Source organism: Psittacula echo, assembly GCF_963264785.1.
Source record: "Psittacula echo genome assembly, chromosome: 12".
Taxonomy (NCBI): Eukaryota; Metazoa; Chordata; class Aves; order Psittaciformes; family Psittacidae; genus Psittacula; species Psittacula echo.
This window is the reverse complement of record NC_137747.1, coordinates 16,214,533-16,356,189: the sequence shown is the minus strand read 5'-3', so window position 1 is coordinate 16,356,189 and position 141,657 is coordinate 16,214,533. Positions and strand designations below refer to the sequence as shown.

The 141,657-nt window shown below is 47.8% G+C and overlaps 6 protein-coding genes and 1 long non-coding RNA gene across 10 annotated transcripts; all 7 read right to left on the bottom strand.

The window, feature by feature from the left end:
• Nucleotides 1-4,084: 4,084 nt before the first annotated feature.
• On the bottom strand, nt 4,085-13,612 carry LOC308226185 (E3 ubiquitin-protein ligase RBBP6-like). Its single transcript, XM_080627681.1, has 10 exons — nt 13,506-13,612; nt 11,212-11,300; nt 11,002-11,098; nt 9,855-9,994; nt 9,130-9,296; nt 8,290-8,393; nt 7,676-7,858; nt 7,517-7,595; nt 7,366-7,423; nt 4,085-4,379 (listed from the first exon to the last, which is right to left on the bottom strand). The coding sequence occupies exons 1-10, from the start codon at nt 13,575-13,577 to the stop codon at nt 4,166-4,168; spliced, it is 1,203 nt and encodes a 400-aa protein (XP_080483807.1). The 5' UTR covers nt 13,578-13,612; the 3' UTR covers nt 4,085-4,165.
• On the bottom strand, nt 11,315-25,685 carry LOC308226186 (uncharacterized protein). Of its 4 annotated transcripts, none has more exons than XM_080627682.1 (6): nt 25,385-25,685; nt 21,309-21,398; nt 18,269-18,375; nt 17,007-17,103; nt 15,574-15,615; nt 14,769-14,916 (listed from the first exon to the last, which is right to left on the bottom strand). In XM_080627682.1, exons 1-6 carry the CDS (start codon nt 25,576-25,578, stop codon nt 14,772-14,774), a joined length of 675 nt encoding a protein of 224 aa, XP_080483808.1. In that variant the 5' UTR covers nt 25,579-25,685; the 3' UTR covers nt 14,769-14,771. The 4 variants fall into 4 exon arrangements, 3 of the variants coding, with proteins under 3 accessions (XP_080483810.1, XP_080483808.1, XP_080483809.1); XM_080627683.1 differs by having other exon boundaries at nt 22,016-25,497; XM_080627684.1 differs by lacking the exons at nt 14,769-14,916; nt 15,574-15,615 and adding an exon at nt 11,315-13,586.
• A 16,506-nt stretch (nt 25,686-42,191) lies between these two features.
• MYBL2 (MYB proto-oncogene like 2) lies at nt 42,192-57,525 on the bottom strand (the record flags this gene model as incomplete). The annotated part of the gene is made up of 14 exons (XM_080627735.1): nt 42,192-42,794; nt 44,550-44,696; nt 45,094-45,210; nt 45,737-45,850; nt 46,477-46,576; nt 47,559-47,698; nt 49,823-50,206; nt 51,458-51,727; nt 52,484-52,640; nt 52,800-53,020; nt 55,071-55,163; nt 55,532-55,603; nt 56,747-56,840; nt 57,506-57,525. 14 exons carry the CDS (start codon nt 57,523-57,525, stop codon nt 42,669-42,671), a joined length of 2,055 nt encoding a protein of 684 aa, XP_080483861.1. The 3' UTR covers nt 42,192-42,668.
• A 7,199-nt stretch (nt 57,526-64,724) lies between these two features.
• IFT52 (intraflagellar transport 52) lies at nt 64,725-77,975 on the bottom strand. The gene is made up of 13 exons (XM_080628252.1): nt 77,793-77,975; nt 76,251-76,338; nt 75,873-76,002; nt 74,867-74,942; nt 74,713-74,784; nt 73,704-73,830; nt 71,025-71,111; nt 70,183-70,251; nt 69,360-69,514; nt 68,293-68,380; nt 66,894-67,002; nt 66,235-66,380; nt 64,725-65,682 (listed from the first exon to the last, which is right to left on the bottom strand). The coding sequence occupies exons 1-13, from the start codon at nt 77,909-77,911 to the stop codon at nt 65,614-65,616; spliced, it is 1,335 nt and encodes a 444-aa protein (XP_080484378.1). The 5' UTR covers nt 77,912-77,975; the 3' UTR covers nt 64,725-65,613.
• A 1,655-nt stretch (nt 77,976-79,630) lies between these two features.
• Nucleotides 79,631-94,821, bottom strand: SGK2 (serum/glucocorticoid regulated kinase 2; the record flags this gene model as incomplete). The annotated part of the gene is made up of 14 exons (XM_080628169.1): nt 79,631-79,786; nt 80,005-80,094; nt 80,461-80,616; nt 80,986-81,081; nt 82,758-82,844; nt 83,416-83,452; nt 83,984-84,096; nt 85,411-85,542; nt 85,836-85,919; nt 86,518-86,575; nt 86,868-86,917; nt 87,756-87,813; nt 88,976-89,045; nt 94,770-94,821. 14 exons carry the CDS (start codon nt 94,819-94,821, stop codon nt 79,631-79,633), a joined length of 1,239 nt encoding a protein of 412 aa, XP_080484295.1.
• A 23,646-nt stretch (nt 94,822-118,467) lies between these two features.
• SLC32A1 (solute carrier family 32 member 1) lies at nt 118,468-120,685 on the bottom strand (the record flags this gene model as incomplete). Its single annotated transcript, XM_080627795.1, has 2 exons — nt 118,468-119,655; nt 120,308-120,685. 2 exons carry the CDS (start codon nt 120,683-120,685, stop codon nt 118,468-118,470), a joined length of 1,566 nt encoding a protein of 521 aa, XP_080483921.1.
• A 1,224-nt stretch (nt 120,686-121,909) lies between these two features.
• Nucleotides 121,910-124,685, bottom strand: LOC308226244. Its single transcript, XR_013957863.1, has 2 exons — nt 122,431-124,685; nt 121,910-122,256 (listed from the first exon to the last, which is right to left on the bottom strand). It is a non-coding gene; the product is annotated as an uncharacterized lncRNA (long non-coding RNA).
• Nucleotides 124,686-141,657: the final 16,972 nt, after the last annotated feature.

The window sequence follows — 141,657 nt, the reverse complement described above, 5'->3', positions numbered from 1 at the left end:
CGCTACATCAAAGGATTCTGACTCCCTAAAACAGGAGTCCCAGTTCTCGCAGAAGCCATGTCACGACCCCTCAGCTGCCAAAATCCAATAAGGTAATTATTCCCAGCCAGGAATACCCAGCTCTACATCTCTCTTACCAACAGGTTTCTTTATCTTAAAAAAAAAACTTGTATTTTGTTTTGTATCCTGCTGACTATACCAAATTGTTCAGCTAACAGGCAGGGTACGCAACAAAACATCCACACACTAGCTGTATAACATGCACAGTTTATTAAACAAGCACACTAAAGCAAAAAAGCACACTAACGCAAATTGGATGTCTCTATATGGTAAAGAAGCAATAAAGCAAATCATATATATGTAAGTGAAGTACAGAGGAAAATTAGCAGTGCATCACATCATTACTGCATAGAGATAACAGAGATTAAGAAGAAACACATCACCAATCACCACCGAATCATCCCCCAGGCACACACTTCAGCTGGGAAACCCCGTTGCAGCCGATGCTGGGAGTCTCAGGTAATTGGGAAAGTTCCTACGAGGTGCATCCAGCTACAGGCGAGGCCTTGGATTTGGCTACAAGAAGCTCCTGCTTTTATACCCTTAGAAACACAACGGGCTTTATGCCGGCTCTGTCACTGTTTACCCATAGGGCTGTGCAGTTTCTCATCATCTCAGTGCTGGCCGCACTGAGAGCGTTGGCCGGGCGCCCTGGCGTGCCCAAGTGGGAAGCTCATAGAAGAGCTGCACCCTCATGGTTTCCTGCCTCTTTCTGACAAACAGTCACCATGAACATACACATATGTACTCTGCCATATACACTGTGACAAAACCATACTGTGTTCTGTTACTCAATCATGAGAGCGAATCAGCTCTCAGCTAGGTTCCCATCCATTGCATTGGTTTAGCACCTTCCCAGCAGGCAGGCTGTCCATTTGTTGATTAACCCATAATTCCCATAAATTTGGAGTACCCTGACCTGCCCTTCTTTCATTTGACTGACCACTGCCTCAGGGGTTCCCAGAAAGGCTGTCCAGTTCTGCAGCCCTTGGAATAGCCCTGTCATGGGCTCCACCATTCAACACCAAGTCTAGATCCTTCGGTCCCTCAAGCGCTGCATTTTCTCTCCTCCTTTTTTTTCTTTCTTCTTCTCTTTTTCTTTTTTTTTTTTGTTGTTGCTATCATGGATACAAGGAAGCTGCTCTTCCTTATAAGGAAATACGTGTAAAAAGCATCAGAAGGGAAGGGGACAAGAAGGAAGGATTCCCCAATTCTGAGTTGTTAGAAGGTTTGAGAAAACCAAGAGAGCCAGTTGCAGCAGCAGACATTGAAATGGACTCTGGGCTCATGCTCCCAAGCAGAAATTATGCCACTCACCCCTGTGAGAGAAGAGCCTATGGAAGCAGATTCTGTTGCTTTCAAAACAGTGTCTGAAATGGAGAAAAAAGAGAAGGATAAGATGAAAGCAAAAATTGACAAGACAAAGAGGAAAGGAGAAGTGGCTGTTCCTCCCAAGAAAGACAGTATACTAAAACCAGCTAAAGCTGAAGAAGGTGTCATGGTTAAAGCCCAGCTGGTTACTCAGCACCACGCAGCCGTTCGCTCATCCCCCTCCCCTTTCCCTCTCCAGGCAGGATGGGGAAGACAACTGAAAGAATGTAAACCCCAGGAGTTAAGAACAGTCCAGTAACTAAAGTACAATATACTATTGCTACTAATAATAATAATGATAAGGGAAATAACAAGAGGAGAGAATATAAAACTAAAAAGAAAAAAATTACTAAGCAGCAGTGGTGCCCAATACAATTGCTCAGCACCCACCAGCTGATACCCAGCCCGACCCAAGCAGCGATCTGGGCCTTTCGGGTGACACCCCCCCCATTTCTATACTGGGCATGATGTGCTATGGTATGGAATACCCCTTTGGCTAGTTTGGGTCAGGTGTCCTGTCTCTGCTTCCTCCCGACTTCCCCTCCTCCCTGGCAGAGCATGAGGGACTGGAAAGTCCTTGAACAGGGTACTGAGCAGCAACTAAAACATCGGTGTGTTACCAGCATTATTGTCGGGCTAAAGCCAAAACACAGCACTGCCCCAGCTACTAGGAAGGAGAAAAATAACTGTTACAACTGAAACCAGGACAAAAGGGAAGGAGGAGCTGCCAAAGACAGACAATGTTAAAACATCTTCCAGTTAAAAGGATGAGAATATTTTGATACTGTCACGTAAATAGTTGTCAGTATGGGAAGACAGGAATGCCTTCGCAGCCTCAATGTAATGTGGCAATATTACTTAACTTCAAGACAAAAAGAAGCATTATTTCATTCGACATGTACTGTTCTTCATAAGTTTCATTAATTGTGCACTGGAAACTAACACTAATTTTACAGAAGAATTTAACTGGTTGCAATTTATGTAATTTCCAGGGGGCTTGCAACTGGTGAAATAGAAGCATTTCTGGAACATGGACATTGGCATGGCTGGTTTTGAATTTCTGGTCATTAGAGCCATAGAAGCATTCTTTGAATCCTGCACAGGTTTGTAAACTGTAGTATAGATATAGACAGTGCACAACACAACTGAATTTGTCTGAATGCAGACTGTGTGTACATGTGTGGCTTAAAGCACAGCAGTGAATGCACACATTTTTCACTACTCAGCAAATACTCGCAGTGCAAACCATTTTTGTTGCACTAAGGTGCAAAAAGAGCAAGTCTTATTACAGTGCAGTATCAAACATCAAGAAAAGACCATTTATCTTGAAGACAGTAAAGCTCAGGTTTAAAATGCCAGCTTAGACTACTGCGTATTTGGGAGTTGGTACAAGATGCAAAATACTTGTACTGCAATCCTACGTACAGGACTGTTTAATCAACACTTCTAGCAGATGTCCCAGCAAAATTTTGCACGTACCTCTAGTTCTAATCAACGACAGTGACTGCAGTTCAAGAAAAATTGTATTTAAAACTTCTAAACTCATCCTCTACTAATACAGCTCAAAGCCATTACTGTAGGGAAGATACTGGCAGCATTCAGATTCCTGCCCAAGTAATTTTTCAGCATTAGAAATCATTAGCTATCCTGAGATTTTTCTTCACAAGCTTACTAATTTTTAAAGAATCTGTCCTGGTATCGGCTGGACTAGTGTTACTTCCTGTTTCACATTATTCCGCATATGCTCATTAGCATCTTTCCTCTTCTCAAAGATCTTCACCAATTTCAGATTTGCTTACAAACAAGTCTGACCCTAGCCCCTGAGACACATCTTGGAACCCCTCCCAGCGTTTTTTGGCATCACAGATCAATAATTCAAGAAAGACTGACTCCAGGGATCAGTAGACAAGCCATGAGAATGCTGAAAACCTAGAGTTGCTTTGCAAAGTTTACAGTGATTAGTAATTTGTAGTGCGGGTGCTGGTGATTAGGCAAGTCATCTTGTACCTGAATGATTGAAGGGCATAAGGACCCTCTGTAGAGGCACATTTGTGTGCTCCGATTGGGCTGGGACATGACGTGTGCATGAAAAAATATTTGTTCTTGTAATTCTATACTTTGCGTCGTAGCCTCTTGCCTTGGTCTTCATGGGTCAGTTTGATTTTTTTGCGACACGGGCTTGGGGCTCACCTGTGGGCTGGGGCTTTTGCTGGGTGACGCCAAGGCAGCGTTGGATGAGGCCATAAAAGGATGGAGCAAGCTGGGCAGCCACTGCAGTGCCAGCTCTGGAAAATCAGTGTGTGAGCCCCAGCCAGCAATTCCCACTCACCAGCCAGGTGTGAGCTGAGTTTCCCATGCTCAGCCAGTCTCTGCCTGGCACCTGCGGCAGCCATGTTTCCTTCCTAGGGCTGGATCCAGCTCGCTGCAGTGATGCTGGTATTGGGGCAGTGATGGAGGTCTCTGTCCTCCTGGCATTGATACTAATCAATGTGATTTCTCCCATGGCTTCACACCACCTGGAGCAATGCCCCAGCTACCCATCCTCTCGGTGGCTATCCCCATCCCAGCTCAGTCACCTGCAGGGTGGGCAGGGGCTGCATTAACCCCCTACCCACTTCCTGCTGTACAAATGACTGCAGGCAGAGAGAGGTGCTGTGAAGCGAACACCCAGACCTTTTAATGAATGAAACAAGAAACAGGGATGTGGGAGAGGGCTGGGGCAGGTCCTTGACCATCAATGGTGTCTTCTTTGTGGGGGTGACCTTGACCTTGAAGAGTGATGACCATGTGACCTTGTCCTGGAAACATAGTCACGACTCTTCCTTCTGCTGCTTCTGGGATGCTGTGGTGATGGCAAGCTGGAATGTGAATGGGAACAATCGCATGATCCGCAGTAGGAGCCAGGGCAGGAAGAACCTGATCTTGACTTGGAGTAGGTATGCGAACTCCTAAAGTAAAATGAAGTACGACAGTGAGGCTTGGATCTTAAAGCTGCTAACATAATGCTACTGCAAACTGAAGAACTAAACATAGCCTCCAGTAGTATTACTCATGCCATTATGTAGGTTTAAATTATAGGTTTAAACTAACAATAATGTGTATGACTTTAACACAGTAAAATACAGCAAACTGTTCTTACTGACACGTAGGGAATAAGGAATGTCCAGCTGATGGGGGAAGGAACATCAAGGGAATGGTAACAACTAAGGAGGCAGTAAGTAAGGCCAAGGATGCAGACCTTCAGGACAACAGAGACCAGAACAGAAAAAAAGCAAGGACATACCACTGCTAACTCGGCACTAGGACCTTGTGAGCATGAGTAAGCAAAAATGTCACTCAGTAAACTCAGTCAGGAAGACTATCGGCGACCATCAGAGACCCCCACTCAGCAAGAAAGCGCATGTGTAATTCAAATGCAGATATTATAATTAGTTTCTGGGAATCTTGTGAATATGTAAATAACTTCCTGAAAAAACTGTAAATATGCATGAGTATGCTAAATACAGAGCTGCTGCCGGCATGTAACGGGCACGCTCACCTTTGCGAAACTGTTTGCATGTGCATGTGCAGTGCTGCAATAAAGACCGAAACTCCAAATTAAGCCTTAGAGAGTTTCTCCAACGGACTTTTGCGGTGAAAAATTTGGTGCCCGAACATGGACCCTCTGCCGTGTTTCCTGCTGATCTGGGGAGTCTCTGGGACCTTCACGCCAGTGTTGGGGATTTCCCTGACAGGAACCACAGATCCCCGGACCAACTTGGGACCTTGGTAAGACCCTGATCTTTGAAAAGGCATTCTTTTTGATAACTTATCCACACGAGTCACAGGGGATGCCCCATGCAGTGGGTAAGGATTTGTTTGGTTGTCTGGACATTGTATTTGGATGGAGGTCAGGACCACTGCCTCCAAAGGGAGGATTTTGAAGAAATCCCCACTGGGTTGCATTTTGCAACACTGAAAACAAATTGGTGGACCCCCGGGTGGCTCAGTCACTCAGGAGACTTTGATCAAGTATTGTAATCAATGGTGGCCATTGTATAAGCTGGAGTCTGGGGCGAAGTGGCCTGTGAATGGAACAATTCATTCTAATTGATTGATTGATGCTGGTTTGCCGAAGGGAGGCGAAGTGGGATGAGTTACGGTATATTGATTTAGTCTTTGATTTGCAGAATGATTCGGACTTGTGAAAGGGGTGTATGCGTATATCTAAAGATCCCGTGGTATTAGCGCTGGAAAAGGATAATAACAGGATAAAGGTGTGTTAGATGTAGGCAGGAAAAAGAGGATGTGGAATTATTAGTTGGACCCCAAATTAAAACAAGGAACAAGCGGGGCAGGGGGGCGGAGCAGATTTGGATGCAGATGGGAAGAGAGCTCTAGCCCCATCATGAGGTGAACAACGAAAGGTGCTCTCCCAGGTATACAAGCTCCCTTACGCCAGGGAGCAGGGGTGGAGGCACTGGTGACTATCAAGGTGTCGTTTTCTGCGTCAGATTTATGAGCCTGGAAAGAGTTATAGCCGGGCCCTATAGGGAAGATCCTGAAAAAGAACTGAAGTGATGGAGACGATTATTAGAACACAAGATCCAGACTGGAACGATTTACAAGTAGTATTGGATGCTCTGGTAACATACGATGATCAAGTATAGTGCTGGCAAAAGCAAGGGAGGAGGCAGAAAAGATCCATACGCAGGGGGCACAGGGCAGTGTCAGTGGACGACCACTTCCCCTCCACAGACCCTACATGGGATCCAAATGTTCTGCCTGAGCAGGATCTATTAACCAAATATCAGCGGTTGGTTTTGTTTGGAATGGAACATAAGTACACAGGTAAGGACCCTGAAAAAGGTGCAGCACAGTCATCTTATGTTTCTATTGGTCAATCAGACCCAGATATTAAATGCAAGCTGCAAAAACTGGGAGGGACAGACTCTCGGTCACTCAATAAATCACTGGAAACAGCCTGGAGAGTATACAGTAACAGAGAACTTGAAAGGGAGAAGGAAATAATAGGGAGAAAAAAAATATTGTTGGCTGTTGCTCTCACCCAGGAAAGCAGGAAAGGGGGGAGTGGCCTGGGAGGAAAGGGTCAGAAAGAAGGATTCCATGGAAAGGCTTGTGAACAGACTGTACGGGTTGCACTTAGAGAATGATCAGGGCGCAGTCTGTAAACAGAGGGAGCACTGGAAGAGAGAATGCCCTCAGAGTCCAAATAAACACCGGAGATTTAGTGGAATGTCAGGGCCTGCCCTGACATACTTTAGATGAAGACTGAGGAGGAGTGGGGGAAGATTCGAAACCCTCCCCAGCAGAGCCCCTGGCTACAGTTAGGTTGGGGAACGATAAAGTAAAATTTCCTGTAGAAACAGAAGCTACTTATTCTAAATTCTTGTAAAGTGAAAGTTATCTATATAGAAGCTTCTATATAGAAAAGCTATCTATAACAAATCTATACCAAAACGAAGGTCTAACATGACACAGAAACAGGCTCTTCTCTCTCTAACCGAAAGAAAGCAGCTCGGCTGTTTGAGGTGACTAACTGGAAAAAAATCAGAATTGTCATAAAATGACAGCACTGATTGTTGGACGCTGATTTCTACTGAACAACCCATTTCTTCAGCCCTACCCAGCCAGTAATCCAAAGCTTTCCATCTGATTCTTTAATTGTATTTGATTTTTATATGTCCTTATGGTTTTCTCCAAAAGCATCCTTTTTTCAGTCTTCTTCTTAATCATGTACCAGAGTTTTAGTTGAAATAATCTTACTGCAAGCACGCATCCCCTTTGTTATAGCCATTTAAAAATCGGTTACCAATTGTATTCCCCGCAACTCTCTGTGCACGCTTATTTGATTATCCATCAGCTGTTGCGTAAGTCATACGTTACAGCCTAGGTTACAAGTAGTTATATATTGAATTTCTATAGCATACTTACAGTTCACAGCTTGTTCTGGCACCTGGTGAGTGGATGGTACTGTCTGTCCTCCGAGGACCTTTTGGAGAGGAGAGAAGAAAAAGAAAAAAAGCCCATTCAGCTTATCTGAAGGTAATTTTTTAACAGAAATTCTAAAGCTATCATTACTTACCAGTTGTGGGTAGCGATTGCCCTTGGGAGCCCAGAAGACTTGGCAGTGCTAGTTGTCTTCGTATGGGAACTTGACAGCCCTTGTGAGTAAATGCAAACAGCTGGAAAATAAGCTCTACCGAAATACTGGAGTCACTGCATATGTGGAAATAAAACTTACCTTCTCTTCCAACAAGCTGCTGACTGACAGAGAGGAAGACTGAGGCAGTTCAGCGGCAGTCACCAAAGCAGCAGGAGGGATGACAGTCGTGAGTGGTGGTGGAGGTGGTGGCGACTGCTGCTGCTGAATCTGCTTACGGAGCCTTTTTGTGTAGCCCGTTCCATTTTTGAAGTTGTTCACAGCCTAGAGGCAGAGGAACATTTGATAAAGGTAATCTGAAACTTCAGCAGATACACCAACAAAAGCCTCCACAGAGTAAAATTACTTGTGTATTCCTGGAAATGCTATCAATCCTAACAACATTCAACCACAGCTACATAAACACACCACACTAAACACTGATGTTAATGACTGTTAACTCAGGGTATCTGTATTTAAAATACCTCAGTGGCAACACCAAATTTGAAAGTGAGGTGATTGTGTTAAACAGAAGTGTGACTTGAATTTGCCAGATTGTCTCTAAAGAGCTGTCAGAGATAAGGTGTTTGAGAAGTAAATTTAGCCTTATTCAATTTAGCCTTGCTTAAGGCTAAATTAGTATCACAGTAATATCGTCTTCTCTCTCAGCTCCTTACAAGCTCTTTGTGCAATTTATGTAAAAGTCATCACCCTACCTGGCGTAGGCTCTGGTTGGCAATTAAAGCATCAGGAGAAACATCTGTCTGATGACACGCTGGGCATGCATGTTCCTCAGACTCTAGTAACGCCGTTCTAATACCTGTGCATAATTAGCATAATCACAATACAACAGTTTTTAGCCAAACTAAGGAAAGCTCTTGGGTTCTAATCAAAACACGTATATGATTAATGGAGGAATGTGGTCTTGGGTGTACAGCATGAAGCTACGAATGTTCAAGAGCGTAAAAAATTTCTAGTATGCAGCAAATAGTTACACAGTTTTGACATTTCACTGTTGTAATATTTGAAGATGGAGTGTAGGCTGTGTCTTCACGATTCAACTCATCCTTTTTCCACTATCCACTACAGCAAGAAGTCATTGACCCCAAAGTTAATGAACAAAGCACATCTCAAAAAAAAGCATTGGTAGGTCTGAGTTCTGAAGGTTTGAACCAGCTCTCCCGTGGAGAAGAATGTGGATTAAATGCCTAACTATCCGTTTGTTGCAGACCACAGTCAGTCACCAGAGATGGCTGTATCATTTTGGATGAGAGAAAGGGCTGCGGACAAACATTTGATATCTAATACTGTAATCACCTGCACAGTTAGGCACTCCTCTGCATGTAAACAGGATGTAGCTGGATCCATAGAAAGAGAAACAAGTTTTCTGCCTTCTTTTTTTTTTTTTTAATTTATACGAGACAAGTCCTTTCCTAGTCAGGGTATACTTAGGTTTTAATTAGAACAGCTAACAAAGTAGTTTTGTTATCTGCTATTTTTGCTTTCAGAAGATCAGATGTGATGTTTTGAATTAACAACATGGGAGTAACACTTACATTCGTCACAATAACTGCTTCCACAGCAGGGAAGAATAGCTGCATCAGTCATTATATCTTTACAAATGAGACATAACAGCTCATCCGGAGTAGGACCATCAGAAGAAGAGGATGGCTCCTCCGGTAAAAACAGAGGCCTCTCCCTCTTTCCTCTAGCATAAGCTTCCCTGGAGGGCGTGTGGGGAAGGAAAAAGAACAAATTTAAAGATGGGTAAAGGAATACTTTTCCAAGCTTTGCATTTTATCAAAAGAAGATAACAGATAGAATTCTTCTCACTCCGCATTAGCCTTCTGAACTGTAGGCACTGAGCTGAAACTACTTTTCGATAGCCATAACACTGAAAAACAAAAACTCGAAGGGGGAGGAAATCTCAACCCAACAGCTATTGGTTACATTTTTGTAAGAAGCTTTTGAAACATAAACCAGAAGCAAAATGAGCTCTCAAAGAGCATGACTCCCCTGTAAACACCACTGAAATGTTTTGCAGAAACACAGGTCCTTGGTGCACCACAACTTGAACCAACTTCCAGGGGCATGACAAGTATGAATGACCACCCTCTTTTCATAGGAGCAAGTAGCACAGATTTTAAGGTTAAAATGCAATGACTGCGCTTCCTCTCCCGTAATTACAGATGCAGTCCAACTTGGTTGCATGTCCACTCAGATGTTTATGCATGCTTTCTCTCCTTCGCTTTTTGGTCAGTCCAATTAATTCCATACTTACACATTAATAATCGGTATTGCGTATTTTCCAGTGTTTGTCAGCATTGCACCCTTTGTGTTGGGATCTTTCACCTCTATCATGAAACTGCTTGGAATTCCCGTGCTCCTTTTCAGCCTGGGAACAGACTCAACATTTTTGTCCTGTTAAGAAAAGAAATGCAGACATACCTCATCTTAAGACCTACACTTAAAATGACAGTTCAGTGATGACTGTAAGAAGCAAAAGCCTTTAAATCCTCTCCTTTTACCCAGCGTGAAGGTTGTTCAACTGAAATACTTCTTTTCCTAAATGAACATGGCCAGGATGCTCCTAAGTCAGCTATTGTTCCTAAGTTAGCTTCTCAGGGAAGGGGTGGAATCACTGTCCCTGAAGTGTTCAAAAAAACACGTAGATGAGGCCCTCAGTGACATGGTTAGTGATGGATTTGGCAGTCCTGAAGTATCAGTTGGACTTGATGCGTCTCTTCCAACCTAGTTGGTTCTATGATTCTGTGAAAGGCTTAAGCAGAGTTTTGATCTGAGTCGACATTCTTTGGCTTAACGACAGGTTTCTTAAGGGTGAAATATCCCTTACCTCATGATCCACTGGGAGAAGAGTTAGAAACCTGCTCCTCCCCCAAAGCACAATTCAGAGGGAAAGCTTAAGTCAGGGCTCTGGATCAGCCACTGGAGAAACATCTGTTCACCAGCTACCTCATGCGTACACATTCAGTGACTAATGTTAAAGGGCATGAATACTCAACCAGAGACTTGTGTCAGTAAAACACACGAATATTCAATAGACGGGGTCAACAGAAACATCTTGGGTTCATACAAAATACTGAAAACGTGAACTGTCATTAAAAAGAGTTGAAACAGAAACATCTCCAGTAATATTGAAATGCATAAAAATATGCACACAAATTCACAGATGGAAAGATCTATGGACTTATTTCATGTCTGTGGCTTAGAAAAAAGAAAAAATTACATTTATAATCCCGGCTTTCCCTTGAACTTTGAAGGGCTTTTCAGCATTGCCATGTAACCTCTGTATTTCACCTCGAGAGAAACCGTTCTTAATGTGATTATTCCTGTATTTGTTACTTGACTGCCGAGGTCAGAAATTAAGCAAGGTCAGAAAGGAACACCGGAAGTCCCCAAAATCTTACCCCATTTCTTGGGCAGTCCTTTCTAAAGTGGCCAGGTTTTCCGCAGCGAAAGCAAATATATGATGGTGGAGGTGCACCCAAGGGCTTCTTCATGTGACTAAAAAGGTTTCAGGAAGAAAAAGGTATGCACGTGTCTCTCTTGTTAAAATGAACATCTACGCAATTTTTCCATAATCGTCAAAGAACTGATTTGACATTATCAACACTTACTTGACTGGATCATATTCACGGCAAGACTGTCCCATCATGGCTTTTATTTTATCTTCTTCAGAAGCATTGGCTTCAGCCAGGTTGGCAGTCTGTTGAACACGGAATTATTTGACACACACATTAGAAACACATGCAAGCTCACCCAGCCAAAGACAACACCACTTGCTCAATCCTGTAAAGAGCACTACAGTGCCAGCTGATGTTGCCTGGAAACAGATGCTTCTATAAAACACAGTTGTCCTGAGAGTCCTCTGGGGAGGCTTTGTGCTTGTACATGATGCTTATGTGCCTGCTAGCCTACATGAAAAGAGCATTCTTGGGCACTCAAAACCTTAGGCTTGACAGAGACTTGTGTAACCGATCCACTTTTCTTCCAAGTGGACTGAAGCGATGAGTAAAAGAAACGACACTAGCAGCGTTTTTCAGCTGGTTTTGAAGCTCCAGCCCATCTGAAGGAGAGGATAGCTGCTGTGCGTTTAGTTGAGACAGATTTCTGCAAGTTAGATTATTTACATTTTGCAGCATTAAAAAGAACACACAAGGTTAGTGTCAGGGCTGTAGTTTCAGCATCAGACACAGAAGCATTGAAAGGGATCTTTCTGATCCCTCAGCAAGACACAAGGATCTTTTCAGTCAAAATGTGACCATCGTGTCCTGTAGGCAATCCAAACTGCATTTCCCCCCCTACTAACTTCTTGCTACTAAGGGATTTAACTACAGTGAGCACAACCTGCAGGCTTTTCCAGGGGACTGTGTCCTTTTAATGTACATATTGCAATGCCACCCATGTGCAGAACTAGATCTTGAAGCCAGCTGATTTTTCTGATGTTTTTATTACACACTAGCCCATATACAAGAAAGGTATAAGGAAGTGACTGTAAATGATTTGGGCCTTCAATCCCCCATCTTTCAGATCAACCACATGTCTTCACTTCTACATGCATTCGTTCACAAGAGCAATCAACCAGTTTCTGCATTTTATTAAATGGTTTTTTCATATACATAGTTTTTTCTTATCAGTTATATGATCCAGATGGACATCTATGAAATCATTTCCATTAACATTCACAGGAAACTTTGCAGACATTTGACAGATTTGTTTGAACCCAAACAGCTTACAAAACATATCCAAACCTCACAAAACATTACTAGGAATAGACCAAAATTCAACTGTGGCATTTAATGCACTGTCATAGTAAACCAAAAAATATTTTACAGCACACTGCCCCTGTGCTAAGCCAGTCTGAATAATGTGTTTAGCAAGTAACAGTTTTGAGCTGCTTTATGTTTTGTTCATGCGTTTCTCAAAAGATTAAATGTGCACACCACTTGGACAGTTTTTCACATTTGAGAGTAAAACTCCACATGGGTTTACAGAACCAAGGACACACGCAGGGACAGCCAAAGGTACAAAATCTAATTTCTTCAGTGAGAGAGGGAAGATGCTGCCGGTGGGAAGACCTCTCGTTCTTAGAAGTGAACTCCTGCCTCTCTTCTTAGAAGAAAGAACGAGCTCCTGTCTTTTTAATTTAATTGGCTAGCACTACGCTTCTTCACAAAGTGCAGTCATTAGTGTCTTGCCGAAGTTACACAGTGTTGAGCCAAAACAGCAAGCAGTTCCATCCCAAAACAGGCCATTACAACATTTTCAGGTGGTCACATCTGCTAATACACCATAGATACACACTGGTATATTCCTCTAAACAATCAAGTACGCAATTTACACAGTTGACACAGTTTGCATTCAAACAAACTCGATTGTGCTCTCCACTGTCTATAGGCTGGAATTTATGAAACTGTGCAGTATGCAAAGAATGCTTCTATGCCTCTAATGACTAGAAATTCAAAACCAGCCATGCCATTGTCCAAGTTCCAGAAACACTTCTACTTCAGCTGTTGCAAACTGTCCTGAAATGTCCACACCATACAGCCAATTAAATTCTTCTGTAAAAATGGTGTTAGATTCCAGCACAAAATTAATGAAACATAGGAAAAACAGTCAACAGCTTCTGAAGTACTGCTGCTTTATGTCCTGAAGATGAGTAATGCTGCAACATCATGTTGAGGCTGAGAAGGTACTCCCCTTCTGTCTTCCCAAACTGGCAAGTACTCTTTACAGCACAGTATCAAATTATACATACTTTTTAAAGTTAAAATAAATACTTGATTAAAAATTAAAGTTTTGTTCACATTACAACAGTTACCCATCTACAGACTGCAGGTAAGGCTTAAAAACAGGAAGGAAACACTTATTTTTAAGTATTTTACAACAATATATATATATATATACACACCTTCGAAAGCTGGGCCAGAGAAATAGAAGCAGAAGACTCATCATGCATTTGTTCAGCAAAAAATAAATGCATATTCAAGTTCTATAATCAAAACATAGCAAGAGTTAACCTCTACTGCAGTCTGAAAATCTGCACTATATCCTCTGCGTGTCACTGAAAGAGGCATTTCCAACCTACTGTAATTTGTATTTGTTCAGAATAAAGTCCAAACCTATGACAGCTGAAAAGTGCCTATGTGGTTAATGAGACGAAACTAAACTAACTAACTCGCTTGAGATGGACTTACTGCTCCAGAATATCTCAGAGAGGGACCCTTGTGAAAAATGCTGAAGTTTATTTGAGAAGGAAGCATCACTACAGCAAACTTACTTGCAGTGTAGTTTGTAAATTAATCAGTTAATGTCTCATCATTTAAACACGCATTTATACACTTATACTTTGATGAACATAGTAGCTGCCTGTCAAGATAAAAAGCAGCCCTGAAACATGAACTCTGCCCTTCTTCTCAATAACTGCAAAGATGCCAAACTCACCATACCTCACCAAACCCAAACACCAATCTGAACCATGAGCCATAAAAGTAACCCGCCAATTTGTCTAGAAAAAAAGGAACTGCTCAAATGATTGAAAAAAAAAAAAAAAAAGCTGTTTACTATGACAGAGTAGCCTATAAAAATGGAGAAAAAATATTTCTTGTATTTTAATAGACCACAGGACATACTATCCAAATTAGTTTGGGAAGTGTGAGAATTTTTATTATTCTTCTTTCTATCAGACCAAACCCAATCTTTCATGATGATGAAAGCATGGATTCAAAGCACAGTCATGGCACTTTCTCCTCCACTGGCAAACACACTCCTTCCTCCCAGCTGCCTACGGGAGTAGCTTGCCACAATGAAGTCCTCAGGCCACCAGTTAGGAATGGGCCACAGTGTCTGCACAGAACTACCACTGAAGTGCAGTTTTTACAAAAAGCACAGAAAAGGCTGTACAAACTCACAACATTACTAACTACAGGCAGGCAGATCTCGAACGTGGCACCAAGTTCAATTGTGCACACCTGGAACCTGCATGAACTAAAGATGATCGGGCAGTATCTGCACAACACAAAGTCACCCAGGACATATTCTAGCACATCCAATAGGAAATACCATGCATTACTAGGCATAAATCCCAACAGTCACATCAGAACTGTGCAAGTTGATGGCGTGACTCAGTTTTCACTATGATGAATCAGTACATTTGAATTACAAGCTGTACTATGTTTTACTGCAAGATAGATGAAGTTAATGTTTGGAAAATTAATACAAGGCTGCATTGTTTAGAATTCAGTGCAGTGTGTAGAAAAAAGGGTGAGATTGGGTTTTTACATACTGCTTCTGATGTTCTGCTCGCTGGCTCAGTTCGACTTCTAGGAGGAGACATAAAGGTGATCAGAACTTAAAATAAAGCACTTGTACCCAACAGAAAGCAGCGAAAATCAATTATAAAACCCGAACATCAAAACATTATGTTCTGATAGTCTAGTGAATATGGAAATTTATTTGTATACACAAACTGTTATCTCTTGGTCATTCAGTGCAACTAAAAAAACCTCCAAAATCCCATTTCTACTTTGTCATGAAGTCAGACTTACAGATACAGAGCACAACAGTGCAAGAGAAAGTCCTCAGATATTTTCTCTGCCACAGAAGTATCAAATATATCAAGTCTGTACTACAGTTTTGTGTTCTTAAATAATCAACTCTCAAACTATGAACGTAACTTCAGGCAATCTGTACATCCCTAGTATTACAAACAGGTAATTTAGTTTCTATGTGGACTTTAGTTTCTATGGCGGAACAGTGATAGTCCCAACACTTCAAAGTGCAAGTTAACTTCAGTGAAAAAAAAATCAGTCATCTGGCAAAGAAATAAAACTGTCAGCAGCTTAGTCTTTAGAACAGTGTTTCTTTGTGGAAGCCCAAGCACTGTGTTCAGGGATCTACCACACTTAGCCGTGAAAGTGCCAAAGTACTAAACATGTTACAAACGCTTTATTGACTAAAAATAGGAGTAGAAATGTCACCTGAAAGAAGCTGCTCCCGGGATTTTGCGTGACTGAGGAGCCCTGCAACAAAAACAAACAAACAAGCAAGCAAACAAACAAAAAGCCTTAATTGCCAGAATTTGCTTTACGATAATGCTGCAGTATTTTAAGACATACTTATTCCATCTGAAAACTTGCTGAGTTTCCACATACTCACTGATCTGCATCTATCTATCTATCGTGAGTCAGAGATGCAATCTTGGTACAGTTAACAAACAATTCACACATCATCCAAAGTGTCCCAGGAGCAGAGGCAATTCAAAGGCTGCTCTGGAATTTACGTACAAACAGTAAGGCTCCTGTTTACATCCACATACTTCCTGAAGATATGGAAGTACTTTAGATTATGACACGATGGTTCTTTCATCCATTTACCTTGAAGAACAGACTACGAGGCAAGTAACGTGTTTCTTAAAGCCTCTCCACCATTCCATCATACATTCAACCTGCCCGAACATTAAGCACTCTACCAGCTGTCTCTGCACTGTTTCCAGCTGAAGGAATAGAAAGCTGATCTGCCGGATAAATTTTCAATGCTAGAAGAGCACTGCCATTCTTTCCTTATCCCCACATGCAGGTATGTATTTGATCTTTGGTGCTAGCAGCATCTATTCTCTCATTTTATGGCAGCATTACAATACAAGGAAAGGGTGCCATCCACACATCCACATCAGCTTAGGGTAAAAACAGCCTTAGGAGGATAGCTACCAACTTTTGGTAATGTGCTAAATTGCTTACTGAGTTTCAGGTTTGGAAAGGATTACCTCTTCCTTCACTGTACTTGCACAAGAGGCAATACACTTTATGATGCTGCCCTTCTTCTCTTGCCCGAAACAGATACTGGCTTTGGGAAACTAATAAGAATCCCTTTTGAATGGAACTTCTTGTTTGCATGGTTTGCCAGCTGGCAAGCGTCGGTCTTTCCTGCACAGCTAGTAAGCAAACCCCATGCATTTGGGGCATGAGAATACCTGACATATGCAGTCCCTCTCCCCCAGATGCAAGAAAAAGTCAAACGCTAAGAATCAGACTCTTCTCCGACAGGAGCAAATTTTAAGTTTACACTACACTGCGTAACTGTCTTCGCTATAAAAGCCATAAAAGCAAACACATATAACAAGGAATCTCTCCATGCAGACAAAACAGGCTCTACAACGTGGCTCTCAGGAAAATTAACCCCAAAACCAAACCCTATAGAATCATTTTAAAAGTTTCCATTGTTGGAGTTTGAACCCCATATCCCAGCAGGCCTAAAATCTGCTTTGGGACCGATACATGAAAATCTACCCAGTGCCAACAAAAATTAACGGAAGCTTTAACAAGAAAGATACAATCTGAATGCCTCCTATGCATTGAAACAGTTCACACGCTGAAACCAACAGCAAAGAACGCAATGCTGTGTGGACACTTACGGAACATCTCTTTTGCTGGTAGCTTTAACTCCTCCAGCAGGGATTCTTTTAACAATTACCGATGAGTTTTTAGGAATCAGGGCATCTTCCGTGTATTCTGAAACCAACAGAAATACAGAAAAAGACATTCAAAAGGACATGCATTGATACATAATTAATTACATAGCACTTCAGAGAAGGCCTTTACAGATACAGAAGCCAGATTTTATATGTAAGATCGTGCTTTCATTGTCTGAACACACTAACAGTACCATTCAAGACACTTTCAGGTTTGATAACCAAACACCAGCAGCTAAATCTTTCTCCTTTTTTAAAAACAGTTTGAATGCCAACAGCAAAATGGTCTCAGAGGTCACTACAGGACAGCCTGCTAATACAGGGGGTGCTTTCCTGAACTAACTGAAGTTGCTTTTGCTTTTATTAGGCTACGAGACCGATAGATCTCTGGAGAAAAACAAACCACCACAAAGTCTCACCTGCATGAACCAGGTTCCAAAGTCTGACTAGCTTGCTCTGAAACAAGCCAGGCATTAGTGAAAGCAGCAAAACTCAGATCCACTGCTTTTGCCACTGTTAACTGAGTCACTTCTGCTGCTGCTGCTGCTCCAGAGTGAAAGAATGCAGAAGAGAGCCTGCCACCTTTGTCGATTTCTTGGGGCTTAATCCATCGAAAGCCACACTTCTCATCTGCTCAGTGCTTTACATTTGCTTGATCAAGTCTGACACTAAGACTAGATCCAGCCACAGCTAGGCTCCATCAGGAGCCTAGAAAGCCAGGAGGTCCACTCTGAACTTTGTGTCTCAGTGGGAGAGTCTCCTTTTTTTCATCTTTGGTTTCTACGCAAATCATTTGAGCTTGATTCTACCTTGATTTGCATTTTCTGCATTCCATTAGACATAAACCATTGACCAAGCCTGAGACTAAGGCTAGATCTAGCTTCACCTAGGCTCCCCTCAGGGCTTTAGAAAGCTCGAGGCTCTATTCTGGACATTGTGACTCAGTGAGCATATTTGACAAACTGGTGTAGCCGGCAGGATGCTAAATCAGATTTCATGACACCACCCCACTTAATCCCTGGCACTGCTTACCCTCTTGGTGCTCCTGCCACCTGGCGGGATGGGCCCCAGGCTCACTCATGCTATGTGGGGATGAGCCATAAAAGGCAGAAGGCGGCTTCTGCTGGCTGCGGCCATCACGAGGTGGTCTGCAACGTCGCCAGCCAGGACATCCCCAAAGCCCTGCACATGCTGCGCACACGTACCTTCTTTGGTCTGGGCATTGGTGATCTGCAGATCACAGTTGGCTGCCTTCAGCTTCTCCTTGCGCATGATCTTGCACTTGAGGTCGCAAAGGGAGATGTCGAGCCCGCTGAAGTTGACCATATCATAGTTCAGCTTGGAGAAGAACTTGTAGTGGATGCAAGACATGGTCGGAGCCAGGCAGCGCCTGCTCCACTACCGTGTCTAGCTCAGCAAATGACAGATAGAGGCCTCGCAGCCTCTACAAAGGTGAGGGCACACGGCAAAGCCGACCGAGGGGGCTGGGGTGAGCAGCACGGGCTTGAGCTTGTGCTGGCCAGTGGCGTTCAGAGGCTGCAGCACTCTGCCACAGCCAGGCCTTGAGTATCAGGTAGCCTCGGCTGACAGAGCCTCAGGCCTCCATCGCGGCGCAGTGAGGCCCTGGCTTTGCCACCTTAACTCCAGGCTACAGCCCTCAGCAAGTGAGCTGTGCCGTGATGTCGGCACCTGCCCCAGTCTTCCTCAAAGCCCAGGGGAGGAGAGCTCCCCGAAGCCCTAGCTTGGCCTCAGCGTCCTCTCCCGCACGCAGCACTCTGAGGCCTGACCAACCTCTACGGCAACTCAAGCACCTCTGCCCCAGCCTTCACCAGGAGCTACCCTGGTGCGACATCACACTGCACCCATGCGACCCAACGCATTGTGACAAAAGGCTCGCGCCACGCGCAGCTCCAAGCACCCCCAAGGGGAGGGGGACCCTTCACACCTGGGCTTGTCACCGCCCTCAGCTGCTCCTGTCCCTGCTGTCACCCCAGCCTGACCTCACACAGTGACCATCCTGTCATCCCCAGGCTGTGGCTACAGTGACCCTCCCGTCCACATCCAGCCAGGCTGAAACATCCTGGGGCAGATGCAGCTGCTCTGTGGTGCTCAGCTGCCCGGGCCACAGAGCCAGCAAAGGGAGGGGACATAACGAGGTGTCTGAGTGTATCTTAAAGAATCAGAGACTTCAGTCAAAGTACCAATGACCATTTATGTTTATTGTCATTAACCAATGGACTTCCCCAGCGTCGCACATCCATAGTTGCTTGAACTCTGGAGAAAAGGACTAAAAAGTAACAAATGTACCACCAGCACTGGGAGAGGCTCCAGGTCAGAGTCAGTATCTCTTCTGATCCCGCCACTCCTAACTACAGATAGCTACAGCAAAAAGTGTTGCAGCCCTCTGGCAGAATGTAGCTTTAAATTCCCCCGCTCTGTAACAGCTTTCATATCACAGTTAGGGGATGCAAAACAAGAACAAGCTATTGCAAATATGTCAAGGCAATTAGAAAAAGCCAGTCCTGAAAGCGCAAATAGCATTATAGCTCTACAGGAAGAAACCAAATCATTATCACAAATGGTAATACGGAGTCAATTAGCTCTAGACCACCTTTTAGAACTACAGGACAGAGTATGTGCATTATTGACTTTTTATGTATTGCATATAGCCGCTGGGGGGGTTTATGTGAATCAGTACCAGAAAAACAAAACTGACAGAAACAAGATAAAGACTCATTTAAAAATATTACCTGAAGTAAGGCAGGGATTTCCACTAAATCTATTTGGGTGGCTAACTTCCTGACTCCCAGGCAAAGGTAGAGGACTGTGAACTAAAAGGAGTCGAGTTGTTGTACTCCCTCTCTTGGTTTGCTTTGTAATGATGCATGTCTGTTCTCAGTGTCGTGTGACCTTATGAACTCCACTTACATCTTGAAGAGTGAATAGTACAGTGTGACCCTGATGGTCAAAAGAAAAGGAGGGACTGCCAGGAAAATCTCTTTCCCTAACGACTGTAGCAACTGGTCTTTAGAGTATGAAGTTGTATGAACTTTCTTCAGATATATATAGCTGACATTGTAAACTGCATAGCTGTGGTTCAGTCAGCACAACTAAAGAACCCCAGCTCACTCCAAGGGGGAGAGGAACAGCCCCAGCTCTGAAGAAGAAAGGATACCTCTGCACTACCCAGAAGAGACCAGCAGCCCAGCCCCTCTGACATCCCAGTGAAACTCTCCCCTCACCTCACAGCACAGATAAGGTATGGCAGCAAGACCAGCTGCAGGGATGTCTTGGTCAAGAAAGAAGCAGGTGGATGACAACGCCACGCAACTAGAACTGCTTTGCAAAACAGCAGTATATGTGCGTGTTGAGCAGGCATTGGTCAAACCACTGAACACTTGAAAGGTGTAAGAACCACAGCCCGTTTAGTCTAGACAAGAGGAGACTGAGAAGGGATTGTCATTAATGCATATAAATATCTGAAAGGCAGGTGCCAAGAGGATGGTGCCAGATTCTTCTCAGTGCTACCCAGCGACAGGATGAGGACCAATGGCCATCAACTAAAGCACAACAAGTTTCATCTCAACATGAGGAAGAACCTCTTTACACTGAGGGTGGCAGAGCATTGGAACAGGCTGCCCAGGGGGGCTGTGGAGTCCCCCTCTCTGGAGACATTCCAAAACCACCCAGACACATTCCTGTCTAACTTGCTCTGGGTGGCCCTGCCTTGGCAAGGGGTTGGGCCGGAAGATCTCCAGAGTTCACTTCCAACCCTAACAATTCTATGATTCTGTAAAACCACATTCAGGATGCCCCAATTTGGCTGGTCCACCGCACGGCCGTGAACAGAGAATTACTCTCAAAATTCTACATTTTGTGTCCTAGCCTCTCTCCTTGGATAGCACAGGCCAGCTGAAGAATTTTTAGACATTGCTCCTCTCTCCGTTCTGAAAGGTGTCCTCCAAGGCATTGCCCCTGTCGGAGGCCCAGAAGCCTTCTGTTCATGGGGGGACACTTTACCTCCATCATCGCACTGTCCTCCCAGGAAACGATCACTCAGGAAGGACTCTCACTGAAAATATAACTTGAATAGGACTGCTGTGTGACATGGGTCAGGTTGGCTATGGGGACTGGGCAAGCCATTCTGTGGTGAACTGGAGACAGTGGGGGGAAGTCCAGGGTAGCCAGCTGCCAGTGGTGGGGCTCAGCAGGCTGCGGGACACACAGAAATTCCCAGCTGCTCACCAGTGCTGCTGACAGACATCAGGGTTTCTTGAGTTGCCACTGCTGGTCCCAAGGCTACATGCAGCAAAACATCTGGCTGCCTGATGAGGCCTAAAGCAGAAAAACACAGTTAACAAAAGCATCCACGTGCACAAGGGAACCCTCTGGCTTCTCCCCAGAAAAATCAACTGCATCCTTAGATGCATGATTTAAGGAGACAGAGGCTTCAGCAACAAGCCCAAGAACTTCTGACTTGTGCACCTGGCCACCTATTTTCAGTGCATGTTGCAAATGCTCTAAGGCAGCTCACTACCCTGATCCAGATTTTAGAAAGCTGCACAACTACAGACCTCCTCCACTTAACACCCTGAGCCACACAAAAGCACACACAGGGCAAGGGGGATGTGCTAACACCCTGATTAAGACATTCACTGCTCACTGTGCTGCTCCAGGTAGTTGCACTGGCATGAAAAGGCACATTGTACTGAGGGACAGGAAGGCAAGGGGCAAAAGGTAACATCAAACTCCTTAAACCAGCAATGCCACCACAGTCTCTGCATCACGCAGCGTCTTTTCTGAGATCTCAAAGAAGCAACCGTGGCTAATATGCCTCCTGGGACAGTGTGCACAAAAAGCCTCTACTGGAGCAGAAAACAGGATCCTTACTGGGCTCTCAGTGAAAGTCCCCACATCTCCAGGATGGTGGGATATCAGCAGCACATCCGCACCTTTGATGTTTGAGGTCCACTACAAAGATGGTTTCCATTCTGTCACATCCCCTGAGCTTTCACAGCCGACAGAGCTGGGTCATCCAGGGTCTCGGTACCACCCAGGCACATCACCTGCAGTCCAGCAGTACCACTGAAAAGACCTTGATGACCTGCGTTAACACACTGGCATACAGCTGGGATGTAAAGACTGCCAAATCATCTCTCAGTTGCAACAGAGTACCAAATTTAGCAATTTTAGCCTTACTTCTGATGAAGCTTTCCTTACAGACAGCTCATCTTCTTGGTTTATAAACTATAGTAAAGACCTGTTCTAGTATGAAGACTCGAACCCTGCCTGCAGCGAAGGAGCCGTTCAGACAAGCTGCACTTTTTTTTCCCCTCATTCCTCCTTCCTTCACAGAAATCAATCCCTACCAAGAGTGGCAAAAGCGCTGCACAAAGACCGCATAGAAAAGCCAACTGCAAGTGCCTTTACCTGCTACTATTTTATCAGGCAGCATTCTAGGAAGAAACTAGTTTTTCCCACTAGTTTTGCTACAGCTTCACTGCCTTCGAAGACAACGCTTGTTACACTTACCAAGCCAAGGCAACCTCATAGCTCAGCAAAATCATACTTCCTGTGAGAAACCTTCACCATAAGGTGAAGACGGGCACGCTATAGGAATAAGTTACTCTCAAGAGACTCTTTCAACCACTCTTCCCTTTGCTTACCAAAGTTCACACAACAATAGAAAACAACAACAAAAAAGCAGGGCTCTCTCTCCCATTTGACAGAGCCCATTATACCACACGTTCAGTCCAACTCCAGTGTGAACCCCAGAATAACAAATGCGGTCTTCAAGTTTCTGGAAAAAAAGGAAGAGCTTTGAAGTGGCGAGATCAGAGAATGTTCACGAAAGCACCAGCACACAAGCACACAGCCCTTATCACAGACCACCTGCCCCATTATCAAAGGGAGCGATGCAGTCAGTATACTTGCAGCTCAGGGCCTCATGTTCATCAGTGCCAGCAAAGTCAGTTGGAATTGCAGATGGGAAGAAAACCAGATGCAATCAGTCTGATTTCATTCAAGCTCAGGTAAGTCCAATTTCACATTGACTGGGATTCACAGCAGGTCCCAGGCAACCTTCCAGACCCCAACACCACCCCTGGGCAGGGGACAGAGAGGGAAAGATGAGGAAAGGGAGCAGGACACAGATTCTCCAAGAAAAGCACAGGCAGCAGGACAGGTGAGAGAGAGGGAAAATGGGACAGGAAGGCAGGACAAAGGGAAAGACAAGCAAAAATAAGAGATGGGGAGCAGGACAGAGTTGGAGGTAAGAAAGACAGGGGTGGGCAGCAGGACAGAGAGAAGGAAGGAAAAAACCACACTGTGCTGCTGACTGAGAAATAACAGCGACAGAGAGCAGGACAGGGTAGTGGCGGTGGCGAGCCCTAAGAGGAAGTATGACAGAAAAATGGGGGGGACAGGGCAAAGACAGGGAGCAGGACAGAAACAGAGAGAAAATGAGAGGGACAGAGCAGGGCAGAGGTGGAGAAAGACCGGAAAGAAGAGAAAAGCAGCAGAACTAAGGGAAAGAGAGAAAAGAGCAGGGACAAAATGCAAGACAAAGTGATGGAAAAGAAAATCCTGATGGGCTTCAGGCTCAAGATGAAGGAATAAAAAAGAAGGGAAGAGAGAGCAGGCCAGAATGACAGAGAGAGAAGGAGAAGGAAGAGAGAGCAGGGCAACGCTGGAGGACAAAACCAACTGCTGGGCATCAGGACAAGAGAGGGAGAAAGAAAAATTACAGAGCAAGAGCGAAAGAAGGCACAGCCAGCTGGACAGAGAGGCTTAGCAAGAAAGTATGGGACAGGGAATGGGACAGAGAAAGAAAGACAGAAAAAAGGGAAAGAAGGACATGAGAGGAAAAAAAGGGTAGGGATCTGCACAGAGATGGAGAAAGAAGCACCAGGGAAAGAGGAAGAGAGGCAAAGAGAGGGTGACGGAGCAGGGCAGAGAGAAGTAAGGACTACGGGATTGACAGAGATCACCAAAAGACGTGGAGGGCAGAGGAAAGGCGAGTGGGTAAAAAAAAAATAGGGGCAGGGAGAGCTTGCTAGCAACACCAAGCTGTGTGGTTCAGTTGATACGCTGGAGGGAAGGAATGCCATCCAGAGGGACCTTGACATGCTTGAGAGGTGGCCAATGCCAACCTCGCAAAGTTCAACCAAGCCAAATGCAAGGTCCGACACCTGGGTCGGAGCAATCCCAGGCACAGCTACAGGTTGGGCACAGAAGAGATTCGGAGCAGCCCTGCGGAGGACTTGGGGGTGTTGGTCGATGAGAAAATGAACATGAGCCGGCTGCAGTGTGCGCTCGCAGCCCAGAAAGCAACCGTATCCTGGGCTGCATCAAGAGGAGCGTGACCAGCAGGTCGAAGGAGGTGATCCTGCCCCTCTGCTCTGCTCTCGTGAGACCTCACTTGGAGCATTGTGTGCAGTTCTGGTGTCCCCAACATAAAAAGGGCATGGAACTGTTGGAACAAGCCCAGAGGAGGCCACGAGAATGATCAGGGGCTGGAGCAGCTCCTATATGAAGACAGGCTGAGAAAGTTGGGGCTGTTCAGCCTGAAGAGGAGAAGCTGCATGGAGACCTCAGAGCAGCTTCCAGTGTCTGAAGGGGGGCTACAAGGATGCTGGAGAGCAACTCTTCATCAGCAACTGTAGTGATAGGACTAAGGGCTGATGGGTTCAAACTGAAACAGGGGAAGTTTAGGTTAGATATAAGGAAGAAGTTCTTCCCTGTGAGGGTGCTGAGGCGCTGGCACCGGGTGCCAAAGGAATTTGTGAATGCTCCATCCCTGCAAGTGTTCAAGGCCAGCCTTGACAGAGAATTGGGTGACATGGTTTCATCTGAGGTGCTCCTGCCCACGGAAGGGGGTTTGCAACTTGATGATCTTAAGGTCCTTTCCAACCCAAACTGTTCTCTGATTCTAAAACTAGAGCAACAAACAAGAATAACAACTAAGAGAAAGAGAAGTGCAGGAGCAATGAGCAGCTCAGAGGGATGGAGAAAGAAAGAGAAGTATCAGAAGCCCTGCAGAGCGATGGAGGAAGGATCTGGGAGCAGTAGACACAGCCAGAGAGAGGAGAAGGAGGCAGGGAGAAAGACAGGGCCAGTGGGATACAGAATGAGCTGCAACAAGGAGAAGGAGCTGGCAGAGTGACAGAGAAAGAAGGACTCGAAGAACGGAGGGCCGTGGAGGACAGCACAGTAACAGAAGAGAGGTATGGAGAAGTGAAACAAATGACAGCAAGGGAAAAAGGGAGCGGGGAGCTTGGAGAGACGAGAGGCAGACACGGCCCCAAGGGCCGGGCACTCACCACAGCGCCCGCTCTCCGTCCTCCCAGGGAAACTCTTCAGCCGAGGCCCTTCCTTCTCTGCCTCTCTGTGCTCTCCCCTTTCCTCCTGTGCAGGCCCAGTACCAGCTGCAGAGCGCAGGCTGGGCTGGGGCAGCTCGGGGGGCTCTGGCAGTCGGGGGGCCCAGTGCCTGTGCCCGCAGCGGGGCTGTCTCCATCTCCCCAGGGGCTCGCTCGCCTCAGCGCTGGCCCCGGCGCTCCACTGAGCTGGGCCGCAGCCCCAGCACAAGCTGCAAGACCCAACACCAACATGGCCGCCGGCAGCCCCTGCCCTAGCACTACAGCTCCCAGCATGCCCCGGGACGCTCCTCCTGCTTCCGGGCCCTGCTGGGGCACCGGTCCCTGGGCACAGGGACCAGGATGAGGGGATGGGAAAGGCGGGGGGAAGTGAGCTCCGGGAGGAGAAGGGTAGGAGCGAGTCGGAGAGGCTGAGGAGGGGCAGTGTGGGTCGGGTTGAGGAGGCGGAGAGGGAGAGAGCAGCGATGGCAGGGTAGAAGAGTCAAAAGGGCGGCGAGCAGGATGGAGCCCGGAGGGAAGCCCGGCCTGGCGAGGAGGGAGTCCAGGGGGAACGGGGGAGGCAGGCTGCAGGACAGAGAGGGAAAGCAAGGCCTGAAAGAAGAGAAGGGAGTGGGAGAGAGAGATTTGGAGAAGGGGGAAAGAGCAACAGGCTACACAGCACATGGGGGGAATTGGAAAGTAAAGACAGGGAGTCAGGCAGAGAAAGAGAGGAACAGCGGGGAGCACTGCTGGATGTGGGAGGGCTCTGGCCGAGGGGTGGTGACTGTGGGAGGACTGTGTCCTGAACTTTGCGGACTCCCAAAGCCGTGGTCATTGCTGCCTCGTGGAAGAGCCATGGGCAGACACCAACCACACGGAAGGACAAGTGTTTCCTCAAGGGTGTGTGGCTTGTTGGTTTTGCTTTTGAGTGCGAAACTCTCAAAGAGGCTTCTGTTCTTCTTTAGGGATGTTTTGTAAAGACCTTGACTGTAATGTGTAGAGTTTGTTCATCAAAAGTTTTAAAGGAGGATATTGTTTGTTACATTTTGGGAAGCTCTCTGTGACTGTCACTTTGTGTAGAAACATATTTTGTTTTGTTTTGTAGCTGTTGTATTTCTGCATTATGACTTCTGTATTGGGAGGGAGAAGTCAGTTGTGTTACTGCAGGGGATTGTGAGAGGGGGAAAAAGGGGGGGGTTGAGTAGTTTGAGGTAGTGTCTTGTTACAGCATATGGGGGATGGAGGTTGCTATGACAACTGAGCTGGGGGCGGGAGCTCCTTGAAACTTCCAGCAGACTTCTCGAAACTTCTGGGAGCTTCGCGAGGCTTCTGGAAACATCTCGAAGTTTCTCGACGGTGAGACCCCAGCGGTGGGGAGAACGAGTGGAAAAGAGCCACGTCAGGATGTCCGGGTGGGGGGGACCACAGGATTGGCTGAAGTCCCGAGCCGAAAAGGTATAAGGGACAGCCTCCAAAGGGACCCGGTGTGCGTTCTGAGGGGGGCGGAGCGGAGCCTGCCGGCATACCCAGCGCTGTTTTTTATCTGCTATCGCTTGCTCAAATTAATAAATTTATATTTTAAAACGAGATTGGCTCACTCGTCAATAACATTGACTGACTATTGTGTGACTTGAAGCGTTGCTGAAAAATGGCAGAGGTTTGTCTGCCTGTTCCGGGTGCTTTGGGTTTGAACATCTGCTTGTGGCAGTGACTTCACACAGTCAGCTACTGTCAAGGCACAACGTGTGCTTAGGGCGAGATTCATCATACACGACAGTGGGTGTGAATTCATATTTCAGACAGGCTTCTTGATCTTGTCGAATTTTGGGGGGCCAAATTCACAGCTTTGTGTGGGTAGGGGTGCATGAAGTCAGTATGTTGTAGGTGTCGTAACTGGCCAGGCAGTGCCTCTAAAGCAACAAGAAATGACCTATTACAGTGGCATGCCTACGGATGTCAGGGTGGGGGCTGTTGCCTTTTCCTTCCTTGGACTGAGCACAGAGAACTAAGAGGTGTTTTCATCTGGGGGAGGGAAGCCCATCCAAGAGCCATCATCAGCCTCCAGGCTTGTGGTCCTTGATGTGCTTAGGACAGTTTTACTGGGGTGGTGTTAGTCCTTTGGCTCCCAGGTTTTCCCTTGAAGGCTTGCTCTCTCTTTGATTTGCCTTTATAGTGTTTTGTAAATGTTCTCCATTCAAAGCCCTCAGACTTTGTACTACGTGTTCCTTTCTCTGAAACCCCATCAATAGCTTTGGGAACAGAGGAAATGGGGACCTTTTAGGGTAGAGAAGAACATTTAATATGAGAAACACTTCTGTGGTAAGCATCCTAGAAGGATAAAAGGACCTGCTTTAACTTCTTTTTGTTGTTGCTGAATTAACAATAGCTCCTTAAAAGATTGATTACTTCTACCATAGAAGAAGAGATGACTTTGATTTCTGTGTCTTGACTAAAAGAACTAACGTGAACATGCAGAAAACTGATGTGAAGAGCCATGTTTTGTCATTATGGGGTATCATGTCTGACTTACGGAGCTTCCCCTGTACATGGTCTAGTAGAAGGTGGCCCTACCCGTGGCAGGGGGATGGAACTGGACATCCTGGGATTGGCTGGACTGGTGTTACTTCCTATTTCACACATCTCCTTCCCATTTCTCAGGGTCCCAATTACTTCCTGCCTCTGCGATCACTGCATGCGCTTTTTTCCAGTGTACTCGACCCCTTCGCTTTCAATATTTATATTGGGCTGCCCGAACATCTGCTTTTTCTGCTACTGTTTGATAAGTGTCCGATTTATCAGTTAATAACTATAACGTAACTATTTTTCCCTGCAATTTGCAAACTTGTTTCTGCAAATTAGTTTTCTCCTTCTGCATTTGCTCTCTCTGCTGATGCTGCTTTCGGTATGCAGCCAGCAGAATCCATCCTCATCTCCTCAGAGCAATCAATTCTTCCCCTTCTCCTACTGAAACTTTCGGTAAACATTCCGCTACATCAAAGGATTCTGACTCCCTAAAACAGGAGTCCCAGTTCTCGCAGAAGCCATGTCACGACCCCTCAGCTGCCAAAATCCAATAAGGTAATTATTCCCAGCCAGGAATACCCAGCTCTACATCTCTCTTACCAACAGATTTCTTTATCTTAAAAAAAAAACTTGTATTTTGTTTTGTATCCTGCTGACTATACCAAATTGTTCAGCTAACAGGCAGGGTACGCAACAAAACATCCACACACTAGCTGTATAACATGCACAGTTTATTAAACAAGCACACTAAAGCAAAAAAGCACACTAACGCAAATTGGATGTCTCTATATGGTAAAGAAGCAATAAAGCAAATCATATATATGTAAGTGAAGTACAGAGGAAAATTAGCAGTGCATCACATCATTACTGCATAGAGATAACAGAGATTAAGAAGAAACACATCACCAGTCACCACCGAATCATCCCCCAGGCACACACTTCAGCTGGGAAACCCCGTTGCAGCCGATGCTGGGAGTCTCAGGTAATTGGGAAAGTTCCTACGAGGTGCATCCAGCTACAGGCGAGGCCTTGGATTTGGCTACAAGAAGCTCCTGCTTTTATACCCTTAGAAACACAACGGGCTTTATGCCGGCTCTGTCACTGTTTACCCATAGGGCTGTGCAGTTTCTCATCATCTCAGTGCTGGCCGCACTGAGAGCGTTGGCCGGGCGCCCTGGCGTGCCCAAGTGGGAAGCTCATAGAAGAGCTGCACCCTCATGGTTTCCTGCCTCTTTCTGACAAACAGTCACCATGAACATACACATATGTACTCTGCCATATACACTGTGACAAAACCATACTGTGTTCTGTTACTCAATCATGAGAGCGAATCAGCTCTCAGCTAGGTTCCCATCCATTACATTGGTTTAGCACCTTCCCAGCAGGCAGGCTGTCCATTTGTTGATTAACCCATAATTCCCATAAATTTGGAGTACCCTGACCTGCCCTTCTTTCATTTGACTGACCACTGCCTCAGGGGTTCCCAGAAAGGCTGTCCAGTTCTGCAGCCCTTGGAATAGCCCTGTCATGGGCTCCACCATTCAACACCAAGTCTAGATCCTTCGGTCCCTCAAGCGCTGCATTTTCTCTCCTCCTTTTTTTTCTTTCTTCTTCTCTTTTTTTTTTTTTTTTTTTTTGTTGTTGCTATCATGGATACAAGGAAGCTGCTCTTCCTTATAAGGAAATACGTGTAAAAAGCATCAGAAGGGAAGGGGACAAGAAGGAAGGATTCCCCAATTCTGAGTTGTTAGAAGGTTTGAGAAAACCAAGAGAGCCAGTTGCAGCAGCAGACATTGAAATGGACTCTGGGCTCATGCTCCCAAGCAGAAATTATGCCACTCACCCCTGTGAGAGAAAAGCCTATGGAAGCAGATTCTGTTGCTTTCAAAACAGTGTCTGAAATGGAGAAAAAAGAGAAGGATAAGATGAAAGCAAAAATTGACAAGACAAAGAGGAAAGGAGAAGTGGCTGTTCCTCCCAAGAAAGACAGTATACTAAAACCAGCTAAAGCTGAAGAAGGTGTCATGGTTAAAGCCCAGCTGGTTACTCAGCACCACGCAGCCGTTCGCTCATCCCCCTCCCCTTTCCCTCTCCAGGCAGGATGGGGAAGACAACTGAAAGAATGTAAACCCCAGGAGTTAAGAACAGTCCAGTAACTAAAGTACAATATACTATTGCTACTAATAATAATAATGATAAGGGAAATAACAAGAGGAGAGAATATAAAACTAAAAAGAAAAAAATTACTAAGCAGCAGTGGTGCCCAATACAATTGCTCAGCACCCACCAGCTGATACCCAGCCCGACCCAAGCAGCGATCTGGGCCTTTCGGGTGACACCCCCCCCATTTCTATACTGGGCATGATGTGCTATGGTATGGAATACCCCTTTGGCTAGTTTGGGTCAGGTGTCCTGTCTCTGCTTCCTCCCGACTTCCCCTCCTCCCTGGCAGAGCATGAGGGACTGGAAAGTCCTTGAACAGGGTACTGAGCAGCAACTAAAACATCGGTGTGTTACCAGCATTATTGTCGGGCTAAAGCCAAAACACAGCACTGCCCCAGCTACTAGGAAGGAGAAAAATAACTGTTACAACTGAAACCAGGACAAAAGGGAAGGAGGAGCTGCCAAAGACAGACAATGTTAAAACATCTTCCAGTTAAAAGGATGAGAATATTTTGATACTGTCACGTAAATAGTTGTCAGTATGGGAAGACAGGAATGCCTTCGCAGCCTCAATGTAATGTGGCAATATTACTTAACTTCAAGACAAAAAGAAGCATTATTTCATTCAACATGTACTGTTCTTCATAAGTTTCATTAATTGTGCACTGGAAACTAACACTAATTTTACAGAAGAATTTAACTGGTTGCAATTTATGTAATTTCCAGGGGGCTTGCAACTGGTGAAATAGAAGCATTTCTGGAACATGGACATTGGCATGGCTGGTTTTGAATTTCTGGTCATTAGAGCCATAGAAGCATTCTTTGAATCCTGCACAGGTTTGTACACTGTAGTATAGATACAGACAGTGCACAACACAACTGAATTTGTCTGAATGCAGACTGTGTGTACATGTGTGGCTTAAAGCACAGCAGTGAATGCACACATTTTTCACTACTCAGCAAATACTCGCAGTGCAAACCATTTTTGTTGCACTAAGGTGCAAAAAGAGCGAGTCTTCTAGTAGAAGGTGTCCCTACCTGTGGCAGGCGGCTGGACTGTATGAGCTTTAAAGTCCCTTCCAGCCCAAGTCATTCATAATTCCATCATTTAATTTCATTCTCCTGCATTGAAATTAAATTTAATTTCATTTTGCTTTCTCCCTTGCTTTCTCCCCTTCCTTTCCCCTTTATCATTTCATATAGTTTTGTTCTTCAATATTGTTTCATTCATTTTTTTTCTGGAGCTGCTGTAGAGCCTCCTTGCCTCACCCTGGCGGCCCCATAGGTCTTCCTTCCAGACAGTCTCGGGTCTGGGTGTCATTCTTGTTGCTGAGAGTTTTCTCTCATTTTTGAATTGCATTTTCTGCACTTTTCTGTCTAGTGCCAGTGTCTGTGGCTTAGAACTGCTCTGCCCCCAGAGGTTTAGAGTCAGAGTAGGTGGGAGAGTGAAATGAGTCTGGTGAATGTGTTGATATGTCTACACTGTTTAGGCAATGGTTGTACACTCATCTCTGATCAAGTAGTCATGGGAATGCTGTGGGGATGACAGGGGAAGGGGAACAATGAGGGCAAGGGATGAGGTGAGGAGTTGCAGGGAGGGGTTTCAAATGGAGCATGGGGGAGAGGGCTGTCCAAGACAGTCCCCTTGGGCAGGCAAAGGGAGCAGGTTCCTTTTTGGAGCAAGACTAGTGTGAGCAGGGCAGGGTCCTGCCTGTGTTGTTATGTACTTTGTGCAGCCTGTCTTCTATGTCTTCTACTGAACCTTCCTCTGGTCTTGGCATCTCCATAGATCTTTGTGATCCACAGGCACCTCGGTAGCCTTCATGAGTCTCCAATGCATCACCTCATTGGCATAGCGCCTGTTGAGCCGTTCTCCCCTTGCAGTTATAGCTTAAAGAGTGGATCTGTCTGTGTGTCACTTCACTGGTATTTCCAAGCAGCTTCTTTTTCCTTGGGCCACTATAGAGCATCTGTGCCATCATGGTGCCGTAGAGCTTTTCTGCCGGCAGCATCTCACCTATAGAGTCGTTCTCGTGCAGTCTTCTCATGTCTTGCAGTCATGTTACTTGTGGTGTCTGTACATAGCATTGGTGTGCGTTTAGGTAATCCGAGCTGCCTTGCTCAAGGTGTACAGACACTAAAGACAGGGATAGCATAGCTTTAGGGTGGTGTGGCAACACGTTGATTTGCCCAGATTCTTTTGGCCAAAAGGGTGCATGAAGTCAGTCTTGCCCAAGTCTCTGGGCAAGCAGTGGTAGACAGCTGGCACTACCATTATTTTGCTGCAGGGCTGGCCTCTTACAGCCCACCATCTTCTCCATGCTAGCAAGCTTGATGAACACTGTTGATGCGGGAGTCACGGACAATGCAGAGATGATCAATATGATCAAGCAATTGCCAAAGTTTGTTGCGCAGACACTGGGTTATATACCAGTCTTGTTCTTCCAGCTTACGTCATATCTTTGGATACAGCAATTCCATTGGCTAACATTCAAAAGCTAACAAATGTCGGCTTGCTAAACATTACTTGCCGACCACAACTTTTCAACATCCTGATTCTACAGTTTCACATCCTATTTCTAACCATAAAACTTTACAACACCAGCAATCTTACTTCCTCAGACGCTCTAATTATACGAAGGCCCAAATTCTCTTTATTTCAATCACAGGAGTACGAGTTCTGTCCAAGACCTCTTGCCTCTGCTCACAGCTATGACAAACCTGCCCACAGAACACTGTAATGTTAAGGGTTATAATAAGGGTTATATAATAAGGGTTAATGAAAAGACGACTGCTATTATGCGAGAAAACATGCTTTGAGAGGCTTAGGCACATGTGATCCTTGAAACCTGTTCTGAGTTATTCTCTTTTGTTGGATGAGAGGGTGGAATGGTGCGAAGATAGGTTGCAACTGTTGGGTCTGTTCTTGTTTTCAAGGTGTGAACAGCTGGCTGCTGCATCCAAGAGGCTTATGATGCATTGTTCTTCCAATGTCCTGACACTGTGCTTAGAAGAGATTTGATCCTTCTGTGGCAGAAAGATTAGCAAGGTACGTATACACGTGCACTGCCACTTTGGCTGCTTGGAAGGAGACGTTCCCCAAAGGGGAATGAACCCTTGTTCGGAAGTTGTTAGCGGCTGCAGATGATGATATTGAGCACAGACATCTGAGAGACATCAGAGCAATAGCTGGGCCTTGCTCTTTCCCTTGTGGTAAGAGAGAAGCTCCAGTGTGAAGATAAGCACCTGCTGTTTGTGTCAAGAGCTAGTTTGGCCAAGAAGAGTTTTCTGCCACTTCAGTGGCAGAGATGTCAATACCTACTTCTGATGAACCATGAAGATCTATTTCTCTCTCCTGCCTCTAGCCTATGTTTGGTGACAAAGTTTTCTCAGGCTGTTTCCCAGAGACTCTCAAGGTAATTTTTGTGTCTTCTTGGTGTCTCTTTAGGTTGTGCAGTGTCCGGAATACTTGGACCTTGGCACATACATGTGTCAAGCAGTTGGAGAACCACTGCTCTATTCCTTGTATGCTGTCCTGGTACACAAAGGTTTCAGCCCTCAGGTAGGACACTATTACTGCTTCCAAAAGGTAAAAGTCAACTTTGTTTCCAGCAGTATAAATACCAGTGCTGATGAAGAGAAAGTATGATGCAGGTGCTCCTGGCAAGCCCTGTTCTTAGGGAGAATTCTCAGGGGGTACTTGTTTTGATTTGTGTTTGTGTGTTGTATCCTTCAGCAGTGTCCTGTCTGTGTTTTTTCTCCTAAACTCTGCAGTTCATCCAAAGATGGTGTTGCCTTTCTTTACAGGCCGGTGACAGACATTTGTAGGAGGTGAACGATGACTCTGTGGCTCTTTGTGATATCAAGACAGTTCTCTGCCAACATGCACATTTACTCTTCTATGTCAGGTAAGAACAAGTGGGAAAGGGCATTCAGAATACAATCCCTCTCTTGTTCCTGATCTTGTGGTTGCTGTTCTCCAGTGGTGTTACTTTCTCCCTTAGGAGAGAAGAACTGATTTGTCTAGTTGAGTTCTGTCTGTTTTACAGTTCCCCAGCTTCCTTCTTCTCCATCCTTGCTTGGCATGAAATTCTTGCACTTGTATAAGTTGCTAGCTGTCTGCTCTCTGAGACTGGCTACCTGTGAAAAGAGGTGAAAGGGAGGCCCGAGAGGGTATCAATGTGAGTTACTTCTCTGAAAGGGCCAGACCTGTCTGGAAGACCATGCTCTATTTCCAGCACCTAGGGCTGGTTAAGTCTTCTGTGTCATATCAAGTGCTGCCATAAAAAGAGAGGATGGGCCTGAAGCCTTGAGGAAGCTGCAAGAACAACCCTGAACTAAGATCAGTGTCCTTTCTCCACGTGCCAGAAGCAGGCCGGAGCGGGCGCTGAATGCCAAGAGACAAAGAGCGTTTCCATGGCACAGCTGGATCAAGTGCAGATTTCCTGGAGGCATCGTGGGACTGCAAAATCAAGAAGGTGAAGAAAATATGCAGAGAATCCAAGGGAAGAGAAACCCACAGGGCTCTGCAAGGACACCCCCTCCACATAGCGGCCGGAAGAGAGCTTACTCTGACACTTACTTCCTAGTAGTGCTCTAGATGAGTTTGGCAAATACAAAAATTGGTGGGTCACCCAGTGCTTTCCTAATTTAGACTTGATTGGTTTAAAGAATGAGTGATTCTCCGCAACACCTGTGGCACCAATTACTGTTACTCTTTCTTGACTGAAAAGACTGACTCTAGTGTATTGAGCACAGAATAGGATGCTCCAGTATTGACTAAAAATTCTACCGCTTTTTTTCCCAGCTCTGCTGGGAGAGCCCAGAGGCTCTGCTGGGGAGGAAGTCTCCAGTCTTCTTCATGCTGTTTCCGTGTTCATGAGAAGAGTCTGGGAAGAGTTTTTGGCCCTAAGGTGATGGCAATTTCTCTTCCAATGACCCTTCTGCTGACAGTGTGCACATTGTCCCTGCCCTAACCTTCCAGTTTCCCCTTTTCCTTGACCCATGCCTCCACCACTTATGCCATTTCAGGGAGTCTGTACTAAAGTGCTGGTAGTTCGGTTGCGGTAAGTCTTCTAAGCAATAAGTAAAGGGAACCTTCGTAATGGCCACACCATCATTGCCTACAGCTTACCTCAGAGGAATGATAGTGTGCTCACTGTGCAGCATCAGGACTGGCAGGGGGATGATGTCCTCCATGGCTGCCCTGTTCTTGCTGGAGGCCACCTCCTGTCCAGGGGCACAGGATCACTCTCTGCTTTTGTACCAAATGAGCAGGTGTTTGCCCTCCCCTGCATGATGCTGTGGTGAGTCCTCTTCTGCCTTTCCCATCACTCCCAGAGGAAGTAGCTGCTGCAAGGAAGGAAGAGGACTGGGATGCTTCGGCCTCATCCCGGCTCACAGCCAGCTCTGTGGTGTGGCAACACTCCCTCTCAGCGGCAGGAGCTGAGAATAAGCCTTCAGACCAGAAGTAACTAATAGGGACAAAATGATCTCCTGCATCAACATGGGTCCAGCGTGTAAATTTGGGTGTTAATGCAGTTGCGTTCCCACAGCGTGGTGCTTACCAAAGCCTTCTGGAAAAAGAAGCCTGACATCAAGAGAAGGGTGATAAAAGATTTTCCTCCTTGTGAGGGAAGGATGCCGAGTGCTCCCGGAAGGCAGAGCAGGGTTGGTTCTGCAGGAGGGGTTCAAGCTGCAGCCCAGCAGCCCCATACCTAGGGGTAGGGCAGGTTTCACCCCTTCCCTCTGCCACCCATCCCGTGATCACCAGCTGGAGGGAGCATGGGGCAGAATATGGCCCCATGCAAGGAGGGCTCTGGGAGCCACAGCTGCCGGGATGAGTGGAGCTAAATTCATCTGTAAAGAAAACTTGGCAACAGTTAGAGAAAGTATCGATTTTGCAGTTGGCTGCTCCTGCAGGACCCGAGAAATGGCAGATTTAGACATGAACTGGGGCTGGTTTGGTTAATTCAAAGCTTGATTTACACTAATCCTGGGAATAGACAGGTACATCAGTGGAATTGAATCTCAAATTATTATTCTCATCTCCCCTTTATTGACTCCTTTTAGGCAGATGTAATACCAATTTTGGGATACATTACCTGCTGCACAGTGAGCAGCAGTAAGTTTCTAAAGCACAATTAGTTTCCTGTCCACCTGCAGCTGGTTCCTAACACAAGTGGTCTCCATCTCTTGCAAAATCCAGGAATGGCTCAGCCAACCCTTAGCATGTATTTACCAGGTGAAAATTGTCCTTTTAATTTCCTAAACCTCTAAACCCACAGGTTAAAGTGGGGAGGGGGTGGGGGGGAAGGACATGGAAAGTTTTACAAGGGTATGACTTCAGTAGTGCTCAGCAAGTACCACAAGTACCATAAGCATGGCAGGAGAAGAGGTACTTTGATGGGTACAGGAGGTCAGGTGAGTGTCTGGGGCTTCTGCTTTGACCCTAGGGATTACTCAAAGCAGCAGAGTCCCACACAGGGTTTAAGGCAGCCTCTCTTTCTACACCCAGCTGCAATAAAGCTCATGAAACACCGTCGAGGTGGAACCAACTGACATTGAGGCACCAATGGGAAAATCATCTTTTTTTCCATCCTAATACAGCACACTGACGGCCCCAGAGGCAGCACAGCCCATTGAATCCCACCACTCTATGCAGGAAGGCAAGAGGAGAGCAGGGATGGACCAGCAGGTCTGCACCCTGTGAAGCTGGCTCCTAACACAAGTGCTGCTCCTCAATGGAGCAGGGATGCTCCCAGTGCAGCCAAAAGCCCCAGGATCATATCACAGCTCTAGGAGAACAAACCTGCTGATATCCTCCATGCAAGCCACAGTCTCGCTGTGCTTTTGTGGAATCATCAGCCATGAACAGGTTATCGTAAAAGACAAACCTTCATACCATGGCTAATCACCCATCAGTTATAGGATCACACAATAGAATCAATATAATAGCTTGGGCTGGAAGGCACCTTCAAAACTCATCTTGTTCAACCCCGTGCAATGAGCACAGGGACATCTTCAACTAGATCAGGTTGCCCAGAACCACATCCAGCCTGGCCTGGAATGTCTCCAGGGATGCTGCATCCACCACCTCTCCGGGCACCTTGTGCCAGTGTTTTACCACCCTCTTTGTACAAAATTTGTTCCTCACAACAAGCCTGAATCTCCCTCTTTTAGTTTCAAACCATCCCCCCTCATCCTATCACAACAGGCCCTGCTGGAAAGTCTCTCCCATCTTTCTTATGGGCCCATTTTAAGAACTGAAAAGCTGCAATAGTCTATGATTAATAAGGTCTCCCTGGGGTCTTCTTCAGACTGAACAACCCCAACTCTCTCAGCCTTTCCTCACAAGAGAGGTTTTCCAGCCCTCTGATAATTTATGTGGCTCTAATGCTCTGCAACTTACTTAGTACCTAATGCAATGGCAGAAATACTGCACATTTGCAAGGTCAATGGGGCAAGTCTGGGCCATGCAGAATCAGTGGTCACCATGCACCTGGCCAGCACTGACCCCTTTCACAGGAGCAGACCCAGCACCTGCTTTACCAGAGCTGGTTTTGTGGGTACATCACTGCAGTTGCCTCTCTCTTATTTCATAGAATCATAGAATAGTTAGGGTTGGAAAGGACCTTAAGATCATCCAGTTCCAACCCCCCTGCCATGGGCAGGGACACCTCACACTAAACCATGGCACCCAAGGCCTCATCCAACCTGGCCTTGAACACCACCAAGGATGGAGCATTCACAACCTCCCTGGGAACCCATTCCAGTGCCTCACCAACCTCTCAGTAAAGAATTTCTTCCTTATATCCAATCTAAACTTCCCCTGTTTCAGTTTGAACCCATTACCCCTTGTCCTGTCACTACAGTCCCTAATGAAGAGTCCATCTCCAGCATCCCTGTAGGCCCCCTTCAGATACTGGAAGCTGCTCTGAGGTCTCCACGCAGCCTTCTCTTCTCCAGGCTGAACAGCCCCAACTTTCTCAGCCTGTCTTCATACAGGAGGTGCTCCAGCCCCTGATCATCCTCGTGGCCTCCTCTGGACTTGTTCCAAGAGTTCCATGTCCTTTTTATGTTGAGGACACCAGAACTGCACACAATGCTCCAAGTGAGGTCTCACGAGAGCAGAGCAGAGGGGCAGGATCACCTCCTTCGACCTGCTGGTCACGCTCCTCTTGATGCAGCCCAGGATACGGTTGCTTTCTGGGCTGCGAGCGCACACTGCAGCCGGCTCATGTTCAGTTTCTCATTGACCAACACCCCCAAATCCTTCACTGCAGGGCTGCTCTGAATCTCTTCTCTGCCCAACCTGTAGCTGTGCCTGGGATTGCTCTGACCCAGGTGTAGGACCTTGCACTTGGCATGGTTAAACTTCATAAGGTTGGCATCAGCCCACCTCACAAGCGTGTCGAGGTCCCTCTGGATGGCATCCCTTCCCTCCGGCGTATCAACTGAACCACACAGCTTGGTGTCATCGGCAAACTTGCTGAGGGCGCACTCAATCCCACTGTCCATGTCACCGACAAAGATGTTGGACAAGACCGGTCCCAACACCGATCCCTGAGGGACACCGCTCGTTACTGGTCTCCAGCCGGACATCGAGCCATTGATCACAACTCTTTGTGTGCGGCCATCCAGCCAGTTCTTTATCCACCGAGTGGTCCACCCATCAAATTGATGTCTCTCCAATTTAGAGACAAAGATGTTGTGTGGGACAGTGTCAAACGCTTTGCACAAGTCCAGGTAGATGGCATCAACTGCTCTGCCCCTGTCCATCAGTTCCGTAGCCCCATCATAGAAGGCCACCACATTGTTCAGGCAGGATTTCCCCTTGGTGAAGCCATGCTGGCTGTCACCAAGCACCTTGTTGTTTTTCATGTGCCTTAGCATGCCTTCCAGGAGAATCTGCTCCAAGAGTTTGCCAGGCACAGAGGTGAGACTTCTTTTTAGTTATAGGAAATACCCAAAGTAGGAAAAACCACTTCATTCACCATTTGCATTGCTGTGCAGCTGCACACAGAGGAAGCTCTCCTCTGCTCACGGGTGCTGTGCCAAGAAGCCCCCTGGAGCAACCTGCTGTTTGTCCCCTGCTTCAGCAGAATTTGCTGTGAAAACAAGATGAAAAGGCTGTGAAATCCCTCCAACAAACACAGCAGCTCCCGCTGCTGGCCAATGACACTCAGCTCCATCCTGCCCCATCAGGCACCCATCCTGAGGGAAGCCTGCCAATAAAAAACCCTGGGGGTCCTCTCTTTTTCTCATTTGCCCAGTATTTTTGTTGTCCCCAGTTTTTCTAAGGCTTGTCCCAGCTGGAATCAACATCCTTGCCAGCAGCCGGGGCACTGCCGTGACCCAGGAGCTCCAGGTCTGTTGTTCCCCTTTCATCCCTGATTAAAAATAAATAAATAAATAAAATCCTTTTCCATGTCTGGATTCAGACAAGGCAACACCTCTGTTGGAGGAATGCAAGGTAACGAAAGCAAATAATGTATAAAATAAAACAGCAACCCAGGGTTTCTGCAGCTTCTCAGCAAGGCAGGGCATTGGGAGGGGGTTCCTCTCCCAAGTGGCAGAGGGTCCTGGGGTTCTTTCATCCATGTCCTTTGTTTAAAGCCAAATTAAGTTTCCAGATTTCTCCTTGTAAACAAAAGTTGTACAGCCCAAGAGGGCTGCTCCTGCAGAGGCTTCAAAGGGACCACAGCCAGGGACATGGAGCTCCGTATGGAGAGGAGTCTCCAGCAAAACTCCCTCCCGGGGTCTCCAGCTCCAGCCCGTGGACTCTACAGCCAGCAGGAAGTTCGGCCTCTGAGAGGCTTGTACTGGAAGCAAAGCAGAGAACTCAAATGAACATGAAAATGAAGTGAGTGGGGCTTTTCCCCACCGTGTGGTGCCTATTATTCATGAATCCCAGGACAGCCAGGCTGGGCTGGTAACACCAACACCAGGAGCTCCATTTCCGATTATAAGCTAATTATCCTTTTACTCATTAACTCTGCTAGGACTTGCTCATTTTCCCTGGTATTTTTCTGCCCCTCAATCTTTCTTAAGAAGTGCTCTGCAACACAGGACACTGGGTGCTGTCTGTATTTACAGCATCAGAGCAGCAGTTAATGCTTACCAGACTCAATCCTTTAGTCTAGGGGCAGCTTCCAAACATCTATGCTGGTCTCACACATCAACAACCTCTCCAGCAGACCCAGCTTGCTCAGAGCTCCCAGCTCCTATCGGCTCCAGGAAGAAAATGCAATTCTGGGCTTAGTTTTGTAAAGTCACTCAGGGCAAGAATGGCCCAAACAGGGGATGGTTTTATGAGGATTTTTCTTAAAATAACCAGATACGAGCTGCTGAAGCCAGGCTTTCAGCCCAGTGGTCCCAGCCCTCTTCCCAAAGCAAACATTACAGCACTGAGAAACAGAAATGAAAATTACTTCATGGATTTGCCATGGCCCTGAGCTTGTAGAAATTAAAAATGAGCTGGGCTTCCAAAACTTCCTCATTTCCCAGGATCACAGGCTTTATTAACAAGTTTCTCAGCAAGGATTTTTTTTTACTCTACATGCAACATAAGCCACAACCTGAAGTGACATTCATATAGCCCTGTTCTGTTTTCCCACCCTCAAAAGGACTGGGGACAGCAACCCCAGTAAGAAGCACAGGCTTGAACAGGCACCCCCAGCGGCAGCAGAGTTGCCATGGCTGCTTTCAAACAACAGCATAGCACAGCCCAGCCGCAAACACAGCTCACGTGGAGACCTGTTCTGTGCTGATCACAGAATTGGTTTGTGTTGGAAGGGACCTTAAAGCTCCTCCAGCTCCAACCCCTGCCACGGGCAGGGACCCCTTCCACTGGAGCAGCTTGCTCCAAGCCCCTGTGTCCAACCTGGCCTTGAGCACTGCCAGGGATGGGGCAGCCACAGCTTCTCTGGGCACCCTGGGCCAGCGCCTCAGCACCCTCACAGGGAAGAGCTTCTGCCTAAGAGCTCAGCTCAGTCTCCCCTCTCCCAGGTTCAAGCCATTCCCCTTGCCCTGTCCCTACAGGCCCTTGTCCCAAGCCCCTCTCCAGGTTTCCTGCAGCCCCTTTAGGCACTGGAGCTGCTCTCAGGTCTCCTCTTCAGGAGCCTTCTCTTCTCCAGGCTGACCCAGCCCAGCTCTCTCAGCCTGGCTCCAGAGCAGAGCTGCTCCAGCCCTCGCAGCAGCTCCGTGGCCTCCTCCAGACTCGCTCCAACATTTTCATATCCCTCTTGTGCTGTTGCCCCAGAGCTGGATCAGGACTGCGGGGGGGGGGGGGCGGTGTCTCCCCAGAGCGCAGCAGTGGCAGAATCCCCTTCCTCAGCCTGCTGCTCATGCTCCGGGGGTGCAGGAGCAGCACACAGGGGGGTTCTGGACAGCAAGCACACGCTGTCAGGTCCAACAACCTGAAGCATCTAATCAGCGAGTTGCTCTTCGTTACCCCAGCACCTTTGCAATTGCAGATGTTTAACATATTGCTACAATCACCCCATTTCATCCTTGGCTATGTCAAAAGAGGACACCACACTACAGCTGCAACTCTGGAACAGTACATGAATACAGTTTTGGCTTCCAAAGGAAGGGCAACAGAAGAGGTTCTGCTACCTCCCACGTATTTAGTGTTCGTTCCAGCCTCTTGGTCTCTGCAGCCCCCATCCACTCCTGTAGCTTTGCAGAAATCCCAGCCACACTAAGCTCAAACACAGTGGCAGCTCCCCATAAAGTAACCAAAGAATTTCTAAACAGATGATTAATCCACTAAGCCTGGGGGGAACCATTCATTTTTCCCCATACCAAGAGGCTAACACAAATTCAGCAATATGCCAGGAAAGTGATCCCACCTGTAGAACAGTTCTCTGCTGCATCTCAGCACCCAGCACAGCGCTGCCTCTTCCTCCGAGCACTGCAGGGCCCTGGCAGAGTCAGAGTCTGAGTGACAGGGTGATGTCAGCACCATCATTTATTTGAAGAGGGAGCACAGCTCTGAGGAGAGGAAACTGATACTCCCATTCTGCAGCATGGTAGGACAGAACAGCCCCCACAGAGAGCAAGGGGCCACCTCCCAGTACAGGTCACCTCAAAGCACATCTTCCACAAGCACACAACACTCTCCCCCTTCTCCCAGAGGGAAGGGGGACCACTCCGTCTCCTAGGGAAAGTCAGGAGACACCAGACATGCAGGCACCTTCACAAAAGCCATTCCCGAGGTACCAGCAGGAGATCCAGGTAGGCTGAGAGGCAGGGCCAGGCCGGCCTCCACTGCCTGCTGCACACACTGCTCTGAGGTGGAGTGCTGCTGTCTGCTGCTGCTCCTGCCAAGGTCTTGCAGACAGAGGTCTTGCTGTTTGCTCTCCAACCCTGTCTCCTTGGTCCCCAAACTTGCATTCCACACATTAGCCAGCAGTTAGCCCAATTTATTACAATGTAGATCTACCTGGGAACAGAAAGGAAAAAATCCACCCCACACTAAGGCCTGGCAGAGGAGAGCTTTTCCTCATGGTTCTCCCTCCACTTACAGAAAAAAAAATAAAATAAGTAGAACAATCCTTCATTATAAGATTAAGGTCCTTGATGTATGAGTCTGTTTCAACGTGCCCAAAAACTGTCGAGCTCTCTCCTGCATGAACAGTTGGTCTCTGGTTCCACCACAGGCTACCACTTTCCAAGCCCTCGTCATCTACAGAGGGAAAAGAAAGCAAGTGTACAACACAGTGAGGGGAGAGGACAAACATTATGTCGACTTCCTTTTTTTAAAGACTGCAAAGATAAATAAACTATTATCTGCTATCCAAGAGAAATAAAATATTTGCCTTAGGAGCACCCATCTTTCAACCAGGAGGAACTTGCACACTGCCAGTTACTGATCTCAGCTGAGGTGGTGATTTCAAGCAAAGGAAGGCTACATTCAGGAGCTTCCCAGGCAAATGCTCCACTTCAGAACAAGTCTCGTGCCCTTTTGGGGCTTGCCCCTACCTGGCTTGACACAAAACCCACAAAGCACAAACTAGCTAATGCTCCTTGTATGGAAGAGATTCCAGAGGGGTATAAGGAATCCAAGAACAACTTTGGGTTTTTTTCCTAACCAGTTAAATTCCTACAGGAGACGGTCAGCCCAGGTCTAGATTAGTCAAAGACCATCCTTAACTGCAACTTGGTGCCTTCAGTTTCAGCACAAAGGAACAGCTGAAAAACCAGGTGTACTTCAGTCACTGCATGCGGAAAGGGCACCCATGACACGGTTTTGCACTCCAGGAAAAACCTGCAAATTATCTGACAAATGCAGCCAAGAGACACAAGGTCCTGATCAGGAAATACCCACTGACATGCACTGCAAGGTACCAGAGCTTGAGCTTCAGCGCTTGCAGTAAGAACAGCTTGTGCAGCCAACAGCATGGCTCTGGGTTCAGTCAGGGCTAGATAAGCTTCCTTAATAAATAACTGCCACTGCTAGCAACACCAGTCCAGTACAATAAAACCCAAGAGCATAGACAAAACCCAATACCGTAGACAGCTCTGCTGCTCTTGGGCAATGGGGTTTAACTGCATATCTATACTGTCACCACACAAGCTGCCTTACTGTCACCTTCAAGTCAGTCCCAAAGCTTTATTTATACAGATATATTAGCTCTGAGAGCAATATGACCCTACATAGGACAGGAGAAGAAATGGAAGTGTTTAAGTAGGGTTTGAGAAGGGGAAGGAATTACTCTGGCTGAGGAGTACTTATTTGTCAGAAGAAAGAGCTTTTACAACAGCTCTAATCCAGGGACAGATGCAACCCTCTCACTCCAGTGCTTTTCAATGAAGACAACTCTGCATTAGAGCTCTTCCTGGGATGGGAAAACCACACACTCTAGCCCCTAGTTGTAGTTTCACAGCATCCCGCACCCCAAGCAGAGCACATATTTCCACCCTCATTCAAGCTACAAGAGAGCCCTGATGACTTGGCCCAAGCAAACACCTGCACAACCATGGTCCAAATCCCCTTCTCTATGCTACACTGGTTAACAAAGCAAGGATACCCCACACACACTTATGCACTCCGCCTGCAAATACTCCAAGTGGTGAAGATTTTAAGGAGAGCATGAGAAACTGCTTATGCCCCAGAGGGCGTCTGTAGGCTGCTGTGACTCTAGCTCAACCCAGATACAACCGTGTGGAACAGGGTTAGCAGTAACACCACCAATGCCAGCATAAGCCACAAGGTGGCACACTGTACTCATCACGGGTTCAAGTAAACGGCAGGATAAAGTCAACTTGTGCTGCCTATCGTATGCAGCCGCCACCGCAACCTAGAAACACCCTAAAAATCACAGGGGTGAGAAATACATTTTGGAGCTTCAACACCTTGCTCCTCCTCCCGAGGAGGGGGGACAAGGGCTGCCCTAGCAGCTCACCTCCTGACTGAGGGAGGAATAGCTGCAGGGCTTACCGGTGCTGGTGGTCTGAAATGGCTGGGCATTTTCCTGCAGGACATTTTCTCTGGCTGCACTTGCACAAAGGCTCTGTTGAGCAAACCACTGTCGTTCTTCCTGCTCGAGGAGGAAAGGTTTAGGGACCTTGCCAGGAAATTCACAGGCTGCAAAAAGGAAAGAAGTCAATTTGTCTGAACAGTGCTGATACGTGGCCTGGCCAAAAGACCAGCTATCAACTCCAGCCCTTTATCCACATTCACATGTGCTGCTCAAAGGCAGCTTCAGGTGGCAAAGCTCCCACCACTGCCTTGCACAGGGTTTCACTGTGAGGGTGCTGAGGCGCTGGCACAGGGTGCCCAGAGAAGCTGTGGCTGCACCATCTCTTGGCAGTGTTCCAAGACCAGGTTGGACACAGGGGCTTGGAGCAAGCTGCTGTAGTGGAAGGTGTCCCTGCCCGTGGCAGGGGGCTTTAGGGTCCCTTCCAGCCCAAACCAGTCTGCAATTCTATGATTCTTTGGAGCAGAAGCTAACTCTGCCCCTGCTGAGCACAACACCCCTCACCTGAGCTCTTTTGAAGCAGACAGTCTTGGGGAGGGCAGGCGTATTTTGTGTCATATCTTCATCCACAATATCTAGCGCCAGAGACTTCCGAACCTTCTTGATGGGACTCCTGCGCAACTGGGGGGCATAAGAAAGCAAGTGTCAGCATGAATCAACCTGTGAACTGCCATCTTCACAGCCCAGAGTGCACACCAAGCTCATGTCAGACCAGACCTGCACTGCTCTAACATCTTCTCACCACATGGCACAGCAACTTTCAGAGTGCCTCTTGGCACAAAGAGCCACAGATTTGTAAGAGGAAGCCTCTTCCAGTAGGAAAGAAAGGCCACCAGAACTGAGCTGCATACATGCCCACAGCCTTCTGGGAGCCAGCTTTCCACAGATGCTCCAAGTGTGCCATGGTGTCTCCTATGGGTTAGGGACATGGGTCTCACCTAGCATGCCCCAAGCTCAGCATAAGCCAGAACAAAGCTGGCAGGATTTTAAGCAGGCCTTAACCTCAAGCACCTCTTGCTGATTAAAAGACAGCAGACATAGGCCAAAAACTTTTGGGCATCAACAGTAGTATGAACAAAACCAGCAAAACACCCCTAAACAGCACAGAACACCTCAGCCACAGGTACTAGATGCAAAATCAGCTCACTCCTTGTTTCCTCCTCTGTTTCTCAGGCTTCACATCATCCTCTATGATAAGTTCAATGCCAGCTTCACTTCGGAGCACCTCTTTCAAGTCTTCTTCCAGGTGAGGAGTTTGGGGCTGGTGTGAGAAGGCAGAAAGTGAACATAAAACAGTCAAAATCTGTATACTGGGCAGACCCACAGGTATTTCCTTCAAGGGATAATAGGGTGAGAGGAGCACACAGTGGGAGGACAAACACAATTTATTTACTTCCCAGCTGGAACAACAAGATTTCTGCTAGCCTGACAGATTTACAGGATCTCCAAGCATGAGAGACTCTTATCAGCTGAACCCCAAAGCGCCATCAAGAGACCAGGATGCACAAAAGGCCTAAGATGCTGGAAACTGCCATCCCTACAACACCCACATTAGGAGACCCAGTTCCTCTGGGATGCCTAGGTAGATTGTTTCCTTGGTTTCCCTTAAGTTCATCAGTAGTCAAGCACTGCAGCCTGATTCAAAGGCAGGTTTTGGCATTTTTAGCTGGTTTACAGAGGATCTAAAAGTCCTGTGGCTACTTACCATGACATGTTCACCATGACAAGGTCCCCCTCATCCCTCCCACCTCAGCCTGGCACTACGAAAGTACTCTGTTACAGCACAGTTAACAGCAAGCTCACAGCTCTGCTGCAACCTACCCCATGTCCCCTTTGCATTCACTCTGCTTCTGCCATCAGCAAGTGGCAGACCTGCCCAATAATTACCAGAGGCCTGATTGGTCCATATTTCTCCAGGGCATTTTTGAAAGGTGTGGGGGTGTGAGGTGTGTTGTCCACCACGTACTTCTGATCTGGTGTGACAAACCTGGAAGCAGAAAACACAAAGGGTCAGACATGCTGTAACCCACATGAAATAAATCCGTCCTTCCAAGCCCTGTCATGACATGAGCCACCTGCAGAGTCTCCTGTGGAAGGAGCAGCAGAAGCCATCCTGATCTGGCTGGACTGTCCCTGGGGGTGCAAACAGGGCAAAAGAGCAGCTTTTAGTAGGAAAAATAATCTTCCAGACATGTCACCTCTACTGCTCCATCCTACCAGCTACAAAGCACCCTTGTCAGAAAGCAGTATACGCCCTGACACAGGCAACACACAGCTCAGCAGCCCAGCCTTATTCTGCACTGCTTCTACTGGTGGATCTGCTCAGGCGCAGTCTGGGCTTGTGACAGTCAGAGCTGGACAAGCAGAATTCCTGGGTGTAAATGCACTGAGAGCAGCCCAGCCAGTTCACGTCACCTGGATGGGGAAGCTGCTCTGGGCCATGCCAACAGCAGAGTGGTTTTGCTAACACAACCAGCACCCCCTAACACTGTGCTGCTTCAGTCCACCAGCAAAGCACCACCTGTGCAGACCATCCCTTCTCACCTGCCTGGTACAGTGCCCTAGGTAACCATTGCCCTAGAGTGCCCCTCAGGTCAGGCAAATCAAAGAGTGCAGAGCTCAAGGGATGGATCTTAACAGCTCTTGTTAAGGAAATCAAATCCCTTCCCTGCTGGCACACAGGGAAGGAAGCAGGGCTCACAGCACAGCAGTGTTTCCCAAACGAAGGCAACGCAGAAGGCAACAACCCACCCAGCAGCCAAGCACAATGGTGGTTACTGGGCTATTGCTCCAATCAGCCTGGACACTCGATCCCTGCAGCTCAGAGAAGAGCAGTCTTTGGGGGAAATGCTGCTTTAAGGAAGTCCCCTGGCCCTCTCTCAGCTGTGCCAGTGCAAGTCTGCTTAAATTGGACCAGACTCCTCTGTGGAAAAGGACAATGCTCAGGAGAGGAGGAGGAAAGGACTTACGCTGAGTTCTTCTGGAGCAGAGGGGTCTTGTCCCTGTGCAGAGGAGTGGTGACAATCACCTTCTGACTACACACAGGTGTGGAAGTCAGAGATGGGTTCTCCAGTTCAAGTGTATCCTGTTTGGTCCAAAAGTTTAAGAACTGCAAAGCACAGGAAAGAAAGAGAAGACACTCAGTCTCAAGCATTCCAGCATAGTATCACCAGTCATTACTTCTTCCTAAATATGGGGGAAAACCTGAAATAGGGACAATCCTCCCATACGGAGTGGCACAAGACTGATCAGTCCCAGTATAAACCTTGATGACTCTTACAGTCCTGTGCATGGATACACATGTGAAAGTTGCCAGAAGGTGCCTCACACCTCTAAAGGTTATTCACTTCCCATAAAGGATGAACTGACACTACTACAAGCATCTATAAGGTGGGAGAGAAGTCTCTTCTTGCACTGGTCCAGATAAGGCCAAGCAAAATGGTGAAGGAAGAGTAAACCCAGCCCACCAAAGGTCTATTCTGGCCTCAGGCTGACAAATGTGAAGGAAGGCACAAGTGTGGACGTAACACAACAGCATTCAAGATAACAGATTTTGCATTGAGACATCTTCAGCCTGAACTGTGAGAAAACTACAAACTATCTCATCTCTGCTGGGATTTTACTTCATGACAGCTAAAAAGTGACAATTTACTCCCATAAGGGATGAGGCTTGTACCCAAGAACCCATCAGGAGAGAAGAGCTCTATGTGTTACATTAATTGATGGCAGAAGCTCAGCCTGTGAGGCAGGACATGCTGTTTGCCTTCTCAGATTCACTCGAGGCCTTTCACACTCTACAGAGCTGCACATTTCAGGTCTTGCTATGATATCCCAGTTCTTGCTGGCTTTGCATTTGAGGTCATGGAATCTCAGACTCGTTTGGGTTGGAAGGAACCTTAAAGCTCATCCAGTTCCAATACTCTGCTGCAGGCAGGGACACCTTCCACTAGAGCAGCTTGCTCCAAGCCCCTGTGTCCAACCTGGCCTTGAACACTGCCAGGGATGGGGCAGCCACAGCTTCTGCCTAAGAGCTCATCTCAGTCTCCCCTCTCCCAGCTTAAAGCCATTCCCCTTGGCCTGTCCCTACAGGCCCTTGTCCAAAGCCCCTCTCCAGGTTTCCTGCAGCCCCTTTAGGCACTGGAGCTGCTCTAAGGTCTCCCCTTCAGGAGCCTTCTCTTCTCCAGGCTGACCCAGCCCAGCTCTCTCAGCCTGGCTCCAGAGCAGAGCTGTTCCAGCCAGCTCCCTATGCCTCTTGTGTTGGGGAGCCGCAGAGCTGGACACCGGCCTGCAGATGGCCTCACCCTCAACACGGGTGTCAGACTGCCCTGTGGTACTTTCCCATGTACTGCCCTGGGCTGCAGAAACAGCAGAAATAAAGGCACGGGTAGGCAGGGTCTGAACAACAGAGCAGCTGTGGGAACTGTGCTGGAGAACACAATAGCCTTTATTCTGTTATATACACAGAACTCCACCATATCAATATGTGAGACACTAGTGGGTTTGAACTGGACCACAGTGCTCAGAGATGACATATGTAGGGAGAACGGTTGGACCTAGTGATCATGAAGGTCTTTTTCACCCTGGTTGATTCCATGACTGTTCACCACGTTTGTGGACACTGTAGAAGTCATGACAAAGGCTGAAAGATCAGAGTCCCTTTTGCAATGAAGACAAGCCCAGGAGCATTTTCCTTAGCACAGCAACACAAAGATCTGCATGAGGCACAGGCTGCTGAGCCTGCCTGCGTGACTTAACTGGAAACAGGGAAAGCCACTTGTCACTGTTGCCACTCTGCTACTCACAGCTAGGGCAGCAATGCCCTGGGGACAAAAGAGCCCCTGGGACAGAAGCAATACCGCAGTGGGCAGGCATGTACATCTGCACAGTGGTGCTTCTTTATCATAATGAGCACATGCCCTGCCCACCACTCAGGGTGGCTGAGCTTTCCTGATGCTCCAAGCACTCCCAGAGGCAGGCAGAAGCTGCTGCTCCACAGGAAGGGCAGCACTTAAGACAAGCAGTGCCAGTACCCAGGCTCTACATATTGTTTTAGCAGAGACATACACTGCACACTGGTATTGGCTCAGTTCAATGGAGGAGAAGCACAAAACTGACAGAGCTGATGGGAACACATAGTATTAAGGTGAGTAGATAGAGCATTAACATGCTTATCAGCTCACAAACAAGCCCAAGAAGAGGAGCGGCTCGACTGGGCTCTGCCATTGCTCCATACCTGAGATGGAGAGAAGGGCAGTGTCTTGACAGGGGTGCTTTTCGGAGTCATACTGTTGCAGGAGTCAAGGAAGGAAAGGCTCGTGCTGGTGACGTTTTCTGTGACTGGGGAGAGTGTGATCTTCCTCTTCTTCTGCCTCTTCAGCACAGAGGGTGGCGTGCCAAAGCTCACCTCTGCATGTGGTGAGATGGGGATGAGCTCCCCTTTGCTGCTCTTGCTGAGGTCAGAGATGGTGTGGCCATCCAGGCGGTATTCAGTCACGTTGGGCAGGGACGACGTTGGTTTGCTAGGGGTCTGCCTCACCGGGCTGCTGCTGCTGCTGCTGCTGGCAGAGGGTTCCTCAGGCAGGTCAAACTGGGTCAGATCACACCACCCGTCTGGGTCCTGCTCACAAGGGAAATCATCAGAAGCAGCCCAGGAAGGAAAGCTGAGCAGATGGCACAGATGCAGATACGAACTGGGAGGTGAAATAAGCGGGGTGGTGGGAGTGGTGTGAGATTGCACCAGCTTTCACAATAAGCCTGGCTAGAGGAGAGCTCAAGCCCCCCTCTCTGCTGCCAGCATAGCTGAGAACATGAGCAGGGAACTGACCCAACTGAAAGCTGCTGCCTGCGCATAGGGCAGATTTTTTGTGTTTACGTAAGGTTGGTTTCCCAGTTAAGTTCATAGCACAGCTGCACAAACAGCTGCTCTCACACACAGAGGGGACAAAGAAGAAGCTGGGAATAGCTCTAAGGACAGGGGCTGAATGAAGTGACTGCCACCCAACACCAAACCATAGTCTTTGGCACATCAGCACAGCTGGACACTGGGCTCAACTGAAAGCAGGTTAAAAATAACCAGACCAGTTCAGAAATAATCTGCTTCACAGCTCAACCCTACCAACAGCCAAAGTACCATTCAAGCAGGCCCCTAAGGACCCCCAGATGGGCCATTAAGCCTTAAGAACTGACTCTCAGTCCTCCTGTACAAATGCAAAGTGGATCCTTCAGAGGTAATCAGCTCATAAGCTCCTCAGGCAGGCTGGGTGCTTCAGAGACATCTTCCCTCTGAGGGCAGCAAATTGCTCTGTTGATTCTAGCCAGCCTCGTGTCCTGGCATGCCTGTCATCCTAGGGACCTCCAGCACTGCTTGACTGGCCCAAAATTACTAGTTTCAGTAAAGCTACCTCCACTGAAATCAAATGGTGTCATCATCCCAGTGTGAAGGAGTCTGTCCTGCACACTACAAGTGGGCCTGGCCTACTCCCAGTCTGTCCTGTCCTATCTCATCCCATAACAGGAGGAAAGGAAAGCCAAGAAGCACAGGCCTGAACCCTTGGGAAAGGGAGAGCTGGGGACACTGCCTGATAAAGGAGGGTTGAGATCAGGTTTACCAGCATCTACAGCCTCCCACATCAGCAGAGCCCACGCACAAGGACATCAACCTAGGAGAATTTGCAAGCCCAGAGCAATACTCACAGAGCTGGGAAGGCCTAATATAGCCCTAGCAAAGAGACAGGGTTCACAGCACAGTGGGAAGCCGCAAGCCAGTGACAGACCCAGTCCTCCTTAGGATGCCCATGGTGATGGGCAAGGGAAAAGAATGAGATTCGATCTCTCAACATTACCTGAAAAAGCATGGATTGTTACTTACGGATTCAATCATGTCCAGAGCTTCACTGAAGGCTGGTCCAGATGCCGGGTACAAATAGCTGGCAGCTTCGACAACCCATTTGTATGGTGACGTGACAAGCGAAGAGGCATCCTCAGGTACCGCATCATCTGGGGTCCCCTCCGCATTATGCTCTGCCAGTTCCATGGCTGGCAGCTCTGAGTGCAGCTCCTGTACACCTGCCACTTCCTCGTCACTGACGTCCTCTTCCTTTATTTCAGAGATATTGACCGGCCAGTTGGGCAGGATGCTCTTTGCACATACAACAAAGGAAATCCAACCTTTAGTACAAACTAAGGGAACAAATGTCCTAGGGACAAAGAGCAAGGGTCCCTGGACACATTCTGCTCCCCCTGCTTTCCCACCAGCCATTCAGTTTGTTTCCCATTCCTATTCTTCCTCACTGCTCTGTTCCACACAACATTCAAAGAGAAGCCCAAGATAAACATGTTTAATTAAAGGTTTTACTTAACAGTATCCCAGGAGAAAGTTAAACAAAGGCTAAGCAGGCAGCACTATTTCTGCACTTTCTAATTCCCAAGAGCCTGCCTTGGAAAACTACATTTTTTCTTCATGAAAAAGGTGTACTTTCCCTGCTTCACTTTTTTTAGCGGAAAGGAACAAAACACCTCTTCATCATACCTCCCCCATTGTCTGGAGCAGCCTCCTTCTTCCACCAGAGATAGCACTACAGGGCCAAAACAAAAATAATCTGTCTCTGAGACAGCTCTGATACTGGAGTTGGCAAGATACCAGCACTAGCAGACTGCTGTTCTCCACCTGGATAACACACTCAGGCTCACATTACACCTCTGGCTCCTGGAGGGAGAGATCTCCCAAGAGCCAGTCTCTTGGAAAAGGGTGGGAGAAGGCACAGACTGTTCCTGAAGACACCAGGCTGTGCCAAAAGCAATGTGAGAGGCAGGAGGGTGGATGAACAGCTCTGACCTATACTGGCAGAGCAGGGTACTGGCTCAGGTGCATGCTGCAAATGTGCTGGTGCAGTACCTGGCTTCCAGATTTTGTTTGACTTTGGCTCTCCTTCTCATCCACCTCCACAAGCAAGTAGAGTGACCTGGACTCCTTAGTTTCATTGAGGAAGCCTCCTGTGTCTACCTTTCGCTTGATGGTGGAGTTCCAGTGATTCTTCACAGCATTGTCGGTCCTGCCAAGAGATCAGAAGGAAAAAGAAGTCACCATTTACATCAGCTTTAAAGCACAGCTAACAGCTCCTACATGCTCTTCAGCACCATCCTTGAGCTCAAAACACGGATTTCCACAGGCCACCCAGCTGCGAAGGCACCAGTGAGCAAAGAAGTCCTACCTCCCAGGCAGCAGCTTGGCAATCTCCGCCCAACGATTCCCCAGCACCTTGTGGGCCTCAAAAATGATGCGATCCTCCTCCTCTGTCCACGAGGACTTCTTCACCTCAGGGTTTAGGTGGTTATGCCACCGTTCCCGGCACTGCTTCCCTAACCGCCCTTTCAGGTGCTTGGCTATCAGGGTCCATTGTTTGGTGCCGTACTTTTTAACCAGCTCAATTACCTTTGAAGAGAGCGGGAGGAAAATAAGGAAATGGAACAAAGGAAGTTCAATACACCATCTTCAAGCTTTGCTCTTCACCTCTCTTGGGACCAGGTAGAGCCAGTCAGAGAAAGGCCTCTTTGGAGAAAAAGCTGGAGGGAACCAGCACTGACAATCAGATGTACCAACACTTGAGAGAGCAACAGTTCAGCCAAATTTCTAAAAGAGGCTGTTTCCATGCAGACATTTTGCCACATGGCATGTGCGAAGGCAGAGGACTGCTCACAGAAGATGGGGTGGAGATGGGGCACCAGAGGCAAAGGGCACCAGATGTAGAAACACAAGCCCATTTCTGATCGAGGGCCCGATCCCACATGTTCCAAGGCTCCTCTGCCCTCCCTCTTACCAAGGACAAGGCCACATGAAAACAGTCCCGCACCAGCCCTGCACTGGTCTGCCCACTGGGTGCAGCCTCCCTCTAGTAGTGTGCTACAGCAAGGACATGCCAGGGCTCCAGCTCCATGCCCTGCTAGCATCAGGATACACAGTAAGAACTCCAAAGCATAAACAAGCCACATTCACGTAAGAGCCATGCACTTTATCACTTCTGCTTGAGGCTCAAGTGCAAATGCTTCTGAGCATGGAATCTGTTCTGAGCCACTGCGTTATGTCCACAGCACAGTCAGGATGAAACAATTTACTGCCTGCAGTGTTCCGCCCACAAAAATCATAGAACCATGGAATGGTTTGGGTTGGAAGGAACCTTAAAGCTCATCCAGTTCCAACCCCTGCCACGGGCAGGGACACCTTCCACTAGAGCAGCTTGCTCCAAGCCCCTGTGTCCAACCTGGCCTTGAGCACTGCCAGGGATAAGGCAGCCACAGCTTCTCTGGGCACCCTGTGCCAGCACCTCAGCACCCTCACAGGGAAGAGCTTCTTCTTAATGTCTAATCTCAATCTCCCCTCTGTCAGTTTGAAGCTATTCCCCTTTGTCCTGTCATTACCACCCCTTGTCAAAAGTCCCTCTCCAGATGTCCTGTAGGCACCTTTAGGCACTGGAAGACTGTTATAAGGTCTCCTCAAACCTTAGAGAAGAGGCTGAAGAATTCTCAAAGAGCATTTGTATTCTGGCCGGCCGTGCTCAGCTGAAAGGTGCTGGTAGATGCCCACAGAGCTTTTAGCTCATAACAAATGTCCCTACTTCAGACTCTTGACTATCAAGCACAGAAAGATGGACCAAAGACACCAAACTGAGGCACAGGCAAAGGAGCTGGAGTGCTTGCAGGGCAAAGCAATATGCTGAGTCAGGGGAAAGTTGAAGCCTCGCCTGGCGAGGATGGGTAGGGTGTCAGAGTCAAGACATGCAACAGGAAGAGCAAAGCAGGCAGCAACAGCTTTGCTGTAGGAAGGTAGAAGGACATCATGAGAAGCTTCTCTACGATGTGCTTAACATAACACACAGATGGGAGGCAAGGGGGACTGTAACAGCCTGTAATGGGATCAAAAGGGAAAGAAACAGGGGAGCAGAAGTGTTACAGAGAATATGCCAAAGTAGGACATTTAGCAGCAAAAAAAACTTGGTAGAAGTTAGAATTCATTCCAATTTCTCTTAAGCCCATCAAGATGAGTCTGTCTGAGCTGGCTCCTCTCAGCTCATTCTGGAATCAGCAGAGAAAGAGGCTCACAGAAGTCACAGTTCACCTAGCAGGCCTACTGAGGCACGGGAAATAACAGTTTTCTTTTCTCTTAGATCCAGCAAGGCCAGGTCAGGTGGAGATCTGCCAGCAGGCAGATGAATTCCCTTTTCTGCTCCCTTACTTGGTAGCCTACTGTACCAGTACCGTGTGAGAAAGGGAGATGATGTTTAGCTGAAGAGGCCTAGATCTGCTCTTGCACATCGTAGCTACGGTTGCATTAGGCTGCCCAGAACAAGTCAGACTGCCGCTTTAACCGTTACCCACCCTTGGAAAAAACTGCGCACAGTTTACTAGAAGACCCAAGGGTCTCTCACCTCCTTCCTCTCCCCAGACAGTCACAGTCCAACACTCAGATCCTCTCAGCCCTGACTTACCTTTTGGTCCTCCTCTTTGGTCCAAGGGCCCTTAACCAAGTCTGGATTCAACACTCGCAACCACCGGTACTGACACTGCTGATCACTGCGGTTCTAGGAAAAGGCACAAGAATAGCGACGTGTTAGGCTGGAGGCTCCAACAACACCTACAGCCATTGCAGTCTCCACACACACAGGCTGGCCCGCAGAAAGCCTGCAGAAGCACATGGAGAATACATACTATGACCAGGACACAGAAGCCTCAATTTCTCACCCCACCTCAAACAGACTTGCCTTTGAAAGGCCTCTATACAAGAAAGATGTCTCCCTGCTCTGCAGGAGCACCAATTCACAGCCTGGGGCTTCAGTCACAGAGCAGAGTTCCACTGTGCGAGGTGCTCCACAGACACAGAGAACCAGCAATGAGCACAAGAAGCAACATGCAAATACTGACATTCTCATCTGAGAAAGGGATCACTTACAGGAAAGTGACTGGCCAGGAACTTCCAGTCATTCTGCCCATAATGTCTTACTAACATCTTCAGCTGCTCATCCTGCAAAGAACAAAGACATCCACTAAGGCAACACACACTGCAGACACCCCTGGGCTGACAGCATCAAGAGAACGAGCTAGATCTTTTGAACTGTCAAGAAGGGATTTTTTTGGCATTCTGCATTCAGAGGATAAAGGTAGCTCACACAATCCTTTAGCAGTGCTCCAGTACGTGGAACCCAACTGGAATATACTATTTCTGGACTCTGTACTAGGGTGAGGTCATACAGTGAGTAAAACGAGCTCAGCTCTGTTCCAGTACAGTCTGGTCCAAATCCTATGACCAAGCCTACCTGCTTACCCAGCCCCAGTACAACTCTGACCAGACAGTCCATTTCCCAGCTCAGCCACTGCTCTTGTCTGGCCAAGACAGCTAAATGGTTTAAGTGCACCAGCACCAGTCCAGTGGTTTACTGTCTTTCAGCGCTATGGGGCTCTACAGCGTTTCTTTTACAAACCTTGTTAATAGTCCAGGTGGGGGGTACAGCTCACAAAAAGCCTGCTCTAGGTGCCTTGCCTGTGTGCTCCAGCTGGGCAAACAGAGGCATGAAATTACTCCATGTCCCACATGAGCCCAAGGCTTTGATCCCTGCATAAAGACTGCCTTAGCTGGCGTTCACACACCAGAGGAAACAGGACATTTTTCAGTTTTCACACAGAACAAACATGGAGGATCTGGGAGGACAGAAGAGAACATCCCAACTAATTTCAGGCTCTCAGCCAGGATGACTAAGCCATGATCCCAATAGCCTCAACACTCCCTTCTTTTGCTAGAAAAAAGGGAGAACATTTTCACATTCAGTTTGCTGGAGGTCTCAGCCATCCTCCGGAACCTCTCTGCTGAGCAGAGTGCTGCAGTCAGCAGCTCCCTTGCTCAGGGCTCACAAGCTTAAGCTAAAGTGGCTGGTGCTGCTCTTGCTCTCCAGGCTACACTTCAAACCATCATGAGTCCCCTGGCCAATCAATTAAGTCCTCAGCTTACACCAGCAGAACAGACACAGAGTCTTCTCCAGCAGCAAGACACCAAGAGATGGTGTCATGGCTGGCACGTGAGGACTGGGGTGGAGGCACCCAAGCCCCAGATGCCATGCCAGAGGCCTACCTCAAGGTACCTGCTCTCAGCTAGTGCCAAGCTCTCACTCACCTCTTCTTGCGTCCACTTGACTTTGCACCTGCCATCCCGTTGCTCTGGCACATCCTGGTCAGTGTCGTGGTAATGCAGCTCATCCTGGTCCTCACTAGAGATAAACAAATGAGAATTATAATCATCACCTCTGATAAAAAGGCAGCAGAGCTCTAAGAGCAACCTGCACTTCCCAAAGCAGAGCTCCGGATCTATTCTCTTCCAGCACTGAGCCCCAAACACCTCACACTGACACCCAAGCTTAAAGCAGTCCCTCAGCTTTGGACTCTCAGTGCACACCAGCAGTTTTTATGCTGCTGGGAGCAGGAGAAGGCATGTTTATCTTGATTTCCTTCCCTTTCTGCCTCTCTGGAAAGGCTTTTCACCTAGGGACTGGCACCATTTCTCCTCCTTACAGCTCACCGATCTCCCGGACTGCTGGACTAAAGAAGAGGGATAGGAGCAGCGCACACACACACCCCCCTCCCTCGAGCTCTGTCCATCGCCTGCCGTAGCGCTTCAGACCTGCTCTACCACTGCCCTGCTCCTGGGCAGTTAAAGCCAGGCCCGCACCCGGCTCACAGAGCCAAGCGGAGCCTTGAGAGCGGGGCCTGAGGAATACGGAGGCCGGGGTGCGAGGCCGCGGCCCTGCTGCAGCCCGCCGCCCCGCCGGAGAGCGGGAACGGTCCGCCCGGGGGGGATCGCGGCGCGGAGCAGCGCAGGAGGCGGCAGGACGCGCCGGCACCGCGGCGGGGTGGGCTCTGGGACAGCTGCACTCACCCGCGGCCGCGGCGCGACATGGCGGGGCCGGGCGGCGGCGGCGGCGGCACTTTCCTATCTCGCGCCAACGGCGCCCCCCCGCCGCGCGGGGCCGGGCCGCGCATGCGTACTGCCACAGCCCGCCCGCACAAAGACGCGCGCGCGGAAGAGCGCCTGCCCGCCCAGTCCCCGAGGAGCTCCCCGCGGCCCTAGAGCCCGCCCGCGTCACCGAGCACCCCAGTGCCTCTTCCAGGAGGCGGCCCTGGGCGCGGGGCAGTAGGATTCCGCATCCCTATTCCCCTCTCGACAAGACCCGCAGCAGGCCTCCTGTTTGGGGTGCAAAGGGAACCCCTCAGGACGTGGCCTGGCTTAGCTCCGGGAAGGGGTTTGCTTCTCCATGGCCACCACACACCCCCACCGCGGGACCCCCGGCAGCAGCTGCTTAGCCCAAATGGACAGAAAAATAAGAATCCAGCACCTCCTCCACACTGCTCCGGCAGTACCGCTCGCTCCGGGGGCGCGCTCCGGGCTCAGCACAGGCCTGGCACGTCCTAGAAGAGAGGAGAAGCAGTCAGTGCAGAAAAGCTCAGCTCTGCCCTGGTCCCGCGGCCAGCAGCGGCACTGCCACCCTGTCACTGTCATCCTGGCACACAAGGTAGGAGCAGCTCCCCGGAGACAGCCAGCCCCAAACACCCCGCGGCTTCGCACACCTGTGTTTTGGAGTCTTCCTGCTCACATGCTGCCTGTGCACACAAAGCACACACCATAGCCAACATCTGTGTTCAGCCTGCATGCATGGATGCGCCCAGCCAGTGCTTAAGGGCAAACAAAACTCAAGAGAGATCATACTGTCACAGACTTGTTTCTCTTGGAACAGACCTTAAAGCTCCTCCAGCTCCAACCCCTGCCACGGGCAGGGACCCCTTCCACTGGAGCAGCTTGCTCCAAGCCCCTGTGTCCAACCTGGCCTTGAACACTGCCAGGGATGGGGCAGCCACAGCTTCTCTGGGCACCCTGGGCCAGCGCCTCAGCACCCTCACAGGGAAGAGCTTCTGCCTAAGAGCTCAGCTCAGTCTCCCCTCTGGCAGGTTCAAGCCATTCCCCTTGGCCTGTCCCTACAGGCCCTTGTCCAAAGCCCCTCTCCAGGTTTCCTGCAGCCCCTTTAGGCACTGGAGCTGCTCTCAGGTCTCCCCTTCAGGAGCCTTCTCTTCTTCAGGCTGCCCCAGCCCAGCTCTCTCAGCCTGGCTCCAGAGCAGAGCTGCTCCAGCCCTCGCAGCATCTCCATGGCCTCCTCCGTGGACTTGCTCCAACAGTTCCACATCCCTCTTGTGGTGTTGGCCCCAAAGCTGGATCAGGACTGCAGGAGTGGGGGTCTCACCAGAGTGGAGTCATTTGTTGTGGACCCTGCCTGAGTGCTGGTCTAGGGAGGAAGGCTCTGTGTGTCATCATCCTTCTTCCGCTGCAGCAGCAGCAGATGACCACAGGCCACGGACACAGCCCTCTACTCTCCAGGGCTGGTCACTGACCAGCTACAATAAACCAGGCCCTTGCAGGAATCTATCCACCTCCAGCAGTTGGCCATGGCCCACACTCATTGCCCCTGAGCTTAAAAAGAAGCAAACAAAACCCCCTCACTCTTCCATACTAGCTTAATTAGGCAATTAGCCTGTTAATGAAGTACCAGAAAGTATAAAAACACTTTAAGTAACACAGGTAGTAAAGGATCAAGGTTTTGAGGGGTGTTTCTGTAGAAGCTGGGGGTAAGCAGTGCTTTTTAGTCCATTCTTTTGGTATCTTGCTTTCATTTCTCTAACATTTCTCACAAGCTGATTTATTTAAGTTACCTTTAAGGGAAAAAGTACTTTAGCTTTTTAAAGAAAACTTTCCTTCTTTCTGACCATACATCCTTCCTTTGCAGTAAATTTAAGAGCTTTTTATTGCTTCTTTTAATGTGCTCAGTGTAAAAATGTTTTTGGACCGTAGTGGCTGTCTTCTCCTCCCCTGTCCCCTTTAGCGGTCCCTGGAAGGCAACTGCTGACTGAGCTGGTGGTGAGAACCTCCATCCCTCCCAGGTAGAGGGGTAGCAGTGTGAGGCCTGTCTGGAGGACCTGTCCATGAGGACCTCCCTTGGTGCCCTGTGTGGGCTGTGGGACCCCCTCAGGTCTGGGGGGGGGGTTATCATGTGTGGGACTAAGGGTAAGATGAAAGATGCTTCTCAGCCTCTCCCATCATAACTAGAGCCTGGGTTTATCCCCTCCCACAAAGGGACTTGAGGAATAAGGACAAAGTGCCTTAATTCTGGGGGAAACCTGCCCCCTCTTAGTACCACTAACAGGTAGAGAGGTTTACTGAGACTCTCTATACCCCATATAAAGCTAAAAGTAGTGGTATAATAGGATGAGGCTGAATGAATACAACTCTAGGGAGGCTCAATTATGACCTTTAAGCAATAAGCAGGCTGTGGTGCAACTGATTTGCTCTACAAGACTGTGACAGGCCAGATGATCACCTACCTATCCTGGATCTTCCTCAGCTCCTCGATCTCCAAAGCAAGACTGAGACAGAGTGGTCCTGCTACTCTAAGCGCACAATTTGTTAGTGAACAGTAATGAACAGTAACCTCTTTATTCTGACAGGGACGTGCTGATCTCCATAAACCTGACAGTGGCTGGACTCTGCATCATGCTGTCCACCAAGAAGCATGGTACCAACATCCTGACCATAAAGGAAATCCTAGAAAATGTGTTTGTGGCAGTACCCTCCAGCCATACCCATTCTTCTCCTGTCTGCACTTACTACATGGACTCCAGCAGTGCTTCCAAACCAGACACATGGGAGCTTTCCATGGACTTGGACAACATAACAAGGGGCAGTTCTCTGTGTGTTGTTAAGCAGTTGGAGTCTCTGAGCAGCTGTGGGAAGCCTGACCTGCACAGCCTGACCCAGGGCATCTCTGACCTCAGCCTCATCTGCTTCTCCAAGCCTCACCACAGGGAGGCTGCCTTTGACCTGTTCACTTTGCCTGGGGAGCACCACAGCAGACCTGGCTGCCTGATGGATGCACTGCTGCACAACACCTCAATGCCATGCAAGAAAGAAGAGCATTCCAAACCCCTGGAGAGCCTGCTCTCCAAGAGCACTGAGCTCAGCAATGACCTCTCAATCCCTGGGAAGCTGCCAGCACCCACACGGGAGATCTCTGCAATAAAAGCCCCCTGGATATCAGCCTGTCCCTGGATGCAAGTACCGAGGAGTTGAGGTTCCTGGGATGCTCCAACCCAGACACACCATCCCTGGAGACCTGGATAATTCCTCTGTCATGGCCTGGTGCCTTCAGGAGGCCACCTGCACTGACCTGCACATCTGACACCCCCGATGCCCAGCTGAAGGATCTGGACCCTGTCCCCGTGTTTCTGCATCAGGCTCCATGAGGTTGCCCCGGCTCCTCCCTGCAGTGGTGGCCTGTGGGGTGACTGCCCGTGGACCCGCCCCCCTCCTCCCCGACCACAGACCTCTGTATTAGTGCAAGAAAGGTGTGAGCTTCACCCCGTGCCTGGTCTCTGCTGCTCCTGGCCTAAGGCTGAGCTCTGCTGAACGCCGGCGTTGGGCCGGCTGGGGCCCTCCTGCCGGCGAGTGCAGCGGCCTCCAGCACCTTCCCCACCCGTGAGGAAAGCTCGGGCAGACCCCGCGGGCCCTCTGCGCCCGAGACTGCCGCGGGGCTGCCACGGAGCTCCGCGGCCGGCTGCGGAAAGCCGGACGTCGCGACAAGATGGCCGAGCCCCTGGCGGGGAGCCCCGGGCAGCCCCCGGCTGTGCTCCCGCGGCGCGGCCTCGCCCGCCGTTACCTGTCAGAGGGGCCCGGGAGGTCTTGGTGAGGGACGGGAACGGGAGCCCGGCGCCGGCCGCCGCCGTCGGGCCATGGCGGCGCTGCCCACGGGAAGCTGGGGCAGGGAGGCGGCGCGGCTGGGGATCCCTCTTCTGGCACACGGGGAGAAAAGCATCCTGAGCGCCGGGGACCGGCCGGGCAGCGGCACCGCGGCACCGCGCCGTTTGGCACAGGGAAGGCTGCGGCCTCCCGGGAGCACCCGCGGGCCGCCGTCCTGCAGCGGGTCTCCCTCCGCCCGAGCTCCGCGCAGGTTAATCCTCGCCCCAGCTGCCGGCCCGCGATCGCTCTGCATCGCCCGCAGCCCGGGCTGAGACGAGGAACCAAGCCCGCCCCAACCGGCCCCCCCACAGTCTCTTGCTCCCCAGTCAGAGCTCCCCAGCTCGCACAGCCTCTGCCCGCCGGGCTTCTTCCCTCTCCTATGGCTGCTTACAATAGCCACAGACCTGGGGAATTACTCGTTAAAACCATGGCCCAGGGCCTTTATGGTTTGCTTAAGAAGCAATATATGCTGCTTCCTCTTCTTCTAGGGATGGATTAAGAGCAGAGCAGTCACAGAATCATCACAGAACCATAGAATGGTTTGGGTTGGAAAGGACCTTAAAACTCATCCAGTTCCTATCCACTGCCACGAGCAGGGACACCTTCCACTAGAGCAGCTTGCTCCAAGCCCCATCTAACCTGGCCTTGAATCACCTTTATCACACAGACCAAGCTAAGCACTTCTGTTTACCAAATAACAGTTTAAATACTTCCAGAGGGACAAAGGGATAACTTTGAAAGAGATGCAAGCAATTTCCTCCACATGCATTTCACACTAGAACTTCTGGCCAAAAAAACATCCATTCAGTGAAAAATCTGTTCTTTTACTTCAGCTTTAAGAGGCCACTACAGAGAAACAGCACATGGAATTGCTTGTATTCTCTGGCTGCCCGGTTGACTTCTTTCTAAACCACATTACATCAAGAACAGGCAACAACAACTCAAGAGACAGGGTGCAGTATTTATAGTTTGAACTACTGTCCAGGGTTCAGCTGTAAGTTGTTATTCTCCTTCCTAGTAGCTGGTGCAGTGCTGTGTTTTCAACTTCAGTCTGAGAACAGTGCTGGTAACACACCGATGATTTGGTTGTTGCTCAGTAGCACTTACCCTGATCAAGGACTTTTCAGTCTCATGATTTGCCAGTGAGGAGGGGCACAGGAGGCCGGGAAGAAGCAGAGACAAGGCCACCTGACCCAAAGTAACCAAAGGGGTATTCCATACCACAGCAAGTCATATCCTGGATAGAAATGGGAGGAGTCACCCGGAAGGCCCAGATCACTGCTTGGGTCTGGCTGGGTGCTGATCAATTCTATTCGGCATTACTTGTGTTTATTGGTTTCTTTCCCTTTCCCTTTTTAGTTTCATATTCTCTCTCGTTATTTCCCTTATCATTATTATTAGTGGTTTTGTATTATACTCTAGTTATCAGACTGTCGTCGCGCACGGAGGGAACACCAGCACAATCAATATGATTGATAAAAGTGATCCGTTTATTGTGCTCAAATAATGGGTATATATAGTGTCAAACTGCCACGTACACACAGCTTCCCGTAGTGATTGGTTGGCATATACAGCCTTGGGTACATTCCAGGTGCATTTCGGTGATTTCCCCTGCTCATATACACATCCTCCTCTCAAGGTCTCTGCTCCTAGTTCACAGACAATTTTTAGCTACAAGGTAGGCCAGCTGGTCTTCTATCTCTATTGGTTAACTTCCAGGGTTTTTCCACTGCTGGCAACTGTACACAACTGGTGTTTTTTTCTCACTTTCACAGAATCTGTGCTTAATTAAGCTCAGACATGGGAACATGATCTTTGCTTGCTAACCATGTCTCCACATCAGACTGCTCTTACCTCAGCTCCTGGGGTTTACACTCTTTTCATTCTCTTCCCCATCCCTCTGGGAGCAGGGGTGATGAAGGGAGGGAGTGAGCTAGCAGCTGTGTGGTGCCGAGTCACCGGCTGGGCTTAAACCATGACACCACCACCACAGGACAGTACAAACCAGATCCATAATGAGCAAGAGCATCACATGGTTGGTTGGTTCAGCTACAGCCTGTGGTGGGGGAGTGTTTGGTGTTGATACTGCAGAGGGAAAATGAAGAGTATCATGTAAATCTGTGGCTGCAGTATACAAAGTATTCTGTGTGGCAACCATGGCCTTAAATAAATGGAAGAGAAAGAAATGAAAAATATCAAAGATGCTGCTATGAAAAAGGCATGCCTGCAGTGTAAAAAGATACAACCACCTCTGCTAACCTTGTCTGAACACGTCTCCACTGGTCAGTAACTTCGCTGGTGCTTTGGGACACCTCTAGAAAAACCTGCACCAAACTGGCATATGAAGCATGAAGCAGTGTAAAATGTGGGATGAATGATGAACAGATCTCTTGCAAAAAGCAGCTTTGATGTTAAAAACCATGGCAGAAGACGATAAAGCCCAGGTGTCGCAAAGGCCACACAGAAGACTTGTGTGGGGGAAGAATTTATGTTTAACAGTGATACAGGGGGCTTGATATAAGAAACGCTAGTGCCTGGAAAATATAAAGTACTTTTTAGCTTAAGTTGTAGAAAGAAAACAATATTTATGTTATAAGTCTGTGGAATTTAGGGGCCTCACTAAACATGAGTTAATTGTTTCACACCAGTCTTCTAAAGTATCTTTAGCTTTAAAGAACAACATTTGTGTTGTAGGTCTGTGGTGAGATAACAGGATTTAGTGGCCCCACTAAACCTGAATGAGTTATTTCACACCATCCTTCTACTTATCAGTTAGAGACAGAGCCTCCCAAAACATCTGCTAGCTTGGGATACTCATTGCCTGCCCATGCTGCAATAAATTTTGCAGGAAGGTCACCCTGTTCTAAATCTTTGTTAACAGAAGAATTACAGATATGCCTGGTTTCAGCTAATTGTGTAATCACTGGGGCGTCCAACTGTGCCAAAGGTGAAAAGTTTAAGAAGAGGAAGACTCGTTTACTTCATCTTGAAGACCCCTACTCACAAGAGGAAGACTCATTTACTTCATCCTGAGACCCTCGCCCATGATCACGGCAGGGCACCGCGCATGTGCAAAGGACCTTTTAGCTCATTATAATACGAAGCAGGGATAGGTCATGAATATGTATAGGCGTGTAACTTTAGAGGATAAATGTAGAGGGAAACGACACTGAGGTGTGCATACTTTGGAGGAGCGATCCCCATGCACCTCAGCACTGAATAAAACCATACCTACTTTACAACTTTAATGAGTTGTGGAGTCAAACCACGTATCAACAGTTCAACTGTCAGACTGACATCCAAAATGTGGTGTAAAAGCGCAATCTTACAAGTCCTTGCAACAAAGACACTCAGTATTAATGATGTTGACAAATCTTTTGTTCTCACTAATCATATGCTTGGCTCTATTTTGGATGTGCACTGAGCTTCAACATTTCATGGTCAATAAATTGCACTTGACTTTCCACTCTTGTGCATTACCTAGCTCACTATCTTTGGCTAGAGATCACGTAACTGTAAGCAAAAATATTGCTGAGTTTCTGCACAGTACCACATTTTCTTAATAATAATCCTTTGAATCTTAAAGTCTTTTTCACCCAAATGCTGTCCCCCTTCGTTTCAAAACAATGTAGTTCCAGTCTTACCTGAGACAGCAATCTGCAATGATATCATTACTGCTTAATTTCAGTTCTTCCCTTCCCTTCACCTCTCCTTGGTTCAGTTTGGCAGAGACAACAGGAGATACCTCAGGGTGACAGGCATTATTATCAGCAGCTCCTGTATTTATGGCTGTATTTTCTTTTGCACATTTCACCAACCAGAAGAACAATCTCTCCCCCAATTAAAGGCTATGTGTACAAACAGAACCCACAGTAAACTTTACTACAAGAAAATAAACACTAGACCCAGGAAGAAGGACCCAAACCACATTTTCTTTGCATAAGATTTTTTTCCCCATATATTATAAAATTGCAGTTTTAATAAAGAAGTAGAAAAATAGGAAATTACTTGGAAAGTGCTTTCAAAGTACAAGTTCTTCCACAAAAGGCATTAATTATCCAAACTACTACACATAAATGATTCAAATATTCAGCGAACTACTGAGATGGTCCCAATGAATACTGAATAAGAAGGCTGTAAAAAAAAAAAACCAACAAAAAAAACCCCAAACAAAACAAAAGTATATTTTGACTAAAATGCCTGTCTCAAACTAGGGAAGTCACATCCCGGTTACCATTCTGGAATCCAGCTTCACTTGTGTCAGTATCATGTTCCTTAGGAAAGAGAAGAGGAGAAAAAAAAATCATTAACAATAGGGTAGAAACTGATCTGATTTTTGGCTGAATTAGACTATTTGAGAAACAGGGCATACTTGTTAGTATGAATGGATGACCTGCTGATAAGCTCCAAACTTTGAAGCATCAAACTTACTATGAAGAATTATTTCTGCACACAGTAGCACCTGTGAGTAACACTGCTGGTTTTGCATCCACACTGTAGCACTAGGGAGCCATTCATGAGGGCACACTGCTTTTACTCCATGCACCACTGATCAACTGTATTTAGCTGAAATTACCAAAACTACACTTGCATGTATTAATCCTCCAATTAAAATAAATGAGAGAATTAATAAACTGAGCACTACACATTCTACACAGATCAACGATCCACACTTCACTGGTCTAATTTATTGTACAACAAATATCTTAACATCTTAACATCTCACTGTACCTCTTGCCTGTGAGAAGCCTAGCTGCTACAAAGATGCATCAGCCTCAGTGCTGATACTATCAACTACTCACTTGTAATGCTGTTATTGAAAATACCTGGTTCAGTTTCTTAAACTCAACCACTTGGAAAAAGATGTGCTCCAGGATATGTTTGGCATCTTGTTTCTCCTTTGGGAGTTTCCTTGTTACTCCTAAGATATCACCACATTTTCGTACATAAAACTCCAGGTCATCATCAGTACCTAAACAAACATCCCAAAGAAGAAGGCAGTTGAGTATCACACATCTTTGTATTAACTGAGCAAAAGCTTACTACAAATCTCTGTTTGGTGTTCGCATTCTGGGGTGTTAAGTTCTATAACTAAGGTGAGTGGACTAGCCATGACATACTCCATCAGTACTACTCCAGCTAGTACTTTCTCATCTTGTTTAGACTTAAGGTGTATTTAGAATAATCTTCATGTTTTAACTTCAAAGCATAAAAAAAATAATCAGCAAGTGTGCACAGCAATTCACGCATGATATGGGAAAGAGCAGGCAGAAATGTAATAAAATGTCATGTAAGAAACAAAGTAAAAAGGCATGGTACATAAAGTCCTATTAACAATTTCCAAGACCTTACAATTTCACAGTTCAGAATGATAGTAGTGGATTTTCATAAATGAGGCTCATGGTTTAAAATCAGATACAACAATTTTCCCCAAAAAATTTGGACTTTCTATAGAAATGTATAAACAATCAGTCTTTCTGCTTACATTTGTTTGTAATCTCTGCAAGACGAGCTTTTTCAGAAGAAAACATTTCATCCAAGTCAAATAGCTCCAGAGGGGGAGGAGGCAATTCTCTGAAAGCAGGTGGAAAAACCTTGAAGAGAAGAATTTGCATGGTTTATTGCCACATATTTTTTTCTACACATCTCTAAGACAACAGTTTGGGACTTGGATTGGACTTCAGAAACCTTTTGAAAAGTCAAATTCAACCCCAAAGCTCACAGTACAAAGGGACCCCTCTTTAAAAATTCCATTTATATCCTGTAAAAATAACTGAATATTCCAAAATAGTCACAAGTATGCCAGAGTCATCACCTAGCATCACAACCAGACATACTACATTGGCAGTTTGTTTCCAGTTTTGCTCCATGAGACCCAGCTGATGGCTGAGGGTGTTGAGGTACCAGGCTCAGCGTAACACCTCAATCTGGAAACATACGTCACATTCATTCTGGTAAGAGTATTTTCTTTTGCATGTAATCACCACATATGCCACAAGGCTGGATGAGGCTTTGAGCAACCTGGTCTAATGGAAGGTGTCCCTGCCCCTTGGAAGGGGTTGGAACAGGATAAGCTTTAAGGTCCTGTCCAACCCAAACCATTCTACAATTCCATGAAGGCAGTCTTGTGTTTTTAATGGCAGCACATGAGGCTAGTGCACCCCTGCAGCTACAAGGATCCCAGTGATTACCTTCCTCAGTTGCCAAGGTAAGGAAGAACAGAGCCATGATGGCAAAACTCAAAAGGTACTTGCTTTTCCAAGTAAGTCTGACACTGCCATAGTTCATGTTGTTGTTGGCAGCCCAAATCTCTGCTGGTAAAAGTTTGGCCAGCCCTTGCCGTAAAAGACCAACACTCCACTTTTTACCTCCCCAGAGGATTTGGAGATGGAAGAAGAGTGGGACAGCTTGGCTCCTCCCTTGGCAGCAGCTAGCACAGCTTATACCACCACTACCTTCTGAACTACAATGTTCTTTTCTCACAGCAAAGGCTGAACCAGCACCTCACAGAACTGGAAGAAGCTGAAGGTTTATATACACAAGACATTCTGCTGTGGTACCACGTGTTACATTTTCAAGTTCTGTTGATAAAATTAGAAGTGTAAATAAGTGCTCTTCCCTAACTTCCCTAAAATAATAGTCCTGCAATGTATTCAACAAAGTGATTACTTATTACTACAGCATTTCTCCCTATTTGGGTTTTGGTTTGGTTTTTTTTGGGGGGGAGGGACTGTTGGGGTTTTTTGTTGGGTTTTTTTGGGGGGGTTGGTTCTTTTTTTTTTTATGGGTGTGTGGTTTGGTTTTTTTGGTTTTTTTTAAGAACTATGTATAGAACACATGAAACAAGGGTTCTCCATGTCTGTATTAGCCAGGAGATTACTCACAGCTGGCTGGAGGACAGGTAGTGGAGTCTCAAATTGAGGCTGAATGAGTTGGAGAGGTTCATGTTTCACATTCAGCTGTTCATAAGCTCTGCAGCACAGAAAAAGACCAAGTGTGAGAGAAGAAATTACAACATCTATTTCCACTAGCAGGCTAGAGAGATGCTGAGTCTCTATGACATTATGCACAGTCATAGCATAATACCTCAGGAATATCTGATTTTAGAAGGACCCCAGAGAACTTACACATGAGTAATAACTGACTTCTACAGCAAGCAAATTAGTTAAAATTATGACAAAGAGTAATGATAAGTTGATATGTAAGATGATACAAAATAAAGGTACTGCACCTCTGTAGTTAAAACAACTTTTAAATAGAGGCATCAGGACAAAGTGATCCTGTTCAAAAAGAGCAGACCTGGGACTTCAAAAAGACTTTTCAGGAATTCCACTAGCAAAAACTATCTAAAAAAATACGTTACAGGATCAGGAGATCTCACTATGAACTCACATCTAGTAAAAATACAAAAAATACAGAGTAAGAAGAAAGAGTGTCTGCAACAGAGTGGAATTTAATGGAATCTGTTTTAAGGCTGCTGCTACTTAATGTGTTCATACATGAGCTGGGCAACAAAGGATTTATGAGGGACAAAGCTGCCAGCAATACAGACCTGGTAAAACAGTAGCAATCTTCAGACACAATTATTGGAAAATGCAATTCAATAAGTGCCAAGTAATTAAAAAATGGAAAAATAACCAGCTGCTGGTTATCACTCCAGAAAGTGCTCAACATCACTGCAGATAATTCTCCTAAAATATCAGTTCACTAAATCAGCAGTAGTCAGAAAAAAGGAATAAACAATGTCAGAAACTACAGCTAAGACAAGAAGCAAGAGAAAATATCACTGTCACACTTGTACAGTCAGTCTTCTGGTACATCCATATTCAGAACACTGCCTAGAGCTCAGTCCCATCTGCTTTTAAGCACAAACAGAAAATGCGTAATATGGAATGGAAAAGGAAAGGGAAAGGAACAAGAATGGAAAGGAAAGGAAATCACAGCTGCTGACTTGATAACTGAAGGAAGGGCAGTTGTATCCATCTGATAAAGTGACATATCAAACAGCTTTGTGAAGTCTCTTGGGTTCTCATCTCCTTCCTGCAGACAGACTCGCAGTTGCTCAGACAGTGCGGCTGTATCTGGGAGCATGGTATAGTCTGAAATCTGAAAACACACACACAGATACACACACTTATGGTTTAAAAAGTCCAACCCATTTACATAGTCTCTTTCTAGTTTATCTCTCACCTGAAGTCTCATTTAGAAATAATTATTTCACTTTTCACCAGGTAGGACCCTTTGCAGCACAGCTCATTAAACTAGGCATCTGCACAAATATTCTCTCAGCTGTAAAGCTGCTTGCCACGGGGCCACTGTTAATTCTTTGGAATTAAAAGGAACAGCTTACTATTCACCTGTGCAAGACTGTTGTTCTTTTTATGTATACAGAGGATACAATTTTATGCCATATGATATTTCCAAATAAAAATAGTGTTTGCATATGTCAGTTATAAAAACCCCAACAAAACCAACTAAAATTGCCAACAGGCTGATCCCTATCCATACACAGAAAATCTGCCTTCATTTCATGCACCTTCCTCTTGTCTGAGAGCTCAGAGGAAAGACCTTCACAAATGAAATCTCGTAAAGAATAGCAACCTAAGTCACAGAGATACAATACCATTACTTTTTATGCCTAAACTGTCTACTCAGTCTTTGACCCTGAAACCCTGGTCTGCAACAACAACCACCATGCAGCTGTGAACCATTTTCTGCTAAATACACAGTTTGTGAAAACTGGTGCTGCTACATCCTTATGATGGATCTCTTACCTCAGGATCCTCCTTATTCATCTGGTTCAAATGGATATCTGATGTTGTGAGCCATTGGAAAAGCACATCCTGGAGAAGGGCAAAACTTAATTAATTTCAGGAGGGTCCAAGTAATCTTATATTATGCTTAAACATTCATATTAAATCCATTCCATAACATACTATGAAAAAGAAGGAAAAAAAGGGTACTATATCAAAGAATATCTGTAGGGAAAATATTAACTTTATTTGTATTTACATATGGAAGCAACGAGTCATGGCAATGAGCACACTCTGTACAAGGTGCATACTTTCAGAAACACCTCAGCAGGAAACTCCCCTTCTTACACAGAAGGTGACATATGCCACTTTGGAAAGCACATTACAACCTTCAGGTATCAGGAGCCATATATGTAAAGGTTTATTATTAATCAGTGGCCATAAGGAAGCGCTAAAGAAGCTAAGAAAAAGCAGTAAACAAAAAATTCCACCAAACTACTTCAATATTAATAACTAAAGAGGTGAACAGAAGTAGGAAAAACTTTTCAAAGTCCTATAAGATAAATAAGAAACTCCATCTTAAAAGCTTCTTCCTGTTAGTTGTGCTGTGACAACCTCCTCAGGATGTTAGTACTGGGTTAGAATCTCCATACTGAATCCATTTCAAAGCTGTCTTGCTCTAACATGAAGCTTGTGAGTGAGCCTGGTTTTTTTTTGGGGGCGGGGGGGGGGGGTTGGTGGTTTTTGTTTTTTGTTTGGGTTTTTTTTTTAAGAAAACCTTAAGGAAAAAAAAAAAAAACAAACTCCCAAACTCAGACCAACCAAACCAAACAAACAAAAAAACCAAAAGAAAACAAACTTACCATAATCTTCCCATTTTCTTCTTTATCTAAATATTGATCACTGAACATGTGGGAAGAGCCCAGCACTGCCATCTTTCCACCCTGATTCTATCAACAAAGAATATGATATAGCAAAAAATCCTTCCAGATCTTCCAAATCACAGTTTTGGGGAAACTGTTAATGCCATCTAACTAGAAAGTGATTTAAAGAAACAAAGAAATAGGAAATCTCGGAATAAGTAGTGGCAAAAGCAGTTTCAAACTTGGCAATCTCACAGGAGCACGACACAGCAGCATTCCAAGTGTTTATGCTGTTAGGGTTCACAAATTTATTAAAAATACTGATCTGCATTACGTAAGAGTAGATAAACAATTGACCGAGCCTCAAGAAGATATTCATGAGACATCTTTGGAATTCTTCTCTAAGATTACTCTTAATCCTTCCAGGAAGACATACACAAGAAACCGTAAGTTTTCAACAGGACAAGGAACCTTGTAATGCTCCTGCACCTAGTCGGTGCATCATCACATGATATAACCATACATACTGGTGTAACAAATTTGAAGATACCTGAAACAAAGCTCCAGTTTGTTCAAAAAATGTTTGATGTTTTGTACTCCTTGTTTTGCAAGGTTTTAACCCAAGTTCTACATGCCTTACCCACAATAGCACTTTCAGTTGCTATTCTTTACTGTATCCCTTTTTCATTCCGAGATCTTGTTTTTCTTCTACCAAGTTTCTCTGCTCTGCCTGAGAACTTCTGTCTCTGCCTTCATCTTCTACCCTTGTGCCTAAAATTTCCTTGAGGTAGACAGGAAAAATGATGCCACCTATTTGACATTCATGTCACAGTACTAGATCAAAGGAAGAACACTTCAGTAATCAACTCATGAACTTCACATTATATAGATTTCACTTGCAGCATAATGTAGTTGTTATAATTCTTATAAGAAAGCACTCCTCTCCAAACCCATTAGGTGAAGCACGAGGCCCTACATAAACAGGCACAGTCTTGAAATAAGAACATCAACCAGCAAGGCTATAATCCTGGTAGAGTTCTCATAGAATCATGGAATGGTTTGGGCTGGAATGGACCTTAAATGTTAATTCAGTTCCAACCCCCTGCCATGGGGCAGGGGCACCTTCCACTGGACCAGGCTGCCCAAAGCCCCATTCAACCTGGCTTTGAACCCACCCAATCTGGCCAAATTCCATCCAACCTGGCCTTGAGTTAAGGCTTTGCAGAACTTAGACGACTTATCTTGCAAAAACACAACTTCATCATTAATGCACATAATCTCAGGTTATCATGGATTCAAAATTAGGCATGAGTCTGGGGAGTCCATTGGATCTATGTGCAAATACTGTGTATGTGGAGGGATTTTATTATATTCTACTCTGACAGCTGCAGGCAAAATGCAAACAGGAAGTGTACTTGTACATTCACTTACGCTGCTGTATTGTCTTTGTTTTATGGACTTTATTCAGCCACAACATAGGGGGGATGAACTTGGGCATCCTTAGATGCCCAACTAACAAAGATATCAAAAAAACATAGTAGTGTTAGAAACTCATCTACATAGTAAAAAATGTGTTAATGTGTTTACCTTTGTCAACAATATTAATCCTTTGTTTGCACTTATTAACTGCTTCTAGATGTGTGGTTGGGTTTATAAGTTAACAGGGCTGGATGGGTCACACTACATACAACATCTACTGGTTCCAAAGTGACAGTCCTCTTCATTAACACAATATGGTGATTGATGAAGCTAATTATAATCTTACTTAATAAATGACCACTAAAGGAGGGGGAAAAAAAACCCAAATTTCAAAGAAGAACTAAAAATATCCATCTATCAACCAAAGAATATAATCTTTGCTGACCATCAAACTATCCTCTGAATCCCATGCAAAGAAGTTTACCATAAAAGAAGAGAGGCTCATCAGGAGTTTGCAGGTACATCAAAACCAGAATCATAGAATCAGATGGATTGGAAAAGACCTTTAAGATCATCAAGTCCAATTGTTCTCCAGCACTGGCAAGGCCATCACTAACCCATATCACTGAGGGCCTCATCTACGCGGTTTGTGAACACTTCCAGGGATGGTGACTCCGCCACTGCCCTGGGCAGCCTCTTCCAATGCCCGAGCACCCTTTTGAGGAAGTAGTTGCTCCTCATCTCCATATAAACCTCCCCTGGCACAGCTTGAAGCTGTTTCTTCTTGTCCTGTCACTTGTTCCTTGGTAGCAGAGACCAGTCCCCTCCTGGCTCCATCCTCCTGCCAGGCAGCTGTAGAGAGCAGTAAGGTCCCCCCTGAGCCTTCTCTTCTCCAGACTAAACCCCCCCAGGTCCTCATCACACTTGTGCTCCAGACTCTTCACCAGCTCCATTGCCCTTCTCTGGCCCTGCTCCAGCACCTCAATGTCTGTCTTGTAGTGACAGGCCCAGAGCTGAACACAGGATTCCGCATGTGGCCTCACCAGTGCCCAGTACAGGGGAACAATCACTGCCCTGGTCCTGCTGGCCACACTTACGCTGATACAGGCCAGGATGCTGTTGGCCTTCTTGGCTACCTGGTCACACTGCAGGCTCATGTTCAGCCAGCAAGAACTGGGTCTGTAAGTACTCCCAGAAGACACACTAACAATTTCTGTGGGGGGTAGGAGAATGCATAGTTTGTTACATGCAGAATCATACCTCATGCTGATAGAAAGCAAGAATAGGCCTGTTGAGTGGGAAGCAGACAGATCCTGTTGACAGAATAGCCACTGCTGGCTTCATCACATTCAGTGTGGCACCAAATGGATACACGAAAGTGAGAGCTCTGCAGAAAATACAGGAACTCTGTAAGTATCTGCGTGGATCAGGTAGGCATAAAACTCAGTCTGTCTGCCTGAAGTACACACTGTAACTGTGGGCTAGCGCTGGAATGTCAATGCCTTCCAAAAATTACACCATTACAATGACATTTCAGTCTCTTCTACAGGTTTTTCCAGGTTGATGATTTGTCTTCAGTAAGGAACAAAGGACACTCTTCATTTCTGTTAGCACACTCTTGTACCTGAGGGATGTTTAACTCACAGATGAATATATATTCTGGAACAAAATTAAAACAAAACAAAAACAAACAAACAAACAAAACAGCCTGAAATGGTTTTACGTTTACACTTTTCCTTGTAGTCAACCACATGGTCATTTATTAGCTATAGGAAATAACTAGCAATGAAGAATACAAACATTTATAGTTACAGAAAAGCTGTATTTTTCTCAATGCCTTTTCTCTCCTCTGTAGCACAAAGGGATGGAAAACTAGAAACTGCAAGAAATGTTTATCTTACCCTAGCTTAAGACTCTTCAAAAACACTTAGGTCTGCTCATGCCTGTAGCCAGACCACCCCCTATTGACAGGTTACTCGTATTTACACTGTTTAATCAAATTCAATTCCACAGAATAGGGACAAAAAGATCCGGTTGCGAGAGTAATAATTCCCTTCAAAATCTATCACTCCTGCTCCTTTGCTGGTTATCAAGCGCTACTAAACAGATCCTCCTTTCCAGGTAAAGTCTTGAGGAGCAGGAAGCTGAGAGAGAAATACATTGGAAAACGTCAACACAAGCACAATATACTCCTGCTAGGTTACAAACTGGGTAATTCTGAGTTATTCACAGTATTTTCACATCAGCTTCCTCAAGGGAAAACACTTACTGTGAGTCACGTCCGCTTCCATCTTCAGCTGTTGTCTCAACCACTGTTTTTCTTGCAGATTCACTGAATCCCCTACAAGATGTTGAAAAACAAAACTTACTGAAAACAATACGGATTGTAAGAGTTTAAAGATTTATATACCCCAAATATTTACCTATTCAAAACTCCATCAGAGATCAGTGCTTCTTTTGGGTGGTGGTACTTGTAATATACATTTCGTACTACAGCATCTTGAAGAAAGAAAAAAATTAAGAATTTTACATCTTAGCTGATCAGTGTGCTAGATACAGCAATGAAAAATGAGTTTAGCTCTTGGATTTCCTGAGTGTTTGCTTCTAACACCATGTGGCTCCCAAAAGGACCGAAATCAGCGTTCACTACTGTTTCCTTTTGGACATCCAGATTTAGAACAAGAATGTATCTTCAAGTTCAAATAAAAATGTGAAAAATAAGCACATCTCCTGTGTCTTCTGCAAAGCAGAAGAGGCAAAAGGATCCAGTAAAGAGTATGTATCAGGTTTCACAAGTGGCAGGGTGCTGGAACTAGATGGTCTTGAAGGTCTCTTCTAACCCAAACCACTCTATGATTCTAAGTTAATTCTTTTTTTATATGTCTTCCAAAAGCATGATGAAACAAACACTGTTGATGCAAAAAAGGCCTAGTCTAAAAATGTCACCAAAGACCCTGAAAATATTTTATGTACACTGAGATATAGTTGCTTTGTTTAGCTATTTTTCCATATTGGCAGTGGAAAAACTAATGAGTGGCATTCTATTGGTCTGCTAAAGAAAAGGGCCACTGTTTTTTCAGTGTGAGTGATTCACTCCAATATAACACATGGAAAAATATTTGAAATGAGAGGCTATTTCTCCAAGAAATGTCACTAGAATTAATTTTTGTTAGTAAATACCATTAAATCTACAACTAGAGCAAAGGAAGGGAGATGGCTACGTTATTAAGGCATTCTGCCCATGGAAAGCCCTTAGTGTGCTCCAGTATTACACTGCCAGGTATATCTAGATTTCAAGAAAAAAATATCTCTTAGACCAACAAGTACTTTGTGAGAAGGATCTGCTTGGCTTACACCTACAAAGGCTGAACCTGCTCTTTAAATTTTGCTGAGCACGGATGAACAAGAGCTATCAGTGAGCCCCATTACCATTATTGAAAACAATCCCATACTCTTCTAGCAGAAAGTTAATATTTGTGCCGTATCGGGACTCGCCACCTTCTCTCAGCATCACCAGGATGGCTCCACCATCCTCCAGGAATTTCTTCAGAACAGAAAACTGGAAAACAACAAAGAAAAAACATGTGAAAAACCACACAAAAGACTGCAGGAAGTTATAAGGAGAGGACGGAAGGTGAATGATTCTGACCACTTGCAATTCACTTATCCTGTGAGAAATTCATATTTCAATTAGTGTAAATTCATGTAAAGCAGTACACTGCAAGTTCTTCTGGGTTGTTCTTTTCTATTTTGCATTAAGCAGATCTTAAAACATACTTAATTTGCAGACAACTACTGACTTCTTACCTCAGCAGCACTGAACTTTTCTCTTGGGCCTGGTGTAATCCACAATTTTACCCCAAACAGTTTCTCAGATGTGATCTCATCTTTTAAGCTGTGAATAAAGACACACGTTATTCTTGGACCTAATCCTGGACTACAACTTTTCTCTCTTTATATATTTGGGTTTTTTTTAAAGGACTGCCAAACACAAAGCAAATCATTTCAGTCACTTTGCATCTTTTTTAAAGTTGACAAGCAAAACCAATCCTTACAAATTTCAACCCACTAAAAGGTAAAGCTCCTCTAACAAGGTATGGTGGCAGATCCAGTACTGGCATAAACTACCACATCTGCTATTAAACTTGCCACTTAATGAGCTTCCTCTTATTCTTTTCTTACTTTTTATTTTTTGCTCTGGGCATATTTTGTAGTGGACAGATAGGCAATATCATACGTACAAGGGCTGCTACGTTTTTATCTCAAAACTCGAAATCAAGATAGGCTCAAAACCTGTATCAGACGTTTCACCTTTATAATTTACACTCCATCTCTTCCACAGATCATAGAATCCCAGCCTGGTTTGGGTTGAAGGGACCTTAAAGCTCATCCAGCTCCAATCCCTGCCACGGGCAGGGACACCTTCCACTAGAGCAGCTTGCTCCAAGCCCCTGTGTCCAACCTGGCCTTGAACACTGCCAGGGATGGGGCAGCCACAGCTTCTCTGGGCACCCTGGGCCAGCGCCTCAGCACCCTCATAGGGAAGAGCTTCTGCCTAAGAGCTCATCTCAGTCTCCCCTCTCCCAGGTTCAAGCCATTCCCCTTGCCCTGTCCCTACAGGCCCTTGTCCCAAGCCCCTCTCCAGGTTTCCTGCAGCCCCTTTAGGCACTGGAGCTGCTCTCAGGTCTCCCCTTCAGGAGCCTTCTCTTCTCCAGGCTGACTCAGCCCAGCTCTCTCAGCCTGGCTCCAGAGCAGAGCTGCTCCAGCCCTCGCAGCAGCTCCGTGGCCTCCTCTGGACTCGCTCCAGCAGCTCCACATCCCTCTTGTGCTGTTACCGCAGAGCTGGATCAGGACTGCAAGAGGGGGTCTCCTCACAGCACTGTAGAGGGGGAGAATCCCCTCCCTGAACTGCTGCTCACACTCTGGGGGTGCAGTCCAGAACGGGTGGGGGGTTCTAGGATCAAGTGCACACTGAAACCAGGTCATGGGGAGCTTGTTACTGACCAACGCCCCCACGTCCTTCTCCTCAGGGCGGCTCTATCCAGTCTTCCCCAGCCTGTGTTTGTGCTTGGGACTGACCCAACCCAGGAGCAGGACCAATATACAAGAGGTGGAAGCTCCAAAGTCATCTATGCACAAGAGAATTGCAGCTAATGCCACAGAGCACAATCACTGCAAAAAACGATCTTTGCTTATGATGCTCATTCCCAAAAACTATTCGGGCACTCAAAAAGGATCACATACATCTTGGGATCTCTGCTGGTAAACCAGGGCGGTGGGGGTGAGGAGCCCAGCCCCTTCCCTCAGGTGCAGCTCATCAGCTGAGCTGGTCACAACACTGCCCCTCACCTCTGAACCTTCCAGTTACCACGAAGCCTTTTCCGCAGGGATTTGTAGCCGCTGACGAGAGTGAAAGCCTCCCCTTTGGACGCGTTGAAGACGATGGCATTCCGCAGGCCCCCCTCCATGTGGTGACCCGGTGCTGCCACAGGGTGCACCGAAGGACGGCCCACCTGAAGTGAAGTGAACCGAACCCGAACCCCCACGCCCGCGCTCCAGACGCAGGCAGCACGAACACGACCGCCCCTCACGGCCACCCGCCCCGCTCCACCCAGCACCGCGAGCCAACGGAGGCGCGCATGCGCGGAGTGCACCACCCCGAACGCGGGAGCGCTGCGACGGATTGCTCCATTCCCCGGCAGGGAGGGGTGCCGGGTGGTACCACTGCGGCAGGCTGGGAGGGAAGTGGGGCTCCGCGCCCCGCCCCACTGGGCCGGACACTTGTCGCGGGCCCCGCCGCCTGTCGTTGCCCGGCGGGTTGGGCCGGGCTTCGGGCAGCGGCGAGCCTTGGCCGCTGAGCGCTTGGGGCAGCTCCCGACCAGCCTGTCCCTGGCAGCCGCGCAGGGCCGGCCCTTATCGCCTCGAGCAGCAACAAGCTGCTGGGCCATAGGACCAGCCAAACCCAGTGCTGAGAGCCTGAAATGGGCATGTTTTAGTTAGTGACTCCGCGTGCAGGCCCGTGTCAGGCTACATCCACGCTACAGCACAGCGGGAAATCCACCGCTCCCCTCAGCCCTCCCCTACACACGGGGCAGATGTGGAAGGACAGGCATGTGTGCGCTTTAATACAAACCACAGCATAGTGCAGGTGCCTGCAGCAGGCACAAGGTAACGGATAAAACAAATGATTGCTCCCGCACAAGCTTAACAGCATGAGCATCACACAGCTTTTAGGAAACCCTGTGTTTGGGCCCATGGTGCCATGAGCAGCTCATAGCTGATGAAGCTCATGAGCTTCTCCAACCCACAGCAACAGAACAACTTTAAAAAAGTCAAAAGTGACATTGAGTGAGTACACCAGCATTAAAATTAAGGCAAAATAAATAACGTGTTTGTCGTGGTTTGCTGAACCCAAGACGCTGTTCTACAGTGGCACATTCAGTGCAGGGTCTCATCAACGTGTGCCGTCCTCTGCTCCACCAGGCTTCAGATCATGCTTGTTGCAGTAGTGTTTGTGTGCCTCAGGCCTGTGTGCTGTGAAAGAAGTCCCCAGCCCAAGCCAAGTTTGGCCAGAAGGTTATTTTTGTTTTTTCCAAGCAGCTCTGCCCTTTCCTCATCGGGGTTTTTTCTCCCACAAACTGGTTTCTACTTAACAGCCTCATGGTTGCTTCTGCACAGTCCACTTAAAGGAAAGAAGCCAGAGCTGTTTGTAGTGTGAAGAGTTTTCTTCACTACTGGGGAGGAGAGGGGGAATCCCTTTGACACACATTAGTGCCATACAAAAGATTAAAAAAGTTAAGAGTGGCCAGTTTCTGGCACACAGCTGTTGATGTGAGTGATGGTACATACCTCTACCAGAAATACGACCACAGAATGAATATAGTTCTGCCAACTAGCACAAGACAGTCTAGGGGAAAATCATACTAACCAGTGTCTTACTTTCCCTACCAGGGAGGAAACAGTTATTTAGAGAGAAACTGAAACAGCAAAAGTTAAGAACTCGTGGTTCCATCCCAGCCAGTTAGTGCATTAGTCCCAATTTCCTCAAACCATGAGCAAAAGGACAGTACCAAAACCAAGAAAACCCACACCCACAAAATCCCACCAACCCACAACCAAAACCAACACCCCACAAAACATAAAACCCATTCAGTTAAAAATCTGACTTCTCAAAGCCTTTGTAAAACCTAGATGCCCTCTTCAGTCGGTGCATAAGAAAATCCTAAAAATGCATCTGAGGCACTGGAGGTGCTGGCTGCTAGGTCAGGCGTGTGGGTGATGGAGGTGGAGATGGCTTCTTGGGTGAACTCTGGATCAAAGTGTCGCAGATCAGCTGGACCAGCCTAAGCCAAGGAACAGACACACACAGTCACTTCAAGTGAGCAGACCCCAACCAGCCACTTGTGTTCAGTCTAACACAGCTGCTCTTCCAAGAGAGTCAGCACCTCTGCATCTACAGTTCCCAACCTGCACTTCAGCAGCCTTCAGTACCAGTGTAAGACACCTGGAGAGGATTCCTTTTGTACCACTATAGCAAATACCAAAAGAAATACCCACTTACCACATTGGGGTTGAATGGAGGAGTTATCCTCTTGTGGTACAAGTCATCCCAGTTTATTGGGCTGAAGAATACATGATTCTTTATCTCAAGCTGCATATAAAGTAAAGGGTGAAAAGTCATTCTTCTGCCAACCCTTCTTTTCCAGCGCCTGCTAGCTGGTTTCATAGCATTAAGCTACAACATATCCACTTAAGGGCCATGTAGCAAATCCTTAACACATAAAGGTCATGGTCCAGTAATCCCTTGAAGGAAGAGACCATCACACATAGGTGTCCTAGCTTGCAACCATATCTTTCCCTTTGGAAATCCAAGTCAAGCCCATACATTCTTCAGAGGCTGAAGAGACATCAAACTGCATGGAACACTTTTTCCAGGGCAGTACTGTTGTCATGAAAGGCTCAGAATAGAAAGGTTTCCTACCCATCCTCCCTCCTGATCATAATGGAGGCCACCTACAAAGTCTGACTTGGCACCCAGCCTCCTCTTCTGGTCCTTGTGGAGAAGTCCCTGGAGAATGTCACAAGCTGCCACAGTCTTACTTCCTTGGATCTGGAGTGGCTTGTGCAGAATGTTGTCATACATCTGAGACACATCCCGGCTGTAAAAAGGAGGCTAATTTGAAAGAGATGAGAAGCAGCCATGTGAGACATGAGCTACTGTAATGGATGGCAGGTCAAAGCAAGTCCTGCAGCAAGCAGATGAGGGAGACCTTCCATACTGCTGTTCAGAGGGGCAATGGTGTGCTGAACTATGCCATCCAACTCTGGATTCAGGTGTCTGTGACAGGTACCATGTGAACACCAGACCAACCTCACACCACTACTTTTAAAATTGATTTCTCCACCACAGAGAAATTCTCACCAGGGGGGTTCCCAGCCCATGGCAGGGGGTTGGAGCTGGATGATCTTAATTAAGGTCCCTTCCAACCCTAACCACTCTATGACTCTATGTAAAGTAAAAACAGATTGCTTCCAAACTTACCAGTCCAAACAGCATTTCATAGAGGACAGCTCCTAGGCACCACCAGTCTACTGTCCTGTCATACGGCTGCTTCTTTAGCACCTCAGGAGCCAGGTACTAAGAAGAGTCAGCAGCAAATATTTTAGTCAGCTTACAAAGGAAGGACTTTGTCCTCATAAGTATGCAAACCTGACTGCAGTTCAAGCTCAGCAAATGCATTAGGAAACACACAGATGCATTTCCTACTATGCTTTGATCTACTCTCCACTTGCTTCAGAACAGAGAGTTTGAAAGCTACCTACTGAACCCCACAAAGTGTTTTTATGGGTTACAGAAGGTTCTTTTCCTATAGAGGACTTGTACAAGGATTTGCCGCGCACAGCGAACCATCAAACCCATCCTGCACTAGCACATTACACCTTTAGGAGGCTCCCGTGGTTTTGAGAAGACTGCAGTTTCCAGTCCCAGTAAGTCTGTCGAAAGCAGCAAGACTGCCAGTAACCACTACCAAAAGCAACGGACAAGAACTGAAGCAGCACGTTGAGCCTGGTCTCCCACAGGATTATCTCTGTGTACTAATCAGGCTCCCACCAAAAAAATACAACCCTCCCCCCCTCAAAAAAAAACCAAACACAAAACCAACCCAAACCCCAAAAAAACCCCAAAACAAACAAAAAAAACCCCACAGGACAAACAAAGGAATGCAGGGGCAGACAAGGGGGAATGGCTTTAACCTGCCAGAGGGCAGATTGAGAGGAGCTCTTAGGCAGAAGCTCTTCCCTGTGAGGGTGCTGAGGCGCTGGCACAGGGTGCCCAGAGAAGCTGTGGCTGCCCCATCCCTGGCAGTGTTCAAGGCCAGGTTGGACACAGGGGCTTGGAGCAAGCTGCTCCAGTGGAAGGTGTCCCTGCCCGTGGTAGGGGTTGGAGCTGGATGAGCTTTAACGTCCCTTCCAACACAAACCAGTCTCCAATTCTGTATGGTTTTATTGAAACAGTCCTGGTTGATTCATGCCTTGCTATTGTACAAGTGGGTCCATTCTGAAAGCCCAGGGCTATCACCAGGAGATTCCTGCCCACTTCTACTCAGCTTGAATACTGGAAGGTACCTGGTTTACAGACACTTCTTTATGCTGTCTGAGGAAGTACAGCAGAACAGGTATATTACCTAGGCCAAAACACTACCAAAATCCCCAGCTCAGTGAATAGCAGGAAAAAAAAAGCCTCCCAAGAGGCCAAATCTGAGATAGGTTTTAGCAAACCCTAACTGAGGTGTGTTGGAAAAAAGGCATTTTCCTCCCCTCCGAGCAGTGCCCACTTTCCAGATAAGAGCCTGGTTCTCTCCTCTGCGCAGGGTGTTTTGCAGCTCCTGCATACCAAGGACAAACAGAAGAGCACAGCAAGGTCCTATGTGTGCCAGTACCAACCGGCTCCCTGTTCTGCAGCTCCAGGGTATCAGATTAGGTAAACAGCCTGCTTACAGGCTTGCTCATGGGCTCCCAGGGTCAAGACTGTCTCCACAGCCACCTCAAGCAGCCACAGTTTCACAAGGCTGGCCATTTCCAGTGCAGGGTTCCCTACCCCGATAGCACAGTTGTCACAGGTAAAACCGCTGAGTAGAGAAGGCCTTATCTGAACTCCAGCTTCAGGCTGACAACCTCAAAGAGCCCACAATGGTCTAATTCACAGAGCCCATATTTTGAGATGCTGAGCAACCACACAAGTCAGAGCCAGAGCAGCAAGTCTCTGAAGGCTTTCAGCCCCAGGTCACAGGGAAACCCCAGCACATGCTGTACCTCAGGAGTGCCACAAAAAGTAGAAGTTGTCTCCTCTTGCTCCATGCCTTCTTTGCAGAGTCCAAAGTCTGTCAATACTACGTGTCCCTAGAAAAGAGAGAGACGTTTTGGCTTGGCCCTCTCTTCCTGCAGAGGAGACAGGATTGCCACACATTGGCCTTCACATCGCATCTCATGTATGTTTTGATTCCCCACTGCTCATCTCCTTCCCCTCCCTCACCTTCTGGACATCTTATAACACAAGTATGGGAGTTGATAGAGAAAGTTGAACCTAGATTAATTTGTTTGTCTACAGCTGTATAGCTATGAGGAGATCCAGCACTGCTTTGTCCCGGTGCTTTGCCACTGCTTTATCCCAGAGCCAGTTTGTATAGCAATTACCACCAGCATAGCAGCAGTGACATGCTCTTAGCACCCCGATCCTTGCCCACAAGTCAGGCCCCAGCTTTTGGGAGTAAGCTGTGGGCCCTGGATGTGCAGTTCTGCAGAGCAGAGGCTCACCCCCTCCTGCAGGACCCACACAGAAGGGCAGTGGTGCATACATACAGAGTACATGTAGTGAAGTGAGCTACAGCCCAGCTTGCAGGACCATACTCCTCTGTTTATGGTCCTGATGGTTTTAAAGCCAGAAGGCAGGCAGCACAATCTGTGAATATACCTGACAATCCAGGAGAATGTTCTCAGGTTTTAAGTCCCTGGAAGACAAAAAGTGCTGTTTGAGCAGATTTGGCCAGATATTTAGAGAAGCCAGATCTGAAGCAGCATCAGCTAAGAACAGGAGATAACAAAACTTCCCAATCCAGTTCACCACAGTGATCCCCACATATACACTCCTGTCACTGCTAGGTATCAATACAGACACATGCAAACATAGCAAGACCCTGTCATACAGGATCAGGTTTTAGCCTGCATATCTATGCATAAATTGTTATAGAGTGACAAATTCTTGCTTATTGAGCCAGGTTTATTCTAGATCTTTACGCTTCACCATTCTCTCTCCTTTTCGCTATCAGGCTAGGAATATTTATTGCCCATCAGACCCCTGCATACAGCACCCCTCTTGCAGGATAAAGTGCCAACAACACTATCTTGTCAGGATAGTTGATTTTCCAGCTACTCCAGTCCTACATTTTGCAAGGCCGTAGTGACTCCGCTTTCCTCCCCAGCACTGCACACAGCTGGGCTGAGCAGAGTTGGTGCCCATGCTCTTCCTGGCAGGACCTTACCTGTAGATGATGTTTAAGGAATGCAGGTATCCAATTGCACTAGCAACTTCTGCAGCATAGAATCGGGCCCGGGGTTCACGGAAACAGCGCTCCCTTTGCAAGTGGAAGAAAAGCTACAGGCAGATAAGAGAGTGGATCATTTCTTCTCAAAAAACCTGAAGGATACCTGGAGCAAGCCTGAAACCCAGCTACTTGAGTGAAAACTGACTTGCAGCAAGTAGCACATGAACAGCACCAAATAAGCCCAAACCAAGTAACTTTAAGCAATCTAAACACCTCTCTAGAAATTGCTTCATTTATCTTCTTCTCAGTTAAGAATTCATTCCCCCACAAATTGTCATCTGCCGATCTAATTAAGCTTCCTAGCTTGCTACAAGCCACAGGCTGATTATAGTGCTAGTATAGTCATGAGACATATAGTACATGCACAGAAGTGAATCCATTAAGATCCTCCATACAAGTTGTCTTTGGGCAAGCCATCCATGTTAACATTACTTCACAGCCAGTTTCAGGTATCACAAGGAGCCTGGAGCTCACCAGCATCAACATTTTCTGTATTCCCCATAAGATTTTAAAGTACCCCTAGCAGTCTCTTTTCTCGGTATCCTTGCCTTGGGATTCAGGTCATAGGCAGCAAGATTTCACACAATTTACAGGTGAGATAGTGTCCAGGGTTCAGCTGTAAGTTGTTATTCTCCTTCCTAGTAGCTGGTGCAGTGCTGTGTTTTCAACTTCAGTCTGAGAACAGTGCTGGTAACACACTGATGATTTGGTTGTTGCTCAGTAGCGCTTACCCTGATCAAGGACTTTTCAGTCTCATGATTTGCCAGTGAGGAGGGGCACAGGAGGCCGGGAAGAAGCAGAGACAAGGCCACCTGACCCAAAGTAACCAAAGGGGTATTCCATACCACAGCAAGTCATGTCCTGGATAGAAATGGGAGGAGTCACCCGGAAGGCCCAGATCACTGCTTGAGTTGGTCTGGGTATTGGTCGGTGGGTGCTGATCAATTCTATTGGGCATCACTTGCGTTTATTGTTTTCTTTTCCCCTTTTAGTTTCATATTCTCTCCTCTTGTTATTTCCCTTATTATTGGTGGTAGTAGCACTGGGTTTGTTTTATACCTTAGTTACTGGACTGTTCTTATCTCAACCTGTGGGAGTTACATTCTTTTTATTCTCCTCTCCACACCCCTGGGAGCAGGGGGAAAGAACGGGGAGAGTGAGCGAGCGGCTGCATAGTTCTGAGTTACTGTCTGGGCTCAAACCAAGACAGATAGCATACCACTACTCCTGGCTTGTTCTTGGTAGCAATTAAAGGAACACTGTACTGCAATATCATTACCTTGTGACAAGAAACAGTTTTAGGCAATAAAGCAGCATGTTTGGGAAGGACCAAGGATTGAAATAAAGCCTGTAAGTGCACTCACCTCTCCTCCATTTACATAGTCAAGCACAAAGTAAAGCTTCTCCGAGGTCTGGAAAGAGTAATGGAGTCCCACAAGGAAGGGGTGCTTGACATTTTTCAGGAGCACATTGCGTTCTGCCATGATGTGGGTTTGCTATCAAAAAGCAGGCATGGCATTAGAGTTTCAGGCAAGGGTCCAGTCTGCCATAGGGGCTCACTGCTGTTTTCAAAACAGGTGGAAGTTTCAGCCCCAGGAAGGGAACTGCTCTCTACTGTCTGACCTGCATCATCTCAGTTCTTATCCATGTTCCCATGGCACAGAGAAATGCATGTTTAGCATGTGAGTTGTCTACATAAATACCAGCCACAAGATACCTCAATTGCATTACCAGGATGACTCATATGCTGACCTCTATTTACAGAGGTAACCAAGGAGAGCTGACATACCTCCTTTTTCTTTAGGATGGTTTTCTTATGCAAAACTTTCACTGCATAAAAAGTCCCATCACACTTGCGTTTCGCCAGAAGAACCTGCAACAGAAGGTCCTGTTAATGGATTTCAGCCTCACCTTCTGTTGGGTTAGTGCTTCCTCATTAGCTCCCCACTTGTGTGAGTGACTATACACAGAATACAACTTCAGAAAGTCAAGTGCAAAGTTTTAAAGAAACAGCTCCAGTCCTCCAATTTCCCAGCACTTTCTCATTGCCAGAAGAAAGCACATGACATATCCACATACACCTTTTACATACCTAGTAGAAAATAGTTTTGGAACATCTGCAAACAGCCCTATTTAAAATGGATCCTTGCTATCTCAAAGTACAGATTTGCCTGGAGAATTTTTGCTAGGTGAGCAAGTTTGAAGCTTATTTTGGATCAAGTACTGCTCCTTGCCATCACCACCCTGAGCATAAGATACCTCGCACTTGTGTCCTTATAGAGGTTGCAGGACAGCACAAAGAATGGACTATGAAGACTCTTATCTCCAGTCTCTTCTGTTCCCAGTACCACTCAGAACAAGCTCTTCAGGAGAGGTACAAGCAAAGGACACAGCTAGAAACTCCTTCAGCAAGAAGGTTCTTTCCAAGTTGCCTCTGAAGAGCTCCAGCTCACCTGTACAAACCCACTTACTTTTCCAAAGCTTCCTTTGCCAATAACCTTCAGGAAGTCAAAGTCTGTTGGTTTGGCACTGTCAGGCAAGAATGAAACAAGTTAATGTTTCTGGGAGAGAAACACGCAACAGCAACACTGCCATCAGGGCAGAGTTCCTTTTAGAAACCACCAGTGTTTGTGGAAGGGTAGAAAGGGCACCAGATGGGTGACCATCACCCCTGGCCAGCATGGGATTCACACTGTTAAAAGCCAAGTAATGCAATTGTTAAGATTTTGCAGACACCACCCATGCAAGACACAGGGACTAACCCTGCCAGATCTCTTCACTGCATGCCCCACACCCTACCTGGCTTTTGCAGGAAGCTTACTTTGGGTTAGCAGAAGGTCCAAGGTTGATGTTGTCAGTTGGTGGTGGAGGCTAGAGAGGATAACAATAATATTAGTCACAAGGACCATGCTGCAGGTTGTGCTTTCCTTCCCTCAAAACAGTATCACTTGAGGAGTCATTAAATACCCATTTGCAAGAGACACAGCAGATGCTTTGGCAACTGAAGTGAGGGGGAAGGGAGAACAAAGCTATGCACTAAAGCTCTATCATTCCCAAGCTGGAAGCTTTACTAAGCTAGAGTATGTGCTGAAGTCCTCATCCCATACTTACACGAGTAAAAACTACTAAGCAACTGCTTGACCCCAACTTTAGGTTTTTAGGACCTGCTGTGCTGTGACAGAGGAAAGCCACTGTGGATCTTGGTTGCATGCCACAGCACTGAGACAACAAGCCATTCCCTACTACCTGGGCTAGGCAAGAAGCCCTCTGCACGTCTCATAGAGGAACACTCCTGCATCAGGACATAAGCATTGCCCCCAGAACCTGCAGCCCTCTGCCCGCACCTGCTGAGCCCCAAAACTGCCAAGTTTGGAGCCTTGGATGTGGCCTTATGCACACCCAGCACCATAGAGATGCAGTCTTCCTCTTCCCAATGACAGAGGTACATACACACATGGTCTTCCTCCTCTCCCTGCTCCTCAGGAATCTTCCCCTCCCCAGACTCTGGGAGCATTTTGCCTTGTCCAAAAGACTATATAGGTCCTCTCTGCTCTCATTTTACCTCCACCCAGCATAATCCACAGGGACAAGGCAGCAGCAAGACTCCTGGCAGGCTAAGACAGGCTTTCCTCCTTGCTTTTCTTCTACAGGCACTAGCCCCTCTGCATCCCCAAGGTGAAGACTTGCTGGCTCAGAGCCATGATCTCACCTGGGTGCTTTTATCTGGGCTCCGGGAACGATCCATTAAAAAGGCAACTCTTTCAGCACTTGGGAAAAGAAGAGCAAGCCAATATTGAAAACAAAATCCAAAAGAGAAACTGCTCCCCTCCATCACAAGATACCTTAGCAGAGATCCCCAGCTGCTCCTAAGGGGTGAGGATGCATATGCTCTGGGGGAAACAGAGGACAGTGGATACATACATGCTGACAGGACTTTGGAGTGAGGAGTGTGAACAAGCAGAAGCATATTAGATGCCACAGTTAGTCCTCGATTTGCAATAGCAGAAACTGGTCAGGGCACTAACACATGAAGAGCAGCACAGCCCCAGGGCCAGAGGAGGTTGCAGCTCTCCTGGACACGGACAGGCCCCTCTGGAGGCAGATGCAGCCCCTGTCCAAGTGCACAGGGACCCCGCTGCTCCCAGCCCTGCCACCCAGCGAGTGTTCCACAGGGCAGTCAGGGGGGTCCAGCCAGGTCCGACCACCACATCCCCACGCTGGCAGCAGCTGGGGGCCATTCCCCCACCCAGGGCAGACCACGTCCACCTGGGGCTGTTGACAGCCCAGGGAAGAGGCGCCGGCCATATCGGTGAGTGGAGGCATTAAAGCACAGGGCTCTCATCTACCCAGTGCAGCTGCTGCTGGAGCAGGTGGATTGGAGCAACACTTGGCAGTTCAGATTTGCCCTGCTCCAGCATCAGTGGGGAGAGCTGGGTCCTGCCACCCCAGGGCTTCCTCCCTTTGATTTAAGGGCTCCCCCCCAACTCTTTGCAAAAGCCAGGATGGGGGGGGAACAAAAAAAAAGAAAAAGAAAAAAGAAACCACCCCCCACTACTCACTTCTCCTCTGCCCCAGAGCTTCGTCCATTGTCCCTCAGCCCCACGAAGCTCCCATACGCCACAGGGATACTCTGAAAGCTCTCACTCCTCCATCTGCCCTGCTCCTGCCGAAAACGGGGCCTGAAGATTCCATCAGCCTCCTCACATCTCACCTGTGGGTGCTCCCTCTCTGCACCCCCATGCACGGACCCCAGGCCATCCCAGAGCCCCCTCGTCGGTGGCCAGGCTGACTGCAGGCGCTGGCAGCTGTCCCCAGGCACTGCCCACATCTGCCTGGTGCCAGCCAGCTCCATCCACCGCCAAGCCAGCGCAGGGGCTATCAGGCTGAGCTTTTAAAGGGCTCTCGTCCCTGGAAGGCTTTCATACTCACTACGAGCAGAGCCTGGAGCTGGAGGCCTTGATGGTTCGTCCTATCCTCTCCTGGCCGTGCTTGATGAGTTCTGTGAGGAAAGTTGGAGCACCAATGCCGATTAGCTGGCAGTGCAATCACAAGGGCACAGAGACACGTTTGTTCTTCACTGACCTTGCTCTTCTCTTCACAGCTGCCCTCCTCCCCCTTCACTAAAGTACCAAAATAACCAGGAAATTATAGGAACCAGGACAGCTCCCCTCCCAGCCCCACCAGGAGCCCTCAATAGCTCACAGGATGGGGATCAGTGCCGCACTCTCCTGTGCCAGAGGGAACTTGGGCTAAAGGGCCACTGTTGCCTCCCTGAGCCACCTCGGGTCTCCGGGGGAACAAGGAAAGTGCTCACAAGGATCATGTACTGGGGTAGTCACACACTTGGCACATCCCCTGCCCATTTAATTCAGGACTCTGAGAGTAACTACGGGCACAAATGAAACCTTTCAGGGCCCTGCAGGAGGTAAGCCAGCACACACACACAACCACAACAAGGAACTGACTTGCCCGAGGGCACATAGCCAGGGGCAGAAGCTGGGATTCCCACCACAGAGCATCCCTTCTGCTCAGCTGTGCAGGCAGTTGCCACCAACCATTGTCATCATCACTACTGCTCTCTTCAGAGAGAGGCAAAGCCCTGATCCTGCTCCTGACTGCACAGGCTGAGCAAGAGGGAAGCCCAAGAAGTGCAACCTGTACAGAGGAGTGTCTGGGTTTGGTTGGAAGTAGATAACAAAAAATGCCAAGACTCATTTTCACTACCTGGCTCTGCCCTAATTCTGCTGCTGGAAGGAAAGAATCAAAACATTCACAGAAACAGGAAACATGCTCCCCCTCATCCCCCTAAGAGAAAAAAGGGGGGGGCCTTTACACACAACTTGTAATTCTGGAGTAGCTCTTCTACAGACCAAGGAACTGCTGGCACCAACTGCCAGACCCCATCTCCCCAGGCAAGGAGCTTGTAGAACAAGAAGTTTCCAGGTGAACACAAGCCCATTTACAGAGCTCTTCCTGTTCCTAGGATCCGCAAGATGGAGGGACCTGCACTCCAGAGAGCCACTAAGCCAGGCAGCACCAGCAGCTTCAGGATCTGTGTGCAGGTCTGACAAGGAGCCAAAAACCAGGCTGTAGGCTTAGAGTTTCTGAATGGATATGAAAGGGAAAGCAGAAATTGAAAGAAAAGGCACAAAGCATTCAGTGAGAGCTTGTAATATCAGGCTTGTCCGAGACCCTGACTTTGCCCTGCAGCAGGTACAGAAGCTTGTCCCTAGCAGAGACACATGCAGGCAGCACCCAGACAGACCAACCCCATCTCCTCCCACTGGGTATAGTCCTTATTTCCCTGAGAGTCTGGGTCACTGATTGAACATCATCCAGTGCCTGCCTTGGGGCTGCAGGTATCCCACAGGCTGCTGGACAGGCTGGCCACAGCCATGGTCACTGCAGAGGGACATCAGCCACACTTCCCAGACCAGGTAGCGCTCACTCAAGGCTCAATGCTGGGCAGGAGGGTGGCACAAGCGGTGGCCAAGGGTACACAGGGATGTGTGGAACAAACCCCAGGCTGCAAGTGCAGCAGCATTTAGAGAGGTGAGGGCTCCCGCCCTCTGCCAAAGACCCTCTCTCCTTAGTAACCCAACCAGGCCTACGCAGTTCAACACCTCATCTCGCTACATACATGCGGTTCCATCAGCTGATGCAGCCTGTTCACTCCAAATCTGAACTCCCACAAGCTCGGCTTTAGCTTGCTGCTACTGACACTGTTCTGATCCTCGATTCAGGGAAAATAATGGCTTGGGCACAGGTGGACATCTTGGGCAGCATGTGGACAAGCCATAAACACATCAATCTGGGCTCAGTGCAGAACGCAGGACAAGTCCCAACTTGCTCAGAGGGGCTTGGACCAGCAAGCTTGGGCCTGCAGCCCCACAGAGGCTTTTTCCTGTACCACAGCCCAGCAGCCCATCCATGCTTCCCTCCACCAGCCCCATTCTGCTCCATTCTTGGTCCCTTGCTGACCAAGAGCAGCATTTTCCAACAAAAGCTATTTCATTAAATATACTTGCTCTGAGTTAAGAGTCTCTTTCTGTACCAAGCACATTTTTAGAATATGTACGTCCCCATCCCTTATCATTTTCTACTCAGGCCCAGAGCCTCCTTCCCCAGCCTGAGTCCACCTTCAAAGCCAAGTAAGTTTGTGGTTTAAATCTCCCAAGCAATCAAATAAGCTTTCCTTATCACTAACAAATGCTACTCTCTAAAAGACAAAGATTTCCTGAGTGCACACACACTGAACAACAGAATCAGAAATAGGTCATGAATATACACTGGAATCCTTGGTTATCCATGCCTGGCTGCATCCCTCCTCGTGCTTGCTGGGGTGGCAGGGATGCTCCAGGCATGACTAAGGCCACAGAGAGCATCAGCAAGTGTGCCTAGGAGATCTATGATATGAGGTGACTGTTACACACGAGGAACACGAACTGTCACATCCCACACCCCCTCCTCAAAGACCATTTCACTCCCAACACCTTGACCAGAAGCATCTCCCCAGCAGCAGGCAACCACTCACACAATATAAAGCAGCTACTTACAAGTTGGAGCAATTACTGCAGCTAAAATCTCCCCCACACCAAACATCCCTCAGTAACATACATTTTCTTCCCAGCACAGCACAAGCAGCTCCCTCTTCCTTCAACAATTCTGCCAGTGGTGACCCACATTCCCATGCCAGCCCAGCACTATTCGCTGCAAACACATTACTAATGCAATGCGTACCTTGCACAGAGACGCAACCTCATAGTCTTGTCATCTGCAAGCTGCCTCCCACCCTCCTCCCTGATGTCACTGCTCTCAGCATCATTTCCTACCTAACCTAGATTGCAAACCCCTCCAAGCAAGTGCCTCATCCTCTCCCACTCTGGGAAGGGCTAGTTGCCAGCATGGAGAGACAAGGAGACCAGGCAGACTGTCACTGGGACAGCAGGCAATGCTTTGGAAGAAGCACAGGGTTTGGAAGGGCAAGATTGAGAGAGAAGCACCTAAGGCAGCCCACAGTTTTCATCCAGCCCAGGGGCTGCAGGCAATGTATGGGGGAGACAACCCAGTTCCAGCTCAGAGAAGGAGCACAGGGGGAGGTGTGAAGGAGGGCTCCTATATACACAGGGTTTTACTGGCCAAAAATACCCCCAAAACTCAAACTTTCTCTTGCTAAAGATCTAAGGGGTAACTCCAGGCCTGCTCAACTCCATTTTCATAGAGCCCCGGAATGGTTTGTGTTGGAACAGACCTTAAAGCTCATCCAGCTCCAACCCCTGCCACAGGCAGGGACCCCTTCCACTGGAGCAGCTTGCTCCAAGCCCCTGTGTCCAACCTGGCCTTGAGCACTGCCAGGGATGGGGCAGCCACAGCTTCTCTGGGCACCCTGGGCCAGCGCCTCAGCACCCTCACAGGGAAGAGCTTCTGCCTAAGAGCTCAGCTCAGTCTCCCTTCTCCCAGGTTAAAGCCATTCCCCTTGGCCTGTCCCTACAGGCCCTTGTCCCAAGCCCCTCTCCAGGTTTCCTGCAGCCCCTTTAGGCACTGGAGCTGCTCTCAGGTCTCCCCTTCAGGAGCCTTCTCTTCTCCAGGCTGCCCCAGCCCAGCTCTCTCAGCCTGGCTCCAGAGCAGAGCTGCTCCAGCCCTCGCAGCATCCCCATGGCCTCCTCTGGACTCGCTCCAACATTTTCATATCCATTAGGACACTATGGCACACAGCAAGTCAAGAAAAAGTCACGAAAGACTTTAAAGGACTTCTCCACTTGTGGAAGCTTTCTTAGCTGCCTCCCACACAGCTCTTGGCTCATCCCATTTTCTCGTGCAGATCTTTTCCCCTACACCCCAAGGACTCTGCAAACCCCAGACTAACAGCCCCAGCTCTAGCCACGCTGGAGCTCACAGACAAATAACCCTCCAGATTTTAGAGAACTCCATGCAAAGCTGGAAGAGGGCAGCAGATGGGTAAAGCTCGCAGCACCTAGCAGAAAAGTAATCTCATGAAAACAGAAAAGAAAGCATTAAACACACCTGGGAGCACATCCAGCAGCAGACACTGTGTCCTGAAGCACGGCAAGCAGTCTACAGCCAGTGAGCACAGGGATCCCTCCTCCTCCACACTGCCCATCCTCACACCAGCCCACCCTGCTGCTGGCAGCCCCGACACATCAGAAACCCAAGGCTCTTTCCTGAATCTCAGAGGAAAACAGCTTTGCTTCCTGCAACAGTTCATTGCATCCACAGCACCCCCTCAAACACACAGTACCACTGCTGCTGCCTCATGGCTGCCCTTTAAAGAAAGGAGGAAAAGCGCATCAGCTGTGGAAAAAGAAGAGACACCTGCTAGATACACCCAAGGAGTGACAATTTGAGGGAGGGAGGAGTGGTTTTGGATGAGGAGGGAAGGGTGCAGGGGGTGGGAAGGAGCAAATTACATCCTGGCAGGCACTTCAGGTGTGCAGAGCAATTTCTGACATGTTAGCGAGCTGGAAATTTGTCCCATCCTGTGGTTTGGAGGAAGGTCAGAACTGTTATTTGGTTCAGGTCAAACCCAGAAGAAGCTGCAACCAAGGAAGACGGCAGCCCAGGATAGGCAGGCTGGTGCTTTGCAGTGATATTAAATGCAAACATAAACATGGGTGGAAGGCAAAACCTGGCACTGGAGGCATGCGGTGATTTGAGAGAGCAGAAACTAAGCTCCGAGCGAAAGGAGGTGTCCGAGAAAGGCTGGTGTCTTCTCTCTCCTTGTTAAAGTAAAGCAGTTGCTTTTTTGTTCCATTGTTGTTTCCTGTAAAATCTGCCTGCATACAGGTGCAGTGGGGGAAAGTTTGTGGAGTGAGTGCAGTGGGAGGTGCGAATGGGGAAGGCAGAGGTATGGGCAGCCCTCCATAGCACAGGTCCTTGACCCAGGACTGCAGCTACCAGGAGGAAACCATCTGAAACGCTTGATGTGCTCATTGCCATGCATAATAAGGGAGGGGAAGTCGCAAGTTGCTTGAAATGTCATTCTCTCTCAGGTTAAAGCCTGAGGTTTTTCCTCAGCCAACAAACTCAAGCTATGAGTATCATCAGCTTTTAAAAATATCTCCTATTATGTTTTTATTTTCTCTAGTTTTGCCTCTACGTTGAAATGGTCAGGTTTCAGAATACTTTCAGCAGCTAACTTGCATTTTTAAATCAGTATCTTCTGCTTTTGTTTCTTTCAATAAAACCCCTTGGTACTAATGACAAAATATACTTGATTTTATTTTCCACAGAAAGGTATCTTTAATTAAAATCCCGTTTTCTATCCAAAGAAGAAGAAGCAGAAGAATTCTGGAAGGAAAATATTTTACCAGCTAGAATCATAGAATTGTAGAATCACAGACTGGTTTGGATTGGTAGGAACATTAAAGCTCATCCAGTTCCAACCCCCTGCCATGGGCAGGGACATCTTCTGCTAGAGCAGGTTGCTCCAACCTGGCTTTGAATGTATAAAATCTCTACTCTGGAGTGTGGCCAGTAATGATGATAGATACTGGTGGATAAAGCAATGATCGGGTTGGTTTTGGCCGTGCTGCCCCCTCCGTTAGTAAGGCTTGCTGACACTCAGGGCTGTGCACACCCTGAGTGTAGCTCAGGGCCAGGGATGCAATGCGGAGCCGCCACCCCCATGGCACTCAAATCACTGCCTGGGCCTCCTGTGGGTCCTGTGGGAGCTCAGTGACACCAAACCAGCCAGGAGCATTACCCTTTGTTCTCCCCAGGGTGGTGGAGGAGGGCTCCATCCAGGCCATGTACATAAAGCCAGCCAAAATCGTCCCTTCTCCTTATGGCTGGGGCAGGAGCTCAGCGGCCAGCACCAGACGTCCTCAGGAAGCAGAGCGTGCAGGTGTCTCTCTGGCTGCAAAGGTGAAGGGCACAGGAGTAAGAGTAGGAACAGGCTGCTGGGTGCAGTGCTGGATGCAGCCAGCCAGGAATGGCTCTGGAACATGGGCCGGCTCCATCACCCTCATCGGGACAGCACCCCCCGAGTGCTCAGCCTGGTGGATACCATCGGTGCTCCACCACTGCCCCAGTGCCCCTCTCCTTGCACTCGTCTGGAAAGTGCTTTGGGACGGAGGGCACTGGGAGAGGACTGGGTGGCACTGGCTGGTTGTTTGACTTGTGCAGCTGAAGAAATTTACCCTACAACTGTTGAATTCACAGATTTCTGCTCTCGGAAAAGGATTTGGGGTTTTGATGCTTTTGAGGAGCTGAGACCCAATTCATCCTCCCTGTACCCAGAGTGACTGCCCTGGCACTGGGGGCTCCCTGGCACAGGAGAAGACATTCTCTGGAAGCACAGGAAGACATGGGCCACCAGTGAATCCCCAGCATAGGGCAGTTACTCATCTGGACATTTAACATCAGATGCCACCAGATGCCTGGGGCAGCTGCAGAAGTCTGTGCCCTGGAGATCTCTATGACTACCTGAAGAGGTGTCCTGAGCAAGCAGTTTTCCCTGTGATGGAGGACCTGAGTGGGACAGGTAGAATCATGTAGAATCATAGAACGGGTTGGGTTGAAGGGACCTTAAAGCTCCTCCAGCTCCAGCCCCTGCCACGGGCAGGGACCCCTTCCACTGGAGCAGCTTGCTCCAAGCCCCTGTGTCCAACCTGGCCTTGAACACTGCCAGGGATGGGGCAGCCACAGCTTCTCTGGGCACCCTGGGCCAGCGCCTCAGCACCCTCACAGGGAAGAGCTTCTGCCTAAGAGCTCATCTCAGTCTCCCTTCTCCCAGGTTAAAGCCATTCCCCTTGGCCTGTCCCTACAGGCCCTTGTCCCAAGCCCCTCTCCAGGTTTCCTGCAGCCCCTTTAGGCACTGGAGCTGCTTTCAGGTCTCCCCTTCAGGAGCCTTCTCTTCTCCAGGCTGACCCAGCCCAGCTCTCTCAGCCTGGCTCCAGAGCAGAGCTGCTCCAGCCCTCGCAGCAGCTCCATGGTAATCAGGGTTAGACTCCAGCATGCTGCCCATCTGAGCAGCCCTCCCCACATGCAAGAGGTGAGGCTGTGGGTTACCTAAATTGATATGGGCTATTTAGATTTATATAATGCAGATTGATATGGTGTGAATTAATTTGTAACATGATTTTATGCAAGCTAGTCTGCTGAGGGAACAGAGCATGGTGACAGTGGGAAGGTACTGTGTGGTGAGGCAAGTGGAAAAATACTGCAGTGTTGAAATACAAATAGAACAAGGAACTTAGATAAAGAACAAGGAACTTGTGGTAATGAACAGTACCCTGTCTTAGCAACAAAATGAATAAAAGGTATCTTGTGATTTTGTAACTAATAGCTATCAGGAACTTTTTTATGAGAACAATGCTTGTGAAACTTTTAAGAGGAACTATTTGTAACTGTCAGCCAATCAGTATGTAACACGCTAGCCTTAAAAACTATATAAATATACTGCCTGTAATCAATAAATCAGACACCTTGCTTGCATCAAGCTTTGTCTCCGTCTCTCAATCGCGGCAAATGGTGACCCCGACGTGACTGCCGAATCGGTATGCTCGCCGGAGATTGAAGAACCACCTATCTGGTGGCCTGTCGCGAGTCCCGCAGAACGTTGAATGAGCTGCTGAAAGGAAGCAGGATCAGCCGGCCGGCCAATACATCCCTCCGTCTGGAACGTGAGGTGAGCTGCGGGAAACTAAAACATAAAAATGGGGAATCATGAGTCTTCCCCTGAGAGAGACGTTTATGAACTAATGAAAGCTCTCCTTAAGAAGCATGGAAAGGGGACACTCCCTGGACATGACCTTAAATTAATCCTTAAATGGGTTCAAGCCAAAATTCCTACGGTGAATGCTTCTTCAATTTTTACACGAGAACTTTGGGACGAGGTGGGGGTAAAATTGTAGGATGCAGCCACCTCAGGAAATGAGGAAGCGCAGCGTATGCTCCCCAGATGGAGAAAAATCTTTGAGACCATCAAAGCACAAGAACAGAGCTCACAAGGCTCGGAAGAGGGGGCAAAACCCTCTATGCCACCGTTAGCTTGTGCAGCTGGATACCCCCCCGAGGATGATCCTTTTGACCCGGGTCCGATTGACCCTGAGAAGGAACCTGATCTCTTTCCCCCTGATCCTCATGACGTTTGGGGAGAAATAAAACGTCAAGCATTAAAGGAAGGAGAATTAGAAATTGCGAAAACCATAGTAGCCCCCGTAATATATCCAGGAAGGGGGGGGGCGGCTCAATGGGAAGCGCTGTCTTTCTCAGTTATTAAGGAATTGCGCCGTACGGTGACTGAACATGGTTTGTCTTCCCCTTATTTTGCAAGCCTTTTATCTTCTGTATTTGATACATATGTTATGACCCCACATGATCTTAAATCCCTCACGCGGCTATTATTGACCCCGACACAATACACGATGTGGGAATCACAGTGGAGAACGGGGTTACAGACAGTTTTGTTAGGATATGTGGGACACGCAAATGCTGCTCTAGCCGCACTAACTATGGAGCACCTCACTGGAACTGGGCAGCATTCTGATCCAACTGGCCAAGCTAGGGATATCCCCCGAGAGGCTTTAGAAGCAATCCGGGAGGAAGCAAAAAAGGCCTTACTAAAAGTTCCAGACTCTAACAAACCCCAAAAGGTGTTTACAAGTATCTCTCAAGAACCCCGTGAACCATATATGCAATTTATAAACAGATTAAAACAAGCTTTGAAACGCCAAATAGATAATGTTGATACTCGAGAAATCTTGCTTCTTAAGTTAGCCGTAGAAAATGCTAACGTTGATTGTAAGAAACTTTTGAAGTCGCTTCCAAATCAAAATCCCACATTGATTGAAATGATAGAGGCCTGCAATAGAATTGGCACCATGGACCATAAGTATGAAGCAATGGCTGCTGCTTTTGCGGCCATGCGTGGACCCATGGGTGCCAACTTACAACAGAATTGTTACAATTGTGGAAAACCAGGGCACCTTAAAAAGGATTGTCTTACTATTAAACCTGGGAAGCGACCTCAAGCACCTAATATGTGCCCTAGATGTCAGAAAGGCCGACATTATGCAAACCAATGCAAATCCAAGTTTGATATAAACGGACGTCCTATATCGGGAAACCGGGGGCTGAGCGCGGCACCGCGGCGCGCACAGACACAAATTCTGCGTCCGTCACCACGGCCGGCCTCATCACCCCTCCAAACTCAGGGGGAAGGACGAGGAACAGGAATGTTTCCGACCTCTGCCCAGCCACAACAGGCAGCGCAGGCTTGGACCTGGCAACCGCCCACACAATAACGTTATTAGACTCCTCTGTTCATTTATTACCTACCAATGTCAAAGGCCCTTTACCTCCTCGAACACAGGCATTAGTATTAGGAAGATCATCTACCACTCTATCCGGTCTTTTTGTATTACCCGGGGTAATCGACCCTGACAGTAAAAAAGAAATTAAAATTATGGCCTGGACCCCGTTCCCTCCTTGTACAGTGCCAGAAGAAAGCCACGTTGCACAATTAATGTTGATCCCTAAAGAAAATTTTATCTTAAATCCTGATCAATCACTCCCTCAACGGCAGGGAAATTTTGGATCTACAGGGGAACCACAAATTTTATGGGTCCAAACCATTTCACAAAAATGTCCCATATGCCAGTGTACCCTCATTCGAGGAACTCAGCGGATTGTGTTAAGCGGAATTATTGATACAGGCGCAGATGTTACTGTTATTTCTCAAGCTAAGTGGCCTCCTAGGTGGCCTTTAGTTGATATCTCCCAAACATTAGTTGGAATTGGGGGGAGTGGGGCTAGTCGTCAGAGCGCAGAAATGATACAGATCCAAAATTTAGAAGGACAGGTTGCCTCAGTCAAACCATTTATCTTACCAGTGCCTATGATCTTGTGGGGGCGTGACATACTATCCCAATGGGGAACGTCTATACAGACACATTTTTAGGAGGGGCCATTGAAGGGCGTGAATCCCTAAAATTGACCTGGAAAACTAACAACCCTATTTGGGTTGATCAATGGCCCCTACCATTGGAAAAGCTTCAAGCCCTCCAAGAAATAGTCACTGAACAATTATCTATGGGACATATTGTACCCTCCACAAGTCCCTGGAATTCACCGGTTTTTGTCATTAAAAAACTAAATGGCAAGTGGCGCTTGCTCCATGATCTCCGGAAGATTAACGACGCTATGGAAGACATGGGAGCCCTACAACCCGGGCTGCCTTCGCCTACTATGATCCCTCGAAATTGGCACTTAACTATTATAGATCTTAAAGATTGTTTTTTCAATATTCCATTACATCCAGATGATACTTCTAAATTTGCCTTTTCAGTCCCTAGCGTCAACATGCAAGCTCCTTTGCAAAGATACCATTGGGTTGTGCTACCACAAGGAATGAAAAATAGTCCCACAATATGCCAATGGTATGTAGCAAAAATACTTAGTCCTGTCAGATCTGCCATGCCTACTGCATTGCTATATCATTATATGGATGACATTCTGGTGGCAGCACAATACCATGAGGTCATGGAGGAAGCTGTAGCCCTTGTCATGTCTGCTGTAAAAACAGCAGGCCTTTGTATCGCTCCGGAAAAAATCCAAAAAATACCACCTTGGAAATATTTAGGGTGGCGTATAAGAGCTCAGACCATTACCCCACAACCTTTGCAAATACAAGCAAATGTGAAAAATTTACACGATGTACAGAAACTGCTAAGCACAATTAATTGGGTTAGACCAATGTTAGGAATAACTAATACAGACCTTCATCCCTTATTTGAAATGCTTAAAGGGAGCTCAGACTTGAACGCTCCGCGAAGCCTCAATCCTGAGGCTATAGCTTCTTTACAAAAGATAGCAACGGCAATTACCTCTAGACAAGCACATCGATGGGAACCGGAATTGCCCTTTTCGTTAATCATTCTTAACCCTGTTCGACAACCTCATGCACTCATTTTCCAATGGGACTGCAAAAAATTGGATCCTTTATTGATCATCGAATGGATCTTTTTACCTAATCAAGCCACAAAGACTATTTCCACACAACACGAACTGTATGCATCTTTGATTATTAGAGCTCGACAGCGACTATTTACCCTTACAGGCAGAGATTTTACCCTTATATGTATGCCAGTGACAAGTGTTTATCTACAATGGCTACAACAGCAGTCTGATGTATTAAGCCTAGCGCTAGCTGGCTATACGGGCCAGCTCACTTCTCATCCACCCTCTCACAAACTGTTAAACAGTGATTTCCACCTTTTACTTATCCCAAAACGAAGCAACCAACCTTTACAGGCTCTTACTGTCTTTACAGATGGTTCTGGAATGACTCATAAATCAGTCATCCTTTGGTGGAACGACCAAAATCAACAATGACAATCTAACATTGAAACTGTACAAGGTTCACCTCAAATAATGGAATTATCTACAGTAGTTCGGGTTTTCCGTAAATGGTCTGTCCCTCTTAACATAATTACTGATTATGTTGCATGATATGTTGCAGGGATTGTCAGTCGAGCTGAATCTTCTGTATTACGAGATATACCTCATATAACACTTTTTAACCTCTTACAAGAACTCGTTTTCTTATTAGACTCTCGCGTTCACCCTTATTTTATTATGCATATTAGATCTCACACTTCTTTACCAGGTTTTATTGCAGAAGGAAATCGTCAGGCTGACTTATTGACACTACCAGTACAGGTATTACCAGACCGTGTCACACAAGCTAAACTTAGTCACTCTTTTTTTCATCAGAATGCTGGAGGCCTAAAGCGACAGTTTAACTTGACATCACAACAAGCCCATAATATCATTGCTATTTGCCCTGATTGTCAAAGACATTCTTTTCCTTCAATAATGGGAGGAGTTAATCCGAGGGGTTTACAGAGTCTTCAACTATGGCAAACAGATGTTACCCATTTTGCTGAGTTTGGGCATTTAAAATTTATTCATTATTCCGTGGATACATTTTCGGGAATGCTATTTGCCTCCTGTCATGCAGGGGAAAGGGCACGTGATGTACAAAAACATTTAATGCGCGCCTTTGCCACTTTAGGGGTACCCTCTCAAATTAAAACAGACAATGGTCCTGCATATGTGTCCAAGACCTTGACAACTTTTTTTGCTTTTTGGGGAATCTCTCACATCACAGGCATCCCTCATTCCCCGACAGGTCAAGCTTTAATAGAACGCTCTCACCAAACCTTAAAACGTTTATTATTAAAACAAAAAGGGGGAATAGGGACGGATACACCAGAGGAGCGAATACAGAAAGCCTTGTATGTTTTTAATTTTTTGAACTGTTCCTTATTAGATAGCAATCCTCCGATAGTTCGCCATTTCAACACAAATAACCTTTTTGAACCTAGAGTGAAACCGCCGGTATTAATCCGAGACCTAGAAACAGGTAAGATAATGGGACCCTATCCCCTTGTCACATGGGGAAGAGGCTATGCTTGTGTTTCCACAGAAAGAGGTCCTCGTTGGATCCCAGCGAAAAACGTGAGACCCTACAGAGAAACGCTAAATCAACTCCCCGACAGTGATCCCAGTCCTGCAGGAGACACAGAAAATATAGAAAAAACCGACTAGCGTCCGTGGAACTGACCTCTGAAACTTACAAGTGGAAACCTTGCAAATACTACTAATCGTATTTGAAACACCCATATATGGTAAACGTGTGGGAACATATACCCATATATGAACAAGTTCTGGATCGTTCCTGGTGGAAGAGTCCAGAACAAAGAAAATTAGAGAAAAGAATCAGGAGAAAAATATGGACTCAGTTTAAAGAACAGTTACAATATGTAAAAAACTTTTGGGAAGGAGGAACTACTATTCCCTCCTGGGACGTATGGTATTTTATATCATATTGTTTTTATAACTTTTATTGGAGTATTCCCCCGTTGTGGGAAAACTCTTGTCTGAAGTGTCAACAGCCTCGTTGTTATGCATGGATAGCCATAACTTGTGGAGGTTGTGGAAAGATTAACTGGAGAGCCCAAAAAAGGGTAGGGGGTGTTTTATGGTGTAGGCAGTGTAGTAGAAGAAGAGGGGAACAGTTACTCTGGAATCGATGCCTAAAACAATGGTTAGGAGTGCCTAGGGAAAGTAGCACTCAAGAAGCATTAAATAGTTTTGAGTCTGTAGATCAGTTGATGTTGGGATTAATCCGATGGAGATTGGAAGTAGATATAATAAATTTCCAGTGGCACGCTAACAGTAAAATTGAGACAATTAGATGTCAACAGGATGTACCACTCAGTGCCAATAAGGTCATCCCAGTGACCCTTTTAGGGATTAATGAGACATTAGATGCTGAAATAGCTGATCTTGAATGTGACCAGCTTTAGCTTTACACTCTTAAAGAAAGTACAAAAGAAAAGAAACAGAAATGAACAAAGAAGTGATTGTCTTGATTATTTTGAGTATTTCTGTTATAATCAATATAGGCTTTTGCTTTGATTTGCATCATGTTGATCCTCGCACTAATGTATGGCTTACCTGGGCAAACCGTACTGGAACTACAGATTTTTGTCTATCTTTGGCGCAAGTAGGCGATCCTTTTAGAACGTGCTTAATAGGTTATCCTTATTTAGACCCACAAGATTTTGTGGAGTTTGTAAATACTTCCTCTTTGGAAACCGAACTTAATGGGACCTATCATTTTTGGAGAAACAATGACTGTTATAGGGAACATGAGTGGCCAGCACAAAGGGGAGCCTTGTATCAGAGCAAACTAATTAGTTTGCTCAACGTTTCTAGCCCTCTACCGATACAAGAGCTGAGATTGTGGGGCTCTTTTCCACCTATAACAAATTGGATTAATATTTCTCAATGGCACGACTGTTCCTATGTGTCTCCTCAAGTACTTCCGGTCAATGGAACTGGAGCAGTCGATTTTGGAGATCCATTTGAAACCTTTCTTATACGGGCAAATGACCAAGAGACATTAAAAGGTCTGGTCTCATACCAGAATGTATCAGGTACCTCATCCCATTGGAATGTGTCATCTTCCATGGGCCTCATGCATGTTAACAAAACCTTTACAGGTCAAGTAAAACTACCTGAAGGATATTTTTTGATTTGTGGAGATAGAGCATGGCCAGGAATCCCCTATAAACCAACAGGAGGTCCTTGTTATATTGGGAAGCTTACCTTATTTGCACCACACATGAGAGACCTCTTTAACTCTTCTTCTAGAAGGAAAAGATCATTACAGCAATTAGGACCAGACTGTAACGACCAGGTTAACCTAGGCTCTTTGGGAGAAACCATTGCCTTATCCTTCTTTTTACCCGGAGGAATGGCTGCAAGTAATTGGAACCGGATTAAAAAATTAGCTTGTTGGGCTGTAAAGGAATTTAACACAACCTCTGATATTCTTTCAGGACTAGCCAACGATGTAGATAGCTTGAGACATGCAGTTTTACAAAATCGTGCAGCTATCGACTTTCTCTTGTTAGCTCATGGACATGGCTGTCAGGAATTTGAAGGAATATGTTGTATGAATTTATCTGATCATTCAAAAAGCATTCATAAACAAATTGAAGAGTTACGAGACCAAGTGCATCTTGTTACAATAGGAAGTAAAGGATTTGACAAATGGTTAGCTTCTTGGGGAATTACAGGATGGTTGAAAGATTTATTCAAACAAGAGATTTCTATTCTCCTAATAATTTGTGTGCTATTAATAATGATTCCGTGTGTATTACAATGCTTACAAAAATCAATAACTGCTTCAATGAATAAGATCTTCCTCGTACAGCAACTAGACTCTGTAAAGACCCCCAGTGTAGAAATGTTGGTAAATTCAGATGTGTTAGAAGTAGTTGGACACCGCCCCTGGGAAGAATTGGATAAATGAAAACAAAAAGGGGGAGATGTGGGTTACCTAAATTGATATGGGCTATCTAGATTTATATAATGCAGATTGATATGGTGTGAATTAATTTGTAACATGATTTTATGCAAGCTAGTCTGCTGAGGGAACAGAGCATGGTGACAGTGGGAAGGTACTGTGTGGTGAGGCAAGTGGAAAAATACTGCAGTGTTGAAATACAAATAGAACAAGGTCAGTCAGCTGATCGGAGCTAGCACAGCTAGAGCCGGAGCCGGCACGCTTCAGAGACCACGAGGGTCAGAAGAGATCAGGAAAATCAGAGGGGACAGCGCAGAGACATCGCGATTCCCGACAGCTCCCGATCCCCGAAGCCCCAGCAGCCCTTGCGAGAGAGCGGCTGACGTGGCAGGGGGCGTTCCCGCGGTAACGGCGACCGCACCCCTGCCCCTTGCCTTGAAAGAGCCTTTGGGAGGGCAGCGACCGGTCACTGCCCACCGGGCGCAGGGAGGAACAAGCAGGTCGTGTTGCGAACCCTGTTGCTGGTGTCCCAGACTGCTGACCAATATGGTCGCCTCCAGAAGGAGAGCTTGCAGTAAGGAGACTGCAGCAACTCAGACAGAGACCCTGCCCCAAACCGTGGCTGTTCAGGTCTCTGGCTGCAGGGAGTGCCAGAGCCTGCTGCTGCTGAGGGAGGGAGGCCAGCATTCCACCTGTGTGAGGTGTGAGCAAGTAGAAGATCTGCTTAGATTGGTGGTAGAACTTAAGGAGGAGGTCGAGACGCTGAGGACCATCAGGGAGTGTGAAAGGGAGATCGACTGGTGGAGTAACTCCCTAGCGTGCCAGCAGGAACGGTTCCAGGGAGATACCTCCCAAAAGGGGATGGACCCCCTGTCCTCTCAGACAGAGGGGGGTGGCCCGAGACAGCCCCTGCTCTGTAGCTGTTGCGCAGAGGTAAGGGACCAAAAAGACGATGAGGGCTGGAAGCAAGTTCCAGTTCGGAGTCGTGGGCAACCTTCCTCCCTTCCTGCCCTGCTTCCCCAGGTGCCCCTCAGTAATAGGTTTGAGGCCCTGGATCTTGATGGAGAGGTAAGTGAGGATGTGGTGCAAGGCCAGACTACAAGGTCACTTAGGAAAAGGCGGTCGACTTCGCTCCTCAAGACTGCCTCTGACAAGAAAGAAAGAAAAGTCATTGTCGTAGGCGATTCCCTTCTGAGAGGAACAGAGGGCCCGATATGCAGAGTTGACCCTCATCATAGGGAAGTGTGTAGTCTGCCTGGAGCCCGGATCAGGGATATCACCAGGGCGCTCCCCAGCCTGGTGCACCCGACAGACGAACCAGATGAATCAGATGAACCCGCTGCTGGTCTTCCAGACAGGTGGGGGGGAAGCTGCTTCCCGCAGTCTGAGGGGGATGAAGAAAGACTACAGGGCCTTGGGGCGGATGGTGAAAGAGTCTGGGGCTCAAGTGATCTTCTCCTCAGTTCTTCCATCTTCCGGTGATGATGTGGGATTGAATGGGAAAATTCAGTCCGTAAACAATTGGCTACGAGACTGGTGCTTCAGGCAGGGCTTTGGGTTCTTTGATAACAGCTGGTTTTATAAGGCTCCAGTCCGGATGATGGCACGTGGGAAAGGTTTAACTCACAGAGGCAAAAGGATGCTGGGGCATGAATTAACAGGGCTCATTTGGAGAGCTTTAAACTAGATTTGAAGGGGGATGGGGTTGTAACTGGGCTTGCCCCAGTGGGGCAGCACTCTAGGATTGATGAAGACTGGGAGGCCTCCTATAATCCTAGGGTGAAATTGGTGAGCTCAGCTCCCTCCTTGAAATGCCTGTACACCAATGCGTGCAGCATGGGAAATAAGCAGGAGGAGTTGGAGACCTGTGTTAAGTCAGGAGATTATGATCTGGTGGCGATTACAGAGACGTGGTGGGACAGCTCGCATGACTGGAATATACTCATGGAGGGCTATGTCCTTTTCAGGAAAGACAGGCCAGCCAGGCGGGGTGGTGGGGTTGCTCTTTATGTGCGAGAGCAGCTGCAATGTACTGAGTTCTGTCCAGGGACAGGGGACGAGCGAGTCGAGAGTCTGTGGGTGAGAATTAAGGGGCAGGCTGGCAGGGGCAATACTGTTGTGGGTGTCTGTTACAGGCCACCAGATCAGGGTGAGGAAGTTGACGAGGCCTTCTACAGGCAGCTGAGAGCGGCCTCACAGTCACAGGACGTGGTCGTCGTGGGGGATTTTAATTTCCCTGATGTTTGCTGGAAGGACTACTCAGCAACCCAGCCACAGTCCAGGAGGTTCCTCCAGTGTATGGATGATAACTTCCTCATGCAAATGGTGGATCAGCCAACCAGGAGAGGAGCACTGCTGGATTTCATCCTCACTAACAAAGAGGGTCTGGTCGAAGCAGTAAGGGTTGAGGGCTGCCTTGGTTGCAGCGACCACGAGATGGTGGAATTCAGGATCTTGTGTGGTAGGACCAGTACAATAGCAAGTAGAATTGCAACCCTGGACTTCAGCAGGGCAAACTTTGGCCTTTTCAAGCAATTGCTAGGGGAAGTCCCATGGGCAAGGCTGCTTGAAGGTAAAGGGGCCCAAGATAGTTGGTTGGCATTCAAGAATTGCTTATTCCAAGCTCAAGAGCTGAGCATCCCGACACGTAGGAAGTCAAGGAAGAGGGCCAGGAGACCTGTGTGGCTGAATAAGGAACTGCTGGGTATGCTCAAGTGGAAGAGCAGAGTTTACGGGTCATGGAAGGAGGGGCTGGCCACTCGGGAGGAATATAAGGCTGCTGCTAGAGGATGTAGGAAGGCAGCTAGGATGGCTAAGGCCTCCTTAGAATTAAATCTGGCCAGAGGGGTCAAGGACAACAGAAAGAGCTTTTTCAAATACATAGCTGATAAAACTAACACCAGAGGCAAGGTTGGCCCACTGGTGAATGGGATGGGTGCCCTGGTGACAGAAGATACAGAGATGGCAGAGTTATTGAATGCCTTCTTTGTGTCAGTCTACTCTGCCGGAGGCAGTCCTGAAGAACCCTGTACTCCTGAGACCTCAGATGAAGTCAGGTCACTGGAGCGGTTTGCCTTAGTCGATGAGGAATGGGTTAGGGACCAGTTGAGCAATCTGGACATCCATAAATCCATGGGTCCAGATGGGATGCACCCGCGGGTGCTGAAGGAACTGGCGGAAGTCATTGCTGGACCACTCTCCATCATCTTTACCAAGTCTTGGGAAACGGGAGAGGTGCCTGAGGACTGGAGGAAAGCAAATGTCACTCCAGTCTTCAAAAAGGGCAAGAAGGAGGACCCGGGTAACTATAGACCGGTCAGCCTCACCTCCATCCCTGGGAAAGTGATGGAACACCTTGTCCTTGATGCCATCTTAAGGCATGTCAAGGATAAGAGGGTTATGAGGGGCAGTCAACATGGCTTTACCAAGGGGAAGTCATGCTTGACCAACCTCCTAGCCTTTTATGAGGAAATAACATTGTGGATGGATGATGGCAGAGCGGTGGATGTGGTCTACCTTGACTTCAGCAAAGCATTTGACACAGTCTCCCACAGCATCCTCATAGCTAAATTGAGGAAGTGTGGCCTGGATGATCAGGTAGTGAGGTGGACTGCGAACTGGCTGAAGGAGAGAAGCCAGAGAGTTGTAGTCTATGGGGCGGAGTCCAGTTGGAGGCCTGTATCTAGTGGAGTGCCTCAAGGGTCAGTATTGGGACCAGTATTATTTAATATATTCATCAATGATTTAGATGAGGGAATTGAGTGTACTGTCAGCAAGTTTGCTGATGACACTAAGCTGGGAGGAGTGGCTGACACGCCAGAAGGCTGTGCTGCCATCCAGAGGGACCTGGACAGGCTGGAGAGTTGGGCAGGGAGAAACTTGATGAAATATAACAAGGGAAAGTGTAGAGTCCTGCATCTGGGCAGGAACAACCCCAGGTTCCAGTATAGGTTGGGGAACGACCTGTTAGAGAGCAGTGTAGGGGAGAGGGACCTGGGGGTCCTAGTGGACAGCAGGATGACCATGAGCCAACACTGTGCCCTTGTGGCCAAGAAGGCCAATGGCATCCTGGGGTGTATTAGAAGGGGGGTGGTCAGTAGGTCGAGAGAGGTCCTCCTTCCCCTCTACTCTGCCCTGGTGAGACCGCATCTGGAATATTGTGTCCAGTTCTGGGCCCCTCAGTTCAAGGACAGGGACTTGCTGGAGAGAGTCCAGCGCAGGGCGACAAAGATGATTAAGGGAGTGGAGCATCTCCCTTATGAGGAAAGGCTGAGGGAGCTGGGTCTCTATAGTTTGGAGAAGAGGAGACTGTGGGGGGACCTTATTAGTGTATATAAATATATAAAGGGGGAGTGTCATGAGGATGGAGCCAGGCTCTTCTCAGTGGCAAACAATGATAGGACAAGGGGTAATGGGTATAAACTGGAACACAAGAGGTTCCACTTACACTTGAGAAGAAACTTCTTCTCAGTGAGGGTGACAGAACACTGGAACAGGCTGCCCAGGGAGGTTGTGGAGTCTCCTTCTCTGGAGACATTCAAAACCCGCCTGGACACATTCCTGTGTAACCTTATCTAGGTGTTCCTGCTCTGGCAGGGGTATTGGACTAGATGATCTTTTGAGGTCCCTTCCAATCTCTAACATACTGTGATACTGTGATACTTAGATAAAGAACAAGGAACTTGTGGTAATGAACAGTACCCTCTCTTAGCAACAAAATGAATAAAAGGTATCTTGTGATTTTGTAACTAATAGCTATCAGGAACTTTTTTATGAGAACAATGCTTGTGAAACTTTTAAGAGGAACTATTTGTAACTGTCAGCCAATCAGTATGTAACACGCTAGCCTTAAAAACTATATAAATATACTGCCTGTAATCAATAAATCAGACGCCTTGCTTGCATCAAGCTTTATCTCCGTCTCTCAATCGCGGCATGAGGCCTTCCTTCTCACCTAGCCCCTGTGCACCCACGGCCATGGCCAGCAGCAGCCTGCAGCCGCTCTTGTCCCTTGCCCACAGCAGAACGCATGAGTGCCAACACAAGGAGCTGCTGAAGGTGGGAGAGCTTGCAGGGCACATGCATTATACAGGCATGCGGGCACACATTCCTAGCTGTGCACCCCTTCCACCAGGACTGACCCTGTCTCATTCTCCTGCCCAGCTGCACAATCCTGAACAAAACTAAATAACTCCAGTGAAACCAGAGACCTGCTGGTCTTGTTGGTCTTCTGTGCGGGATGGTGTCCCCTGCACTCCAGAGGACACATCTATGCCAGGAAAACCTCTGCTGGACCTGGGTTCAGTGGTGATGAGCAGCTCTCAGGCAATTTAACCCCTTCTGTGCTGGTGTTCTGCCTGTGCTGGACTTGATCAGATCATGGTGAGAGCAAGGCTACAGAAAGGTGATATTTTCAGCTGAACTGTCACAGCTCAGAACCTCCAGCCATGGCCTGTGCTTGGAAACTTTTTCCTTTCCCGTCAAGGGAGGAAAGCTGTCTTCACTGCCCCAAGCTCTCCAAGGGGTAGAGAGCTATGTGATCCCCACCACCTGAGCCTGGACCAGTGCCACTCACCCTAAGGAAGCCACATATGCAGCTTCTGCAGGGCAGGACACATCCGTCGTCTCTACATGCAGAGAGGCACTCTTCTCTCTCTGTTATAATCCTTTATATGCTATGCAAATATGCTATTTTATAGGGAAAGGAGTGCTGTCTTAATCTCCTTATCTAGGAATACCCATAACCATAATCATAAAAGTATCACTGAAGTGGAACCACGCAGTCCTGAGAAATTGGAATTGCAGGGAAAGGTCCAAATAAGATTAAAACAAATATTTCTCTAGAGAGCGCAAAGCAAATTTCCATCAACCCACAGTGAAAGGTGACCTGAAATGTTTGGCTACTCAGTTATCTCTGCTGGGTAAGGAATAAGATAGGATAGGGATAGGATATTCTTTATAGGTCAGAGCCTATTTCTTTGTCTTAAGAGGATTCATGAAAGACTAAACAGACTGTTGGTGACCTTGGGGGTTCTTTGAAGTTGGTTTTTTTTTTCATAGAGTCATAGAACAGTTAGGGTTGGAAAGGACCTTAAGATCATCCAGTTCCAACCCCCCTGCCATGGGCAGGGACACCTCACACTAAACCATGGCACCCAAGGCTCTGTCCAGGCTGGCCTTGAACACTGCTAGGGATGGAGCATTCACAACTTCCTTGGGCAACCCATTCCAGTAAAGAACCCTTACAGTAAAGAATTTCTTCCTTAGATCCAATCTAAACTTCCCCTGTTTCAGTTTGAACCCGTTGCCCCTTGTCCTGTCACTACATTCCCTAATGAAAAGTCCCTCTCCAGCATCCCTATAGCCCTCCTTCAGATACTGGAAGCTGCTCTGAGGTCTCCACGCAGCCTTCTCTTCTCCAGGCTGAACAGCCCCAACTTTCTCAGCCTGTCTTCATACAGGAGGTGCTCCAGCCCCTGATCATCCTCGTGGCCTCCTCTGGACTTGTTCCAACAGTTCCATGTCCTTTTTATGTTGAGGACACCAGAACTGCACACAATGCTCCAAGTGAGGTCTCACGAGAGCAGAGCAGAGGGGCAGGATCACCTCCTTCGACCTGCTGGTCACGCTCCTCTTGATGCAGCCCAGGATACGGTTGCTTTCTGGGCTGCGAGCGCACACTGCAGCCGGCTCATGTTCATTTTCTAGTCGACCAACACCCCCAAGTCCTTCTCTGCAGGGCTGCTCTGAATCTCTTCTGTGCCCAACCTGTAGCTGTGCCTGGGATTGCTCCGACCCAGGTGTAGGACCTTGCACTTGGCATGGTTGAACTTCATCAGGTTGGCATCAGCCCAACTCACAAGCGTGTCGAGGTCCCTCTGGATGGCATCCCTTCCCTCTGGCGTATCAACCGAACGACACAGCTTGGTGTCATCGGCAAACTTGCTGAGGGCGCACTCAATCCCACTGTCCATGTCACCGACAAAGATGTTGAACAAGACCGGTCCCAACACCGATCCCTGAGGGACACCGCTCGTTACTGGTCTCCAGCCGGACATCGAGCCATTGACCACAACTCTTTGTGTGCGGCCATCCAGCCAGTTCTTTATCCACCGAGTGGTCCATCCATCAAATTGATGTCTCTTTTTCCTTTTTTGTTTTTGTTTCCTCTCTGCATTTTTCTCTCAGTTTCCCAAGGCCTTGGCTGGGCTTTGCCTTTGGCGCTGCCCTTCATTTTGCCAAAGAGCTCCACATGGGTGCCAGAAAGTTTCCCATGTTTTGGCAAAAGGAGCCAAGAGGAAGCTGCTGAGGATCAGGTTTGTATTCTGAAGAAGCTAAAGTGGGCTTGAGCAATTCTTGCAACTTTCTGTGCCTCTGTTTCTACAAATATGAATGTGGAAGAATATTACCACTCTTTTGTAAAGCCTTCATGTCTTCAAAGGAATAAATGCCTGATATTAATGCCATTAAATTAGTTGTCTGAGACTTTCTTGCTTCTGTGTGTTTTTTATGTGTAAGCACAGCCTCAGTGAATAAATAACACAGTTGGTAGCAGCCTGACTCTAAGGGACGCTTCCTCTGCTGCCTGGCCAGCCTTGTGCTTGGGGAAGATGCAATTCTCCTGCTTCCTCCCCTCTCCTGGACGTATCACAGCCTATATTTTAGAGCCTTTCTTAAAAACCCAACTGTTTTTTGGGGATGAGCACCTCTTTTCTCCTGCAGCGTTGGTCAGTCTGATGCAGGGTGCATGCTGAGGAACACCACTCGCAGCTTAAGCCCAGAGCGTGACCAGCCTGGTGGGGACAAGGACTGAGGTGGTTTCCTGGCTGGATTGAGCAGGGCTTAGCAGCTCAGAGACGGCTGGGGGAGCTGCACTGCCCGAAACCAGGCCCCTTGCTGCTGGCACAGTGCTGGGTTTGTTAGGAAAGCTGATGGTTGAAGTGTCCTGGGAATGCCTCCCCTGTGCACCACTCCATCCCCATCCCACCCCATTGAGACCTGCTGGCTCCAGCACCACTGCACAGCATGCACATTTTCAACCCTCTTTATTCTCATTGCAAAACCTGCAACTGGTGCTGACACAGCTGGAGACTGTCTCCAGGTGACCTATATATACTGGATCCAGTGAGCAGCCCACTCCAAAACGGGCCAAACACCACTCAAGGCATTGTCAGGACCCATCAGCCCCTGTGCAAGAGCAGCAGATCTGTGCTGGAATCTGCTGAGCCCATCTCTGTTCTCATACTCTGGCACTGAGCAGGAGCAGCCCTTGGGGATGTCCAGTTAGAGGGATGCTGCGTACAGTACCCCTCAGTTTCACCAGGCCCAGCCTGGCTGCAGGGATGGAGCCAGGGACACACAACACAGACAAAGCAACCTGAAATTCCTCAAAGCAAACCTTTCAGTGTGCTGTCAGCAAAAGCCCAGTGCAGCCTAAGCTGCTCCCCAGTGAGCTTATGTGGAGCTGCAGGCACAAACAGGGCGATGGAAGCTCCTTGTGATGAAAACTGTGCCTGGGGAAGCACAGTTACTGCAAGGAACCTTTCCACCTAGTATAATGTTTCCAGGGGGAGCCAGAAGGCTGCTGATCTCCTCTTTGGACTCCTCCACAGCTGTGAAACAAACCCACAGCTGGATGAACCCAAAGCCCCTCAGACCCTGACCCACGATCCCTGGGAGCAGCTCTCCTGAGGGCCAGATGAGTCCCTGGCAGCAAGGAACACATCACAGAATCCCAGACTGGTTCGGGTTGAAGGGACCTTACAGCTCCTCCAGCTCCAACCCCTGCCACGGGCAGGGACACCTTCCACTGGAGCAGCTTGCTCCAAGCCCCTGTGTCCAACCTGGCCTTGAACACTGCCAGGGATGGGGCAGCCACAGCTTCTCTGGGCACCCTGTGCCAGCGCCTCAGCACCCTCACAGGGAAGAGCTTCTGCCTAAGAGCTCATCTCAGTCTCCCCTCGGGCAGGTTAAAGCCATTCCCCTTGGCCTGTCCCTACATCCTTTACAAAAACTCTGCTTCTCTCAGAGGGGCTCAGGAAATCACTGAGAGAAGGTAAAATCACAAAAAGTCACTGAAAGATCATCTCAGAGAAAGCAATCCAGCGTTACCTGCAGGGAGCAAGGCGTGAGGAGACACTCCTGGGCTGCGGCGGCAGGGCCGGTGTGCACTGCCACGCTCCAGCTCGGGAAGCAGTGGGTACCAGTACCCTCTCCCTCCTCTTGTTTTTATTTTGGCGATTCAGTCTGAAGGTCGAAGGAAAAGTCCGCAGGAGTGGTTTGTGGCAGGAAGTAAATGATTACCCTGCCACGGCTTGCTGAGGGGACCAAGGCACAGGGAGCTGGGGTGGGATGGGGAAATCCCTTCTTGGGGGGGATTAGAGGGCAGCTAGCCAGTGGGGAAGGGCAACGGGTCAGAACAAAGTGCTCCGTTCACTGGAGGCTGTGCCAGGTCACATGCCAAATCCTAGCAGAGGTAATGAGTCGTGGGTCCCCTCCCAAATGCCAGCAGCACCTCCTGGATGTGGACATGACCCAGTGCTGATCCACCAACAATCTGCAGAGCTTGGCAGTGAAGGAAGGAGCTGGGTGAGGTGGAGCCTTGTCCCCGGCAGCACTGCATCTGGGGCAGATCCAGTGACTTCATAGGGCTGGAGCAGCTCTGCTCTGGAGCCAGGCTGAGAGAGCTGGGCTGGGGCAGCCTGGAGAAGAGAAGGCTCCTGAAGGGGAGACCTGAGAGCAGCTCCAGTGCCTAAAGGGGCTGCAGGAAACCTGGAGAGGGGCTTGGGACAAGGGCCTGTAGGGACAGGCCAAGGGGAATGGCTTTAACCTGCCCGAGGGGAGACTGAGATGAGCTCTTAGGCAGAAGCTCTTCCCTGTGAGGGTGCTGAGGCGCTGGCCCAGGGTGCCCAGAGAAGCTGTGGCTGCCCCATCCCTGGCAGTGTTCAAGGCCAGGTTGGACACAGGGGCTTGGAGCAAGCTGCTCCAGTGGAAGGGGTCCCTGCCCGTGGCAGGGGTTGGAGCTGGAGGAACTTTAAGGTCCGTTCCAACACAAACCAATCTCAGATTCTATGATTGATGCTGTATCCTGGGTTCAGCAGTAGCAGTCATTTTTCTCCTTCTTAGTAGCTGGTGCAATGCTGTGTTTTTGACTTTCAGCCTGAGAGCAGCACTGATAACACCGATGTTTTTAGTTGTTGCTAAGTCTTGTTCACTCTGACGGAGGACTTTCTGAGCCTCATGCTCTGCCAGGGAGGAGAGGAAGCTGGGAGGAAGCAGGAACAGGACACGCGACCCAAACTAACCAAAGAGGTATTCCATACCACAGCACGTCATGCCCAGGATGTAAAACTGGGGGCAGTTACCTAGAAGGGCTAGATCACTGCCAGGGTCCAGCTGGGTATCGGTCAGCAGGTGGTGAGTGGTTGTATTCTCTTCCTTTGTTATTTCCCTTATCACTATTATTATTGGTTGCAGCAGCAGTGATTTGTGTTATACCTTAGTTACTGGGCTGCTCTTATCTCAACCTGTGGGAGTTACATGCTTTTGATTCTCCTCCCCATCCTTCTGGGAGTGGGGAGGAGGGGGGAAGAGGGGAGGAGTGAGAGAGAGACTGCGTGGTCTGATTTACAGCTGGGCTTGAACCATGACATGCTGCCATCAACATCAAATTTTCTGAAACATTTTGGAATACATGGTTTGAAGCATTCAAGGTTCATTAAGGCAAGGCAGCCAACTGCCACTGCAACCAAGGTCTCTGGCTCCATGTGTGTGGGGAGAAGCCAGAACCATACCTGTCCCTCTGTGAACCCGATTCCCAGTGACAGCACACAGAGAGGATGGCTCAGACCTCGCCACGTTCCAGCTTGTACCGTCAGTCCCACTGGGTGGCACAGCCGTGCGGGTGCGTGAGGATAACAGAGATTGGATATTACCCTGATGTCTTGGGGAATGAACACAAACAGAGGTCCGTAAAGACACAGACAGATAAACAAATCTGTTCCCTGCTAGTGCAGAGAGGGCCTTTGTTTGCCTTGGTTTCAGAATGAGAAGGTTTAGAGGATTGCTGCAGCACATGACCAGGAGCTACAAAGCTGCAGACAAAAGCTATTTAGGACTGAGATCAGACTTCAGACTGCTTTGTGCAAATTAAACCTGCTGCTATTTTGGGATTTATTTTGTTCCCTCTGCTGCATCCCCCACTTTAAAGGCTGGCCATCTCCCACAGCACTAGGTTCATGTAGGCTTTCAGTGGCATCAGCACAGCATCCAAACGCTGCTGCAGCAGGCTGAAGGGGGCTGCCTGTATTTCAAGCCCAAGTCACAAGGGTTGCACCAACAGCCACGGACAAGTTTGGAGGACAAAGCATAGGCTTATTGCTCAGGCTTGCTGAGCAGGCTCATTTTACAAGCTTGTCGCACGTCAGCTGTGAGTATGCGTCGTCACCCAGCAGGAGCACAGAGGGAAGCACTTGAGCAGAACTGACAGCAAGACAAAGCCCGCTAGAGCTCTCTGGGTAATCGCTGGCTCTACTGCAGCTCCAGTGAGGCAGGAGCTGGGATGCTCTGTTTGATCCCTGGGACCCACGCAGCTGGCTGCCAGGCATCACAGGGAAGGCAGAAATGCCTTGCAGAGCTCCTCCAGCCAGGCAGCATTGCTGCTTCCTGGGAACCAGGGGCTGGGCTGTGCCTGGGCAGGACTTGGAGATTTGGGGTGCCCTTGATGGGGCTGAGGGCACCTCTGCTCTGCACCTGAGGGACAGGAGCAAGGAGTCCTTGGCTGCCCTGACTTTCCCCCACTGTTACAAAAAAGGCACAAATCACCTTACAGCCCCCAATACACTCCAATCAGGAAGCCAGTTCTGTTCACAAGGGGACAAAAGGGTTGAATTAGGTTTAAAACCTCTGTCAAATTACAGCTTCATAAAACAGTTCCCATCATCGTGCGCCTTGAACCAGAGAACCTTCAGTCCCTGAAAAGCATGAAGGGTCAGGTTGATCTATGAGCATCCCGCATCCCTGCACAGGCAGCTGCCTACGAGGAGAAGCGAGCAGAGCTGTGCTACAATGCGGCATGTCAACAGGCCTGCAGCCCGAGTGGGGAGCACGGAGAGGACAGGATCCTACAAACACTGCATGCAAAGCAGCTGGGAACCACAGATGTGCAGAGGCATGTGGTAACCTGCCCGGGCTCCCCAGCTCTCTGCTTACTCCCAGGATCTGAGGGGTTATCTCGGGAAGAAGGGGGACTGCGTGTCCTCCCATGCTGGTCCCTTCCCATTATCCGCTGGAGAAAACAGACCTGGAGCAGAGCAGAGGCTCGGGGAAAAGCAGCGGCACCCGTGAAGCAGCCCCTGCCGCAGCTCCACCGGCCGCGCTGTGGGCTGGTTCCCTGTGCGGGCCGCGCCGTCGGGTGAGGGCGCTGCCCTCCGCCGCGGGCGGAAGCCCCGGGCAGCGCTGATTCTGCTGCGGGTAACCCTGACGCCGGGCAGGGACGGGAGGGATCAAGGTGAGGATGGGGCTAGGGGTGGGCATGGGGGTAGGGATAGGAGTGGGGATGGGGATGAGGATGATGAGGATGTGGCACAACTGGATACCCCAGGAAAGGGGGCCGGCAAGGAGGGAAATATGGCTAACCCACCCAGATGCCGCTCACACCCACCCGTGGCCGCAACACGTCCCTGTCCTCACGTGGAATAAACCCCGCACTTCCCCTGCTCTTCCCTTTCGGAGGCTGCCCGGGAAACCGCCCAAAATGCTGGTTTTTCTCCAGGAAAGGACATCCCCCCGGCTCTCACACCCTTTGCTGCCAACTTCCCCACACCCCAGTACTGCAATGCGGAGCTGTTTTCCGGGGTGTGTGTGTGTGTGTGTGTGTGTGTGTGGTGGCAGACACAGACCATGCAGCTCACTATGACTTGGAACAGTAAGAGGAGACCCACAGGGCCTTGGCTTTGCCTGGGCTGTGGTAGCAGAGGCGTGAGTACCCCCATCTTCATCCTTGCTGGGCAGCGACAGAGGGTGGTCAATGAATTAGTGGTTGTGGCTTTTAAATTGGCGTAAATCAGGGTGGTTTTCATCACAAAGTGAGTTTAGTTCAAGGCAGGAGGTACCCCAGCTGGTTATTTAGTTTATCTCACTCTTCCCCGTTGCATTTGTTTGGTTTTGGTGGGTCCCTCTTTCACAAGAACAAAAATCTTGAGGTACATCTGCAAACTCCATCTCTCCCTGGGAGTCTGAGCTACCAGGTAAAGCAAAGCTGGGGGGGGGGAAGGAGGGAGGGGCTGAAAACAGCTCCCCATTTTAGGACCACCTCTTCCCAAAATGTACATGTCCTACCTCTTGCAAACAGCTTAATCTCACCATTGGTGCCCCTCAGGTGTCACCAATGTGAATGGGTGAGGATGCTGAATCTTCTCTGCCCTGCCCATCTCCCCAGGCCCCACGAACCAGGCCAGCCTCACAGACTATGTCTGCTCTTTATTGTTCCATATATTTATGTACCACATTATATGTTAAAGATAGACTTGTTGGGTTTTTTTTCTGCTATACATTTTTCGTCTTATTTACCACAATGACACCACACATACATTGGAAACAGCTCCACAGATCTGGTAGATTGCACAGAATGAATTGGTTTGTTCTTGTATCCTGAACAATGTCGAATCCAACAATATAGATATATATTTTTTAACTTTTCATAATTTAGAAATGAAATTATTAAAACAAAATGAAACAAAAGTCACCAAGAAGTGGACTCCAGGATTTCAGCCAGAGGCAAAACATTGTAACTGATGGGAAGCGCCGTTCCTTGATATGGATTTGGATGGAAGAATTAAGCAGTCCTGACATCCATGTAACTATGCTGTAAACAGGGCAGGTAACTGGCATTGCTGCTCAGCAGCTGCTGCTTGGGCTTGTTGGGCTGGTCGGACCATCTAGCTCTCACCTACGTCCATCTCACATCATGTAGAATGAAGGTCTCTGCTCCCAGCATCCATGCTGGTTTACTTCTATCTGTGAGTGCAGTAACCAAATCCCATCAGGTCGGCACCTGTGTTTCAGCTCCTGAAACACTGAATTGCATATCTGTAAGTATTGAAACTGCAGCTGTTTCCCAACAGGTCCTTTAGGGGTGGCCAAGCTTCAGGCAATGAGTGAGGAGATGGGGGTGGGGAACCAGATAATTCCCTTCAAAAAATCCTAAATAACAAAAAAATATATCTAAATCTTAGCTTATTTAAAAAGACAGAAGGGCAAACGCTTTCATAGAATCATAGAATAGTTAAGGTTGGAAAGGACCTTAAGACCATCTAGTTCCAACCCCCCTGCCATGGGCAGGGACACCTCACCCTAGACCATGTTGCCCAAGGCTCTGTCCAGGCTGGCCTTGAACACTGCCAGGAATGGAGCATTTACCATGTGTTTTTATTTCCTTTAATTTGCAGATTCTATAACATAGAATTTGTTGGATGCACGTAACGAAAATAATGACTCTTTCCATTAAAGGGATGCAGAATTATTTGACTATGCAGATGTTCGATGAGATTCTCTTACACCAACCAACTCTGGCCCCTCTTTAGTCTTCAGTGTTGGTTCTGAAGGCCTCTATGAGGCCTTCCAAAGAGTGGATGAACCCAGAGACACTGCAGATACCACCTATAACGAAGATGGCCACATCAAAGAAGACATGGTGCCACAAAAGCTTCCTCCACAAGAGTTTGAGGTGGAAAAGACTGGGGAGCAGGAAACAGAGCCCTGCGCCTGTGAGGCTCCCAGTAAGACCCATCAAGAGGGCAAAATGTGGAACATAGATAGCCATGAGCAGGGTGAATACTACCAGGGCACATCTGAGGGTGAGTCCCCAGGATTTGAGCCGCCCATCACCCCCATAGCAGTTGGGAAAAAATGCCCTGTTTCCATCTTGGAAAAGGGACCTCTCCAGGACTTCCACAGCAGCAAAGAATGGCAAGGGGTACGAGAGCAAGGCTTTGGCCACCAAGAAAATATTGACTACTGCCCTTATGGTGGATGGCAAGTTGTCTGTAATGACTTCCTTGGTCTCATCAGCCCAGGTCAGATAGGCAACCAAGGCAAAGAGTCCCTTAAGGATGCAAGCTGCTATGTGAGTCCAGTTCATCATGCAGTGAAACTCCTTGGGGTTCTGCATGTTCCCCTCCAAGGAAGGCAGAAAGATCTGAGAGGTGTAGCTGAAGACAATAATGCCAATGGAGATGGGAAACTTCTTTACATCAATGTAAAACTTGACTTTGTCCCAGGCCCAGTCACGTGCCCTGGAGAGGCAGTAGGCAATCACTAAGATGTTGATCACAAAGTGGGCCAATGTGCAGAGCAAGCTGAACTTGGAGACTGCCTTGAGGTTCTTCAAGAATGCACAAGGCAGGAGCACTGCTGTGGCAATGATGGACCATGACTTCTGGGAGACCGGCAGGTTAGGAAAGCTGTTGTACATCAGGTTGCCACTGACCACCACATAGAGAATGCAGGTCATAACCAGTTCAATGATCTGAGCCACGTTTACAATCCTGCCTCCGAGGGTGGGGAAGCGGGGTGCACAGCATGCGTTTGCTATGTCCACATAGGAGTCTCTCACCCTGACTATCTCTCCATCCTCATTCTCTTCATAAAGACAGGCAATAAGGATTTTCCCTGTGTAGCAGCAAACCACTGCAGCGAAAATGATCAGAAAAAGTCCCAGGTATCCGCCATGAAGGATGGCATAGGGCAAGCCCAGCACAAACATCCCCTAAAAAGAGACAAAATGGAAACCGTGTTGCTCATCTTGCAGAGGGAATTGGGCACACACAGTGGCACAGTTGCAGTCGCACGCATCATCTCTGTCTCACTTCACCATTGCACCCACGCAGCTGGTCACACAGTCACGCGATGCACTGATGGCCACACACCATTGCAGACCCCCCTTCTCTCTGATGCAGCATCCGCACATTTCTACCTGCACAATCCCACCCTGGCACCCTGGCTTCACACCAATCCCAATCTCTACCCTCTCAGTGCACCAAGAGCCCAAAGCCAGGGACCCACAGAGGGGCCAAATATGAGCCCACCCCTGTGCAGTTCCACACCCACCTGGGGTCCCCCCGTGCTGGCGCACACCTGCTGCGGAGACAGGGCTTCGGGCTGTGCGTCCCCTCCCTGGCTCTGTGCTCCATTCCAGGGTGGGGGACAAAGCAGAGGTCCGGGGTTGGGGTTTCCTTTTCCTTTTCCTTATCTTTTTAACACCCTAACGTTTTTTATCCCTTTTCCCTGAGGCAGGTTTGCTGTCAGCCCGGCTGTGCGGGAGAGAGGTGGTGGTTCTGGGGGGGAAGAGGGTGGGGTGGAAAGAGGAAGGAGATGGCAGAAGTGGGAACGGGAGCTCTCTGCCGTGCCCGCGGTCGTACCTGGATGGCGTTGGTGACATTCCATCCCGCCTCCCAAGCCGTGATCTTGGGCTTGCCCTGCCCGGAAAGCTCTGGGAAGCCGTCCACATCCTTCGTGGCGGAGGGTGGTGGGGGCCCCGTGCCGTCCCGCTGGTAGTGGATGTCCCCTTCCAAGGGCGGCTCGGCGCCCTCCTCGCCGCTGTCGGACTTGAGGATGTCCATCTGCAGCCCCTGCCGATGCTCCATGTCCAGATCGTCGCAGTGGGCGAACCCCACCGCCTCCTCGTCGGTGGCCGCCTGGAAGCCCATCCTCGCGAACATACCACTCATCTTCGCCTGGGACTTGTTGGACACAGAGGTGGCCACGTTGGAAAGCTTGCTGCGGAGGAGAGTGGCCATGGTGTCCTGTCGGACCACGCCGCTGTTCGATGAACGACAGACCCGACGGGGCGGGCGAGCGGCTGGCCAGCAGACGGGGCCTCAGCGTCCGGCGAGGGGCGGCGGCAGCGGGGACCGCTGAGAGCCGCTACCCCCGCGTACCGGTGTGGTGCGAGCGGTGCCCCGCCGGGCTGCTCAGGGGCATGACACCGCGGCCGGCAGCTGCGGGTCCACCCCGCGCCCCTCCGCGCTGCTCCGCGCCGCTCCGCCGGGCCCCGCGGCGGGATGGGGGGGTCAAGCCGGGCCCGGATGAGTTGGGGGGGTCTGTCAGCAGCCGGCGGCTGTCACCAGACGGGCAGCGCAAGCCCCTGCCAGAGCGCGCAGCATCTCCATCGCAGTGCGCCCACCTCACGGAAAGGAGAGGGAGAGGGGGGAGAATTGCTGCATTTCTGGGGGAGGTACCAGCGCCCCGGCCAAGCCCGGCCCCCCCGCACCCCCCTCCCCCGCCGGGCCAGCAGCGCCGCAGCGCAGAACCCCCGCTCCTGCACCTCAGCCCCTGCGCTGCCCGCTCTGCCGCACGCCTAGCCCTACACTCTGCCCCACGACAGCGTCGCGATCCCCTTCCCCACGGGGAAACAAAAGATCCCCATTAACGAGGCGGACAAACGGCTGGGAGCCGTTTCCTAACGCAATTTTCCCCCTCACACCCCCTCCCTTTTCTTTTTTCTCTCCGCCAAAACCCGCGGCCCCTTCGGAGCTTGAGCATAGCCTTGGGCACTGTGTCCTGCCGCGGCTGCGGAGCGTGGGGAAGTTCGCGGGCAGTGAGCAGGGCTCACTTCTCGAGAACGATTCGTCTGATCCCTGAGCTCCGATACCGGGCTCCCACTCGCGTTCGGTGCTCGCAGCCGGGCGGCTCTGCCCGCGGACCCGCACCGGGGGTCTGCGCTGCTGCCTTCAAACGGCACTCCCACCTCATGTAGAGAGTCTCCTTCCTTTAAAATAAATACCGCTATTTTCGTTTTGCTCACAAACGCCCATACTTTTTTGTAATGAAAAAGCCTGACAGCATTTTTTCTTTATTTAAAATATTTCCGAGGTGAGCAGACAACAGAGCGAACAATGGCAACGAGAAATCTCCGTCCTGTGCTGTGACAACGATCAGCACAGGGTAGCCGGTGGAGCATTGGCGTTTTGGGGTACTGTGTGTGACAGCCCGGCCCCCTCTGCTGCGGGGAGACCGTGTGATTCGTTATTTAGAATAAAAAACAAAGAGATGTTCATTGAGGTGAGGGGAATCTGTGCTTCTTTTGCTGCCTTGCAAGGCAAAAAAAAAAAAAAAATAAAAAAATTTAAGTTACAGATGGGCGGAAAAGCCAGAGCTGAATTATTGTGAACGCCGTTGTTCGGGGGACTGGGGAGGGAGCGCTGGGGCTGGGGCTGGTACTGGACCTGGGGCTGGGGATGCGGATGCGGGTGCGGGGGGTCTACGGAATCGCACGGAGGTGGGGAGCGAACTCCCCATCTTGGGAAAGAATCCTTCAACATCTCTTTAATTTCTTGTCAGAATCCAAAAAGAAATCGGTGCAAAGCGACTGAAATGCATTTAGAAAAAAATAAGAAAAAAAAAAAAGTAAGTTTATGTAATACATATAATACATTTGTATATAGAATGTATATTAATATATGCTATCTATTATACATAATATACATATATATTAGAATATGTATTACTTTATTACATTTTTATCTATATAAATAATACCCACGATGACGGCTTCTTTATCCCGAGGGGCTGCCGGCTCCCAGCTTGGCAGGGGCAGACGCTCCCCACAAACCGCGGCTATTATATGCGAACGGCTCCGGTGCGGGGGGGAAAGGCCGCGGAGGAAGGCGCACCCCTTTCTTCCTGGAGGGATTATCTCATGTCAGTGCACAAATAGGTCGGGAACGCCGAGCGGGACCCGCTTTCGGCCTGGGGCTCGCAGCGTCCTGCCCGCGACCGGGCCCCAAAGGGCAGCGATTAACGGGGACATTAAATCCAACCGGGAAGGACGCGGGGCTCGGTCCGCCGCCGCCGTTTCGCTTCTTTACAGCCCTGGAAAACGACTGCTCCAATGAACACCTCGGGGGAATTCAACTGTTTCTCTTTTTTTTTTTTTTCTTTTTTCCCAATTTAGCCCAAGTCAAGTTCATTGTTATCGAAGACGTGGAAGAGACCTATTGCTGAGGCTGCAGGGAGCATCAGGAAAGGACGAAAATTCCCTCGGTGCGTGGGTATTTCCGAAACTCCCCGGCCCTTCCGCAGACCCCGGTGCCGAGGAGAGGACGGGAAAACCACCACCGGCATCGTGCCGAGGATGGTGGGGACGGGCTTTGGGCTGACGGTTGAGCATCCGGCGTGTTCGAGATGTGACAGGAGACATTTCTGGCGGAAATAATAACTAACAAACCAATCAACCAAAGAAATAAATAAAAACCAACAAAACCGAGACAACCCGACTGTGTAAAAATAATAAAAAGAAAACAATCAAAATTAAAATAAACTGATAAAATTAAAACAATAATAATTAGAAAACAACATAAAAATAGTAAAACCGAACCAAACCCCAAACCCCACCACACACAAAACCCCCCAAACACAGCCCCCCCGAACCAAAACCACAAAACAAAACCGAACAAAAAAGAAAAAAAGAAAACCCCAGTCCCCGCGGGGAGCGTGACCGTAAACCCAGCCCAGGGATCCCGGCACCTCAGCACCCCGCAAGGCACCGGCTGACACCGAAGCGAATGGGAAACTGGGGGGTTCGGAGGGGATGCTCAGTGATGCCGGAGGGATGAAGAGGAGTTCAAGGGCTGTCAAGGTCCGAGGGGTTCAGAAGCTGGGGGGTGGGCTGTCGGGGGTGCCTCTGTGCCCACGCGGTGACCGCATGCACGGTTCTAACAGCGGGAGGCCGAGCCCGTTCCCTCCCCCGGCAGCCGGTGCCTCCCTGCCCTGTTGGAAACACCCCCCCGGGCATCGCCTGCCCTGGGACGGGCTCCGAGAACGAGACTTCGTGCAGCGGCGGCTGGAAGGAAAAAGAGTCCCTGAACTTGTACCGGCGACTGAATCCGGGAGGAAACTGACAGCAAAGCGGGAGGGTAGACGAGGGGGGCAGAGGAAGAGGGCAAAGCGTAGAGACGGAGAGAGGGGTCGGGGCATTTACCTCTGCTGCCCTTCCTATCGCCGTGCCGGACGGACGGAGGGATGGAGGGACTGACCGAGGCAGCCGCGTATCTCCTAGGCTTCCCAAGCTCGTTAACCGGAGCAGCATAACGGTACCAAACACTCCTCCAAAGGTTAGCGGCACTCAGGGGGGCGATTGAGCTGCAAATCGTTTCGGATGAAGCTAAAAGCACAGGGCGAGACTGCAGCGAGCCGGGGCCCTCCTGCTGCCTAGGGGGGCTTCTGCACCAAGTGTTCCCACCGGAGCAGCTCCCCGGGGCGGGCTGAGGGTCTGTCCCCACCCGGGAAGCCCCGCTCCGGCGGAGGCTCGGCTCGCCCGAGCCCCCCGCCCCCGGCACCACAGGTCCAGCTGGAGGAGTGACTCTGCCTTATCTCCGCGAAGCAGGCTCGACGGGTGAGAGGTTGTGGCTGGATCTTCTGATTAATAAACTGAGGGGAAAAAGCTATTCATGCTCAAAAGTCATTTCAGGAGAGCAGGAAAGAACAGCCCCGGGTGCGTTGCCTTCCTACAGCCCCTCTCCAGGCTGTTGGGTAGCACAGGGCAGCGGCAGTTGCATGAAGGTACGATCATTTGGAAGCAGGATAAGCATCACTCCCAGTTCACTGCTCAGTCAGGCTCCCAAACTCCAAAGGGTTTTATTCTCATGGACTTCAGAGAGCTGTGAACTGGCTAGACAAATCTTCTCCGTACAAAAAAGGGGACTTGCAATTCCAGTGTTCTCAGCTTCATCTTCTTCTGTAATACTGAAAGTCTGGGTGTTCGACTGCAGGCATGTGACCCCATGATTCCTGCTCAGCCTCCTTCTTTGTGCCACACAATTTCCCCACGCCCCAAACCCTGCAGAGACAAGAACGGGCGGCACCTTCAGCCGAACTGAACGAGAACATTTCCCAGGCCACGTCTGCCCGAAGACCAGCCTGCCCAGAGCAGACCCAGTGCAGTTCAATACAGACACTTGCTCTTGGAGAAGCAGCTGCCCCTCCCAGACACATACACGTGTACCTAGAGCTGCGATTGCAGAAGTCTGAAGTGGTCCGAGTGCTAAAAGCACCTCCTGGGTTTATTGCCCAGGCTGTCACCATCCCCACAGCATCAGGGATGCCCAAACTCATTCTCTGCTCCTGACCACGAACGGCTGTGCTGCAGCAAGCTTCATCTCAGCTCTGCCTCCCGTCCCCCTCGGGCACCACGCAGGGGGCTCTGACAGGATAATAAAGAGTCACACAATATACTATAAAAAGGCAATTAGATAAACTGCTGGACTGGGACCAGCTCCTGTGACCTAGTTAATAGCTCTGGGTATTTCAGGAGGGTAGGGAAGGAAAAGACATTGCTGTCAGTGCGTGGTGCAGAGCAAGCGGGTTTTGGAGGGGAAGAAGGGCTACAGCGTGCAACGTGGTGCTCAGAAATACCCTGAGGAAGCAGCCCTAGCACCACACAGTGAACATCCCTGCCTTGGGTCACACCTTCTCCTCCTCGCCCATGCTTAGAGCACACATGCCAGTGTTTAGGTTGTAAAGTGGAAAGGCTGGATGTTGAATCACACAAGCTGCTGTTCGGCACTGGATACTGAGGCTGAATTAACTCGCAGTGTGGTGTTCAAGACAAAGATGATTTTAGCCAGAATGACAGATACTTTGCTGAAAGATAACTGTAACAGAGTGAAAGCCAAAAGCAAAGTTTTCAGGAGAAAGCCCGCAATGGATGTCCCTTCTTTATCTAATTTTTTTACTGAACACAAAATGGCTGCCTAAACTGTAGAGACATAAACCAAAGACAGCAGATAAAGGGCTGGGAACGTCATAATTTTAGATTAACAAGTCTTACAGCAAGAAAATTCACCTGGAAATATGTAAAAACTAAATAAAGGCTTCTTGATTTAACTGCATTATTTGCAAAATAGACAATTCCTGGTCTGCAATTTGGGAGACAGCTTGTATATGAATTTCTGTGATTTTCATTTCCTAGAAGAAAAAAGCCCTGATAAACAATTATCACATGTAAACTAAAAATTCCTTTGCAATTTAACCACAACATGTTCTCAAAGACACTTCAGTAAGTTGGAATTAGCTTTAACTCATAGTTTGTCTTTATTGTTGACATAAAAATTAAGAGATAGCCATTGGTTACTTGCCATGCCAAATTCCCAGCTAATTATGCAAGTCGTTATGATAACTTATGATTCCCAGCTAACTATGCAAGTTCCCACGAGCTTAACAGCATTTTCATTTTATATATAAAGCTTCATCACTGTCAAATTAAGTGTTCATATATGTACATGCTCTTGTATTTCATAAGAAATCATTATGGACTAGGAAAGTGAGTACTTTGTAGGTGCTGAGATTTTTAACTACATCTGCTTGCATTTTACCCTCAGTTTCATGGCCTCCCAGCAAGGCTGGTTCTGCCCGAGGCTGGGTCCGTGATTGCTGCAGAAGCCAGTGTCTAGAGAGTTACTAGTGGGCATGCAGAGGACTCTCAAACACAGTATGAGGTGAGGTTTTCTGTGTCACCCTCTTCAGCAGCTGACTCAGTAGCACAGGAAGCATTGCTTCCAGGAGCTGAGCTTTGTTCCCCTCTGGATCAAGCAACGTCATACCTTGCTTTGCTCATTGCCTTCCCTTATGCCACAGCAATCCCTTTCTGCGGTGTTTCTCAGCTCAGGTTTTGACTGTGTCCTTTATGTGGCTTTTATTTTTAGCCTCTGACCAAAAAAAAAAAAAAAAAAGAAAAGAAAAATCCCAAATGAATTGATGCTGTCGGCACATGGAGGCTGCACATCCGATTCCTGCGTCTGTGTGTGAGGCTCCACACAGTGATGCAGGGGCCAGGCAGCACCAGTTCCTGGCTTAGGCATACCTGATTTTCTCATCCCAAAACACTGAGCAACGTCCTGTTACAGGAAGACACACACAAGCCTGTGCCTGCTGCCTTCCCCTGTTAGTCTTGGCTGAATTGGCCTGAATATCACAAAGCAGGGGCCAGGTTTTCCCAGTATCCTGGTCCTGGCTTTTGGATGGGGCTGGGAGATGTTTGCAAGAGGTGTGATTAACTGTCTGTGGTTTTGACCTGCTTTTATTGAAAATGGACATAAATGGAGAAGGAAAATTGACAGGCGAGGAATGGAGCTGACAGAGACTGAGTCCTCCTAGCATGAAACACCCCAAAGGCAAAGCCAGCTGCTGGTGCTGCTCCTCTGCTCTGAGAGGCCCCCACAGCCTGAATGATTAAATGAAAGCAAGAAAAAAGAATACTTGTTTTTTTGAAAGATAGAGAAAGCATAATGGAAACAAAAAAAGAAAAAGCCATAAAAATCCTCTCCTGTACTGGGGCTTCATCTGACAACAGGCTTCTTAGGGAGGGGAGATACAAATGAGCTCTTAGGCAGAAGCTCTTCCCTGTGAGGGTGCTGAGGCGCTGGCCCAGGGTGCCCAGAGAAGCTGTGGCTGCCCCATCCCTGGCAGTGTTCAAGGCCAGGTTGGACACAGGGGCTTGGAGCAAGCTGCTCCAGTGGAAGGGGTCCCTGCCCGTGGCAGGGGTTGGAGCTGGAGGAGCTTTAAGGTCCCTTCCAACACCAACTGTTCCATGCTTCTGTGGTCCTTTTTTGTTGCATTGACCCTACTTTAGTCTTAAAAACCTCTTACAGTAACTAGCCCACCAAAGTGGTCATAAAGTACTCTGGAGTACTTTCTGTGCACTAATGCAGCATTTCTGCTTGCTCTCTCCATCCTTGCTAGCCAGCTTTGGGCAACTGCTGCAGGCTCAGTGATGCTCATGGTGGCAGTGAGGCCCCTGCCCCTCTCTGCTGAGTTCTGCAAATGCATACCAGAATATAGGTTTCACAGGGGAGTCTTAAGCACGGTCAAAGCCTTTAAACTTTGAGAAGATAAGAGCCTGTAAACTCAAAGTATTACTATTAAACGGACACTTCTCATAATCAACCTTTTGGCATCATAACACTATTTTATTTTAGTAGAAAAGCACTTCTTAAGCAATTTGGTTAATTGATTTATGACAAAAGGAATTTGGAGAGTGTAAAACCTCAGGAAAAGAACAGCAGGGAAGGTCGCTCTGTGATTATCTTCCCCTGCACACATGTAAACTGTGGCTGAAAAAAATTAATAATGAGACTTAAATTTGCTACTTCTCCCTGAAGCCTGTCAGAAAACTGAGTGAAAGAGGTCTGAAAGCCTGGGAGAGGAGAGGGCTGGGTTGTCTGAGAGCAGGACTGTGATTCAGGAACTCTCTTCTAATACTAAACCACCTCATTTTAGGATTAATTTATTAGTTAAACATGTTTTGGTGATTGTACTGATAGAAGATCCATAGGACTTGTTCTTCAAGGCATTCAATTTACCAATCTGAGCAGAGCACATGCACAGTCTTTTCAGGAGGAGCCAGCATCCTTCTAGCCTGGCCAGAGGTCTTTGGCTGATAAAGCTGGAGGTTTGTTTTGCCGAAACCTCCCTTACATGGTACATGGTGGGAAATGAGCAGCTTGGGATCCCAGGCTTGTGTAATCCCAGCTTGTGCAGGGAAGCAGAGATTAAACCTTCTTGTTCCTATTTCAGTCACTGAAGCTTTGTCACTGTAGATAAATCATTTAAGCCCCATTCAGCTCATATCCCAACTGATAACAGGGCACAAGTGCCTGGAGGTAAAGTTAAACTAAAGGGATTCACTTTGCATGGTCTCTCGAGTTTTAAGTCTTTCTACAAACCAGGATGCCGTTCTGGTCATCTGAAGCCAAATTTCCCTCTGATATTCCTAACACCTTCTGCTGCTGTCCCAGCAAAGCCTCCTGCAGGGATCCCCTCTTCACTCAATGGCTCTGCCTGGCTCCACAGGTTAGCCATGCTGAAGGTTTGTGCACATCCTAGTTCATCCTCCCCACTTCAGCTGTTCCTTCTCTTCTGCCACAGGAGGTGTGATTCATGATGTCCCCGGTCCTAACCCAGGCAAGGTGACGTCCATCATCACCCATGGTTTCTCAGTTGTGTTTGTACCCAACCATCAATCTTTCTGAGGAAATTCAGTCTTTAAATGATATTTCTGTTAACCTTCACCATAGAAAGCCACCTGAAAGAGCAGTGGAAGTCATCTTTGAAACCAGCCCTCAGAGCAACCAAACAGCTGCTACGTGGCATCTCTCTGGGGCAACATGAGATGCTATGGCAGCCAAAAAATGATTGTGACTGCAGGACACTTCTGGAAAGCACAGTTCCAAAGCAGGGAGGAGTTCAGAGCAGTTAACCCCGTGTCCTCAGGAGATCAGATGGTGCTCCACAAGGAGACAAGAGTGTCTGCAGAACCATCATTAGAGCTGAAAGCAGGGAAATAAGTCAATAACTTCGTAATCAGTGGCATCTTACTTTTTTAAATGAACCTGTAGGATGAGGATTTCCTCCCAGCACTCCCCTCTCCTCTTCCCAGAGCTCATCTTTCACTTTGCCATGCAATTCCCAGCTGGCCGGCCACCGCCTGCCTCACTCCCTTTTCTATTACACACTTGGCTGAGCTGAGGACTAAAGGGCCCCTGGATTCCAGTGGGAAGGTAATTAATTGACTTTCTGCTCTCGTTGCTATGCGGCAAAGGTGGAAGCCGCAGCAGCTAGAGTTCATTTTTAATCCTGTAAGACTAGTCACAAATGGCATCATTACGGAGATGATCAGCTGCCCGCAATAAAGACGCCAGCTCAGCTAAGGGGTGCTCTCAGGACAAGAAGGGCTGTGATGAAACGACCAGGAGCTGTAACACACACCCTGTTAACCCATCAGCTAGGTATTAGAATCTGTAGCTCCTCTCTTGGATATCTATCTCATTTTCAACTTAAAGCTGTCCAAACCCCCAGGATGGCCTGAGATCAGAGCCACCACTGCTTTGGTGGCTGATGTCACCCCCAGCTGTGCCCTCAGGTAGGAAAAAAAAAAAAGGGACTTTTTGGAGTTGTGAATAAAATAAATGGCTGACGGGCTGCACCCCCAGAGCGTGAGCAGCAGCTCAGGGAGGGGATTCTCCCCCTTTGCTGCGCTTTAGAGAGACCCCCCCTGCAGCCCTGATCCAGCTCTGCGGCAGCAGCACAAGAGGGACGTGGAGCTGCTGAAGCGAGTGCAGAGGAGGCCACGGAGATGCTGCGAGGGCTGGAGCAGCTCTGCTCTGGAGCCAGGCTGAGAGAGCTGGGCTGGGGCAGCCTGGAGAAGAGAAGGCTCCTGAAGGGGAGACCTGAGAGCAGCTCCAGTGCCTAAAGGGGCTGCAGGAAACCTGGAGAGGGGCTTTGGGCAGGGGCCTGTAGGGACAGGCCAAGGGGAATGGCTTGAACCTGCCAGAGGGCAGATTGAGATGAGCTCTTAGGCAGAAACTCTTGCCTGTGAGGGTGCTGAGGCGCTGGCCCAGGGTGCCCAGAGAAGCTGTGGCTGCCCCATCCCTGGCAGTGCTCAAGGCCAGGTTGGACACAGGGGCTTGGAGCAAGCTGCTCCAGTGGAAGGGGTCCCTGCCCGTGGCAGGGGTTGGAGCTGGATGAGCTTTGAGGTCCCTTCCAATCTGGGATTCTGCACTATGTCCAGCTCAGGTGCCTTTCTCTGGTGTGACACCAGTGCCATGCCCTAGGAGGCACAGATATTGCCAAGATCAGCTTTATAATGCAATGGAATGGTGACGTCTACCAAAATTTGTTAGACAATTTTTCAGCTCAAAATACTAAAAACTGTTCTGTAGCTGAGATAGGACCACCCACGTGCAGAAAATAACACATGTGCCGAAATACATCTTTGAATTTCAACTCTAGACTAATACTGGAATTGAATTCCTCTCTCTTCAGGAGCAAAGAGAAACTGCAAAAATAAAACCATTTTGTGACGGAAAAAAAGACTGTTAACCCAGGGGGGTGGTTCCATTTTAAGCTTCTTAAAGCTTATAGTAAATCCAAGTAAAAGCAATAGTTTTGTTAATTGTGCTAAAGAGACTCTTACTCTTCAAGAGTTACGTATTTGACTGATGATTTTCAGCCAAGCTGCTCTTCCCTACCTGCTTGGTAGCTGTTTAAGCACTTCCTCACTTATTGTGTTCCAGATTTAAAGCAAATTGATAAAGAAAAGCTGCCCTGGGGCCGGGGACTCAGAGCACTCTGGTATCACACACACAGCTGCCCAAAACTGCTTCTCATGGTGCCTGGAACCTGTGCCCGTGCCTCCCCTCCCGCAGCCAAGGAAAGGGTGGGCTTCTGTGGATAGACTCGACTCTGAAATCCAAGGCGGTTGTTTGGGTGTGTTCATCCATATCCAGCTTCTCACTGCGCTGGAATTTGGGGAATCCATCACAGCTCCCCTGAGTATTCAGCTGCTTCTCTGCAGCCCTCTCACTTTCAGTGATTTCTCACTTCCCCACCGCACGATGCCTCCAGCCCCAAGGGCCTGATGTGCTATTTGCCTGAGAAGGTCAGCAGCAGAACAAATAATAATTGTCCTTCCTCTGTCTTATGCAGGGCTTTATAAGAATTAAAGTTTTATTTTATGATCAAAATCTGTATCTTGGGTTTTTTGGGGTTGTTTTTTCTTCTTTTTCCCTGATGCCCTGTTCCTCTGGGACCATTTCCTTTAACTTTTGCTACTTTGTGAGCACACACAGAAACCCCGGCCAGGTCTAAATCTGTGTATGGCTTACTGAAAACATTGTTTTAAACTAAGATTTCTGAAAGTCAGCATCAGCCTGTCGCGAAATAGACTCAGTCAGAGATCAATGTGATCAGACAAAAGCCATTTATTATAGAAAACTAACTCTTTATATACTATTGCTTAAAGTTGTTTGCACTAACTTGGCCCATTGTGATTGGATACATATCTTTGAGGACCTTAACAACTAACATAGAATTGGTTAAGCACAGGTGTGAGAACCTGACCTTCAAAGCTTGCCCACAGTCCACAATTTAGCAACTCAGTAAATTCTGGCTCCTTCTTATCTTGCTGGGATTGTTACTCCCAGCACCTCATTCCCATCCTCCTTCACCTTTAGTTGTCCCTTAGTTCATGTCGAACTCCATGTAGGCACTTGCTGAGCTGGGTATGTGGCCGTTCTTTGCCAGAAAATCATCCACATCAGCCTAACATCTGAGCCCTTTACACAACTTTTATGGCTTGAAATAAACACAAAACTGTTTAATAGGTGTCCATGGTGCAGGAGTACAAGACAACGCCAACATTACAAATAAGGAGTGAGGGGTGTCAGGCTATGGACAGTTACAACAAGTGGGTTACTGCAGCAGAGTAAGTTATGACACATCACCCCAGTTGCAGCAGCCAGCTGTGTAGATATTCCTAGCCTCTTCTTGTTGTACAGCTAAATTTGTTGGCTTTAGACATTGCCACTGAAGAACTGATGGTTCAAAAGCACCTGCAGGTGCCTTCAAGCCATTCCATGTGATCCTCTGCAAGGAGGTCCCGACATGAGGCCAGACCCCACACTCACATCAATAACCACAGAAAGGAGTTTTCTGCTTGCCTTGTCCTCTACACCAGGTTCAGCCTCTTTCACTCATCGGTGTCCTGAGGCAGACCCACCCATGCAGGAGGGCTGATTTTTGGTCAACCACAGCAGCACTGCATAAGGAACGCACAGGGTCTTGTCGTGAAACATGCGGAGGAAGGATGGAGGAAGGGCCTACTAGCCACGGGGTGAAACCTGTCACTGGAAACACGCAGAGATCCTCACCTGTAAAGGCACAAGGCTCAGTTCCCAGCCAGCGTGCCAGGAGAGAAGTCTCATTTCACTGAGGTGGCAACTGCTGTCCCACATGGACCTGATCACAGGCATCACCTGCAGGGAGCTGCGGTGGGCTCTCAGCTGCAACAGCACCAGGAGTTGTTAAAGATGTCAATCTGTAGCATGCAGCTGGGTCCAGGTAGAGATTTATATTCTCCTTTCTGAAATCACTGCAGAGCCTCAAAGTAATCTCTTTCACTGTTTTTTGAGTGCTGTGAACTGCCTTTATCACTATGTGGTATTTACTCTGAAACTTAATGAAGGTGACCTGTATGTCCATGTTACTTGCAAACAGCTGTTTTTCTGTGACCCTCACAAGCAATGTGGCTGTATAATCAGTGATATAGCGGCATGAAAATGTGTGGACAGTAGCAGCATCCTAGGAAGCTATTTTCAGATGTTCCCACCCCTCTTTCTATCGCTGTGTCCAAGGAATTTTTGCTTGTGTCGTAAATAGCGCCAATATACTTACCTGGAGAATAGCGGTGCTTCCCCCTTCTCCCCCCTAGCAGTCTACTATCAGAAACTGTAATACAGATCAGGGGTGCTCTCTCGAGTGCTATTGAAAAAAATTCAAAGCTAAAATGTGTTTTACTGTTTGAACATTTAACACCTCTCACAGACTTCATCAGCTTCGAATTTACGACCCACAGTATATTTCCTATGTTTGAACAGGCATGCAGTGTGTCATAGTGTGCACCCAGCTGCGCAGCCCAGCACTTTCCTGTGGAGGAGATGGGGGAGCTGCTGCACAATGCCTCTAATGTGTGATTTGCACCAGCAAAAAAACCCTAGAAATAAACACCCGAGGTTGTAAAGAGGCAGTTCTGAATGGGCACACACCTTTCGGTGGCAAAACGCATGGGTATGCCCTGTACATGGACAGAACTGCTGTATGTACGAATACAGTGGCCACAGTAAGTTATCTTCTTTCCCATGGAGTTACAGCAGGGTGTGATACGTTTCATTTGTCTTATGCCTTTAGATTCTCCCTGGGGCACTTTTCTGGAGGTTACTGGGCAGGTGCTGAAGGTACAGATACTCATCAGCATCCATCCATGCTGACTCTGGTTGTTTCTTTGCTCAGGGAATTACATTGCTCTTTGGGGGCCAATACTGGAGGAGCAGCCAGGTCCAACTCACGCCTTTCACAGCAGTAGATTCAGAGCAATGAACCCAGAACATTTTGCTGTGCTGCTGATACGCTGTGCGGGTATTGTTGTGAGGGATCGCCACAAGCTCAGCATACACAGACCAAGAGGCTGCGATCATGTAGATAGCAGCAGGAGGCAATGGGGAATTATTCCTTGCCTTATCTCCTTCATTCAGCATACGTCATCATTTCTGCCATTCCCCGATTCGGCAGGTCCCAGAGGAATGCATTTGCCAGTGCTGTTCACCTGATAAGGAGCTCCATCACATACAGTTGTACAGTTTCTTTCCTTGCACACTTCATATAGCCACAACTGTTATTCCTGTTTCTTAGATGGAAGAAGATACAGGAGAAAGCACGTGCAACTAAATCTAATTAAAATGCATGTAGTGGCTGCTGCTGTCACAGCACTCACAGTGGAGACCAAAGCCTGTTACGCTGTAGCATGCCAATTTATGATGAATGCCATGATCATAGGATGGTAGAGTCACAGAATAGTTTGGGTTGTAAAGGACTTTAAGATCACTTAGTTCCAGCCCCCCCTTGCCATCGGCAGGAACACCTTACATTAGATGATGTCGCCCCAGCCCCATCCAACCTGGCCTTGGACACTGCCAGGGATGGAGCATTCACCACTTCTCTGGGCAGCCTGTGTCAGGGCCGCACAGTAAAGAACTTCTTCCTTATATTCAATCTTAGAACTTCCCCTGTTTCAGTTTGAATCCTTCACCTCTTGTCCTATAGCTACAGTTCCTGATGAAGAGCCCCTCCCTGGCATCTTTGTAGCCCCCTTCCGGTACTGGAAGCTGCTCTTAGATCTCCACACTTCTCTTCTGCAGGCTGAACAGCCCCAACTTAGCCTGGCTCCATACAGTATTTGGTGGGAAGCAATATGACAATTACCCCAGAAAAATTTCCTGCACAAAAAGGCATGGTGCACATCTCCCTCCCTCTCTCTCCCTTCCCCAAATTTAATAGCAGACTTAGTGTAGGCATTTTGAGGTGCTACATACAGAGCAGCCCACACCCAAGGGCACTGCTTTCTTTACCCTACCTGCAACACAGCCCAGTCTGAGCTGAAACCTCTGGCTTCCTCCTGTAATTGCATTATACTGGAAATAAATAGCAGAACAATTAGAGTACTGTAACCTCTTCTCTTGCACATTCCTGTGGCCAACATGATCTTCATCACCACAGACTCAGACATCGAAAGTGAAAAAGCAAGCTAATAAAAGGAAGGTCAGGTCTTTATAGCTATGGGCATATGGAAACCTTACTCTCTACACATACACATGGGAATATTTACCTGCTTACCCAGGATATTTGCTTTCCTAGGGCCATCAAAATATCCACTGCTATGGAGGATCTGCCGGTAAACACTCTCAGTTAGTGCAGATTGTGACTGGACTCAGTGGAGGTGTCTGTCTTGCATCACTTGGGATCTATTTCTAAGAGTCCCTGTTTCCCACTTAGCTACAGAACATCAGAGAAAACAAAGGGTCAGTCTATGACACCTCCTCAGCTGGAAATGAGAGAGACTAGCAAAGGGGTTTCCGTCAGCTCAATTAGTGGCCAATGTCTGATTCACAAGCGTGGCCCTTCTTGGGCTGAAGCCCGTGGTTAGCAAATGTGTATGCATCGAAGTCAGCGCATGCAGTGTTAGGAGACAGCCCTCAGCTTTTGTGCTTGTTTAAAAAACAGAGCCCAGGGTGAAATGACAAGTTATGGAACGTTAGAGGTCCAAGTCTCATTTGAATCAGAGCTGATGGCTGGGAAAATGCACACCAGGTAACAGTGGGATACTTTCTGCCTTCCAAAGCTCTCCTCTTTATTGGAAATAGAATAAAAGCAACTTCTAGACATCAAGTTAGGAAAGGAAAAGCTCTGGACAAATAAGACGTGCCTATTTATTCATAGATAAGAAAAAGTCCTTTTTTGTTCTCACTAAAAAGCATGGCTAAACACCCAACATCTTCTCTATCTCAGCATGCCTGTTTAAGAAACAGGAACACTAAACCTTATTTTATTCACATGTTTAGGGGAAGTTAAATATTTTCATCTCTACCTCTAAATCACTGTGCCCTCAGTATTTCTTTCTATGCACTCTGATACCATTGTGAGAGGTAGGAGAATTTCTATTGCTTTCAGGGGGAGATGGATCAAGCCCATTGGGAATTCTGGACCTTGTCTCTTGTCTGTTTCAGGCTTGTGTGTTTAAGAATTGGCTTATCATCCATCCTGCTAATGTTTTCAATTATGTGAAGCCCGATTCAATATCTCTACCTGATTGGGAGGCAGCAGGAGTTGGCTTTTTGTGTTCTGTGACCTAGAGCTGACTCCATTTGCTGCCTATCTGACTAACTAGTGAAGCAGAAAATGCACACAATACAGCACAATTAATGACAGACTCTGAAAAACACACCAGATCCCAGTGGAAAGGAAGAAATAAGGCTCTTGCACAGTGAAGGAGTTTGTTGATGATGTTTTTCTATTTATAACATCATAAAGAGCAGGGGGATGAGTCAAGCTTAGCTGAAAAATCTGACTATTCACTTATTTTCTAAAATTGGCTTTTTTTTCTTTTTTTTTTTATAAATTGAAGATTATGATATTGAAGTTCTTACCAGCTCTGTGGCCCTGAGGAGTGCCAAGTGGGAGAGGGCTTCTCTGGCCTTTAACAATCTGTCTGTCTTGGCAAATATGGCAAAGTGTTTAAATCTACATAAAGAGGAAAATACTCTTTGAAAATAATAGTCAAGTGATATAACTTGCTCCTCTAGTTTGCTGTACACCACCATTTAACAGGATTTTATGGCAAAGATTTATATGAAGTACATCATAGTTTGACCCTTTACTTTCTTTTGCCCAGCCAAACTAAACCAGAATTACAAAGTCACGTCTCCTTTCATCCTAAACACTGTGTTTATTGCACCATATTGGAGTCAGCCAACTGGTTATTATTGTATACCCCAGAAAAATGTCAAACCTGGTGCTGTGTTTGTTCTGCTGTTACGTGTCTGCAGCCAAAGCCTTGGCCCAATACAAGAAGAGACATAGGCAACAGTTACCTCCCATCACTACCACTTCAGCTACAACTCGGACTGTACACACCTCTGTAGGAAAATACTGTGTTAGCAGTCACTAGTTTCATTAAGCTCACTAATGGAATGGGTCTTTTTAATCTCCTGGTCTTAAGCTCTTGCCTATAAAGTGTTTTCTGACACTGTACGGAAAGAACCAGTATGAGCCCCATAAGCTCATCAGTGCGATGATATTAAAGTGAACAGGACCCAAGGTATCAAAATGAGGTATAACGGGAAAGAATAGACATATGAAGCAATCTCAAGACATCATCTTTGTAAACCGTAGAATCATAGAATCCCAGTCTGGTTTGTGTTAGAAGGGACATTAAAGTTCCTCCAGCTCCAACCCTTATCACGGGCAGGGACCCCTTCCACTGGAGCAGCTTGCTTCAAGCCCCTGTGTCCAACCTGGCCTTGAACACTGCCAGGGATGGGGCAGCCACAGCTTCTCTGGGCACCCTGTGCCAGTGCCTCAGCACCCTCACAGGGAAGAGCTTCCGCCTAATGTCTGATCTAAATCTAATCTCTTTCAACTTGAAGCCATCCGATCTTGTCCTGTCCCTACATGTCTTTGTAAAAACAATTAATATATTGATGTATTTACACTGCTCTTCTTTTCAGGCTACTTTATGAAGAGCAAATCCCACTGCTGCATATTTCAGTGGGACATAGATAGTCCTTATGAATCTCTTTTAAACACTACCTGCCACATTTATATATTCAATCAAGATTTTTACTTCATTTTACCTCTTCTCCCTGGAAAGCTGCCACATGCCGTGTGTTCTTCCATGGATTATTTTAGCTGGGCTGTTCCCACGTTCCCTTGTCCTCATCCATCACCTGCTACACCTTAGCATAGCACACGACATTTAGAGGCACCATAGCTAGCACAGAATACTGCGGGTTGCGGTAGTATCTAATCTCTGCTCCTTTTGGCTCGTGTAAGAGCAGGATCCTCTCTGCAGCACCTTCATCAGTTGTCCCAAGGGGCAAAGATGTATTCACACATCCACAGCATTCATTTTACTTCTTAAAATAGAAATGCTTTTAAAAAAACTGTACTTCATCTAAGTTATATAGAGCCAAGAGCTCACAGAGTATTAGGATTATTAAATAGTAGCAATGCTGCCTCCTGAACAAAGATACTTGTGCACTTTTACAAAGGAAGTGCACACAGACCGTATCCACAGATGCTGGTGACCACTGCAAAATGGACCATGCAGGAGACTGAAAGCATCAGAGTTAAACTTATTCCTGCAACCTTAATTTAGCATCTTGAAGCAGATCCAAAATTCAGCCTTCCAATCAACACACTTCTTTCTGGGTCCTGCTTCATATTGCATTTGCAAAGGGTAAGACTCCACAAGAGAAGAAATAGCAACATTTTCATTCATCTTCCCTGTTCACTCTGTGGCCACAAGCTTCATTCATTGCACAGAGGTAGACGCTATTCCGAATGTGTGAGGGTTTGTTTCCCCACAGGCCATTTTTCATGGCTAATAGAGCAATCAGATTTTTCAAGCACTAATAAATATATCTGCACAACAATTCTGTAGGACAAAGCAGCATTATTCTCACCTTACCTATGAAATACAGTGCTTTATTGTATAGTCAGCTTGAAGCACATGGGGTATCCTTTTTCCAGTGGAATTTAATACTCCTTAGCAACCGGTGCCCTTCAAAATCCTGTTGGCTTTAATTGCAGACTTGAGGAGCTGGACAACTGGAAATCAGGTCTCAGAGTATCAAATGGTGAAATATTGCCATAGCTTCGCACATACTCTTTAATGAGTAGTTTGTGAAAAATAAATATTCTTTAGCTTGATGAGACTTATTTTAATACCAACTTATTTTGTTAATCCCTCTGGGGAGCAGGCAGTGCAAGCACTCAGCACTGTGCCAGGCCAGGCTGAGATGAGCAGGAATGTGCTATTTCTCCTCTTCAAACTTCATATCACTTGCACATTTTGGCAGTGGCTTTCTATTTCTCTCCTTTCTGAAAGACCAATGGAAGTTTGGGGGGATGGGGGTTGTGTTTGTTTCTTTTGTGTGTGTGTGTTTGGTTTGGTTTGATTTTTGGGTTTTTTTTTGTTGTTGATTGGTTCATTTGTTTGTCTGTTTGTGGTGTTTGATTTGTTTTAAGCTGCTAATTTAGTAATTGATTATTTTAGCACCCCACAAAATTGAAAGTTTTTCAGAAATTCCAGTTCCTCTACTGCTTTTCTGCACTTTCCAGCTATTTACTAGATAAACATTTCACTGGATCCAAGCGGTAACACAGGACCTCGAGAGCGCTTGCAAATGGATTCTAAATTGATATTTAAAAGCCTTCTTTTTTTCTAAATGGGAGAGGCTAATGAGTTTTAATTCCTTGGAAGGTCAGCTACTTCAATAAAAAAGCATTTTTCTATTACTACCAAGTCATTTGTTTTGGAGGCTGGTTTATGTATCTATGTATGTCCCAACCAAAAAGCATTTGATTAATGCTGTATTTTGCCATAAAGAAAAGCAAAAATTATAAGGAACACGGCTTGAGCAGGTTTTACTTTGTAAACATTCAAAAGGAAGGACAGGTGGAATGGAATAAATATAATAGCTGAAGGCCAAAATTTGAGCCTTCCTACTAGCACCCTGGTGTATAAGCAATTTTCATATGCTCTAAAATATGCACTAAATTTTCATATGCACTAAAAACCCCAAGAAATGGTTCAGGAACTACAATGACAGCAGTGAGGGCTTGGTCCCTCACTAAAGCCAAGAATAAAATTTCAGATTTCAATACACAGCTTGGGCCCTTTGCCTGGCATTAACCTTCAGCTCAGTCAAGATTCTGCTCCAAATGATTCCAGTGGACATCACTAGGTAAGGGATGAGCAGAGGAGAAGGCAAGCCCACGGGGACAAGACACACAGCTCATTTCTAATTCTCCCTGACCATTTAACAGTAGGAAAGTCCCATTCTTTATTGCTTAAAAAAGTGAAGCCAGAAAAATTAATGTCCCCACCAACATTTCGCTAGGCAAAGGGATTCCTGATGCACACGAGGAGATGCTTTTAATAGCTGTTTTTTGCGTGGAGATCTTGCAGCCACTGTAAATCACTTGCTGTTCTGCCCCAAAATAAAAAGGTGGTACCATTGCTTGGAGGAATGATGCAGCTCTCTTCGGTCATACTGCAGCCAGAGGAGAGCAAGTTATTTCACTAGTTTCCTCCTCCAGCCTGGAGAGAATTGTTTTCTCCTAACCAAGGCCCCATTCTTTATAGAAAACGATCCCCAAGACTAGAGAAATTTTCCCAGTTTCAAGAACAGGAAGGAGGACACTTCTGCCTCTTCCCACCTTCCTTGGGAGGCAGCCTGGAACATCAGGTAAATGAGGAGCAGAAAAGAAGAAAAACCCTGTAAGGAATAGTGTATACTGCAATACAGATTGGTGGTCTGGACAGCCTTTAGCTGCTGATAGAGCACAGGAGAGTCACAAAGAGCACTGTGAGTGGGGACTGAAGCCCTCGACAGCGTAGCAGAAGAAGCAGAAAACAAGGATAGACTTGAGGGAAGGATGATCACTTGAGCTGGAGCCCAGGAACCTTGGGATTGTCCCCCACTAGAACTCCCTCTTAACAAATGTGATCTAAATGTGGTCCACTCAAGGCATAGAATCATAGAATCAGAGAGCCCCGGAATGGTTTGTGTTGAAGGGACCTTAAAGCTCATCCAGCTCCAACCCCTGCCACAGGCAGGGCCACCTTCCACTGGAGCAGCTTGCTCCAAGCCCCTGTGTCCAACCTGGCCTTGAACACTGCCAGGGATGGGGCAGCCACAGCTTCTCTGGGCACCCTGGGCCAGCGCCTCAGCACCCTCACAGGGAAGAGCTTCTGCCTAAGAGCTCATCTCAGTCTCCCCTCTCCCAGGTTAAAGCCATTCCCTTGGCCTGTCCTTACAGGCCCTAGACAAAAAATCCCCTTCCAGATTTCTTGTAGACCCCCTTTAAGTATAGGAGAACTGTTACAAGATGTCCCCTGAGCCTTCTCAAGAAAGCTTTTTCAATGCCTGTTTCAAAGGTGTCAAACTTTGGTGTTCCTTCCCAGGCACACTATGGCTCATTGCCAGCGACACTGGGATGAGACAAGACCTTTTGCTTTCTGGTCTCTGCAGGAAATGCTCCAGCAATAGCCGAGCACTGGTAGAGCAAAGCTGGAAGAGACTGGCTGTGGAGGGATTATGTGGCACACTTCTCCCACTGCTGCTCACTGTGCAACTGCTGCACTCAGCATCTCATGGCCATGGCGAGGACCCTTCACGCGGGCACAAAAGGGTCTGCTGGGTGCCATCCCCTTTCTTGCATAACTGAGGAGCTGCAGGGGAGAAAACCAAAACTAGAAGCCTCAGGAGTGAGATTTATTGCCTGGTTAATAACATCCTTCCCTTCCCAATGACCTCAGTGAAGAAAGAGAGGGCTGAGTGGCTTTATCTTTATTCAGTGCCATGGTCCTTCTGGGACACTTGAATGTGATTGCATCATTTTCAGTGTCAGACTTGATAAGAACCTGATTGTGTTTCCGTATTTCTCCATGGTGGAGGACTCCCCTGGCAGGCTGGATGGTTAATGGGAACTGACTGGCTCTCGGCTCACCAGTGCTGTTCAGTTTGACTTCCTGCAGTAGCACATTAACACAACAATTTAACATTGTAATTGCCTTTTAACTATTTATCACTGTGGAAAAGGTGGTGGTGGGGGAATAAATAAATAGAAAAGGAAGATCACAGGCAACTACCCAAGA

Excerpts from the sequence above, each read along its gene's own strand:
- LOC308226186 (XM_080627682.1), bottom strand. The coding sequence starts at position 25,578 with ATGGAGACAGCCCCGCTGCGGGCACAGGCACTGGGCCCCCCGACTGCC. Across the intron at positions 21,399-25,384 it reads GACGGAGAGCGGGCGCTGTG|GCCTCATCAGGCAGCCAGAT; the intron begins GTGAGTGCCCGG and ends TTTCTGCTTTAG. Across the intron at positions 15,616-17,006 it reads ACCAGCAAAAGAGATGTTCC|GGCTCCTCAGTCACGCAAAA; the intron begins GTAAGTGTCCAC and ends TTTTTGTTGCAG.
- LOC308226185 (XM_080627681.1), bottom strand. The coding sequence starts at position 13,577 with ATGCATTTATTTTTTGCTGAACAAATGCATGATGAGTCTTCTGCTTCT. Across the intron at positions 9,297-9,854 it reads GCAATACCGATTATTAATGT|GGAAGCTTATGCTAGAGGAA; the intron begins GTAAGTATGGAA and ends CACGCCCTCCAG. Across the intron at positions 7,859-8,289 it reads CCAACCAGAGCCTACGCCAG|GCTGTGAACAACTTCAAAAA; the intron begins GTAGGGTGATGA and ends CTCTGCCTCTAG.
- IFT52 (XM_080628252.1), bottom strand. The coding sequence starts at position 77,911 with ATGGAGGGGGGCCTGCGGAATGCCATCGTCTTCAACGCGTCCAAAGGG. Across the intron at positions 73,831-74,712 it reads GGAAGCGGACGTGACTCACA|AGCTCTCACTTTCGTGTATC; the intron begins GTAAGTGTTTTC and ends TATTTTCTGCAG. Across the intron at positions 67,003-68,292 it reads TACCTGTCCTCCAGCCAGCT|GTTTTTCCACCTGCTTTCAG; the intron begins GTGAGTAATCTC and ends CTTCTCTTCAAG.